Here is a 121,896-nt window from a genome sequence, read left to right as displayed (position 1 = left end):
TATTTATATTGCTTTAAGGACACATGGATTAAATGGAATCCATTAAATGGATTTTCAGGTTTAAATAACGTGCATTTACAGGCATATTTTACAGATGTTATTTAGGCATGTAAGTACAGTCATGCATATCTGCAAATCATTTTGTGCATAAACAGTTCCAGGTTGCAAATATTCCAGAAATCCTAGTGTTAGTAAAGCGTATCAGATCAAATTCATACATTTTTTACACGCGTTCTTCAGAAAACTTGTTGCAGTGTGTAAGACTCGTACTTTTCAGTTAAAAAAAGAATCTAAACTTGATAATCATACCTACAATATGTAGGAAGATGACACCTACTGGATATTTTTAATTTTGCAATTTGTACTGCATAGTTTCAAATGTGGAATAATAAACCAAATTCAACTTTGTTATGCAAGCATAACTACTGAATTCACTTCAGTTATATATACAAATTCAGGAAAATTTGTTGTATTATTTCTAGGGTTAAATGCAGTCTCCACTTCTTTGTAAATCTGGGGGTTAAATCCTATTCTAAGTAAATTCATATTAATACTTGTACAAAAAAAAGTTTTCTTAGTTGGGGACTTATGCAATTTTTTGTTCATAAACTAACATACAAATTAAGCCTTTATTATATTATTTATAGCCTTTATTTGTCTACATAGATTAACTGTTAAGGACAAATAGTCCTGAACTCCAAGGTGAAGGTTGTTCCATGTGTCATTGTGGCTGCGTGTACCTGACTTGGTAAACGTGTCGAGTGTCAAGCCTACACCCCATGACAAAGCGGCACAGAAGAACATGCCCTAGGGAGCTGTTTCGTAATAAATAAGAACTTAACACTCGAAAATGCTTTCCGAATAATTTCATACACCTCCTGTATCAGGCTATGAGTCAGAAAGTCGCAGATCAATTTATTTCAATAACAAATATAAGTCTCTTGAATTCTTTGGCGTTCTGTACAGCATGTGGCAGAAGGTTGGGGGTTTGCTGTCAGTCATGTAAAAATGATTTTGGGGATTTTTTTTGACAGCTCAGAGTGGTCAAAATTCATACAATTTTTTCAAAAGCTGTTAACATTTTTCAATTTTGAGATTTTTTAGAACCACAGGAACTGCATAAATACAAATTATCAAGTGCAGCATCTGATGGTTTCATTGAACTACAGCTGTGTAACTAGCATGCACTGAAATAACTGGACATAAAGCAATCTTTATTATCTTACAGAATGGTAGAGCTGCATATTTTCTATACCAGTCTGCTGAGGCCATGTTTAGGGTCTGTGCCCATATAGGATGGTCACATCTAAACTCACTTTTTTGGCAAAACAACTTTTGAGTTTTTAAAACTCCTCCTTTTCCTTAATTGCTCTCATGAGCCCTTCAACCCAAAGGCTTGACTGGATTAGCACCAATGCTTACATCAGATACTACCAAATCACATGGTCTTGCAAAAATCCCATTTGTATAAGTGAAAAGAATAAAAATGCAGGGAAGGTTTTAGAGTACTGGGTTTTTTTCTAACTACAAGATCCTGAAAAGCTTTAAATACACACGATATCTTTGCCTTGGAATACCACATGTAGATTTAGCCTGATACAATAACAATAAATTTTGTAAGAATGAAAACAGTTGGCTGCCAAGAAAAACAGTGCAAAATGTGCATTTCAAAAATTGGTTTTAGGTTGCAATGAACGTAGCAATCCATTAACTATTTCCAAATTTCATTTCTCCTTCCTAGATACCTTTTGCAGTGAATTACCCAGTATCATTTTGCATTCTTCATAGAAGAATAAAGCTCTGTACAGGCTATCTTCCATTTTGCCATAGCAGCTTTTTCATTACAACCAGTAAGGATGTCTATATTTTGGACTGAAACAAAACCCAAGAGTCATGAAATGAACCTAAAGTGGATTTTCTTCTCCTAGGACGATATTCTGGCATAAAAGAGACCAATCAGCATTTTTTTAAAACCCAAATATCAGTGTTTTTATTAACGTAGGCTTTGGTGGATTCAGCATGTGGGTGACCCCCAGCTGTGCCTTGGTGAAGCTGCTCATTTACCTCCTGCGGAGGACAGCTTGTGTCATCAGTTCTGCCTGCCTGAACGCAGTGTTCGCGGCTTTGTCAGTGTGTGTGCTACTAACGAGAATGAATTGCCAGCTAATGCAGATAGATGTGTTGACTTTCCTACGTATAACTTGTTGTTCTGCAGTTCGGTATAGATAGACTTTCGTATGTGATACTTCCAATGTGGTACTTGCAAAATATATAAAGACTAACGTATTACTACTTAAGGTTCAATGGAAACGATTTACACTCACATGACTGGTTTTAATACTACAATTAAAGACATCGGTAGCCTTTACCCAAGAATAGTTTGCATCTGTGTCTTCTTCTGAAGAGAAAAAGAGCAAATCAAGATAACATTTGAAAAGCTAAGGTAAAACCTGTAAATGTTGTTATTGACACAGGGACCTTTTCAATATATTAAGAATTTCCTTGTAAGAGTTAATGTGTTTAAGATTAGTTATTGTATTAAGTTTGGGTTTTATTCCTTCCCTACAGCTAAATACCATGAGCTTAGATAGCGTTTCTTAAAAGAAGCTAAGAAGGCAGAAAGCAATTTACTCACAGTAAATATTTGATAAAATAAATTGTAATAACTTGTTTGTGTGAAAGATCAATTTTGATTTCAGATCTGCATGAAGTGACAATGTCTCTAACACATGAGCACTCATTCTCTTTCCCTTTCCCTCAATGGAGGATGGTGGTTTTATGCTTGTTACTTGAAGAGAACGCTCACTTGGAAAGTTCCAAATGCCCGGAAGAGTTTTCTGTCTTGACAAAGCAAGGCATGCGCTGTGATGAGTCTTGGGTCATCTCTGACAGGAGACAAGACTTACTTACAAGTGCATCATCTGCATGAGGAAAATCTCTTAGTTCTGTAATTTTCCCCGTATTCTTTTAATGACAAACTTTCTCATTCTCTTTAAATAGATGATTGTGAAGAAATGCATTAGGCCTTGCTGTTCATGCCTTTACAGTTTTCTGTAAAACTGTCCAGAGAAAGAGCCTTTGGGTTTTTTCTCGTGTGGAAAAAAGGCTGGTAAGAGAACAAATTGTATTAACAGTTGCTCACTGGCATATTTATCTCATTTCCTAACTATGACCAGCATACTTAGCAGGGAGACAAGAAAAGAAAGAGATGCAGATTATGTCTGAGGACTGCACCCCCCTTCCTGGTGTCTCTCTGGCTACAGGAGAGATGTACCGCCCGCCACGGACCTCTTCTCTCTGAGAGGACGGCAGAGGTGGACAACGCCGGCCGGTTGCCAGCCAGTGCTCTGCTGCCCAGCTCCTGCCCGAGGTGCCGTGCCGAGGGCAGCTCTCACTTCTGGCTTTCTTGGCTCCAGTTCTCCTCTGTGCTGGGGCCTCTGGGAAATGCACCACTGAAGATCGCTCCTCCCTGATCCTTCGCCTACACTGGTTTTGTTGTTGTTGTTTTGTTTTCCAAGGAGACATGGAGAAATGTCTGTCTTTCACAACTCGCCACACACACACACATTGTGGCTTCTGCTGCAGAGGTTTGCCTTCTTTTCCAGAGCTGCTAACTATGTATTTCAGACCTGATTTAAAGACTTAACTAAGCAAGCAAAAAGAAAAAATTAATAAAGATCCTTTCTTTTTCTCCTGCCATGATTTTTGATTGTCTGAGTGCATCTTGCTTGAGACAGGCAATATAATGTGCTTGCCTGTTGCGTATCATACCCTTTCCTAACAGTTTTCCCAGCGCCACCCCCCAATCCTGTTACTAATCCATAGTAGAAAAGGCAGCGTGCTTTACTACAAATTACATACTCAGTAAAAATAACTCTGGAATGTTAAAAGTAGTGAAATATATTTACAGTATCTTTTATTTACAGAGCAGATGCTAGAAATTTGTCCTAGGAATTGATATTCAGTATTTTTGTGGATTTTAATATTGGTTTTTGTTCTGTAGCTGTTCTTGGCTATTACTTCTTGTGAGCTCAATATCTATTTGTTCAAAGAAAAATGTGTCTTTGCTAAAACAGGTGGGAAGTTGGAAAAGCCTGACAGCCGGTGCAGCGCATTTTTTCAAATGCCAGACAACAGTTCAGAAATGGTGTGCCTGATTGAGAGGGAGAAATAGAAATAATTGTGATATTTTATGTGAGGCACATGGAAGAACAAATGCTGCCGTTGTAGCACATTCTCTGTCCTCAGCCATGCTTTGTGTTATACAGCTGTAAATGTCATAAATAAAATGCAGATCCAGTGTTAATTTTTAACCTAATTAATGAAAATTTTCCCTTTGAAACCACAAATTAAATAGCAGCTGTACATATAGTTGGTTTTTATAGCTAGCGAAAATAATTATACATTACACTCAACTTTTTTTCCCCTTATGAGGTGATGCTTGGCTGCACGCAGTGAGCTGTACAGCTGAAGGGCAAGATCTGGCTATTCTAATTCAATATACAGAAAACAAAGGCTTTGTAGAACTGTTTCTTTCAGATATTTAGCAACATCTGGAATACAGTTGTAGAACCCCCAAGTTACAAAGTGAAATAACAAAGAGCAAGGCAGGTTCCTTCAGCCTGGGGCTCAACATTCATTTTACCATTTATACTACTTGTGTGAAAGACAAAAGTGGAGAGAATCAGAATTATACTGGAAGCTAGCCATATGACAGCAGAAAATGTGGTCTTCCTGAAAAATCCTGCCTTGTAGAGGAAATCCCAGCTGTGGAAACATTAATCTCCCTGTCACTACTGGGCTGAGCCTTGTCTACCAGAGTGTTCCTCTGCTTCTCAGTAGGACCATGTTCAATGTTACCAAGCCATCTTGAGGTTCACACTGTAATTGCTGGTCTTGCTGAACTCCACTACCAGTACAAAGCCTTAGCAGAAAAAATCGTAGTGGAAAAGCTCAGTTTTCTGAAGTCACGTGCAGAACAACCCTGCCCCCCCTGCCCTTTGCATACGCAGTCCCAAACAGGAGCTATTTGCTAATCTGTGGGCTACTAAATTTAGCTAGTTCCTGATAACTGAAATGGCTCACAGGCCTGATTTGTACTGCTGGTCACCAGTGAGACCACTTCTAGCTAGTTAACACCAGTTAGCTAATATAAAACTAGTTAAAACCAATTGAAAGTGTCAGCTGCTCTGTATTGTAGCTTTTTTATTATTATTATTAATTAAGCATACTGGAAAGAATTTTCTGGTTTTAGCTAAAATGACACATCTCTCAGGATGATTTCAGTCTTCAGAAGAGCTGATCTGGGAGATATTTGTTCACAGACAACATGTGAGAGACAAAAGTAGAGAGAACGTGAACTTATACTGGAAACTAGACCTGCCACAGCAGAAAATGTGGTCTTGGAAGATCGTCCCTGGTAGAGGAGGATCCTAACAGTGCTCCCCTGAAAAGCCTTCAGCAACGTGTTTGTAAATCATTGAATCTGGTTGGCAAAAAGACAGGTCTGAGTATTAACCATGCACAAGGCTAGGTTAGAGGGATTAGTGTAATTCGGACTGCGTATAGCTACCGTCTTGATGAGGGGGTGGGAAGAAGAGGGTAGCAGTTTTGTCTCACATGAAGTAGAGCGTAAGTGATTTGTAATACAGAGCGATGACCAGTCTAGCCTTTCTTCTCCCAGGGAAATCCAGACTTTAGTAGAAACGGTGATAAATTTCATGGGGTTGATGCTGAAATCTGGACTAATGTCCAGCAGATTTTGCCAGATGTTGAAGAGTTGAAGCTGGACATCCAGTCAGCCTCACTTCCTCTGTTAATGGAGAGAAAAAAGCTCATTCAAAGGCATTTCAGCTCTTTGGTTTTGTCACCATCTCGAGATGCCTGGGGTAGGGTTCCTCTTGGCTGACGGCTCTCTAAAAGCCTACTGTATGTTAACTATCCAGGCTTCCTGAGAAATCAGTGAAGACAGACAGACACCCATTGTCTCAGACACTTGTCTTTGAGGATCTGGAATCCTCCAGAGATGTCGGAGAAGACATCTCCTGATGGCCTATCCAGGAAGGCTGGATGGTTCCCAACCCTTCATTTGACTTAAGCTGGGTGAGAGGAAGTTTACCACTAAGGGCTGGATAGCACATCAGTGATGTAAGAAGTGGCCTTCTAAATTTTGGGAGGGTGCTGAAACTAAACGGACTGATTTTTTCACGTGCTTGTATAGGTGGTTCCAGTTCCCACCCTATCCCTCTTAACTGCAAGTGATGTGGAGCACAGAATTTCTGTTTTATGAACCAGTTTTATATTTTAATACCGAAGCACTGAAAATAGTAAAATTCTGAGCAATTCAAGTATTTCTTTTTAAGATGCAATGTTATTTGCATTGATATGTATAATGTGCATGTAAGAGGTAGATTATGTGCATATATTATCAAGATATACTGTGTAGTACATCTGATATTGAAAAAAAAAATGCAGATCAGTGTCCTGTTTTGCAAACAACATCACAGCCTTTTCCCACTTTTCTCTTAGTTTCATTAATGCAATGCAGTTTGTGAAGTGTTTTGATTTTTATATGCCATTTTCCTATAGGATGGCTTTAACCTGGAAAAAAAAATCTCATAATTCTGCTCTTGTGTATTAGTCATAGACTTTAAAGGGAGTATTTATGATCATGCAATCTAAAGTTCTGCATAACAGGCTGTGAAGTAGCAAACAGTAGTTCTTATACCTAAAATAACTCATGTTCTTCAGAAAGAGATTCAGCTTTGTTTTGAAGATCGCGAGGAGCAAAGAATTGTGTTCAGAATTTAATGCTTCACTTCTGAACAAGGTTTTACTCTCAGTTAGCAAATTCCGTGAAGCTTCCTAAGGTGATAGCAAACTGTAGCATTGGCTTTGATTAGAGCCACATCAAATATTTGCGTTGGAACCTGACACCACATGAACTTTGCTCAGCCTCACGTTTCACTGCAATGTTGGTGTTTAATAAATATTCATGAAAACCACAATTCCAGTCTGGAACCAACATTGGTTTCCTATAAAAGCCACTGAAACTTGTGATTTAAATGTAAAAGCAGCATAATAATGGCTCTTTTGGCTGAATGTCTCCTTTAGACTTGGAGTAAATGAAACTCTCAGGGTATTTGCAGGTATGAAGGTAAAAGGAAAAACTCACGCAAATCCTTACGAACTAAGACAGAGGAGTTTTGCACAGCTTGAAAGCTCAATTCTTCTGTGACAGGGGAACTTCACATCCCAGAGCAAAATGTAATTTCAACCTGCTTGCTTGGCTGGTTGCGTTAACAGCTGGAAAAACCCATTCAGTACAGACACTTCAAAGTGCGTTTCCAGCCAGCCCCTAGACGCTTGGTGGCCTGGCCAGGAGATGGCAGGCGTGTTTTGTGGGAGGAAGGAAAGTGTGCCAAACAGGCAGGTGTTCTGCTTGCGAGAATTAAGTAATTCACAGTCAAGACTAGAAATGTTAACATTATTTTCATTATCCTTGTCATGATTAAACTGTAAGATAAGAAAACCTGCAATAATTGACAGCTGCCTGTGTACGGGGGGGGGGAAGAACTCTGACCCCACCGGCATCGCTGATGTGGGACGTGCTCCCGAGTGACGCAGCATGGTGCCAGTCTTGCACCTGTGCTGCCCCGCTTTTAGTGTCTGGCTCTGTAATAGCACAGGTCTGAAAAAGCCACGGAAGAATCCCACACAATTAGGTTACAAGTATTAACCCAACACCTCCTCCCAGTCCTGGGCGTTCTGATCCAGCATCCACTCTCACAACTGGCAGGAGAGGTCTTTTCTTGCCTTATGAAATGACAGTGAATTATAATCCACTGTTAATTCTTTGCTTTGCTCTGTTACTATGTCCTTCTTTCCTTCCATAACTTTGGCATGGGGAGGGGCAAGGATTAGCATACAATGAATATAGATGCTGCTTTACAGTTTGACACTTTCCCTTCTCATTTATCAAAGACTCACAATTTCTGCATCTTTCCAGAACTGCAAGTAGCCCTTTTACTTTCTTAGAAGTATAATAATTCTGCCTAGTGTTTCAGCCATTGGTAACTGGATAAAGCTCTTAGTTTATCAACTCATTTTTGAGTTGGTTAGAAGTGCAAATTTAGGAGAGCAAAGTACTTGCTTCCCAGTAGGGGCTGAACATTCAGTTTCCACAAAGTTCCCATTCACTGACCTAGCATTCCTCAGTGTGGAAATACTCTGCGTTCATAGAGAAGACTAAGTTGAAGAAATACACATGCCACTTAGAGCAAAATGTCATGATGCTCATAATGTCTCTGAACTTATGGGAGATCATTTCATGGTTTTGGGCCAGGACTGCAAAGAAATGTGACTTTCTAGACCAAGGAGCTTTACTGTAATTGTTAGATACTCCACTCTAGTAGAGAGGTGAACTGCTAACAGTGATTTTAATTTGTAGGCTTCAGCTGATCTTTCAGATATCCTGGGCACAGGTCACTGGTTCCCCCAAAGGTGAGGACAGAGGTCCTGAACGTAATTACATTTTGTAAGGGAAACTGGCATAGGGAGCAAAGGACAGGGTTGGGACAAGATGGGGTAATATTACATAGACATTTGTCAAAGGTTTTAGGGCCAAACATGTTATATCACTGTAATCCAGCTAAGATGTCACAGGTGTGTGACTAACTGAAGCCAAGTCATTGTTCTCCAGGACAGAATGAGCCTCCTGTATCAATGGAGGTGGTAACAGGAATTCTGAGGAAGCTATGTGAGAAGTTGCTACTAGTGAGGAATCCAAGAGTCTTAAATTAAGAATTTGATTAATTGTGGATGTGCAGTTTCAACAGGAGATTAAAAGGCTCAAAATACTTCCCATTGCCGCGGACTTTTTTTGGTGGGGTGGTACTGTGGGCTTCAATATACGTTTCAGTTGTGACCTGCGCACACGGTAGTGACTGTACACAATGGCGCAGAAGCGTGCTGTTTGAGTACTGCTAACGCGTGCATTGGAATCTTCAGACCAGGTCACCCAGGAGCTACATTCACTTACGGACCAGACAGAGAACGGATCTGAATTGAAGTTCGGTCTTCCGTCATTGCTCAGGGTGGGCTGAAACACTAAGGCTGTGCCAAAACTCCGGTCTATACAATCACTTTGTTTGCCGTGGAGCTAAAGAGCGGGGAAGCATTTTTGGGAAAGGCAGCTGATACAAACAGAATAGAACATATCACAAAGAGGGGAAAGGGTTTTTTTCCATGCATTTTCATTATGGCTAAGACTTTTGTTAACTTGATTTCCATACCCATATTCTGAGCAGCTAGGATTGTCATGAACAAGGAATGAAATGGAAGCTTTAGATGTTTCAATACTCAAAAGTATATGTGGAAAGGGTACAGGAATAATAGATTTTTTTTCTGCTTATTTGAAAATACTGCAGCCTTACAAGAAGTTTCAAATATTCCTGCAAAGGATGGTGTTATACATGAGATTGAAGAAGAAGGCATAGCCCCCTCAGCCTCATTACTTCATGTAATATAAGATATATTTCTTTTAGTTAAAAGCACTGCAGCCTTCAAACCAAAACGTATCCATATACCAGTTGATTTTTTGAGGAAAAGGTGTCCAGTGGTGATCACATTTTCTGCGTTACCTTTGAGGGCAGGAAAAAAAGAGGATGACATAATATGCAGTAAAGGATTATTCAATTAGGCATTACAGAAAGCTTTCCATCTACAAAGGCAGCTCAGCACAGAGATGAGCTTTCTAGTGAGTTGTGGAAATTCTGCCTCTGATGTTTTTTACAACAGCAGGGTAGAAAAATAGCTAAAAGGAATATTCTTGATGCTTTTACCCTAGTATAGCAAGAGTATGGATAGTCGTTATTCATTTCAAATAACTTAGCATATTGATATTTCTGGTAATAGCAGATGGTGATGAATTGAATCAAAATTACTATGAATACCTATTTAATAACTTGCATCAGTGTACTGACTGAATATTCATAATTAATATCTACACAGAAAATGATGGAGTGTTTCTAACATTTGTATTATGCCACTATGATGTGTTCTGTTCTGTCCTATTCTATTCAGCAACACAGCATCATTTCATGGTGCATTGAACTGGAAAAGGTATCCTGGAAAAAAATCTGGAAGGAAAAAATGTTTCCCTTCTACTGGCTGGGCAGTTCCTCAGTCCAGCACAGTGTTTCCACACAAGCCATGTGCTGGTACTGCTTTTGAAGAAACATTTCTGGAATTGCACCCTCAGTTTTCCCCAGATAAAGAAAGTCTTCACATACATACCAACTATGGAAAATATATTTGTCTGGCATGACAGTTCTTACAAAAGGATCTTTGTTTGCACTGTCAGCAAAAAATATGCTGTATTCTCCTTTCTGAGAGCCAAATTCTTGGTCCCTACCCAGAGTCTAATTAAACAGGATTCACTCCCTACTGCTCAGTGCTGTGAGAAACCTTTTCAAGGAGCAGCTCTATCTCCTGAATGCCCCCTCCTAATATTCCCAGGTGTTTTGGCCAGGGTGTCTGTAGGGCTGCTGTATGTGTCATGCTCTCTCCTGTCAACCATCTCTGAAATCCTTTCAAACAGGAGATGATGTGTAGTGCTCGCACTGGCTTTAGCAGGATTTGGATCAGGCCATCTGGGTAAACTTTCTTGATCTGTTTGAACTGATGGACTCCTGTGCTGCTGGTGAAATGGGTGGTCCCATGTTTTATCTCCTGGCAACACAGTTCAGTGGTCTCCCTTTATCCCAGCATCGAGCTCATGTGGCTATAAAATGAACCAGACTATGGACTGAGCATCCTTTTTTTCCCCCCCTAGATTAGTTCCCTAATTTGGATTATCACTTGAACACACGATTGCAACTGCTTGCCTGAGGAAGAGGATGGGGTAGTGCACAAGAAGCAGGGGTAAGGACAGATCCACCTCATTGAGCAGTGGTGGGCATCCTTTGATAACTTGATTATGCTGCTTTTCATCACCTGTGTCCAAAAAACTTGCAGTTCACATATGTAAAGATTGTAACTATAGAAGCTAACAGCTTCAGTAACTTTTCCATTATCTTTTTTTAACTGGAAGGAATATTTCTTGGGAGTCAGAATTGGACTTTTTAACAAAAGCAAAATACTGAAATGAAAAAAAAAGCAATCCTGAAAAACCCTTGTAATCCCTTTCAGTGAGGCAATTCACAGGAAAAAACAAGTGTCATAAGGTCTGACTGGCTCATACTCTTAACCATGCGTGCTGTTCGTGATAGTGGGAGGAAGGGAACAAAGCCATGGAAAGAGCTTGGATACATTAGACCTCAGAGTAATGTATCTGACTATCAAGGACTGAGTGGCCCATTCCATTATTATTGTCTCTCTTTGCCTCAGATTTTTGTAGCACTTTGTTTGTTTGCTTGCTTTTTTTTCAGAAGCCAGTTTAAAAATAGAAACTGTCACGACTGGAATGTTTTTCTTCTTGTCTTGGAAGACAACATCTGTAAGAATTATAAATGTGCCACTGAAAAATGATTCATAGGTATGTGTGTGAACTTTGCATATTCCAAAGTCAAAGTAAGCTCTAGAAAATACAAAGTAATTGTAGCTATTGCCCAAAGTCTGTTATACAGGGATCACCTATAGCTTTGGCATTGTTTCATATTTGTTCAGCGTTCTTAGAGCCATTTTGAACCACCCATTCCTGTTCCCACCCAAGTTATGTTGCCAAATTTAATCAATATTCCATTTCTGTAAAGATTTTTGTCTCAGCAACTGGCATAATACACTGTTTTTACATTTTCCTCTTTCAGATTTTGTGTATTGGAATAACATCCAGATTTTATATAATGGAATAACATTTGGCCATAAGGCCAAATTATCAGCTGTTGTCATATTGTTGAGCTCAGCGGAATTAAGAAAACCAGCTGAGTCCATGACAAATGGGGAAAGTTTCTACAGAATTTACATTATTTGTGTTTAATGACACAAAATCAAGGAGAGGTATCTAGTTCTAAATGTTTTTCTTCAGCTTTCAAGAGAAAATTACAAGAACAACTGCCATTTAACTTGCTTTCTTGTACTGTAACAGCAAGCATTTCATTAACAAAAGTAATTTGTATCAAATTTCTGTTCTAGTAATACTGTGGCATGCACTGCATGGTCTGCAAACAGTGCATATTCGGTTCATTTCAGATGGAAGCTACCTGTCAGTGATTTCACCTTAGTCAGTGGAAATTGAATGAACTGAGGGATAGGATTTGCAGGTCTTTTATTTGAAATTAAGTCCAATAGGACTTTATGTCTCTGACATAAACATTATAGTGATAGGTACCAAGAATTACTTAAGTGAGACATAAATACTTAAGAGAACCTGATTTTCTTACCTGTGGTAGTTCTGAGCCTTCAGTACTCATGCTGTCTTTTGGAAACATCACCGTTTTCAACAGATTCCTTAGTTTTCTGATATATCTCCTATACAAGCCCTTCTTCTCCAGTTGTGTTCTTCAGTCTGTCATCCATCCACTGATCTCCATCCTGGTCATTGCTCCAGTCACTATCAAATCTTAGCAGCTTTTTTAAAGGAAGTAATAAAAAATATATGTGTATTATACCTGTATACACATACCTGTATAAAATAATCAGATTTGAAAGCATTTTCTTTTGTAGCTCCTATATTTCTCTGCACTCTCGTTTCTCCATTATACTTAATGTAACTATACTTATAAAATATATTGTGCGCAGTGCATCTTTCTATAAAATCCAAGATGCACACTGTGAGCTATCTGACAGTTAACAACAGGGAGATTACAGGTCATATAAACCTGGCCAGGATAAAAGTGTTAACCAATAACACACAGAGAATGTTCCTGGGTTGGACTAGGGGGATTAAACAACATGAGCTGATTATGCTAATTTTCTTCATCTCTTAATGTCTTTGGATTGCTTCATTGAAGTTGACAGAAGAATTCCCAGTGATTTATGTGGAGAGGTATTTCACCCTTCATTTCCCAGAAAGATGTCTGCTTCCTATGATAAGTACAGTAAGTATCTGCACATAATAAGTATGAATTTCTTCTCTTTTCAGTCAAACACTTTGTGTCTAAGAATTCAGAATACAACAGTAAATGTTGTGTTACACAGAGTTGGTTTTGCCTCTAACCAACCACTACTACAAAGTTTAATACACTGTTACTTTCTAGCACCAAATACCTGGCAGCTTTTTACTATTATGTTAGACAAGGAAAGTGAGTCATATACTCTCCTTGCCTCTGCACAATTTCTCATTCAGGCCATTTTCAAACTCATCTAGTTTTCACATTATTTAAGCAATTAGCCATATGAAACCTCTTGTTCTCACTTCTTCATCCCTGAAAAGTAATATTCCACCAGATAAGTCCATTAAGTTCCCATTCTGGGACACACTATCACCTCTGCTGCCATGTACACAGAGAGGTGGTTGGAGTAAGGATCAATTTGCTGTTTCCTAAATGCCCCCCACTTCCATGTGTGCTTAAACATCATTAGAGATGATAAATAAGGTAATAAAATAAGCTGAACTGTAACCAGGAAGAGAAAGAAAACCTCCTTCCTTAGCTATTAGCTGCTTTTTACCATCCTTTTTAATCATCACTTACGTGAAGCAGGAAGATTAGCTTAAGCAAGCAGTTACAGCAAGAGGTGGGAGCCAGCAGGTTTTTAGGATTCATTTCATAATGGGCTATTGAAAGCGATTGCTGAGCCTCTCCTAATCATTTTAAGAAGACACAGTCCCACAGCTGAGTGCAAGGTATAACATCCTGGTCCCTTGAAGTAACGAGAATTTTGCAACTTAATTCACTGGGGCAGGTTTTTGTGTTAATGTCTCCTTCCATTCCTACCACTTGTTTTGTCTGCTGGAGTCAGTTCCAGGCTGGCACGGATTTCCTGGCAAGGTGGTTCTCCTGGGGGAGGATGAGAGGGTTGCAGCTGCAGTTTTGATACTGCCTGGTGTGGTGTGGTTCCATGTCACTTGATGGGTGTGAGCCTTCAGAGCCCTCCTCCCCTTCTCCAGGCCAGCATAATGGCTGGACGCAGATCTGAGGAATGCCCCTCGCCCACCGTCTTTGTTAACTCATCAGGTGTTGCAAAAACTGTGATGGCTGTCGGTTGTTGACATGAGAGAAAACCAAACTCCTACTGAGGCTTTACTTGCTTTTAAAATAAAACGAAGGCAGAGGAACATGCACAGTGGCTCCCAAGCGGCTGGTCTCTGAGGCTGCAAGCTGACGTCTCCAGCTGCTAATGGATGCGGGTATAGGCACCGTGCTCTGCAGCTGCACGGACTGTTTGGGCTTTGCAGGCTGGGGATAGAAACGCATCTGAAAGGTGCGTCATTAGCCATGTCAACACTGGCCTCTTAGATGGCTTCTGGAGAGGGGAGCGACCTGTCTGCACTGGTCACCTTTGGGTGTACCCCACAAAAACTTCTGCATCTTTTTAGCCCTTGCCCAGCCTCTTCTTTGTCTCAGCTGCTGCAGGCTTGGACTGGGGTCTGAAAGACCTCAGGCTGTAATCCTCCTTGCTCCTCTTTCTCTGCTGCCCACCCAGGATCAGACCAGAAGTAATTGTATGCAACAGCCTCAGCCTCCTGAGATGACTGAATGGAGTAGGTTGGTCTTTCTCCACTGTAACATGTGGCTAACCTTAACGTATTGTGGATAAAGTTATTGCAGAGTATCACCTGGGAGCATCACCTGTGCCACAGATATCATCCTCTCTAATGTAACACATTCAAGTTCCTCTGTTGCTTTCCCAGAAGTAATTAGAAAACCACTTTAAGTAGAAAGAATAAATTCATATAAAATCCCACATTTTCAGATTGCTTTTAAACCATTTCAGCTGCTAATATGGTATCATTGACTTGGACACTGGAGCTTCATGGCAGATAATAGAAGAAGAGATTTGGAATGAGCTAATTTAGTATGGGATATTTCTGTCAGTAAACAAGCAGGAACACATTCCATCAATTTAGAATCTGTAAAACTGAATGTCCACAGCAAAAGCTGAGGAAACTGCTTTCTTCTTTCCCCACAGGGGTGTCTTAAAAACAAATAGGAACTAAGGTAAAACTTCAGAGTCTCATTTTCACACATAACCAAAATTCCTCTTCTGGGCTGGAATTCAGCTGAGGTGCTAATGAATCCTTCCATAGCATCAGAAACTAAGTCTCAACAACTGCATTTTAACGGGATCTTTCTGATTCTGATAAGAGTCCACAAAAAAATTTGGCAGTGACATTCCAACATTAGAATATATTCCAGGGCAAGGAAATTTAGAGAACAGCAAGTTTGAAACCACCACACAGTACAAAAAATAAGCTTCTAAGTTTCATAATAATTAATGAAATCTGCATAAAGATACACTATTCCTTTCAGCCCACTATGCACAGTAAAGTGATTATCTCAAAATTAGGAGTGTTTGAAGACAGTTAATGGTAAAGATGCCACGAACCTTCACAGGAAAAATATTGACAGTAGGTTTCACTCCCCCTCACCATCTTCCCTCCTCCACAACTAGCAAAAATAACATGAAATGTCAAGCACAACATCAAAATAATTGAAGGGTGATTTGCTGTTCCTAAAATATTTGTAGCCACATAAACCATCAATTTATATATTATTGCCCACACATGTGTCTGGCTGATGATGCATGCAAGCCAAAAGATATTTCTAAATCCAGCTGTTTCTCTTGATACTGCAGACCAGAAGTGTGAGTGGAGTGGGTCATCAGAGAAAGGCCCTGGTGTGCTGGTGGAGTTCCCTCTGAGACTTGAATTATGAGAATGAAAAGACAAAAGAATTGGGACAATTAGTGAATGTAGGAAGAAGGGGAAAAGGAAGCTAATGGGGCATCCTGCAGGGCTGTGAAGCTGAGAATGAGAAATTTTATATTAATGAAGGTGGTGAAAAGGAAGTGCTCCAAAAAAGGAATAAACAAATGACACCCAGTTTAGAAAGTGTGGGTGGCAGGAAGAACAGTGACACCGTTAGTCACAGATAAAAGAAGTGAGGGGACAGGTATGTTAAGAAAGATGTTGAGTTCAGCCACTACTGCACTGCGTCTATGCAGTTGCATAAAGCCAGTCAGTGAAAGAATCTTATTATATGTCAAGGAGAGAAAATTGTCTTCATTCATGGACTTCAGAGGCTTCAAAAAAAAGAGTTTCCCTATCATTCACACATAGAGTTTATAGCAGGAACAGATGAAATTGGGATAAGGTCAAAGAAAAGCAAGTATCAGTAAATATTACATTATATTATATGATATGATAGACTATTTCAGTTCAAATGTACCTACAAAGATCATCTAGTCCAACTACCTGACCAATTCAGGGCTGACCAAGTTAAAGCATGTTATTAAGGGCATTGTCCAAATGCCTCTTAAACACTGACAGGCTTGGGGCATCGACCACCTCCCCAGGAAGCCTGTTCCAGTGTTTGACCACCCTCTCAGTAAAGAAATGCTTCCTGATATCCAGTCTAAACCTCCCCTGGTGCAGCTTTGACCCATTCCCATGCATCCTATCACTGGATCCCAGGGAGAAGAGGTCAGCACCTCCAGCTCCACGTCCCCTCCTCAGGAAGCTGTAGAGAGCAATGAGGTCATCCCTCAGCCTCCTTTTCTCCAAACCCAGGGTCCTTAGCTGCTCCTCACAGGACATGCCTTCCAGCCCTACCACCAGCTTTGTTGCCCTCCTCTGGATGCATTCAAGGCCTTTAACATCCTTCTTAAATTGTGGGGCCAGAACTGCACACAGTATTCAAGGTGAAGCCACACCAACACTGAATACAGCCAGAGTCTGGCATTTGGACTTGCTAAATTTCAACCAATTACATTACATTCTATTCTATTCTATTACACTGCATTATTATTATATTAATTTAGTTTTTGCTGCTGGATGACACTGAATGAAACAGCTCAGCTGAAAAGAGCTAAATATTTATGTGGATGAGGATTTGGACATGGATATGAATATGGAAAATGGATATGAACTTTTATGTTTCAGGAGATGAGGAAACCATTAATGGTACATGGTTAAGATGACATTTATGTTTTTCACATTGTTGCCTAATATCTTTCTCACTGATGACAATCAGACACTGGATAAGATAATCAAGGATCTAACTGGTATAGCCTAATTTGATATGATAATTCTCTTGGGATCTAGAAACAAGTTTTTAAATTCATGTAACTGACTTTTCGTTTAAATTACTTTTATTTTTGCAAGTTTATCAAGTAATGCAAACTTTCAAGTTTGTTACTTTGAATGATTGCCTGAAGAGCTAGGAGTTTTAGTGGTCAAATGTAGCTTTAATTTTAAATTAAAGAGGAACACAGAGACCAGCCAGTTTGGAAATGAAATTTTACAGTTCATTGTATCTGAGCTTGTGATTCTTTAGCTGTAATGAAATGCCAATATCAGTATGCAGAAGCATTTGCTCCCTGTAAAATAATGTAGATTTCTCCAACATCTGTGGAGGAAATGATCTGCAGAGCTTTGTGGTCTACAAATCACCATCACATGACTATACAAAAATAACCCAGTGGAAATTCTCTATTAAGAGTGAACAGCACATATTCTTTCTCTCAAAAATCTCCCTCATTTTTATCATAGGCGTAACAAATGTCAGATGAAGAACAGCTTTTTAAAGCAAATGGGGAAAAGAAGAAGAGGGGAGTTTCCAAACTTTCAGCAAAAGGCCCGGCTGTGTGTGTTACTGTATGGCATGCTGTACGCTTTTTATTTGTGTTTGTAAATAAATATTTTCTATGGAGAGGGCTGACAATTTTTAAAATCATGATCTTCCCGTATTGAAGAACACTTACAGAAGCTGCTCCTCTTTTGCCTGTATCTGTCCCAAGCTCGTCTGGGATTGATTTTGTATATTCCACAATGGAAACCATAACAAGCCTAAAAATGAATGAAATTATTAAAATGCATTCCCCTCTGTCACCCTTTCTTCCAAAGCTCTGCTTTTTCTTGCTAGGCTCTGCTTGTGAGAGCTACCCTTAATCGCCTCCGGAAGGAGCTGTGCTTTAACCTTGCCACTGTTTTGAGGAAAGCCCTACTGAGTTTAGTTGGATAGCTGCCTGGAGATGGGCTTTAGATCTAAATTTGCTACAGAATTCTGAGTAACCAGCTGAGAGGGGCTATTTCAGCAAAGAGGTAGAGTTCACATTGCTCATGAGACCATATTTAGCGTGCATAGAGAACTTCTGCATGGCTGGAACAAATCTGGCCCTCTCTAAGGATGGTAGAAAAGACTTCATGTTATTTGATCATTGTCTTAGGAAATATTGTAATTGGTAAATATATACATAGATAAAAGGAGATATGCATAGTGTATCAATATTCATTACTAACCTAAATAGTTTATATTGATACATAGTTACAAGCACACTTAAATAAATGGGAATATTTTGAAATCTACCCAAAACATGATACAGTACATTTGTTCTTAACATCTCTATTTGTTACTACGGAGAGGTGGTGGCCTCTAGCGGACTCTGTATAGGACTAAGGCAAAGCTGAGGCTTCAGGGCAGATGTAATTGCTACTATCAGTTTTCAAAAACCTATGGCACACTGCAGATATGCTTTCTCAATTTTAAACTTGGTTGGAGCTATTGTGTAGACAAAGCTTTAGGTGCCTTGGACTTTTTCTACCGAATTTTTTAAAAGCCATTTTTAGAAGGCTTTAAAGCCAATTCAGGCTGCTTGGAACATGACCTAACGTGGGACTTCAATGGCTTTAAAAGCAGAATTAGCTGAAATACTTTCAAACCTGGCTTGAATTTTTCATATTATGGTAGATTTTCCAAGTAAGGTCTAACATTTCTTCCGATCCTGTATGGGAGTCCCCTATGTTTGATCACGTAATGGGACATGTGACTTTGCACGCCCATGGCAGGGCTGTCCATCTGTCCAGTGGGTCCCAGTTTGGGCTGTGGGCCCATATGTCAGATCACACAACAAGGTAAGCCTGCATCATTAATCATGGTGAAAATCTACAGCCAAGGGCTTTGGCTTCTGGAAGGGCTCCACGGCATCGGGCACTGCTGTGTAATGATCCACAGCTGCAGAGCAGGGCAGCTTACCTGTCCCTACACAGAAGCTGCAGCTGGTAAAGAGATCTAAGATGCAGCTGGCAAACAGATCCCAGCACCTAGCCTGTGGGATCAAAAAGCAGGAGAGAGTCTATGTGGCTGTATAGCAACCACCTGACCTAGAAGTGCCACAGCAGAGGATGATGAAAAGGGTATCAAATGAGTAAATCTCACATGCAGTGCATGAGGCTGGGCAGGTCTTAAATCGGTGATTCACTATTAAGTGTTTTCACTGCTTGTAAAATAAAGTGGAAGCACCTCCTTCTAGTGAGAATTAATTCACTGATGTTTGTCTACCTCTTTAGACGTATAAAGCGCTGTATCAATGTGTTATCAGAATGGCAAGAGGAAAATTTACCTGTAAGTCCTTGGTTGCTGTGTATTCTTATCACTGGCATTTCATAATGGTTTCAGTATCAAGGCTATTGACAGGATAGTCAATACCAGACTTCTCTGGCACAAAGCTCTCCAAGTCGGGGCCTTACTCCCTCACAACATTTGCAGTGCTGCAGCAGTCATACTTCTGTGGATATTTTGAACCAGTAAGACAAATAAAAAAAAATTAGTGCTTATAATTTAATCCTTACAGATGATTATATATTACATTCTCATGAATATGTATGTTCTCCCATATGCCTACCCACAGAATTTTACCTATTTGGTATTAATTCTATACTTCTGTGTAATTGGATCCTTATAGAAGATCTTTATACATACTGAGCCAAGCTTTTTTCTTTCATTTTATGATATAAAGTAATCCCACACAGGCTGTATTTTTTCCTTGACTGTTAAATCTGCTATTGAGCAATTCCCTTCCTGATGATTTGCCGAGAATGCGATGGAAAAAAGAGAAGTTTCAGTCAGATCTTCCAAAACAAGAGAGAACACACCCAGAGGTAAAGTGTATACACAAGTAGAATTCAAAACAAGTTCTGTAACATATTTTATACATAATTTCATATTCTATACAAGAAATGCAAATTTCGAGATGATCCTGGCTGATTGTGTTACAATTGTATAGAGCTCTCTGAAGAACTCATGAAGATTTGTTTTTTTCTTAATTAGATTCTTGGCCCTTATATTTTCTTTTACAATAAGATGCTTTTATTGCACAATAGCAGAGTAATAGGGCTTTTAAAGGGTGTAGACTTTGTTGCCCTGAATTGTACAGGGTGGTTTAAAGGGGCCTTATCATAATAAAAAAATTAAGCCTTTGATGTTGTTTTTTACCAAACACTAGCAGTATGTGTGGTAAAAGGTTAATTTCAGTCTTTAAGTCTTAGATCTGTATTTAGGATCAAATGCACTCAGAAATCCATTAAGATGGAAAGTTTAATTATTAAGACAGTTTGGAAATTTGGTATAGTTTGTTCAAAACACTTCTAGAAACCTTAATTTACTCATTTGATTATAAACAATGTTTACAAATAGAGTTTTAAAGTCAAAATTGACACGTGCTACCAGGTTACTCTGTAAGTACCTCTGAGCTTCAAACTGGCGTACACGTGCACCTAAATTTCTGGTGTCTCGGTTGCCATCTGATCTTCAGATGTGCAGAGGATCACCCTAATGTCATTTGAAGTTGATGAGGATCGTAACACTAAGCAAACCTAAAAGTTGTATGCAAGCAGTTGCAAGGTGTCTCCACCATATAGTAATACTCCAGCCTGGGCAATCACTAATAGTTTTAATGACTCTTATGATACAAGAGTGGGGGTTTTGAGAGCTCAAGTCTAAAGTTTACATGACAGTCTCTTTTTTTTTGTCTTTTTATGTAAGTTTCTAGTCATTGTGATTATGATAAAAACCTTGAAAACATTAACAGAATGTACTTCACAAGCCCCAAACTCCCAAAGAATAATTAAAAAAAAGAACATAACCTAAAAAGTGTTTTATAAAGAGGAAGCAGTACAACTTTTAAGTAAACCTCTGATCTAGGTGCAGGCTGTAGGCTCATTTTAAAATGTCCAGTATCTTCCATATTCGGAATCTAAGCAAGAGCTGTAGGTAAGTGGGAAATGGCTGACAAGAGGCTGTATCAGTATAAAAAACTATAGAATTATTTTGATATTAATTCTCTGAAGCTATTACCAGTTTATAGATGTGTTAACAAACTGCTCTTCTTGTATTCTACCCCCAAAATCCTGTATATGTGTTTAAAGATCTCTTTGGCCAGCCACACTTTGGGAATGAAATTACCCAGCCATGGAAGAAACAACTGTACCTTTCTGTGCTGTGGAAAACCAAAGGCAATACTGAAGAGTTGGTTCTTTCTCCTTACATAATCACATAATTAGCTTGCATATGGGAGAGACGGAAATCTGGAAAAATTGTGTTGCGATGACTGGTATTATCACTGCTATGTTACTGATCATTTACTTTGCTTGTAGCCACACCAAGAGCAAAACTTCTGCTCATGATTCCACTTGTATTTCTAAGTGGCATTGCAATCTCCAGTTTGGAAGCTGCTTCTCTGGAGAACGCCATATCCCTAATATGTCTACAGATGAACATTTGCCTTGGGTCCTTAACATCGTGTCTGCATTACCACCTATTTTTGTCAAGCACAATGTGCTTTCAAACCCCCCACAGGCATAATTTTGTAAACCACTTAAAAATCACATTTGCTAGTGGCAATACAGCAGAAAACAACAATGCTTGGTATCAACAAATAGTTCCAATGGTGCATCATGACTAGCAACTTCTAGAAAAGTAGTTGTTTCTCCCTCAGTTGTAGTTCATGCACAAAGGCCTATTAATACTTTTTTTCTGGCCAAGATACATAGTTTTGAGAAAAATATCAGTTATTCTTCAGATAATAATTTGTACTGACAATACAAGTTTATATTCTGGATTAATTCAAGAGTGAAGAGTGTAAAAGAATGGGATAAATATGGATGAAGTTAGTCTGGATTGTGGGATTTACCTTCTGCCACGTGCCCAGTACAAGATGCAGGATCCCTTGTTCTGCACAGATTGGTAGACCAGCTGAAATCCCATGCACTAAGCCTGTGTCCTGTGGGTTTATTTCCTGCTGGAGAGCAAGCACTCTGCTGACCAGGTTTAAAATACTACCCAGGGATTGCAGTAGAAAAAGCAGAGTAAGTAAAAGTAAAGTAGCATCTGAGGACAAGGTAGTGTATCCATGCTTTAAACATGGTTTTGAGTGAAACTCATCTGCTGAAGCTTATGTATCTGGAAGTTAAGCATTTAAAGTCATAGTCACTCCCAGTTCCCTTTACAGTCTATGCTGATAACCAGGCAGGAGTAGACGGTGGTTAAGCTCATCATCAGACAGGCCTCTAAGGTAAGTCAAGTGAATTGCCCTCTGGAGGTGTCTGCATCCCTTCCTGTCTATACTGGGAGCCCAGACACCTACACACAGACACCTACACTGTAGATGCCACCATAGATATCTAAAAAGTTAGATGTCTAAATCTGAACTGGTTGCTCTAGTCTCTCTTTATAGTCCATGGAAATCTGAAGTTCAGGCAGTAAAGCCCAGGAGGGAAACTACCTATCAGCCAGACTAAGGAGACTGATAGAAAATATACAAGGGTAACACAGAGTCAAAACCGTACAAGTTTATGTTGCTGATCCAGATCATGTAGGCTTCAGGGAGTAAGAGGTGAACTTCCAAGAGGCAGCACAAAGCTGAAATGCAAGAAACAGATGACTTAGCATGCCTGGCAGAGATCATTGAGGTCTGGGCAATACTGAAGCGCAGTAATAAAACAAAATTGATAGCTTCTTGGATTACATAGTTGTAAAGAAATCAGGCAGGACAGACTCTGGCTGTCCTTGCTACGGGCAAGCAGTCTTAAATGCTGAGGAGCATTGTTTGTTGGGGGCAAAGTTTTTGTAACATAAAATCTTTCTCTTGTAGTTGTGCAAGCATATTAAAAGACAGTGGAATAAAAAAAACAAACAAATATAAACTTGCAGTTCATTTTCCTGTTAAAGCAACACTATAAACTGAATGGTTATGGAGTATTACATTGGGTGATACAAGTGTCACAGCTCCACTGAGCCTATTTACTTTCAGGCACCCAAAAGTTTGGCTCAAACCCTCTGTTTGTTTACCAAATACAAATATCTATGTTACACATAAATCTCCATAAAGGCAATTTATTCCCTCCCCATCTGTTACTTCCTTTAACAGAAAAATCTTGAAAAGAATTCCTGTGTGGTATTAAAGTACCTGAGGAAAACAGGTCAATAAATCAATAAACATGTTTTCAGATGTTGTAGCACCTTTTATGCCCACATGCATATTCTATACATTTATTCAACCCATGTTTGAAAAGAAATTAATTCAAAGCATCTTTGCTGTAGACTGAGAGCAAAAGAGAAAGAAGAGTACAATAATGGCCTACTGCATGGTAATAAATAGACTCAAGGCTGATCTTTTTTCTTTTTTCTTTAAAAAAATTCAAAGCAATGAACAATTCAGCCATCCTCAACACTGGCAATTCTCTTGTCTAAGAGAACATGAGTCACTTTATTCAGCCCTACATTCTTCCACAGGTTATCAAGGTACTGAAAAATTCAAAAGAAATATAAGCAGTTTAAAAACAAGGTAAACCCTTGGATTTCACAAGTGGGATACAGACAACTGGCAGCAAGCATTCTCCTTTATTACACAGGACTATTTGCTTATGTATCCACTCTAACATCTTCCAAACAAATACCTTAGGATGCAAGAGAGACCAGCAGCATTGGTTTTGACACTGTTCATGCAGCCTGTTGTCCCTCTAGTTCACAAATCTCATCTTTGACAGTGACTGGTATCTGACCTTTGCATGAATATGAGAAACCCCACAACAGGTAGGTATGCAATAACCGGCTCTCTGTATAAAATGGCTTGTGGCTAACGTTTGGCTTCAGTCCTGACTCATAATGTTCACTCTCCTTTTTCACATTTAATTTTGATAACCATTCTGCTGTCTTGCCTTGTTCTGACTCTTCTTTAGCTCAGAGCATTTTCTTAAAGAGCTTGCAGAGGACAGATTTCATACCCTGCATCTTGTTTTATAGCAGCGCTCTCAGCAATAGCACAAGGAAAAAAAGGACGAGGGTGGACCTTGAGAGAACACAGGGAATCGAGCCAAGATATACTGCCCAAAACCTCATACCTTGCTACAATGAATATTGCCAGTTTTCTGCCCCTGCCTGTGAGATTAGAAGGAGAATTCCATCTATCGGCTGCTTGTCCAGGTCTCCTGGATATGGCTGGTGTATCCAAATTTGGGGAAGGAAACCAGATTCTTTCACTTATTTAGAAAATGTATTTATAATTATTACAAGTATCACCTAAAATACTAAAACATAACAGATACTAACTTTTGCAGAATACATGCTAGTATTATAAAATAAGCACAATAGTCATACCTCTCCTGTAACAGCTGGATATCAGCTTCATTGGGCCATTTTGAATTTAGTGCCAAGGCAAGTGCCTTGCTCCTGGTAATACTGCTTCATTTACACAACTGGTACAGCAAGCACACTTTGAGGGATTGCCAACAGTGAACCCTAAGGAACAGCGAAATAGTGCATCAGTCTCTGCCTCTATATCCATACAGCTACTTCTGACAATTAAGATTGTTTCCATTTCAATACAAAATGATGTTGCTCAGGAATAAGCTCAGGCTGTGATACTGGTCCAGCCATTGCAAAGCAGTGACTTTTGGTCGTTACTGATTTATTTTGCATTTGCATCTCGTTTTCTGGAGGTGAAGGAGTTTCTCTTTACAAACAATCTCTAGTTGCCTCCTCTCGTAGTCCAACTTGATAGTTGGTTGAATACAATACTAAAAACAGTCAGCTGGAGTAACTCATCATTATTTTATCTGCACAGGAGACACTCATGCAAGCATAACATGCATATTCAAATTATTTTCTGTGAGCGGCCAGTTTACTGTAAAAGCTCTCCACCTTGTAACTCATTCTTAGGAAGCTAATTTATGTTCTTACTGGTAAGGGAAAGAGGAATCAAGACTTTACATTTAAATTTAAATTTAATTAAAAACAAAACTACCATTATATAAAAATAGGTTAAAAACACTACTTGGTATGATGGTGGATTTAGCATTTGACAGTCACCTGCACACTTGGGAGATGACTATATCTCTGTAGCTATTATGAATTGCCTGTAGCCTTTTCTTTCCATTGATGAATATTACTGTAAACTATCATCAGGATCTTACACACCACCTTTTTCTGCTCCCTTTCCCTTTTACCTGTTATCATACATCTCTTTATTTTAAATAGATTTATATATCCTCTATAAACAATTAAATAAATGGACCATCTTGTATGCACTAGAACTTTTGAAGATCTCACTGGAACAGTGCAAGTATTCCGAAATTTAAATAGATAGTAATTAAAAATTCATTGCCACTCTCCTAATGAAATAATCCAGCAGTTAAATCTGCACAACAACTATTTATAAGAAAGTTCTAAATGTGGATTCTAATCTATTCTGATTATTGATTTGTTTCTTTAATTTGAGGGGACATACGCACATGACCCTGCTGAGAAAAGAGTTCATTTGCTGGTTTAGAAGACTGTCAAGCTTCCAGAAAATGAGGATAGCCATAACATATGGGAGCTTGTGGCATGGCTTAAAGGAACCTGTCTGTCTTCATTCCTGTCAAGAAAAAGAGTTAGTACTATTATCCTGAAAGTAAGTGTTACCTAAAGAGGGACTGAGCACCACTGATATCCTGGGGAAGGCATTTGGATACTGCATGGTTGTGGACTTGTGTATAAGGTACGAACTTCAGACCTACATGTAGACTCTCCACAGGCTTAGATCTAAAACATACATAAGTTCAAGAGAAGGAGGGTAGGACTGAGCATACAATTTGCATGTTAGAGTGGAAGACAGGTTGCTTAAGGATGAGCTTATTTCTTGTTGGGAGAGAGGAGAAAGGGTTGAATTTTGGAGCTGGAGGACTTCAGCAGGGCTGGGAAGAATGACTTTTAAACTGGAAAAAGAGGGGACCAGCAAGGAGCAACAGTGGACTGGTGAAAGCCTCCAAAAAGCAGCTGTAGGCCCTTTTAAAGTAATAGATTGGGAACAGTCAGGCTGAGTATGTTAACAGGATAATGTGGGTGGAAGACTCATACAGTCGAAAGTGAGAAAGTAAGAGAAAGAAAGCAACCAATGAAGAGGAAAAACAAGGAACACAGAGAAATCTGTGATGTAAAACTGCCTGAACACCTCTGGTGAGAAGCAACAAAGCTCTTGTTCATCACGTCTTTCACTGAGTGTGTAAATAGGCTGAACAACTGCTTAGGCTGCCCTTTCAGTGGTATTTAAGTCTTATCTTCTGTCACTAATTGGCTTTGTTCAATAGAGGTAAACAGGATCAAGGGGCAACACAGTTAATGCTGACAGAAATGTTTTGTATAGCATAAAGGAACAGCTGCTTCAGTCACAGAAAAAAATTATCAAGATGGGGTCACTATAGGTCATTTAATCCATTTTACACCACAAAGTGGTGAATGTCTGCAAGGTCCTCATCCAGCTGCTTTGTAATGCTTCGAGAACTTTATCTTTTTTCCATGCTTCAAAGGAAAGGTAATAGTACAATATCCTTTGCATGATACACAACGTCAGCACTTAGGGGCCACATGAAGGTGTGGGCAAAGGTGCTTTACAGCATCTGTATGTTCACCTGACTTCAGAGCTGGAGCTGCTCAGCCCTCACAGCAGGTCTGCCACTCTAGTTCATGCTCGGCATTTTTATATACCCCAAAATGAATGTTACAAATGTGAAAGTAAATTCAGGTGCCCCTGATGATAGTCTCAGCTTTACACTGATGCGGGAGAACCTCTGTACAGTGGAAATTCCCAAAGACAATTTTAGACCACCTAGTCCTTTTCCTGAGAAACATGTAATAGAAAACAGCTAAGTGGGCTCAATAAATGTAAGCGCTATATACTGCTTTCCTCTGGTATTCCCTACGCTCTTTTGGAATATTTCTCTTCTTTCATACCTTTTCCCTGATACATTTTAATGCAGTTCATTAACTGGAACAATTCAGCCCTCTCACCTTACCCAATTTATTAACAATTTTTTTTTTTTTAACTCAAAGGATGTGCTGATCTTTTATCTTCTTCAAGTGGAACACAGATATTGGAAGACAAAGGGCAAAGTTTTCCATTGTATTTAGTGTGAAAAACTCCAGGACTCATTTGAAGAAACGCTGTGCATCCATATATTAGAAATGTGAGAGGAATTATAGTAAACACCTGCTTTTGGCTCTTCCCAGTTAAAACAGCTAAGAGCTTGTCTAAGATAAGGCTTCACTTAATTATTATACAAAGCGGATGCCATGTTTTAGAAAATTAACCTTTATAAAGTTGTTCCAGTTGTTCATTATTTTCACTGCTAAAATTTTGTGCAGTAGTCTGACTCTGCCTAGTTTCAGCTTCAAACGTGCCATACATCAATAAACATTGATGGGTGGCACTGTTATGTATAATTTTATTGTGTGCTGAAAATGTTGTTTTATAAAGCAAGTTACTTAGAGATTATGTTTATGTCAAACAGACAAAATTCTAGTCAATAAAGTGAAGAAATTGATCTCTGGAGGCTCGTACTAAGAAGTATTTTTCCAAACCTTTAATAATTCTCCCAACAGTGTTTTGAGGTATGTGCAACTTATCTTAGACTGAGGACACTGTAGCTGAATACAATATTCTAAAAGTATTTACCCTGAAAGACAGAAAAAGTGTAACTTCTCATCTTGTACTTGATAACCCCATGTTTATATGTCCAAAGTCCATACTATCGCTTTGAGGCATAGTGTTCCAGAGGGAGCTTATTCAGTGATTGTCTGCCAAGATCCTCAGCTTTGTTTAAACCACACAATGTGCCTGTCTGCTTCCTGAATGTAAAAAAACATGGAATAATTTACATGAACAAGATGAGGACCAGAAAAGGCCTTGACACTGTGTAAGCACTGCTCAGCAATAACTAAAACATCAGTATGTTACCAACACAGTTTTCAGCACAAATTCAACATAGCCCCATACAAGCTACTATGAAGAACTTGTAACTCTATCCCAGCCGAAGCCAGAACAGAGTCCTGACCCCCAAATTGTCTTGAAATAATTTATAAGTGTTTATCAATATAATAATGCATATGATTGTACAAAGCTGTACAAGGGGGGAAACAGTAATGGTCAGAGAGATCCTCTGTTTGCACTTGATTTCCTACAACTTCTCAAGATTATTGTAACTTCTCCTTTTATTGCTAAATGACAAGATCTTATTAATTTTTGCACTATTTCAGTAAGTAATGATATTTTAAGCTCCCAATCTTGTCTTGTATTCATATTTTAGACTGTAGATAGGATTTCAAATTTTAGCAAGTGCTCGATATATTTCAGGGCTCCTTTTCTGAGCATTGTGTTGCATTATCTGCGGATTCCTTCATCTGCCAGCACACAAATAACTGTAGGATCAGACCCTAGCTAGCCTAGCAGGACCAGAAGAGCCACATCTTACTCAGAAAAGTGAGGCAGAAGAAAAGTAGCTTGTCCATGCCTCTCTGGAGCTATCTATCTGCAAGTTTCCTAGAAATCTTGACCTGCCTAAATATAGTACTTAACTAGTAAAACACAAACCGTGCATAGTTGCAATTTATGGTATCAAATATTTACCAACCTTTAAATCTTGGTCTTGCCTTAGCTAACAATACTTACCTTTACACTGGCCAGAGAAATCATGTTACTCCCTTAATAGAAAGTTCCTTCATGAATAATATTCTCTTACTTCACCACATAAAAACGTAATTATTAAATGTGCAGCCAATATTTATATAGGATGAGGCCTTCCTAAAATTTCCTGCCAATCTCCACAAAAAGACTTGTCCTTAGAAGGCCTCGCAGAAATTCTGTTAAAGATGGGTGGCATTTTTCTGCTGATTTCTCAATAAGCACTTTTCTAGCTTTTAGGGCTGAACATCATCAAATTTTCCATGTAGTATTTTAAACAATTTCCTCCTACTTCTGTCAGTTAGTGTATAAACCACCTTTATTAGTTTGGTCACTCGTAAAATAAATCATGTTAGGAGAAAATTAACCTATCAGCAAGAAAACAAGAAAATAAAAGGAAACTTCTGCATTTTCCAGAACATTGTGAGAAATATGCTTTTCAGCAGGCTCACAAGCTCTGCTGGAGTGGCAAGGACTGATGAAAGTTACTCTACACCACCTGCTGAATCGAGTTAAATAGATTGTCTGATTAAAGTGTCAGTTTAGCCAATGGCTTCAATTTTGCTTTTTCACAAAATAAAAGTTCCAACAAAGAATTATGGAAAAAACCTATTAGGTTATCTAGTTTATTTCCTGTCATTGCAGAATAGTCCCTCTGAAGACATTTTTATTCAATTTGTTCAATGCAGTTTTAAAGGCTTAGAAAGGCATAAGCCACAGCTGCTGCCCACAGAAGAATTTAGTCTGCTAAACCCTGATCTCTATCTTGACACACAAGCACCTCTCCATACAACTGATATTCCTATACAGCAAATACCTGAAGGCTATATTAGAAATCCCCCATTCATTGTCATTGACTTCATATTCATTTCATCAGAGATCCACACTGGCACGTGGTCCTGCCTGTAAGGAAATCCTTGAGAGACTGGCACGATAGACTGCCAGCCCCTCTGGACAAAGAAACTCTCTCCTTCAGTGTCTGAAAACACCTGCAATGTTTCAAGTACTGCCAAAACACTCCAAGAGTAATCCAAATGCAGTCACCTTTTGCAACAGATGTACAGCACGGCTGGCACGGGCTGCATTGGTGGGAAAGATAGGAAGTCTCCTTTCTTGCCAGGTACCAGTGTTCCTTCTTTGCTCTGTCTTTGTAGTCTGGTGTAATCAAGCTGTGTGAATATAACATCTAATATATAACATAAACAATCAGAAATGTGTCAAATTGAAGTATTAAAGGTTTGAAATCTGGAAAGCTTGTTTTTTCCTTATTTTTCTGATGGCATTTCTTCAGGTGTTTGGCAATCCCATTGCACATCCTGCATTTCTGTGTGGAAGCACCCATTTTTATTGAAAAAGCTATTTGATTAAGAAAATTTTAACAGCATCTTTGAACACTTTTATGAACTCTCCTGTTGTTACAGTTTTCTGGAAGTGAAAACTATTACTGACTGCCACATTGCCCCAAAGAGTAGCAGAAGATACTGGGAGGGTAAGTACAGTTGCAAGCATCATCAAAGGCTTAGTGGCTCTGGATCAGGAGTAAGCACTGGAAGAAAGACTTACAGAACTGTAAAAAATCGCTCGTCTCAGAGGCAGGATATATGGGCTGCATGGCAAAACACATTTAACTGGAAATAGTAGCCAGCACACATCTACCTCCACTACTTCTCTAACATGGTGAAAATTATCATATATCCAGGCCTTTATGACTTATTTTCTGTATTTCTGCACTCATTTTCTCCACCCTCCCTACACCACACGTACTTATGTAAATATCTGTAATATTGAATGCATACTGTAGGTAACACACTTCTGTTTATCATGAGATCTTTGTCTTTATACCATGCGTTAACTCTGCAGCAGTGGGACTGGAGAGAAAACGCTTCTTTTTTATGTAAAGTTTTAACTTCTCCCTGGAGAGAAGGACGCAGGGCCAAATTAAAACTTTCTGCTTGCCTCCCTCCAAGAAGGCAGCAGACCCACCCTGCCAAAGAAACCAACTGGATGGACATCCCCACTCCACAAGTCTGCCACCTTTGGTGTTAAAAGATCTAGACATATAGCAATAAACGTTGAGGGCCTCCAGAAGTCGCTTACCTTAGTATTAAATGAGCTAGGCATATATTGAGTGAGTCCCTTGTGGTTTTGGTTATTTAGGATCTTTGCGGGCAAATTACAAAATCTAATACTTTCTGAATACAGTGTTTTGAAAAAACAGAACCTGGATTAACCCCTAGGATGGCATATATACCTGGGAAGCGTTCAGACCGTGCAGCAGAAGACTTAAAATCTGGTTTTAAAACACCTTCTGTTCCTTCAAGATGTAGGCTGCCTCCTAAAAGCGTATTTTTTAAAAAAATAACCATAGCGAGTGGCTCAAAACACAATGCCTGCCAATTAATTAAAAAGAACAGAAACGCTAAAACGTACTAACCCAAAACCTGCATGTTGCAACGCCGCCACACTCCAAGGCAAAGGCCTGAAAAACGGCAAAGACAAGCAAAACCTTGTCTCTGTTATTCCGGTACCATACCGGAGGCCGGCGAGGGCCGGAGACACCTCTTGTTACTGAGAAGACGCCCTGTGGGCTTACAGGTTACCTCAAAACCGGATAAAATACCAAGAGGTTGGGAGGGAGGTTCTCCGAGGGCCGGGGGTGAGGAGGAGAGCCGCTGCTAAGCCCCCACTGCCGCCCTCATCTACGCCCCTCAGACCGGCCGCGTCCCGGCCCTTCCCTCCCCCGCTGCCAGGCGAGTTCCCCCTCAGGGCCGTCGGCCCCGGCCCTGAGGCGGTGGCGGGCGGCGGCGCGGCCTCCCTCGCCCCGTCAGGGCGCCCGGGCGGGCGCCCTGACGGGGCGAGGGAGGCCGCGCCGCCGCCCGCCACCGCCCTAGCGCCGCGCCTGCGCGGAGCCGCCTCTGCCGGCCGCCCTCCGCTCCGCTCCGCTCCGCTCCGCCCCGGCGCGGGGCCACCATGGGCGGCAGCGGCTGAGGCGGCCGGAGCGGCGGGGCGCGGAGCGGAGTTGCGGGGCGGGGCGCCGCCGCCGCCGCTGCTGGCGGGAGCGGACCGCGGGGCGGTGACTGGGTGCGGTGTTCCCCGGCCCGGTGAAAGAGCCGCGGGGAGCGCGGCCCGGGGGACTTCGGCGGCGGGCGTTTCTGGCGGCCCGAGCGCCGCGCCCTTGCCCTGCCCCATGTCGGCGTGGCTCGGCCGGGCGGCGCTGCTGCTGGGGCGGCCGGGGGGCCCCGCCGCCGCCGCCGCCGCCCCCTCCTCCTGCCTGGGCTCGCTGCGTGGCCCCCCGCGCTGCTGCTGCCGTCGCCGCCTGGGCAGCCTGCGAGGCGGCGCCGAGGGGCTGCTCCTCCCGCTGGGGTCGCCGCCGCCCGGGCGGGCGCTGGGCACCCACCCCAAGAAGGAGCCGATGGAGGCGTTGAACACGGCGCAGGGGGCCCGCGACTTCATCTACAGCCTGCACTCCACCGAGCGGAGCTGCCTGCTGCGGGAGCTGCACCGCTTCGAGTCCATCGCCATCGCCCAAGGTGAGCGGCGGCTCCCTCAGGACCCGGCCTGAGGGGCCGGCACCGGCCGCCTCCCTCCGGGCTGAGGCGGGCGGGCGGGGATCGGCCCGGCGGCGGTGGGGAGGGCCGGGCCGGGCCGGTGCGGGGAGCGAGCCCTCGAAGTTCGGCGTTGGCCGCGGCGGGTTCCTCCCGCCTTCGCCCACGCGTCTCCTTCGGGCGGCCGAGCGAGTGGGAAACTTCGGCAGGACAAGGCGTGGGGAGGCATACGCCGGTGTGTTTTAGCGTGATGGGCTGTGAGGCGCACAACCCGAAATTTACTTTCCAGAAGCGTCCGCAGCACCTTCAGAACTTAAAACAGGCCACCGTGCCAGATCCTCGGTGTGTTCGTCACCTCACGAGGAGTTTCGGAGAGGCGTGGGTGGTCGTTTTTCGGAATGGGAGTAGAAGAGCGTGTCTCGTAAAATCCTCTTGACGCTAGTGCAGCAGCAAATTGATTTCAGACCTCTTAAGAGATGCTGGCTGCTGCTACTCTGGGGGCTCATTCACGAATTACACTTCCCTGCACAGAGAGCAGCTGTCTGCTTACCGGCACTGCTTCTTGGAAGTGTTGGTTCTGATGCGGGAAGGTGTGTGTGTGCTGCGGAGGCTTATAGATGTATTTCTGAATATAGTGCTATGCAACACCAATTAAAATAATCCACCGTGATTTTTTTCGACTGATCCAGCTGTTCTTGCCAACTTGACACTTTTCCTTAAACAAATCAAACCCTGACAAAACCGAATCCTTTTAATTACAACCTCCGTACTTCTGGTTCTGATGCTTTGCTATAATTTACAGTCCCTGTTGCAGCGTAGGTTGATAGCGGGTACTTAAGAGATCAGTGTGCATTTGATCTAGGCCTCTTTGTGACTTTGATAGTAGCGTGCCCTTGGAAAGGGCATTTCCGTCCCTTGTGGCTCTTCTGTACTTGTCTGGAATAAATCTTGTGGTGGGCAGAGAACAGGTCCAGGGGTCAGCTGTGGGAATGCTGCTTTCATGAAGAGACAGAACCCTTTCAGGTACCTCTTTGGTTTTGTTTATAGCACACTTGCATATAAACAGTAGTGTGTCTAATCAGAGCGAGAGTAGTTCACTTAAATGGTTCATTTTAGAAGCAGTGCTGCTGTTTAGCAGAGCATGAATCAGTTGTGTTTGTTTTCCAACACAGAAGTATGCTTTGGGCTCTTAAGTTGACACTAACTTTTGAATACTAACAGCTAATACTCTTCCTAAATAAATACTTCTCAGCTTCTGAGGGGTGCTTGCCATGAGGTTTTTGTGCGAGTTTCTAACTCAGCAGTTACTGCTCAGCTGAAACTGGGCTGCTCGCAGTGCTGCTGTGTACCTGGAGGATCATGCGGTCGATATCAAAATGAGGCTTTAAAATGCATTTCTGTATAATGTCTCAAGGTTTATACAGAGATAATTCAACAGATGGTCCTATTTAATATCTTGTTGCTCAATTGCTGTTAGCTATAATATGAAAGTCTGTTTCTATAAAATGCTGTGACTTTCTGATGATTCAGGATTTAGAAGACAGAGTAACAAAAGCATTAGTTTGAGTTTAGAGACTTTACTGCATGGGACCTTATTAGTAAACTGCAAATTTATTCCACTAGTGGAAACTGCAATTTGCTTGTGCCTGAAACTGTGAGCATTAATCTCACTGGAGGGATCATTTCAACAAAACCTCAGTTATGGCCTTTGTGTTCTCACAGATAAGGGCTGCATAAAGTGTTGTAATGCCATCAGACCGTGGCCCTTGGAGTCAGATTCTTGATCAGCCCAATTAGTAGCTTGATAAGACTTTTTAAAAAATAACCTTTCCCTTTAGCCAGCTCTTTTTTTTTATTTTTACCAGCCTGCAGCATGATAACAGCTGTCAGCTTTTAACTCTAAGAAATTGTATTTCTTCATGTGTTGTGGAAAGGGAAAAATCATAACCAAGAAGGGCTTCTAATTGTTATTCAACAGACTTACTAGAGGAAAAAAAAAATAATCTTAAAACTATAGGGCATACCTTGTGTACATTCCCTGATATTCTAGAGAAGTAAAATCACTTGAGCAAGAGAGGAAACATGGCACAGAATTCATTCAGTGCTGGTAAAATAGGTGCTCTGCTTTCTTTAGATGCACCACCATAGCACTGGATCCTCTTTGGTGTGCATTTGTGCGAGCGGCTGTGGGCTCAGAAAGTGAATGGTAATGCCAGAAGTCCCTGGGTGGGATGGATTGCCCATAGCTGTTTGCTGTAGAGGATTGATATTGGCAGAATTCAGATTTTACACGAAGAAAGGCAGTGAGTGTAGAGCCAGGCTCTTGAGGAGTATCAGATGTGTATCGTCACTCAGCACCAAGGAGTGCCAGAAGAAGACAAAGTGAATAAAAGGGCTGCACTGGAAAGAAAATGATATGATTTCTGGGCTAGATGTTGATATTCTCTACTTAACGTGCTTTATTGTGGTTAGGTGATAATTTGTATGTTTGTTCTTTCCTGCTGTTGAAGTGGTGGCTGCGTAGGAATGATTTAACTAGGTACACAGGTTGTGATTGTGAGTAGCAGATGGGGGGTGAGAGGTATTTGTACCCTGCTTTCCAAGTACTTTCTCCGCTCTACTACTGTCATTTTTGATTTTTACAACTGATGAGTTCAATCAAGATAAAATGGTTTTAGAGATCTTGGGTTTCTTCTTGATCTTCTCCTTTGGTAGCAGCATGCTGTAGCTCCCAGTAGCTGATTCTTTAGATGAGGTTGCTTGTTTTACTTTTGCGTTGATTTCCAATGAAAGCGATCCAAATGCAGCCTTCAAATTCATTCGTCTACCTACGGAGTAAATTCCAGTGTCCTGTTTGAGTCTGGAAAATCAGTCTCTCCTCAATCATGAAATGCCTATGCGGTTTTGCCACTGTGCTTAAGCTTGTTTTGTGCCTGTGATATTTTCATAATTCTATACGGAAAGGGAGGTCTTAGTCCGTACCCTTCTTAACGCAGTCCTTATTGGGTTAAGTTTTGACCTTCTTCCTTCACTGCCTCTTCTGTGCCCTAACAGACCCCATATCAGCTAGGGGAAGCTGTCAGCAATATGGGGAGACCTGGGCACATCAAGAACCAAATGGGGCCTGTTCCTCAGCCCATTCCCAGGCCTACCACCAGAAGGATGCAGTTCCATCAACTAATTGCCCTAGCGCGAAATATGACAGGACACACTATCGGTGGCCTCCGCTAATGGCAGAGGCTGCAGGGAAACCCATCCTTTGCTGCGGCTGCTACGCTGAAGGACGGTCCTCAGGTAGGTGAGTCGTAGCTGTTGACCTGTAAGTTAGGTGAGTCTCTGAAGCGTTTTTGAAACTTAACACGTCTGTTTGCGCTGTAGTCAGAAAAGTTGTAGGTGGGGAGAGGTTTGTGAATGTGTTCCTGCCATCACCTTGTCACCTGTCTTACCTGGATGTTTGTCTGGACTCTTAGAGCTTCCAGATGCCGAGCACTAGCAGTCAGTTTAAACAGTTTAGCTTTATTAATAAACACTGAGATTCTTCTGTTTGTTTTAGTGCATCAGTCAGAAGACAGAGCTTTATCTGTGAGCTTGTGATAAAGGATGGCTGTGAAGCTGGGAGCCTGAGTTGAAATTAATAGATAGCTTTTGCCTAGGGGAAGCTGGGGGGAAGGCTGTGAAACTGAATCTGGATGGAATTGTTCTCAGAAGATATTTTGAGAACTGTCCTGATTTAGACTATAATCTGTATCTTACTATCTTAAAAGTTAGTCAGAACATTACTAAGTTGCTCTTTTTCAAGACAGCTGCAAGACTGTCTCACCTGGATTTAGTTTTCCTTCTTCATTAAAGGCTTTTTAAAGTCTTTTTCTTCCCCTCTCCCTGCCCCCCCCCCCCCCCCCCCCCCTTTCCAATCTTGGAAAGGTGAATAAGGTCTCACATTTTCCTAGGAAGAGGCTTGAAACAAAGTTTTTAAATTACAGCTTCTGTTTCTTGTGAGCATGTCAGCCACACCATATGGAGATGATGCATGTGGACTTGAATACAAATATCTTGTATTTTTCTTTCTCATAGTTACAGGAACACTGAAGTAGCAGGTAGGCTAGTTCATTTTAAATGCAATAGTTCTGCTTTCCTGTTTGTGGAAGTGGTGCCCCATAATCAAGTTTTGTTGGCAACAGTCAAATCCTCCTCCCAGTTGCTCCTTTCTTGTATGGGGGACATGAAAGTGTAAAAATCTTACTGGCAATGTGGAGAATGATTTAATACTTCTGACCTTCTACAGCAATTTTCTGTTGTAGAAGAGTGATATTGGAAAGAAGATGTAACTTCTTTCTTAAGGGGCTTATATTCAGGTTTTCTACCTTTAGTTTTCAACGCATGATATGAAATGATTCATGAAAGCACTTCTAAGCAGTGCAGCCAGCCTGGTAACAAGGAGGAAAAATACTAAAGGGTTTGACTTGCTTAGGTAAGAAATACTGAACTTAGCATGTCTGCTGCCTCTTTATTGCTTCTAAGGGTACTGTTGTTCTTATCTGTGCTGGGTTAAAATATTCTTGAGCCCATATGTAACCATTTTCCATTAATAATACTAACATGATGGCTATCTAGGGTGTCTAAGAAATCTCAGGTCTTGATAGTGAAAGAAGCCATTACTTTCCCATCTTTTGTTGCAAAGATGGGAAAACAATTCCTTTTTTCCTATCTTTGTGTACATATACATAAAATATATATACACAATATATCTTTGTGTATATATAAATTATATATTTTTAAATATATAATGCATGTACATTGAACACAATTTCTTGAAAGCACCAAGTTGCATTTTATGTTTTAAATGGAAGGGTTTTCTGTGATGTGATCACTAAATAAAAGGCCTTCTGGAGTGTAATTGCTTGTTTCTCTGCCTGTTGAGGTTGTGTATTAACTGGAAAACATGTAAAAATGCCGTAGCAATGCAGTCTTGACAGCTAGTTTTGTTGGTTTAATTTGCAGGTCTTAAGGAATGCAGTCTCTAGCTAGATTCTCTTTGAAGGCATTGGTATGTTATATCATACATGGTTTAATAAATAATCTGACCAAACTGGTGCATTCTGATAGAAAAATGTTCATAATTTCAAGTTACTGCATCTTGTGTTTGTTTAAAAAAAAAAAAAAGTTAGTGTGCAGGTAAAGGGCACCACCTCCATGTGTTCAATAGGGCTGACAGCAGGGGCAAGATCTCTTTGTGGGAATTTGCGAGCTTTTACCCATTCTTGTCTTTGGTGCCAGAAGAAACATCTCTGGTTTCTGATCTGGTGTTAAATTTATGAACTCTCCAGTTTACTGGAATAGTTTAGGGAGTGTTCGAGCCTAGGTGCCTCTACTTCCACAACTTTAAAAAGAAGAGTTAATTCAGGAGACTGCAAATGTCATCAAAGACAAACGGATTTCACTGAGGTTTTTAGACACTCCAAACATGATGTCCTATGAAAAAGATTGCCTTGTTGGATGAGTCAGATGCTTCTTGCCAAGAGGAAGAAACCGGTTCGTCTGCCATGGTGGTTTAGAACCACTCAGGCTTTAGTACCTCTTCTTGTTAGAACTTAAATCTCTGTTAACATAACAAAGCATAATTTGATCCTTCTGGAAGTACTTGTCTTGTTTGAGGAGTGATTTCTAAGTGTGAGTTTTCTTGCAAGGACTGCCTAGCCTACTGAGCTGGGAGAAGAGGGAAGAGTCTTGCTGGTGGGCTTTGGCAGGTACAATGGCACCTGGGGGGGACGGTTCTCTCTCCCTCTCTCTTCTACAGGCCCAATGTACGGAGGTGAGCTCTGAGCTGTGTGTGGAGAAAGATCATCTACCTTTCCATTGCTGTGACCTAGGTCAAGAAATTTTTTTTTAACTCTAGTGTTTGATTGCTATTCTAGGAGAAGGTCTTCTGACAGACTGCTGGCAAGCATCTAATTCAGAAGCTTGAAGTGCCCTGTCAAGCTGGTAAAGTGACAAACTCTTACCAGCCTGCCTGCGTGCAGCCCCTTTGTGTTCTTAGACCATCACAGCATACACCAGGACTATGGCTAATCTCACTGCTGAGTCAAAAACACTCAGTGATGAAAGGAATATTACTTTTCAGATGGAAACATGTACTACTTCTTTCTTTGCTTCTGAAACTTTTTTTTCTTTCCGAAATCATCGAGCCCTCTTGTGAAGGCAGAGTGCAGGAGGAAGAGTGCTACACAGACTCTGCTGATCATTTTCTTTAAAATCTATCGATTGAACTGTTCTATTTTCAAATGGTGGCCATCTATGTAATGCCAAGTATTTTATTACCTGTGATAAAGTAAGCTATTACAAAAGACTTTGAACCCTAGGTGTTAGTTAACACCAATATTAAATCCTGGCCATTTACTTGAAATTGATACCATTTTGCCAGTTGGTGGGTGGGAAAGGAGCAAGGAATAGGAGCTGTGTATCTTTCTAGTTATTCTGACACTATTTTTCTTAAAGGCTTGGTGAAGAGAGGGAGAAGGGCTTGGTGAAGAGAGAGAGAAATCATAAGCTGCATTCATCCCCTTAGCTGTCATGTACTTCTATATCTGGAATACTCAATGCATAAATCTGCTGTGGCTTTCCCAGGCCTTGCTGTTGAAGAGCAGGGCTCTGCCTTCTGCCCTCTTCAGGGAGCTGGGACAAAGCCTGGCCGGCAGAAGCTGCGTTCTCGCTCTGCTGGCAGCTCACAGTGGTTACGTACCTGTTGTGACTGGGGACAAGGCTGGTTGATCAAGTGAACCCTGCAGCTACTCTGTTGAGTAACAGGTAGAGGTGGGAGTTCCATCTCCTTGTCTTTAGATTGGATTCTCACTTATGAAATTGAGTTAGATTTTATTTAGATTCTCTTTTCTTACATTAAGAATATGGATGCCCATTATCAGAAAAGACAAAGTACGTAGGAAGGTCTGGACACTGCATGGGGGTGCCTTAGTTAAGAGATTTAATACTTCTGAAGTCCTGTTGAGAGGTATGCCCCATTCCCCAAGAAACCTTTCAAAAGTGAAAGTGGAGTTAAAAAATACCAGCACCCCCCCCTCCCCCACCAAACCCAAACCACCAACGAAATCCCAAAACTCCAAAGCGAAAAATGCATGAACAAAACCTCACCTCCAAAATGTATTCTTGGGCAGCAGAAAATCTCTGTTTCTATTGTTCATTCTACCACTTACTGTGTTTCATTAGTCAGACGTTGCATGTCTTTATTGCAATGCTCCTTCATGTTTAAGCTTTATTTCAACTGGATGTGTATGATTTATTTGGACTTCCTTTTTAAGTAACAATAAAACTGCAAATTTAGGTAGCTTGGGGAAGTTGAATTTTTCATCCTCTTGTCATCTCAATACACATATAGTGTCTTATGGAAATGTTAACTATATTGAAAAATTTTCATAAAATTTTGACTTTGAATAAATTTGGTAATTCTCTTTTTCTGCTTTAAACTCTCTTTGTGAGGCTTATTCTGTTCGTGCCAATATAGATAGTACTTTGAGACAGGGCCATGTGTATATTACTTAAGTATTAGAAGAGGCTGAGGTTTAATGTCATAAACAAGAAAAATGGTGCTTGGTCACTTGTGGTAAAACTATCCTGAAACTGTTCTCTGAAAGTGTCAGATGTCACTGTTACTGTCTACCTTTGAACGATATTCAGTGAGGTACTGTTTTCTGAAATTCATGTTGGTTTTGCTGTAGTGGTTTGGTTTTCTTCCATATTCTGAAATTCTACTTGCTCGCGTAACTTAAAGCAGGTTCTAGTCTGAGTTCTCTGCTTAAACACAGAAATCTTGCTGTATGTTTTTGGCAGAGGAGAGTCTGCACGTGGAATCGGTGTAAGACCTAGAAAATCTATTTGTCTTAGTGTTTATAAAGATTCTTTCCTTGCTGGTGGATACTCCAGTATCGATTGGAAGATTTTAAATAATGACTTATTACTGTCTTGCTTTTGAAAACTCATTGTAGCATCCAGATATCCTAAACCACTGGTACCACTTGAGAAGCCAGCGAAGGAGGTAGTATCACCAGAGACGAGCAGTACTTTTGGTACAGTAAAAAAAAAAAGTGTTTGCTAAGATGTGGCATTGCATAAGGCCAGCAGGCTGCTGGTTTGACAGACTTTCTGCTTGCTTGTTTTGATGCAGTTGGCATGTATTGCTGCAAGAAATAAAAGTGCACAGTTTTTTTAAATTTATATTAATATAAAGCCTTCAGTCTCAGGAATTTCAGTGATCCCCATAGTACTTCGGAGACTTACTCTTAAATGTGACCAAAGAAGTGTTTTGAGTCTGGGTCTTGTGGAAACTCCTGAGCTATACCATAGTTTCTACATAATACTTGACCAGATATTTCAGACTGTGAAACAGCTTCATTTACTTGAAGAAGCTCAGTGTTATCTACTTTATACTTTTCCTAGGAAAGTGCCGTGCATTAAATTACATGGTCCAAACATAATGCAGAAATAATATTACTGTTAAAAAAATCATTATTTAGTTAGCTGCCTTTGCCCTTCCTTGCAATTAATGTTTTAGAAAAGATAAAATAGAAGATTGCTCCAATTAAAATTTATTTTCCATCTTTTGCATGTGTTTAAGCATGTGATGTGTACAAAATTGTTCTCATGCACTAACATAATTTAAATCACAAATTAAAAAAATATCTAAACCTTGAGCCATTGTTCTTTAACTGCATGTGTCTTGTGTAAAATCATACATTTTAACTTATCAGGAGGCAGATTTTCCTTTTAGCTATCTTGTCTGGTATGAGAAGTGCTTTTGACTTAGGTCTTTTTAGGAAAGATCACTTGAAATGCAACTTTTACTTACAGTGCAACTTAAACCTTTCAGAGTGATAGATTAGAAACACTTACATCTCCCTGTAATAGGCATGAATGAAATGGATCATGTTTATTCTGTGAACACAGAGCTGCTGTTCCAGTATGTAATTTAAATCGAAACTGAAGTCTACCAGTTTATCTAAGAAAGAAATTATTTAAAGCTAACTCATTCGACTGAAAACTCTTAGCTTTAGTTAGCCTTATTTATTATTTAATCAATCCAAATACAGAAATACAGAGGCAGCTGGTGTCTCTGGGAGAAAGTCTTTTCCAAAAAGCAAAAGTAAATGGAAAAATGAGATAAGTATATAATGCAAAAAAAGTACTTAAGGAAGCTGTCTTCGATCTCTCTGGTGGTCTTTTTTTTGTTTTGTTTTGGTTTTTTTACAAGTGGCTGATTTTGGGGAAAGCTAGACTTGTGCGTATGATCTGTCTAGTGTCCCCCTCCTTCTTTCTTTCTCCTTAAATTAGCATGGTGTTATTTCAAAAACCTGAAGGCACGTGCTCTTGTTTCTGTTTTGTCGCTGTGTATGAGACCCTTCTTTAACATCAAACAAGCCCCTTGGAATTTTTGGGATGTGACTCACCCATGCCTGAAACAAAACCCTTGCTTCCTCTGAAACGGGGAGCATTTGAAGGCAAAGCCGACAAAATACTGTTTTTAACCCAGCAGAGTGCATATTTTATTCAAAACTAAGGGATATAGAATCATAGCTGGTTTTTCCAGTGTTCATTTACTTTGGATTCTTAGATATTTGTATGTTAATTATTAATAAAATATCTGCCTTAGCAGCCATAATACATACTGATACTTGCTACTTGCTATGCTTTTTTTGCTGCATCATTTGCCAGTTTCCGTTTGTATGTGATGGGCTCACCATGCTCATTGCTTTTTTGGGTATTCTTTGAGGTTTTTTTGTCAAAATTAAACTGAGATGCTTCAGCTTTTCGCAAATTTCAACAGGTCATTCTTTTAACTTACATGTTTCTCTCTAGATAATAAAAAGAGCAAATAGGAGTATATTTAAGACTGCAATATTACAGAATATGCACCATCTCCAAACTTGTATCAACTCTCCTATTGCCTTAAAGCAGACATAAAGAGCAGGTGGCTTGTGTTATTCTCTCCTACTGTTTGTACTCAGGGATAAAACCTTTCCTCAACATGCTTGCTAAATACTTTGTAGCTTTTAGGATGTCAGATAGGAGCATAGCATTTCCAGAATGAAAACTTGCCTTACTGTTTGGCAGTGATTTTGGTGAAAGGCTTCAGCATGACCTGGGGGAAGGACAAAGCCTTGAAAACTCTTTTTCATTTCAAAAAGAATAGGAAAGTTTGAGAGAAAAAGGCTTCTACAGTGAGGCCAACTTGAACTAGAAGAGCCAGAGACATGGGTCTCAGTTGTGGCCCAGGCACTGGTTCCCAAAGCTGACTTCTTGGACATAGTCTGGGACCTCTTGGCTGGACACCAGATGTTCTCTCAAAACTTTCTGGAAAGCCTTCAGTCAGGGTTAGAAGGAGACACGGGACATGGTATGTGATTCTTGTCCACGCCACAGAAGTCTGTCTGCTTCAGGGTGTGGTGTTGTATATAAAGTTATATTGCCACACTTTCTTTACTGTGAACCAACAGGTAATTGTTGCATTTTGACCTGCTGCATTTTTCTTTTAGATGTCATCAGTTTCTGGTTATTGTACTGTTAAAATAACTTTTTTTCTTCATGCCTTTCCATTATTTGCTCTTGATAGCTTTTGACTCTGTGCAGTGATCTGTCCCTCAGTGCTGGCCGGTTCACTGTAACTCATCTTACGCTAAGAATGTGAATCATCAGTCTCCATTAGGATATTATCCCACCTCTCATAGCAAGCCGAATAGGTAGAAACTGTGTTTTATTTGCTTTATTGGGTTTCATGAAAGACTGGAGAGAAACGTGCATGGAACAAACCGATTTCTTTAGCCAGCTGCTCTTTTCAATACCGTCAGCTTGTATTTTCAGATTGCAAATAGCCTTTCAATCCAGCTGTTTGTTTGCTTCATTATGTCGTGGCAACAGGCTGATTTTTACAAACCACAAGTAAAGATGTGATGTTACAAATATAAAACTGTTTTGTCCAAGATGAAGAGATGTAAGAATTTAAGAACTATCAGCTGGATCCACAGCCATCTTGCCTAATAAAGATTTTTTGCCAGAGAGGAGATGGGAGAGCAGCTTGAAATCCACTCCTCCCCCCCAGTTTTCCTATTACCTGTTTATATTATTCATGGAGTAAAGTAAATAGGTAGCTGCAAAAGTGGCAGTGCTGTTTTAAGTAATCAGCCCGGTGACCTTTTCCTCTTGAAAATGTCGGACAGACTTCTTGTGATTCTGTCTCCCTGTCCCTGAACAGAAGGAACATAACAAAGGTGCATTTGTGGTTCTGATACAGCACCAGTGGCTCGTTCCAGTGGGAAATATATGTGACTTGTTATTTACTTGTTTATTGGATCTGGTTTATCAGAAAGAAAAAAGTCTTTGGACTCATAATGTTTTTACTGTTGGTTTACTTCTCTGGGTTGGATGCTAGGAACCTATCGTATCAGCCTTGTTTCCATGCTTATATAGGTTTTTGCAGTTGGACACTAACATGGCTGAGTGTTACTGTGATTTATGTCTGACCTTTTGTGTTAAAACCTCAGTTAAAAAAAAAGAGTTCACTTTAATTATTCTTTCCCAGCCATGGAGGAAAAACATTTAGATGGCTTCCCCGTGGTGGGGTAAGAGCATGCACAGATGAGCTGTGGACAATCCGATGTGTAGAAGAAGCAACTTGTCTGTATGGGTGTGGATTTACTGTTGGCTTCACCCGCGTTGTTGTAAAGGGAGTGTCCTGTTCTTCCCCCCTGCCCCAAAAACCTCTGGGTGTGAAAGTCCCCTTTCTGCTTTCCATGTTAGCACTGCAGTTCTTCTCTGGGCCTGGCTGTACACCTGGCTGAGCACAAGTGCTAGAATAAAGGAAAAGTCCCAAATACATGATCAGGAGGGAATTTAGGAACAGGAGGAAAAGTATCAAATCACCCCTTGCAGCAGCACCATGAGTTTAGGTCACTTCAAGGCACAGTTTTGTATTTGACTTAAGGTTCTGTCTTTCCTGTTTTCTTATGGGAAGTGCCATGAGGGTTTTTGTGTCTCTGTTCTGGGATCCCTCTGTGTCACTAACAGCACATATAGTGACTTGTGATAGTGAGCAATACTGTTTTGATTACACTTTTAATATTGCCAAGTACTTGCAATTATATGCGGGAGCATTTTTTGACCTCAAAATTCATCTTGTGACAAGGCAGGGAGCTGTCCCTCTTCCCCCTTCCTCTAACTCTCTATCCAGGATTATTCCTACTGGAATCAGTGGCTGCCCCCTGTATCCCACAGCACTTTGCTTCAGCACTGGAAGAGGCATCCTCAGCCTGAATCCATCCCCTCCCCCCCTGCTGGGTAAGAGGCTGTGTAAACATTGCCCAGATTTTGGAGGAGCAGATGAGAATGTGGGAGGGAAGGATGCTGGAGGCACACTGAGATCAGCCCCCGTTGTAAGGCATCAAAATGTGCAAATTTCATTAAGGTCTCCAGTAAATACAGGCATTACAGGTATGTCACGGATGCAGGCAGTACACTAGTGCCACAGCATGCTTTCCACTGCCAAAAGGAAAAGTGTTAAATAGATTAGCTTCATATTTCCTGCCATGTAGAAAACAAAACAGGTTTATGTGTGCAGAAAACCTTGGATTCAGCTGTGGTTTGTGTTCACGATTTACTAATTCTCACGCTGATTAGCAGAACTGGAGGTGAAGGGTGTAATTTCAGCACTCATGGGAGTCTGCTGCACGCTCACAGTGAAATTGTGACAAAAGAACAGGTAAAAAAATAATAAAGTGGAACAGGGAAAACGTGCAAAGTTGAAAAACAAAGACTGTGCTAAGTAGCAAAATCTTGTCTTTCATAAACTGGGGTTGGGTAGTTTCCTGGGAAGATTAAGCAACATTGGGATTAAATAAACAGACCAGATGTGTAGTACTTCATAGAGCAGAGGTCCCGAAGTGGCTTTAGAGGGAGCGTGTGTGCGGCTGTGACTTGCAGGGGTGTGACATGGGCTGAAGCGTGTGTTAGCTGTGCAGTTGGAAGCTGCAGAGATGCACTTGCAGCCGCGTTAGTTAATCCTCCTGAGAGAGGGCTCGTGCTTACCAAAGGCTGAGGAAACACTGACCGGGAGAAGAGTTTTCCTTTTTTTTGTTTTGTGGAATAAAAGCAATTGGTTGAAAGAGTTAAAAGTGAATTTAGAACTGTTCACTTATAGGAAGAGTAGAGCACAGTAGTTGTTGTTGTCCTCTGCTTCTCCTTATTTACATGACATTATTTACAGAATCAACAACCTTAGTAGTTTCAGATAATTTTCATGAACAGAGTGATTTTTTTTTTAGTAGAACTTAAAATTCACATGCAGAATAAATTAATAAATAATGCAGCTGCAAAACAACCCAGCAGATATTCCATGTTCTTATAACATAAAAGCCAAAAGAAAATATTTTGAGGTAAAGTTCCATGTAAAGTGTATTTTATTTGTTTTTACATTATATCATATAACTAATTTCTTTAGCAAACAGCTGAAGATAGCTGACATTGCAGCTTAGCTTTGACTATGCAGAGAGTCTGTTGAAGTCTGACTAGTTTCACAAATGCAGCCAGAGGCTTTGCTAAGTTACATGGGGAAGGGAAGAAGAAAGGTACCCAGGTGATGAATCCACTGCGCTACATCTAGCAGTAGATTAAGTGTTAAGAATAGCTTAATTGCTACTGCGTTCTGTATTCATTAGACATTTATATAGAGAGGTATGAATTATCTGAGTATAATTTATGGCTGGAACTTAAATTGTCAGTGGTTTCTTATGGCAGTCCTTTTGCTGACAGGTATGAATAGTTTCTTAAGGACTTCGGGGGAGCTCATACTTTTGTCTTTATTGCCTCAATGCATTGAAAAATTAGGAGTGTAATTACACCAAATACAAGTCTGTAACAAAATGTTTGAACATCATTCAGTTTATCTGTCCCTTCTTACTTTCTCATTCTGGGTAGCTGTCTTAATTCTGAAACAGATGGCAAGGAATAAACTCTACATGCATTTAAAATTATTTCAGAGAAGCTTATTTCTGCGGTCTTACTTGCTTCCAAGGTCATCCTCAGGCAGGGAATGAAACTTTCTGCTAAAGAAAAGGCTGGTCCTTAGTGGTATGTGATTTAATAGCAGTTTGTCTTCAGCTTTCTGTAAAGATCATACTAGAGTTCTCTTAAAGGGGGGGGGGGGGGGGGGGGGGGGAGGAAATCCTACCAAACACATCAAACTTGCCGCTTGCCCTCCTGATGCTACTGCACTGCTGTAACTGCCTGCACGTCGCGTTGGCTGTTGGAAGGGTTATTGCTGTCTGACTGAGTACAGGCGCTGGTGCTGCTGGTACCAGCGACTGTGGGAAGCACTCCTGTTGCCAGCCTCAGATTTGCTCTTACAGTAAGCATCTCTCTTGATAACAACCAAGTAAGTCACTTTTTCTCATTTCAAGACCCTTGGGTACTGCAAAAGGCAAAATCTCGCATTCTGTGCCTGGGAATGACAGTGTAAACAACAAGCATGTTGAAAAAAGCCAGTGAATATAGCATGGACCTGGTCCGCTACCTCTGCGATGAGGCATAAGCCCCCCATGTTATCAGTACGCTCAGTTTTGTGCTAGAGCAGCGGAGGAGGGAGTGTCCTGGTTCCCCTGGTGCTGCACAGGCTGTCCTTTGTCAGCTTCGTCCTCCAAGGGGATGTGCTGCTGGCTGCAAGCACAGCATCATGTGCCTGGGCTTGAAAGCCAATGCTGTGCCCTGTTATTCATAAATTACCTCTCCTCTCATCCTTTCTTGGGAAACAAGTGTGGTTTTGGGCAGGTGGGGGAAGGGCATAAGGGAGATGAGGGTGGGAATAAGCAGACAAACCCATCTCTTGCCACCTTCTCAGATTTCTCTTTAAAAACAGGGCCTGGGGGGGAACATTGTTAAATAAAGGATATTATAATTGTATATATAACTCCCTAGATATTTCATGAGCACTCATATATAGACATCACTGATGCCTAACGCTGCTCTATTTCAAGGCGATGAAAGCCCTCTACTAGATCAGATCTCTGGTTGTGTGCAGACCTCTGATAATTCTTGTTAACAGATCTTCTGTGGTGTCCCACAGAATTGCTTTGCTTATCCTCTTACGTGATCCTGCTTTGGAGGACAGCTGAAAACCTAATCTCACACCCTGATAATTCATAGATTCTGTGGTCTTACTTGTTTCGAGTTCAACACTGTTGCTGAGCTGCTGCTCTGCTCAACTGCAAACGGGTGAAGTGATTGATAGATACCTACCTAGAACCAGAGAGGCTTAGGAAAAATCAGTGCTGATAGAGAAGTGCCAACACCTCATCTTACTGAAACACAGTTGGATGAATATATTTGGATGAGATGAATTCCACTGTTAGTCTGAAGTACTTATCCAGTCTTTTTCCATAGCTAGTGGAGACGGTGTTAATAATCCCCGGGGAAGATTTGTTCATCTGAAGATAGAGTTTGCTATGCCACTGGGAGGTGTCCCTCCTCTAGCTCTTGGGAACTCATTGCAGTCCCTGAGCGCTGAAATGGAGAGGGTGAGGAGGGAAAGAAGAACCAACCTCCATTTGGGACGATGAATATTACTTTGATTTTTTTGAGGCAGAGAATTTTGACTCTGTGGATGGCTCACTCCAGTCGGGGAATTGCAACAGCCAGTTTATTTCTTGGCAGCCCTTAAGTACCTTCTTATTTTTTATCTTTTTGTTAAATAATATATAACCATTCACTTCTGGCATGCACAGATCAGAATACCACATTATTGTTCCTGTTCACTCTCCTATCAATGTTATCATGTTTCTGGCACTTTTATAAAACACTTCAGCTGTTTTTCTGACATTTTCCATTTCTCTCTGAAGGAGACAGCTCAAACTCTGTATTTCTGTCCTTACCCTGCATCTCTGTTACAACCTGCAAGTCCTTTCTGAATTGTCATCATTTTAGCTCATTAACCCCCTTGAATCTTGAGGCAAGTGTCTTATTTCTAATTTTTTTCAGCTGTGGTTGGAGACCTCGTTAAGCAAACCACTGCAAATCCTATTTTGGCTTGGTGCCAAAACCTGCTGGAGTGGAAATGAAAGGCTGACCTTTAAGTTTATAAGGCACTGATAGAGAATTAGATTAGATTGGGAAAAAACCTCTCTTAATGAAGACGACAGTGATTCAGGTCTCTGGATACCTGTTTGCATTTTATGCCTTCTCCTAGATTTCTGGTCAGGGTTTCCACCTTAGGTCTCTGTTTTGTTAAACATCTTTAAAAGGATGTGAATGGTGTATCGCGTTTTCAGAAGGGATACTAGGATAAGTGTATTGTGTACTCACAATATTTGATGATGAATATCCAGTAAGCACTGCAGATAAGGTTGAAATTAAGTTCTGTGATATTTAAGCCTAGGCTGTCCTGCATCTGGTGAGAAATAATGTACATTTCTGTTGATAAATGCATCCGTTCTAGGGAGTAACTACCGGCCACTAGATGAGGTGGTGCAGAGTAGTTATATTCCCAATCATGGGGGCGTGTGTGTGTTTTGTTTGTGGTGTGGGGTTTTTTTTTGGTTTGTTTTTTTTTTCCCCTTTGGAGCAGTTTGGCTGCATCTATTGTACATGACACTTAGCTCTGGATTTGTCCTGGGGCCCATATGTCTGGGCTGCTCACCTGCTCAGAGGGGATCCCAGGAATGAAGTATGCCTGAAACCACTCCTGGGTTTTGTTCTGAAGGGAAGTGGTTGGCTGGCGCCAGGGAGCAAACAGCAGTCCTGCCAAGCTTGTCAAATGTTTTGTCCAGTAGATATAACAGTAGTTTCAAATAAAGATGATAATCTCTTCTGCTACTTAAAGGTTTTTCAGGGAGGGAGATGGAATGTGATCACTGTGTCATTTTCTACAGTGTTACAGAGAGTATATAAAAAAAATCTTTAATGTTCTATTTGTATTTACACAGAATATTTGTTTGGACATAGTTATTTTTTAGGGGTAGTTGAGAAATTATTCTATCATGTCCTCTGTCTATTCTTCTCTTACTATTGCCTCACTTAGCTTTCTCTTCTTGTGTGCATGTGACTGAGCGGGCTAACAGCCAAGTTTATATTTAGCACTGCACGAGTCAGCATCCTTTCATGCCTTAATTGCTGTAGTAACAGGAAACCATTTGTGAGTTATAACAAATGATGCAGAATTTTTTCTTTGCTGTCAACCCATGGATTGTTTTTTCCCATCTGAAATATTAAGGGAACCCAGTTGAAGATCAATGGACATGGTTTTTCAACTTTGTGTTTTGCTGTATGTAATGAGATTTTTGCAGTTTTTGTTAAAATGTCAAGGAAAAACAGAGGAGGAACAAAGGGAGAAGGGGATGTGCTTTATGAGCTTATTCCATGAATGAACTCATACATCATAGTGAGAATTTACTCTTAAGGATCCACCTGTAGATAGTGAACAAAGCAATAACACACATCTCAGTTCCAGGCTCCAATCCAGAATTTTGGGGATAAAGATCCTCTTATGAACTCATGTGTAAAGGAGTACCTCTTTTTAATAGACACAACAATTGCTTTGATTTCTTGTTCTGTGCAAGTGAAGCCCTTGCTGTCTCCACGATGCATATCTGAATGATTTGCTGAAATAACCTGGAAAGGCTTTTTGGAGGAAACCAATTGATGAATTTGAGACAAAACCTTCCCTAACTTCCAGATGAGACACTACCTTCAGAGCCTACAATGAGGTCATAATGGATCGAGATTATTAATATTTTTCATATTCCTCTTCCTTACCTTCTTGATATTAATTGTTAAATTATTAATCTTAACAATTTGGTCACTATTTCAAAATCTGTAAAACACTGGTCATATTTTTGTCTTGGATTTACCAATACTCAGCTGTAGGATGTATCTTCCTAGGGTAGCCCTGGCCATAGTACCTGTTACCACTGTTACGTGTTTCCTGCCCCTGGGTGACAGTAACAGATTTAGCTATAAAATTTTATGGCAGCGTTAGCTGCAATTTGAATAAAACATAATAATACATGCTTTTAGGCTTGCAAGTTCTCTTGTATGCCAGCTCTTAAAAAATTGATAATTCAGAAACTGGTGATGATGACTCTTTGGGTTTTGGTTGAATTTTTTTACCAACTGTCTAAATAAATGCACCCGCATTAGTTGGGGGCTTTTGTCAGCTAAGAATAATAATCTTAAAACTAAACTGCAAGTACTATCTTGGTTAAAATCAGGTAGAATTGGCAGAGTTAATTTAACCTGCTGGATTTGGGCCAAGTTGTGGATGATAGTATCGAATTATATTGACAGTTTTATATTCCCCCCTGGGTTCTATCTATTAAAAAAAAAAAGGTAAATATTTAGTTAGCAAAAAAGTGATACTGTAAATTCAAAGAAGATCAAGAACAGATTTAAGGCAGTTAATTTTTTTCTGCTCCCCAGATTTTGCTAATTCAGGGCTCATGACCTGTATTGCACTTGAACCTTGGTTTATAACTTCATTTATGCTAATGAATGTCAGTTAGAAAACAGCAGTATTCCTTACTCTGCCATTTCATTTTATTCCTTCTGCCATAAGATGAATTATGGTGTCTTATTCAGCACTATGGCATAGGACGAGCTGGCGAATGGCTGTCGTGAAATGCAATACTGGGGCACTTTAGGTTTTTTCCCCAGACATTTAAACTCTGAACTGTTGGATTCTGACTGAATTCAGTTCTTGAAAGGGGGTTTTGCAATTTGGATTTTTGTTTTCCCTCCAGTAAAACTAGAAAAGGACATATTTCCTTTGCTGTACTCTCTGAAGATTTTTTTCTTGGGTTTTTTTGCTGAGCCTTGAAAATTCAAATAGTCAGAACAGCTTCCTATGAATAAATACCCTATTCTGAAATACGTTTCGCTATCTAGAGTTTTAAAAAATTGATTTTAAAGGAGTCTTTTTGGCTTTGTGAGATGTATTCCTTAGGTGCCTTCATATCTTGCAGAATTTTAAGGTATGTTATGCTTTAAAGAGGTGGTGTTAGAAGTGATTCTTTAAAAAGGCTATTGGCTTTCTGTGCCACAGTGGTTATTTAATTCTTTCTGCCTTAATTCTTTTTTTTTTTTCCTCCCAGCGTCTCAGCTTAAACTAAGCCTTGGCCTCTGCAAGTAGAGTTGAGCTGATTCAGCCCCCTTCCCTGTAGCAGGCAGTGCTCTGTACCTCGCAGTGGCAGAGCATACTTCAGCTATCAGTGGAGTCGTCTTTGTGCTTAAAGGCTTGCTTTGGTGCTCCACAGGGGACAGCTTTTTCCTTGAGCCTGGTCCTGCAGGTACTGTGTGACAAGGTCCTGAGCAACCTGGTCTGATTTGGCCCTCCTTTGAGCAGGGATGGGACTAGATGCCCTCATTAGGCTAAAGATGTGTGTCTTGGCTCGGGCAGAGAGGGTGTCAGGATTGGAGCTTCCCTCTCTGGAGTGTGAGCAGGGTTGACCTGCACTAGTTATCTGAACTTCTTCTGTCAGACTTCTATCCCTGTCTCATTAATACATGTGATCCCAGATTTTTTTTTTCCCAGATTTATTTTCATCTCAATGAGGAGGGAAGCTGTATGTCAGGCACGCTTCCAGATGAGTATAGCAAGACTGTCATCTTTTATAAAACAGTTCTTACGCGGCAGGAAGACGCTGTAACCTACACAGGAGTTCCCTATGGCCAGACAAGAGCGGTCTGGTCTCCAGAGCATGGTGCCACCGTGCTGTCCTTAGTGACCTCTCATTTCACATTTGACTGCCCTAGTGGTGTTGAAGCACCTTAGGTGCCCTACTTCATAAAATGGCTATTTAGCAGGAATCCCATGCTGCTGAAACAGGTTTTGTCAATGATGAAGTAATCTTTGCTTATATTTGATCCCTTCCTGAGGAAAGATAAGTTAGTGCAAGGTGGAGACCTCTACCTTGCACTAACTCATCTTTCCTCTAACCCAAAGTAGTGTCCCCCAGCCTCCCTCCTTTTAAAAGCAGCCCAAGATGTCCTTGACTTATGTTCTAAAGGAGGTTTATGTACTTTTTAGTTAATGTGACTTGAAACTCCCATTACTCATAGATGCAAAAGATTTTTCTTTTTCCCCTCCTACCAAATGCTTGCCCTCAATTCCTCCTTTTGGTAATAAGTTTCTAAAATCAATTATACACTGGTTTTTAGCTTTTTTTAATAGCTTTCTAGCTACACTGAATAGAGTGTAATTATGTAGACTGCCGTGTGCTATCAAACTCAAAAATAGGTTGTAGTTAAATCCACAAGACTACTGTTCTAGAGCTTTGTAGTATTTTGTGACAAACCGAATAGTCTTCTGTCTTGGTACCCAAAATACGTCACTTGGGAATTATCTAAACTAACTGGTTGTCATTATCGGGGCAAACTATGAAAAGATGTCTTCCTCAGAGGTAAACAGAGTGTTTCCTGGAAGTTTGTTTATGCTATTATGCTTTTTATCATGAAATCCTGGTATGTGGAGAACTAGATTTGAAGAATAGATGGTACTTCAGCAGGGATGGTTTCAGTGACAGTGTCACATGAAGCTAAGGAACTACGCTGGTCGGTGTGATGGCTTCCCATCAGAGCAGAAAGCCGTGGAGGGCAGCACTTTCTCAGTGACCTCCTGTGCTTGAGTTTGTGATTTTGGGTTTTCATTCTCTCCCGGCATCCAGCAGGATGGAGCAGAGGAGGTTAGGAAGGCTTCATCAGGAATGTGGCAGTGCTAGCTTAGGGTGCCTTGCCACCCCCAGGGCATCTAGAGCTTTTGGAAACAGTGGCCTCGGTTAATCTCTTCGGTTCAAAGTGGCTCTGATTTTCCCCAGTGTTGTATGCATTTGCTGTCTCACAGAAAAGCTGCTGAAAGGGCAGTACTGGTGTATATAGACAGCTCTCGCTTTCCATGCTTCTGTAAAAGCTTTGCTTAATCGGCGAGGATGGAGGGAGATCATATGCAAACAAGTGCAGAAGTTGTTTGTGTTGGGGAAAATAGGTCCCATCCCTGGTCCCATCTTTCCTGAACACAAGCTGAAAATTTTGGTCTGGTATTTTCTGGCTGTCAGGCATTAGTGGTGCCTGTGACGTTGGAAGACTGGCTGTTGCTGGGCTCCCCTCTGTTTACCATGGGATGTTATTTTGTTCTTCCTCCAGCCTGAGGTTTGAATCTGTGAATTCCTTGGCATTTTCTAGGGGGGAGAAAGAAGAAAAAAAAAAAACAACAAAAAAGAGATCTTTATTTCTGTAGTATTTGGGCTGTAGTTCTCCCACTTGCATGATAAGTACAACTGGTGTTTGTAGAGCTTAGGTAGTTTATCTATTGGGCAGAGGGAAGAAGCACCTCTCCAATAACTGCTAAAGCTCAGAAGTTGTCACAGTTTAAGACCTTAAGTGAAGTTGTCACAGTTTAAGACCTTAAGTTAATGAAATTATTTTGGAAGTCGGTGTCCTGGTTGGCTGAATACTGGTGTTATGGTCTCACCATTTATTTTTTTTTCCCCCCAAAGTTAATTTAAGTGAATATTTTAGTTTCTCCTTTACAATAGTTTTGAATATAGAAGTGACACGGATGGAGGGATATTCGCTCTAGTCTGCACTATTCAAACATATGCTCAAATGATTCACAGCCTGTGTTTACAGCGTTGTGTTTTCATGTACTTGTCTGCCCCAAGTAGAATTTGAATACTTGAGGTAGTATTGTAGGCTTCTCTCATGTTTTACCATTTTTTACTTTTGCCTATAGAAGCTACCCAATCAAAAGTATGGAAGCAACTTATCAAAAGCTCAGGGTTCATCATACTGGAAGATATTGGGGCAACTTTTTTTTTCTGCTTTAAAAAGGGGTCTTATGCTCAATATCCACATTTAAAAAAATAAACAAAACCCCCTACCCCCTCACCTCCTCCTCCCCCTCCCCCCCGAAAAACAACAAAAGCAAAAGCCTAAAAAAGTAGCTTGTTTTCTTTCCCTTGCCCCTGTGAAATGGGTAGCTGTTGGTGCTGCATTTTGTGCATCACCTCTAATAGAGTGTGTTAACTTCCTATAGAGAGTACTGTCAGGTTCAGAAGTGACATCCTGATCCTTCCAATCTCTTAATGGTTTGAGGCCAGCATACCTGAAATATGCACCAAATGACCAAACTTGATTTGCTGTTACTGAAATCAGTGGTCTCTAATGTTGTCATAGTATTTTTCTTTTATTCTCACACTAGTTATTAAAAGATGCCCTCTGTCAGAACAGAAATGGTAGGGGTTTTTTTGCAGACTGTCTCTGGAGGAAAGAAAGATGTCTGATGCATGCTTAGAGGACCTCTGAAAACAAATAATAAAATACAGTTCTCTTTAGATGTCCTGTTTTTTCTAATTTTAGTGTGTTTTTCTAATTTTCAGTAATAAAGATGGCTATTGGGCTGCTTCTAATGTATGCTGTTACTTTGCATAATTACTATACTAGTTTAATCTTGTCATACCGTTCTAAGATTTTGTGGTTTTAATATCGTGTTATCTTTTGTAAAAATGATAAAAATATAGATGTGAAGCATTTTTTCTTCAAATTTTAAAGCTGTTAAATAACATAACTGCCTTTTTGCCTGCTAGTAATTTGGTAAACACTTTATTGTACTATACACTGAATTTGTGATGAACTAGCTAACTTTCTCATTTCATTTTGACTTCTCTAGAGAAGTTGGAGGTTGCGCCACCATCTCCAGGACAACTGAAACATGGTAAAAGAAGAATGTTTGTTGAATGTGGTTCAGTACTTGTGCAGTCTGTCTTTCAAGTGCTTCATCTTTCTCCTACAAATGCTGATCTGTCCTCATCCCCGTTGTATGGAGTAACAGAAAACCAAAGCAAGCACCAACAGTCACCCAGCCTTCTTTATTTCATAACACCTCAGCTGGAGAATGTGCACCATTTAGTGAAAGTAGGACAGAAAGCCCAAACGAGACCACGCTGTTCAAAGGCAGCAGCAGACAGTTTTTGTAAACCGAGCGGTGTTGATGCTGCAATACCTTGTGGGGGTTTTTGTATTTCACTTTAAAACTGTTGACTTGCTTCTTGTCACATATATTTTAAATGGACTGAGAAGCGGGATAAAATTGCAGAGAAATTGGAAATAGATTTGGTATTCTTTATAACACCATAGTCATTCAGATTCTGATTTAGTTCCCAAATCAGTGTATATCTGTGTTTTTAAACTGTCAGTGAGCAATGTATTTAGTTGAACATTTTCCTATTCTAGGTATCTACACTTAATTTTTCTTTGTTTTTTTTGCTTGGTCCCTGGGGTTCTGTTTACTCCATGGATTCCAAAATTCTGTCAACTTTGGTAAGAATTTGAGTTCCATTTGTAGCCCCGGAGTTTGTGCACACATTTTGAAAATGCTATGCATCGCTGTGTGCTTTTTTTGTTATTTATGTTTTTGAGTTTTTTTGTCCTGCAGTGGTTTAAAAAAAAAAATTGGAAAATTTCCTGCATTCGGTGCTTTAGTCTTTTACCTTTGTATTTAAGAAGGTATGTGTGTTCTTACAAAGTAGTTACAGAAGTCCAAGCATATTCTATTACCTGAGCATGAAAGATCTCGAGTGTGGCTTTGTTTTTAATATGATCATGGATTCATGCTGCCTGAAAGAGGTAAACCCAAAAGGGACTCATACCAGCTTCTTTCCACATGACTGTAAGGTTCATGCACTCAGCTTTCTTCCCTCTTCACATGTTTACATCTCTACGTTTATAAAATATAGGAATTATTGGTCCCATCTGAAGTGGGGAAAAAACCCTAAATAGCTGATGTGTTTTAAATGTTAAAAAAAAAAAGAAAAAAAGGAAAAGTTATAACATTCTAAGATGTAGTTTTTAGTTATGTAGTTTGTCCTTGGTGCTGCATTTAGTCTTATAATGTTAGCACCTTGAAACTCAGCTGGAGGCAATGTTTTTCAAATTGAATCCCATCTCCATCAGAAGCTTACAAGCTAAAATTTGAGAGAGAAAATGGAGCATGACAAAAAGGCTTGTTGTTAGAAATTTTTCAGACCAGCATGTTCCAAGTTCCTGCAATAGAAAACATTTTCAATAGGGTTTACTTGGAGTTTCAGGAGCAAAAAGAAAAAAATGTATGAAACAAAAGGTGGAACTTGTTTTCTTAAACAAGGTACTGAGGAGCAGCTTCAAGTCTAAATTGCTCTCAGTGTGGTGCCCAAACAAAATCAAGATATAGAAGTTTGGGTTGAACAGTGAGATAATTAACGCTGTATGACACACTAATGAAAAGCACCTTAGCGTTTGCAGATTTAGCTGGAGGAGTTTTGATGAGAATTGCCTAGCTCCAGGCAATTGTCTTCAAATATTTTTAGGAGTGCGTGAAGAAGATGGAGCTCTTGCACAGGAAGAGAGGGGGACTTGCAGAGGAAGGGGCTTTATTTCAAGCAAGAGAAGAGTGCAGGGAGTCGGTGAGACAGTTTGGCAGTCTTCAGTGATATTGCAACATCAGTTGAAAGACTGTAAAATAGTATCAAAGTTTGTGTAGTTCTAGATATTTCTCTCTCAGTAGAGGCATAATTGGCTTCCATCCAAAATTGTACAGGTATTTGCAAAGAGTAAGTTGGTTTAACTGGTTCTTCGCAGGCCATTAGTAACACTTATGTGTAGCAAAGGGTTTTACCAAAATTGCCAGAAATAAAAAGGTCACTAACAGAAGTAGTAGGAAAGGGATTTTGTGTATGTTGTCTTTGTTTCTCTTAAAGGCAGTATTAGACTGACATTTCAGTAGTTTGTGTGAAATAGTGAACTCTTACAAATATTTCTTTTCTGTTTGTTACTTATTTCTTTTAGTGTTCTTCCACAATGCATTACCTTTTGTAGGGTTTGGATTTTTGGATAACGCAATTATGATTGCTGCGGTAAGTTTGTTATTTAATTCCTTGATCAAGTCAGTAAGGTTCATATTGTTCAATTACTAAATGAGTAAATGAAAGCTTCAGGAAGACTGTTCCCTCTGTATCGACTCCTTAATGTCTCTTTTAATTTTTCTTTTTTAAAGAAAATATCCATGGTCTATTCGGCCTTTGCAGAATGGAAAGGAGTGTTGTGCCTTCTGAAGGACAGTACTGTAACTAATTTTACTGAATTGAGAAGAGGCTTTTTTCTTTCCTCTCCTAATTTGTGCTGCAAGACACATTTATGATCATGTAGTCAATACTTTTTTTTTTTTTGTACCAACTGACGATAATGTGATTATGTGTTGATGAATAAGTCTTTAGGGTTTTTACTGATGAGTTCCTTTGTTCTGAGTGATGCAGGCAATGTTAGTGCTGATGCTGATTTGTACTGATGTAGCCTGGCATTCCTGAGTAACACTGTTGAGATATTTTCCTGTTCATTTAGAAGATGAAATGGGCCAGCGGAACAGGAAGATGGATAAAGGCCAAAGATACTGTTCCTTGTGTAGAATTATCATTGACAGTGTGATCTTAATCGTGGGATAATGCAGGTGGGAAGGGACTGGAGGACCCACTAGGCCTCTAGTCTTGCTCCTGCTTGGGACCTTCTCAGGGTCTCTAGTCTAACTTCTGCTCACTGCAGCGTCAGCTGTAAGGTCGGATGAAGTTGTTCATGGTTTTATCCGGTGGGTCTTGAGAAGATCCAAGGGCAGAGACTGCACAGGCTGTCTGGGCAACCTGTTCCAAAGGTCAGCTGTCCTCACAGTGGAAAACATTTTCCTATATCCAACTGGAGCAGGTCTTGTTTTAATTCATGCACATCATCTCTCATCTTTGGACTGTGTACTGCTGTTTCATCGTGCAGTTCACTGTGATTTTGTTCAACTGAAAAAGTAAGGAGCTACAATACTGTGTTTTATTTGTTTGCTCAGTGTTTGTAGAAGTTTGAATATTCAGAGCTGTGCATTCAGCTAAGAATTACAGTGGGGGAAATAGTATGCACAGATAAGGATTATGGTTTGTCCATCAGGTGGCCACTATGAAACAATATAAAATATTAAAAGAATATCAGAAGTAGGCTCTTGTCCTGGGGGAAATACTTATGCTCTGAGGGTAGGAGCTGTGCAAACCTAGTAGAAGTAGTGCTCATTTATCCTTTCAATCTTGACATAAACCAGCAGTAAGCAATATTTTTGTCAGTTGAAGCAATATCATCTATTTTAACTCCAAATCCCTCAAATAATGAGAAAACTCTTATTTTTCAGGGAACCCAAATAGAGTTGTCAATTGGAGTTATCCTAGGAATTTCAACTATGGCAGGCAAGTAATAAAAATGCAGCAGTAGACTAATATGGCACATTCCTATATTTTAGGCTGAAAGTGGGCCACGGAGCTGGAAATGGCTCTTCCTTGCTCTTGCAGCTGCCTTTCCTAATAAAGAAACAACCTATGGTTGAAGCAAGGACATATTCCATTTGGAGAAATGGAATTTCAGTTCGGATAGCTTTTGAAATGCTTGTTGTCGGTTTTAATCTATAAGTTCAAATCCTTGGTCGCTTAGGAAAGTGTATGTGCATTTCTGTAATGGAACTGCTCTAAATTCCCTAGGGTCTGATATTTATTTATGTGTATATATGTATTTTTAAGTTGCTGTTTGCTCGCAGTGTTAAGCGAAGATCAATGTTGGTGTCCTTTTACTGTGTTGGCTGGTGCTCTTGGTGGCTTCTCTGCCTCTGTGCGATAGCATGGAAGGCCAGGCACCCACCCTGCTCCTGCTCCGGGCCAAAACTGATAAGGTCTGCTTGCCAGCTTTGGTGCCTCTGCAGTGTCAGAGGGGAAAAAAAATGCTTATGGATCCACCAACTGCAGGTGCGGCATTGCTCAAAAGCATGCAGATTTCTTAAATGAAAATGTATATAGCAGAACAAGTTAATCATTTGGAAATTTGAGGCCCTCTGTTGCAATGCAAGACAGTCACAAGCAAGCTTATCTCGATAAGATCTGCTGTGAAATCATGTATTTTAAGTGTGTAGCTTTATTCAATCATACGTACACTATTCATTCCTAAACTGACACAGTTCATGGATATGTTGAAATTTTTATAAAAGCTACATAGGTGAGAAACAGCTCCTTCTACTTCCAGTGGTCCTGTGCCTCTTCAGGTACTGGAAGGCCTTGCTGGGTGTCTGGTGTTAGCTGTATGAAACTGGCAACCCCACATGGCTGTTTTTAACTCTGATCTGAAAAGTTGTTACGTTGATTTCCAGGTGTCAGTGTTGTCTTTTTGTATTTGTCAAGTTTTCTTCATACAAGTTGAGAAAATACAGTTGCACTTCCTATAATTGTTAGTCCACTGCTGTTATTACAAACTGTAATAAGGTCAGAAGAAAAACTCTAAAATAAAAGAAACTTAGTTCTACCCTTGTATGGTATATATACTGAGAAGAGATGGTCACTGGGGGCGGAGACGGGAGCTGGTTGGTTTTGTTTGTAATTAAAATAATACTTTGCCTTCTCCCCTTCTCTTCCCTACTCCTCCCTACAGCTGCTGCTTTGGGAAACCTTGTTTCAGATTTAGCTGGACTGGGGTATGTCTGAACTTGTATTAAGAATATGTTTTGGTTTTTTTCCTCTCTTGCAAACACTGTTGGTGCTACTGAACTAAAACATGTAAACTGCTGAAGTTGCTTTATTTTTTTTCCTAGCTCTTGAATTTTGCTTCAGTAAACTACATGACTGTAGAAATGTCTTCTGTCCTTGCTAAGAAAAAGTTGAAATACTAGGTGGTTCCTGTTGAGGTTAAAACTGCCATGCCATAGCTCTGAAATAGAGTAATTCTCCTGCTATTACAGTATCATGTATTTTAAGCGATAAAATCAGGATTGGCATTTAACCTGATTCAGTGTAGTCTGTAGGTAATGCTTGCTTTTAAGGAAGTACTAGAACTTTTTCTACAAAAACGTGCGTTCATTAAAATACAAAATGGAAAAATACATTTTTTTGTGATATAATATATTGCTGTGATAGAATATACCTAATATACCTCCTCAGATTGTTATGTCTAGATCTGAAGATATTTCCTTCTCCTCAGATAAAACAATTTTGTATCTGAAATATCTTCAGATCTAGGCATACCTATTTCTGATATAAACAGAAGCAGCTGACCTTTTTTAGAGGAAATTTCTAAGTAATTGCTGAAAGTAAAGCTATCTGTTATGCGTCTTTTTCCCACTTTCCCTCTAATTTTTCTTGTGCAAATAACAAGGCTTATTACTAACTAGTGTGTGTGTGTGTGTGTGTGTGTAACCTTTCCTCCAGTAAAGGTTACTTACAAGCTCTGCAAAAATACAGTAACATTCACACCAGTTGTGTCTTACTGCATAAGGTTTTTCTGGAAATATTGCATATTAAATCAGTGAGAAAACTAGTTAACTTACATTGCAAAATGTGACCATCAGAAGTCTGAACACTTTCCCATATTTACCTCTTGATGATTTTATCCGTATGCCGAAGGAAAAGCTATTACTTTTAAGTTCAGTGCTTCAGATATTTCAAAATCCTCACTAGATGATAGTGTCAGATCCAAAATCATTTGATCTTGTTTTCTTGTTCTTCCAGTCTTGCAGGTTATGTAGAAGCTTTAGCTTCACGACTGGGTCTGTCAATCCCTGATCTGACACCCAAACAAGCTGATATGTGGCAAACGCGTCTCAGTGCACACTTGGTGAGTATCCTGTAGGTAGGCACTGTTTGCGTGGAGATTTTTTTTTGTTTAAACTAATATGTGGTAAATCCTTTTTGTCACTTTTGCTGTTAAATACGTAATGACCACCAACATTTTGCACATTTCTTGGAAGGTTTAGTTGTGAGCCTATGTCAGGGAGCATCATGAGACTGGATAGTTTTGGGCTTGGGTGGTTTTTTTGTATGCAACAAGCCACGAGTGAATAGTAACATGGATAGTCTCTGCAATGACTTCATGTATGCTATGCAGGTACCTGGGCTGAGCCCTGGCTACTGTGGTAAGATAGCTTATTTGAAAGTTATCACCCCTTAGTAGTTTACTCCTATACATTCTTTGTCAAGTGCTTGCTATTCATATACCTGTGCTAGTATGCATTAATTTCTAATAGTTTATAATTAGCTCGGATATAAAATTAGCTTTCCCCTGGGTAAACTTCTAGCATTTGAGTAATATTCACTGCCTGGGTTTACAGTTACGGAACACTCATCTGGCAGATTCATTTTCAGGATGATTACTTAATTAACATTTAAACATTTGAAGCAGTCCCACTTCAGCAATGAGAGAATTAGTTTATTTTGATTAAAGAAACAGATTATAAGAAACTGAGTAAAGAAACGGATATTTCTTTCACTTTGCCAGAATGAACCTTCCTGGGGAAAAATATCTTTGCAGGTTTAAGGGAAGAGAATAACACTTGCTGAGGAAAAGTTAGGTGGGGGAAAAGGTCTGCTTTTAGCAGTGATAGATCAAAGCATTGAGCAGGGAAGAATTGGCCTGTTGTCAGTGGGCTGCCCTCTAGTCTGTCCAACTAAGAGTCTTCTCCGTGGAAGCTGAGTCTGTGGCAAAAGCCTGTCATTGCACTGCAGTTCATTCACAGCACTTTTCTGTGAAAAGACTTCTGAGCATTTTTGCCTGTATGCTAGCATTTTTTCTTTTTACCCATTGTCTCAAGTTTCTCAACACTATCCACCTGCTGCTGGTGATGTGGTTTGGATGTTGCCTGTCTTCTTTCCTCTCCTATTGACTTTTACATCTAGATGAATTGTGAAATGTTTTCCAATTTTTTTTTTGTTTGTTTTTTGTCTTTGCCTTGTGCCTTTGCAAGCCATCATGTTTGCAAGGAATTCCTTGTTCCTGACTTTGATAATTTGCATTACCAGATACAAGCTGATACATTTATAATTGCACCTAAAATGTGTGTGTGGGTTTTTTTTTTTTGGTTTCTTTTTGTTGTTTCCCTCCCTCCCCCGTCTTCCTGGTCATCTCACTAATCCTTTGAATGTCTGTGTCCTCCCTTACCACCTGTGCAGCTCTTCATGGGTCATTCCCCTCCTCTTTGTTCAGAATTGTCTTTTGTCACAGCACATGCTGTTTCTAACCTTGTCATATCTGTCTCTCTCTCATAGATTGTGTTTCTAGTCTGCATGCTAAGAAAAATGTGGCTCCCAACCGAAAACTAGAACAAAGGGTCTGTTTTCCTGGTTGTGTTGGTACTACACAGCAAATCAGTAACAACTGATCAGTGAGAAACTTAATTTTTCCCCCCTTTCTCTAGGGTAAAGCTATTGGAGTGACCATTGGCTGCATTTTAGGAATGTTTCCTTTGTTGTTCTTTGGCGATGAGGAAGAAAAACTGGAAGAAAAAAATTAACCTTTTTACAAGAAATATACAAATGTAAACTACTGTACCTCAATTATTCAATTATGCTGTCAATATTTAGGAATTAACAGACAGTAAAAAATGTATAGACTTGGGAACAAAACCTTCAGCATGTCGTTTTATGGAAACACTAATTTATTGTGGCTTTGTTGTGTTCAGTACTTCTTTTATAAGGTACCATCTAACTTTTTATTTAAATGTAAATTTTTGAAGTGTTTTCACTTATGGCAACTGATGTTTACCACTTTCCCTTTTGACCTTATTCTTTAATGGATTATTACTTTAATAATCCATCATGGATGACAGTATCACTCTTGAGTTGCATATTGGTTGCTTAACAGTTGTAATTGCATGACAAATTTCACTGCTGTTCATCAGGTCCTTCAATGCAGATTATTAAGGAGGTCAGTGATGAGTAATTTGAAGTCCCTCACTTTGCGAGATGGCTGGTTGCCCCCTCACCAGCCATCGTTTTGCACTGCCTTTAGATTAGATATTTCAGTGATCTACGACAGTCTAGCTTGCATTTTTTCACAATTCTAAGTGTCTCTGAATAGTCTTCTGAGATGATCATTTTAATGCTTTGACAAGGTAAGTGTTCTAGTATAGGCTCTTTACCAAGTCCATTTTTAAGTGGTGTTTTAACACCTTCTGTACTTCTATATTCACTCCTCTTTTTTTCCTTTGTAAACAGTATTTTGAGAATGGAGACATCCTTAAATTTGTCTTCCTGAGTTTTGGGTGTGGTATTAAGGAATTCAGACCAACTGTTTCAAAACCACAAACAACTTTTTTTATTGTTCTGCTTAAAATAAGGTGTGAATAGTTGGTTGGGTGGATGAGGCCGGGCAACACTTCAGGGTATGAGTGCTGGCATTGCAAGTTTGTAATGGGTGGTTCAGTTGAAATAAAGTGTACCATCAGTCTGGATTAGAGGACCTGATTTGCAGATTATAACTTTGTATTTAAGATTAAGCATTTGCTACTTTTTTTTTCTGCTGTGAGACAATTAGTAAAAAAACCCAAACAACAAAAAAAGGAGACTTGAGGCCTTTTTCCTTTTTTGCCTTTTATTTTTGCTGTCTTACTTGGTGTTTTATAGATCTGACAGTGCAGTCACATGTAGCTGTACTTTTTTTATATGGTCATGAATAAATTGATTACAACTATCAAATATTCATAATATTTCAGGATCTGACTTGCCAATAGCATAATGCTAAACTGATAACTGTTGATTAGAGGAGAGGTTTCTTACCTGTTTCAATACTATTTGTAAAGGACACTAAAAAGAGAGGCACAGCCAGGGCACTTTGAAAGTCTTATTGCTGGAATTGTTAGCACTTCTGACACCTAGAAAGAAATGTTTTTAAAAAAAAAAAAGTCCCCTGATGACTTATTTGCCATAGGAAAAGTCTTACTGTAATGTGTACGTTTTACAGAGCTCATTGCTTATCTCTTGGTCATAAATCTGACTTCTCTGTTCTTATTTCTAGAAGCCCTTTAACAGCAGTATTGACACTTTGACATCAACCTTTAATGAAGATGACAGTGTTGTATCTGTTTTCTGAAAAGCAGTCTTTGAAAACTTGCAGTGAGTAGTCCTAGTAGCTTGTACTGTACTTTGTACATTAAACCATGAGAATCTGGACCAAACTGTAAAACTGAAAGAAATCTCAGCCAGTCATAGAACACAAATGCAGAGGAGTTTTGGCTTGCATTTTCAAATTTGGAAGCTTTATTTAAAAAAAAAAAACAAACAAAACCCCAAAAACCAAAACCATAACAAAAAACCACCACAACAAAAAAAAACCCACAAAACCCCCCCTCCAACCACAAAACAGAAAATAGAAAAAAAACCAATCCTGCTAGAAGATTATGCACTCTTTCCCCAACAGATTGCTGCTGGTTTACAGTACTTCAGTGGTCAGGGTTTTTTTTTTTAGTCATCCACTCATTTGTCTTGCCTTAAACTAAATTTTCTTTCTCTGCATGTACTTTTGTTTCTGGTATCTTTCTATATAAAGCTGTAAGTATTTCCCACATGTTCTTTATTTAAACTGAAGTACACATCAAAACAACTTTGCATTGCTTTTTTTGTAGCTGTTTTTACAGTAATTCCAACACTGTTAACTATTATGATACTGGCATCTTCATTGGAATCTTCCAGCAGTGGCCAAACCTCTGTTCTTTGCTGTTGTACCAACTGGAACGCTGTTTTCACCACTTTTTTTTTTTTTTTTGTTAGAGCTCATGAGAAAAATTGGAAGGCTGTGTCAGCTGTCATAGTAGTGTTGATTTTATAATGGCAATAGGAAAGACCGTGTACTATTGTTAAATAGCTTGTGCATGTAAATTGAGTATGTTTTGTTGCTGTATGTTGAACTATTGTACTGCAACCAATGCTTTTATCGAGAATTAATGAACTAAAATATCTTCAAAGAAAGTCATCATGTGTCGTCTTGTTAAACTATTTAGCTGACCACAAAAATGTGGAGGGTGAGTGACACATGGTAAGAAATCTTGGGTGTTTCAGGCTGTTGTCTGATGCTGTAATCAAGAAGATGACTTCTGGGGTTTCAATATTTGACAAATGTGAAGAAATAACTCAGGATTTGAGAGGAATAGTGGCTCTGCTGGAGGCTGAGAGAAAGTGCTCGTTGGGGCCAAGCTGCCACCCTGAGTACAGCAGGGGTAGCTTGCTTCGCCTGCATGATCCACTCTTGTGTGGATGTGGTACTGCTTTGTGTGGAAGGGAAGATCTGTGCCTGATCTGTACCCTGTCTCCTCACAAGGAGGGTGGGTTTTTCTGGGGTATCCCTGATGCTCTGATCACACTTCTTAAAACACTTAACTGAGAAGACAGAGCACTACCAAAACACTTCTCTTTGGTTTTGTTGTCTTCTCCCTCCTCGATAAAAGGAAAAGCAAACACTACAGGCTTATTCAGAGACTTCAGTATTGCTCCATTTTTTTATTCTATCAGTTTGTGCTGTGTTAACAGGAATTTTTCACGTTAAAGGGCTGGTAGACCTGAAATTGTGTTTATTTTAAAATGCTGTCTTTTATAGTAACTTAAAATTTAAATGTATTTTTGACTGTATGTTATCTCTAGGGACAAAGAACATGCATCAGATAATGTGGTTACCCAAATCTTCTCGCCAATATTTTCTCATTCATGTACTTTTACATAAATTATTTGAATTCAGACAACATATTTTGTATTGTCTTTAATTAAATTGCCGTACTTTCTGTAAACTTTTGTACTACAGCAAAGCTGTTCTGTGTTTCTTTATTAGACCAGATGCTGGAGGGGAAATGTTAATAATATCCTGTGGGTATTCAGCCTCAGTTATACAAACCAGGAATTTATTATTTAAGTTGTAAGCAGGTGGTCCTTTGTCACTGTCATAGGAGATACCACTGTGGAGTGGTACTTCTGTCTCTTCAAGCTTGGAAGAGAGCAATTCAAACAGTTAAAATGTTTGCATGGTAAATTGGTGGTGTTTGTGATTAATACTAGTCAGAAGTCCACTTGCGCTTGAGCTTCTGGAATTAACTGAATTTTTGTATGCAAACTAAGCCTTTCTGAACTTTTCTGGATGGACTTTGGAGCTCTTCACTTTTTTTTTTCTTTTTTTCCACTCCTTGGTCAGTCCCTTTTGTGGATGTCTGTACATAAAGAAGTGCTGCGAGTAAGACATCTGTACTGGAAGGATGATCTCATCTCTTTTTGACAACCTGTATAGGTTGGCTGTTTTACTCTATTCTGATTGCATTGTGTAGTAGAACTCTTCATTAATGTTGTTAAGAGAGTATCGCACTTCTAGCCAACATGTTTCCCTCTTCTCTGATGTTTTACATGGTCTAATGACAAGCTGACAGAGCGGCGGTATATAAACTAAAGACCTTAATAAAGTATTGAGGAATTGTCATCCAGTCTTACGCCTCTGGAATTTTTTAACCTAAAATATTAAGAAAATAGCGAGAGCTACTCCTGGTTGTGGTTAATGCTTTCATAACACAAATTCAAGCTGCTGTTTAAAAGTATTTAACATTTGTTAGAGCTTTTACCCTTGCCTCAGTGTTCGGGACCCTTGACATCCAGAGTGTTGCTTCAAAAAAGTATTGGGGCAGGGGGGATGGAGGGCTTTGGGCAAACTTGGAATTGAAAAGCCAGCCAAGATAAATGCAGAAGGATTTTTTTGTTTTGTTTGGGAAGACTACCTCCCCCAATCAGAAGAAGCCCCACTTTATAGAGAGACCTGTGAGCTTCCCCCCTGCTTCCCCCAAAGATTATGGTCACTAGGATTTGAGCAGGGCAGTCTTTGAGTCTCAGGTATGTAATTCAGAATAGTGACCTTGGGTAGCAACAGGGAGTGTGGAGTGCTGATGATGCCAAGGTAAGGCCTCTTGCAGCAGCATGAAGAGAACTAGCAGGAAACAGTTTTGGCTTAACAGTCTTCACCTTAGTAGCCCATAGGTATCTAAGCAACTGGCTTAAATAATGATGCAGCTCTGAATGATACTCCACAGTCTCATGAGTTGCTCCTTCTGTGTATGTGTGCAAAGACTAAGTTGCTGTGAAATACCAAAATTATTTGACACTTTAAACCTAATGCATTTTGTATCCATTTTGTGTCCCGTTGTTGATACTGTGCTTATCAGTGTCTTATTTATCCTTGATTATGAAAAGGGCCTTATGCTTTTGCCTAGAGTGTTTGAGCCCTTCCAAACCTCTTAAGTATTGGTATTGTCTATCACAAAATAGATTATTTTGCAATGGATTATGAAGCGTGCTGAATGGAACCGTTTACTGTTTAGAGGATGTGTATCCAAAGAGTAAGATTTGCCGCATTGGACCTACAGCTGCCATTCCTGTTGGGAAGAGGTTGCCACTGAGCAGGATGGTAGTGCAATTACACAGAGTGCTGCCTTGTCTTTGTGCAGCACTGCAGCTTGAATTTGGCAAGGTCATCTGTTTGCACCATGGTGATGATATATATTTTTGCTGAAAATGGCTTATCTGTTACTTCCAGGCAGGAATGAGGAGGAAAGGGAAGAGAATGGGATTTTGCCGGGTCATCTTCCCTACATGAGGATGCATAGAGGGTCTATTAAAAGAGAAAAAACTATGATTTGCATTCATGCTACTTCCCTGCTGCTCTCTGTGCCTCAGAGTGCTTTTAACATGCTGGGAGATTGGAAGAAATAGCTGATGAGGCTTCCCTCCCCCAGTGTGGCTTTTCTGCACATCTCAGCTATTGAGCTGCCAATAATTCCTGCATAGAAGTAACCGTCAAAGGAAAAATGATAGTAAAATATCCCCTTTTGAACATGGGAGTCCTTGAGTAGGAAAAGGAGAATGATTACAGGTGATCTACCTTTGCAATACAACTGCCTGGTTACCAAAAGACTACATCAAAAGCCAGTTAGATCTTAAAAGGAAAACAGCCCCTTTTGGTCAAGTTTCAGATAAGCTTTGATGCAGCTCTGCTAGTGACTTTTCCTCTGCATGGTTTCCCCTGATTAGTTACTTGCCCCATTTTGTGTAGGAGCACTGAAGGTGGTTGTTTTCTTTCTACCCACTTTCTTCTGTGAGAGCACCAAAGCCTCTAAGGGATGGCAGGACTGGGAGAGAGACGGCAACCGGAGCCATTGCATGTGGGAAAACATCCCACAAAGAGGTCATGCTGTGAGAGGCAGTCTTGTCTGTTTATAGTCCTCCTCAGTTGCCTTGTAAAGGCAGGCAGACAGTGGGATTGTTCCTCTTGGAAAATAAATTATTTTGTTGGATTGTGTTAGTTTATGCCAAGGGTTATTATACCGGCAAGCTGAGGAACAGGGCAGCTGTTCATCCAGATGTTAAAAAAAAGAGGAGGCTACCTACATTGGAAACCTTAACATCTCTTAGGATAACCATCTCCTTATCTCTACGTAGATTGATGGCTTGTCTGCATGTTTTAGCAGATTACAAAGTTCTAGGAAAGCCAAAACGCAGCTGCATGTGGTGTTTCTATGGGTCACCGAGATGACAGGTGAATAGTTTGGGTACATGTCAACTCAATCACTTGCAGATATTCTGCAGGCTTCAAGGCTCAGTTTTCATATATGTATTAGGGGGATTCCTGAAATGGGATTTCTCTGCTTAAATGTAGCCTTTCCATGTCGCAGCTGGGCAACTTCATCTGGGTTACTAACATAGCCCGCGACCCCTTTGCACATGGTAGAAACCAGCATTGGAGAATGTGTTTTGTCTGATGTATTGTAGGTGTCCAGTTCAGCATGGGACTGGTCATGCTCTGCAGGCAGGAGGTTACTGCCATACAGCCTCTGCACCGAAAATACAATGTTTATGTTAATCTTTATTGTCTTCTATTATTCTCCAAGCCATGGTGAGTATTTGGACCCTATTGGAGTTTCAGCCCTTATCCTTTGCCCAGAGTTTGCACAGGTTTTGATCCACCTGGCCTGCACCATGTTGTTTTTGATCAGTGAAACTACTAATTGTGCAAAGTAGCTTGTACATGAAATGGAAGAGTTTATTTCAATGTGAAGTAACTAGTTCATTGGATGGAAACTGTTTACTGTTGTAAAGCAAACCTACTTTAACTGCAAATGGAGAAGCTTGGTAGGGAAGAGGGGTGACAGGGAAACAAATCACTTCTTTTGAAACTTTCCAGCAGGGAAGAGCTCTTCCTTTCTGGATGGCTGTTGTCTCTGACACTCCGTGTGGGTAGCAAATTACAACTTTTTTGTTTTCCTTTCAGCTGCTGTGACAAATGATGCAAATGTCACGTGTTGCACAGCAGCGGGGCTCTCCGTTGTAAATTACTTTGCTTGAAAAATGCAATTTGTTAAACAAATCGGCCGACAAAAAGGAACTTAATAGCATAATTATAACTAATGTGCTGCTAAATGCTGTCAGTTTGATGTTGCTGAAAGTTGGTATAACACAAGGTAGGCCAATGGTATGATGCAGCAAAAAGTGTTACTGACGAATCATTATGAAAATTGTGGCCTACAAAAAAATGATGATTTTTGTGAATACTCTGCAGCTGCTCCCTCTCAGTGCTGGATTTGCTTGTGTCTCCTTCAGTCACTTGTGGTTCTGATGCCAGTGTGTGGGGCACATAATGAAACATTGAAGAATATAATTGCAAAAGAAGAGAACAGAGAAAGGAAATAAACCATCCTTTCAAAGAAATACAATTATTAATTTCATTAACATATCTGAAAAAACAACAGCAGCAGTGTTTCAGTCTAAACCAGTATCTTTCATTCTGGCAGTCCTATTGAGGGTTACAAAGCTAGAAGGTTTCCAAGTTCCGTCTGATGAAAACCACTTTGGTGCAGGTCCTGTATTGTCTTGGTGTATTGCCCTTGGTGAAGCCATGCTGGCTGTCTCAAATCACCTCCCTGTCCTCCATGTGCCTTAGCATAGCTTCTAGGAGGATCTGTTCCATGATCTTCCCAGGCACAGAGGTGAGGCTGACAGGTCGGTAGTTCCCAGGGCCCTCCTTTCTACCCTTTTTAGAAATGGGTGCAATGTTTCCCTTTTTCCAGTCACCAAGGACTTCGTCTGGATGCCACGACTGTTCAAATATCATGGAGAGTGGCTTGGCAACTACATCAGCCAATTCCCTCAGGATTCTGGGATGCATCTCGTCAAGTCCCATAGACTTATGCAGGTTCCTCAGGTGGTCACAAACCTGATCTTGTCTTACAGTGGGAGGGACTTTGCTCCCCCAGTCCCTGTCTTGCGGTCCATCTACTCGAGAGGCATGGGAAGAAGAGGTTACCAGTGAAGAGTGAGGCAAAAAAGTTGTTGAGTACCTCAGCCTTCTCCTTGTCCGTTGTTACCAGTTTGCCAGTCTTGTTCATCAGTGGGGTACCCTTTCTTTGACCTTCCTTTTCTGGCTGACATACCTGTAGAAGCCCTTCTTATTATTCTTTGCATCCCTTGCCAAGTTCAGCTCCATCCATGCCTTGGCCTTCCTGACCCTATCTCCGCACAATGAGGCGGCATCCCTATACTTTTCCCAGGACAGCTGTCCGTGCTTCCACTGCCTGTGCATTTCCTTCTTGCCCTTTAGTTTGACCAGCGGGTCTCGATTCATCCATGCTCATCTCTTGCCTACCGTTCCTGATGTCTTACACCTGGGGATTGAGAACTCTTGCACTCTGTAGAAAGCGTCCTTAAAGATCTGCCAGCTCTGTTCTGCTCCCTTGTCCCTGAGGGCAGTTTCCCAGGGGGTCCTCTTGACTAACTCCTTGAACAGCTGGAAGTTTGCTTTCCTAAAATTCAGGGTCCTGACTTTACTCTTCGCCTGACCCATATCCCTCAGGACTGTGAACTCTTACCGGTGTGTGATCACTGCAGCCCAGGCTGTCTCCAATCTTGATATCATCGATTAGCTCACTTGCATTGGTGACCATCAGGTCCAGTATTGCGTCCTGTCTGGTAGGGCTGTCTATTACCTGGCTCAAGTTACCCTTAATGCACTCCAGGAGCCTCCTGGATTGTCTACAGCTAGCTGTGCTACTTTTCCAGCAGATGTCGGGGCGGTTGAAGTCCCCCAGCAGGATGAGAGCCAGCGAGCGTGATGCCTCCTGTAGCTGGAGTAACAAGGCTTTGTCAATAGGCTCCTCTTGACCGGGCAGCCTGTAGTAGACACCAACCACAAGGTTCCCTTTGTTGCCGTGGTCTCTAATTCTTACCCATAAGCTTTCAACCTGCTCATGGCTATTCTTCACAGACAGTGCTTCACAATCTATCCATTTTTTGATGTAGAGGAAACCGCTCTGTCCCTCCTTCCTCACCCGTCCTTTCTAAACAGCCTGTAGCCATTGACAGCCACACTCCAGTCATGAGATTTGTCCTACGAAGTTTCAGTAACAGCAACTAGGTCATAGCTTTCTAGCAGCACAGTGGCTTCCAGCTGCTTTTTGTTGCCTATGCTGCGTGCATCGGTGTAGAGGCACTTCAGGTGGGCTGTCAGCTGTGTCACCTTAGAGGAACACACCTTAAATCCTTTGAGGTATTTCACTGGTGTTCCCCTGTTGGCTCCTGTTACCTCAGGAGCCCCTGGCTTATCTTCATAGGACTTCAGGTGTGCTCCAGTGTGGCCAGCAAGTCTCGGAGCAACAGGCTGAGGGCCCTTGCTAGCACCCTGTCCCTCCAACCTTGGTGTGTCATCCCACAGCTTGTCATGGGCAAGCCTGATATTATCCCCTTCCCCCTTCAAGTCTAGTTGAAAGCTCTGTCAATGAGCCTGCTAACTTGTGAGCAAATCCCATCCAACACCAGCAGGTCTGATGCCACATAGACCATCCCATTATCAAAAAAACCAAAACTGTGGCAGTGACACCAGTCACGGAGCCATGTATTAATAGACTGGGTCCATCTGTTTCTTCTGATATCACTACCTGCAACTGGAAGGATAGAGGAAAAATTTACCTGTGCTCTGGATTCCCTTATCAACCATCCCATGGCCTTGAAGTCTCTTTTGACTGCCTTTGGGCTACATGTTGCAGCTTCATCACCACCTACAAGGAAGAGCAGTTATGGGTAGTTATCAGTAGACTGTGTTTCACTTCCATTAGGTGATGGCAATTATTAGTGCACTTTATTTATTTATGATTTGGCTATTTCCTTTAAAAGACCTTTCCAGTCACAATGGAAGATACAATGGTGGCTACTTGTTTGCTGTGTGGTTACCACACTGGTTTCATAGGTTTTGTTCTCTTCTTGCTCTTTGAACTAAGTGTGCAGCCTTCTGCTCCTTTGTTATGGCATTGATCTTGTATATGTCATCGTGAGGTGGCCCTGAATGTCGTGGAAGAGAGTTTTTCTTATAATCCACCACCAAAATAATCTGGCTTTTGTCATCAATTCATGCAAATCAGGTTCAAAATGTTCTGATGAAAGCCCTTTAAATGTATGTCTCCAAGATATGCTATGACTCACACACACTTGTGATCTGGTCTAGTCGAGTCATGAATCTGTTTTGGTTCCTGTAGTTTTTTTAGGAAGAATTTCGGAAATAATCTGATCCAGGTCTGTGAGTGGAGTGATTGGGACTCCGATGCCCGCGTGCAGTCCGTAAGCCTGGGCATGGCTCTGCAGGAGACGTGGTGTTCACGCTGCACCAGTGCCACCACGTGCCCTCAGTTTGGCCACATTGACGGCTTCAGTGAGCTCAGGTGAAGCTGACAGTAATTCCCGTGGCGAGCAGAGTCCCTCATGGGGCAGTGCCCGTGCTTTGCGCCTGTGAAAGCGGAGACCAGAGGGCAAGTGGAGAGACTGGGAGCCTGGAAGGCTTCTGCTGCCAGGAAGCACCTGTTTAAGAAAGAAAGGGTCTGCTGCAGGACAAGTGGCATGGCAGTGTCTTCTGACTTACCAGGGTTTGTGTCCTCTGATCTTGCCTACATCTGGAACTGTCTTTGACTCAGTATGCGCTGTGGGTTTTGCATATTTTATCTCACATCCTCATCTGATCTTATTCTGGGTAAAGTTTGCTGGTAACTTCCTTTTGATATGTTGGCGATGGGGTGATTGCTCTTATTTCCTCTGGGTTGTAAGAAAGTGCAGAGGGAACAGGGGTGGCACAGAGGGTTAGAACAAAATGTGGGAGAGTTTCTGCATTTTCTCAACATGCTTTTTTCTTTGCATGGATGCTGTGGAATTGTATAAATGTTAGAAAAAATTAAAAAACACCCTTGGCTGTTGATGCTGCTGTCCATGAATGACTGTTCTGGCTACACTTCGCAGTATCGTGTCTGGACGTTGCAGGCATGGTGATGCCATAGTTCTTTTGCAAACTGTGGTCTACAGCTTTGATATATTTTGCTTTCAATAGTGTTTCGGGTTTTTTTCCTGACATTTGTTTTTAACCGTTCTCCAGTTTGCTGCTTTGAATTAGTATTCCATAGCGTGTCATACTAAGTAATTTCTCCCTAGGGGTGTATATGCACACTGAAAAATACTCATATACTGAAAAGATATCCCTTCTTATAACCACTTTCAGTTACTGTTGAAACATACTGCTCTTTTCTGTATATCCCATTAATCCCATGTAGTGCTATCCTCTCTGCAAGTAAATAAGCTCCATTTTCCTGTGCTTACAGACACAGCATGGAGTTTTTCAGGGTTTGCCAGAAGATAGCTATAACAAATAGAAATTTTACTGCCATTGCTTTTCCTTCCTCCTGATATTACTGTCGGTGCAGTCAAAACTGTCTCAGCCTTCATTACTGCAGAAAGCAAACGTTCTTCACATTCTCTCACCTCCAAATTTCCAGCCCCACTGAGTCCTAACACTAAATGGTTGTTCCCAATTTTTTTCTACGTGTGCAGTTAGATTTCATTTTGTATTAAAAATGTTTGAATTTCCTCCTAACCTCTTTGAATCCTTCTTACAGTATCCTGTCACTACCAGAAGTGTGAGCAGTAATTGAGGGAAAAGTGTATTTTTTTTATTTATTTATTTTTTAACATTAACACTTGCCTTCTGTCTTCTAAATGCCAGTTATGTCAAACTGTCCTTATTCTTGACATTACTGACCACCCATGCAAAGAACAGGATTAATATTTTCCGCTGTTTTTCTCCACAATCTTTGTGTGTCTTTTTTCTAGCCCCCCCCCCCCCCCCATCATTTTCAAGAACTATTAAATGTTCAGCCCACTAGAGGAAACTCCGTTTCTGCTGATCTTAGAAACAGTGAATCAATTTATAGAAACTGGCAGTTTTGTCACTTAATAACGTTGCTGGAGGAACCTATGGCACATCAGCTTGTCATTCTGTTTGGAGGGTAGGATTTGTCTCACTCAGCTGTGGCTGTCTAGATGTTATACATCCCTCTGAGCCAGTCAGAGAGTCAGACATCTCCAGGGGTTGCTTGTGTCTCTCTGCTTCCAAAGAGGAAGCTTAGCTGACTAACTGTAAGTTATGCCCCAAACTTTAGACTTGTGGATGGAGATGAGGTAAACCCAATGTTGGCACCTTATGGTTTTTGGACTGCATGCAGCTTTCTGGCTCCTCAGGGCTGGAGCCCGTGCTGGTGGTACATTACGGGGTGGGCTGTGGGGGTGGGTTTGAAGGTTTGCTACCCAGTCATCTGAATTCGTGGGAGAAGATAAGCCAGCAAAGACCGTTGTACATCGGAATCACTGCGGTGACCCAGCCCAGTGAAATGGGCATTTGCAGATCTGTTGAATAACTCCTAGGGCTGTCCCACATTCGTTTCCCTGACTCCTGTGACTCTTGGCTATATGATGGGTTTGATACATGGCTTGTAGGGTCTGGAAGATGAGTGACTTTTTGCAATCGGTATAAGCGAAGAGAATAATAATAGCAGTGGATGCGATGATTTATTTTAACACGACCATTCTCCAAACTTGGAGCAAACTCAAAGCTATAAAAAAGTCTTTCGCCTTCAGGACTAGACGCTACTAAATTGAAAATAAAGGCATTATTTCTGGCTGTGGTGCGGGATTGGCAGACTGACATTTCTGTTGGCAAGCGACAAAAAAGCTGCTGTCCTTCACTGGAAAAAGAGGGAGGCTGTTATATTCTTTGCCTGAAAGAGGTATAGTGCCTCATCTGTATTGGAGACTTGCCTCAATGTCTTAAATCAAGTGACTTTTGGAAAAGCAGCTCAGATTCTCTGCTAAGCTGCTTTTACAGTCTCTAATTCTCTGTACAGCTTGGGAAACTGGGCCAGAACAGATACTGGTAATGGTGTATCAGGTCTTCTAGGCAGTTTGAAGCAGATTTGGCAGAACACACAAGTAAATGGAAAATGTGCTAAGACCTGTGAAATTCATTGAACAGATGACAGGGCCTTAGTCCAGTGGTTGCTGGTCTGGTTCTCCACCATATGAGATGCATAGGTTGTATTAGCAATGGGCAGTATTCATATAGGGTCCATGATGGGTGTCTGGGAAGTGGGGAGGCCCCTTTTCCTGCAGCATAAGCCCCAGTTAAACTTGAGACTAAGATGCAGCAGCCACAGGATGAGCACCCATTTTGTGCACAGGATATGTCTACCTGGGGCAAGCTTGTGCTGAGGCCACACCAATTTATTTCTTGAGACTAGCCCTTTAGCTAAAGGTTGATAGGGCCTATGAGATCTGTACATAGATAAAGAGCATCTAACCAGAGATACGATGCATTCCTGCTCTCCGCAATGGTGTAGGCTTATCATTTGTCAGTTCACTTGGTCTTTTAACATCAAAGTACGTATGTAAGTACTAAGGGTCCAGTCCGTTGAAGCTGGAATCAGTCAGCTGTGGGAAGGTACTGTTCAATGTCTCCTTGCAGAAATGTTCTAGATAGAGGGTTCACGGTATGTGAGATATAGCACCAATGGCGAGTGAGGTGTGAATGTTCCTTTAACCTAGAAGATGAGAACTCTTTGTGGGCACAGGATCATTTTGACCAAATTATAATAAAGGTTTCTCCTTACGATGTGGAAAAGCTGGCTTTTTCTGTCAGAAACATGACAGATTCTGGCATGACACTGAGACCATGGAAAGTTTCCATCCCTGTTGTCTCAGTGTGTCCTCTGGCTGTCTGATACACTCACTCATCCTCTTATGGCTGCAGACCCCCTTGCTGACCTGATGTTTAGCCCCTAGTCATGTGGATGAAGAAGTCTGCTGGAGAAACTCATTCATTGAGGCTGGCAGACAGCAGCAGTGACAGCAAAGGGTTGATACCAGCCAAGTCTGGCACCAGGAGAGATTTGGGTTCACACCAGCAACAGGGAGCTGTGGTGCTTTTAAAAATCAGTTTGGCACTGGACACAAAAATAACTGTCATAGCAGCACAGTGCTAAGTCCAGCTGCTCATACTGAACACTCAGTGCTGTGGAAGGGAGGCCTAAAAAATTGTCAGAAGCCTACATCTGGCAAAAAGAGAAAGGGAAGGGGAGGCAGGATGAAAAGCAGCGCTGAAAGTCATGGTGGCTGAAATGGCATGTAAGCTTTTTTCAACAGGGATGTTACGTATATGTTGAGGGATGCCTGCTGCTGTGGAGCTTTACTTAGAGTGCAAAGGATGAATGGGTTAAACAGGGAAGTGTGAGAGAAAACAGTATTTGGGTGTTAAAAACTGTGCTGATGGGGGGGGAAGTGATGAGTTAGCGGGATAAAGGGTAGGGAAATGGAGGACTGAGAATTAACTTCTAAGAAATTGAAAGAAATAAAGAAGAAAAGATGCTTTAAAATCTTATCAAATGAACCAACTATATTAAAACCTTGTGGGGGCGTGTGGTCCTTTATGGATATTAAGGCAAGCAGCAGGAGTGCAGAGATGCACCTTGCCAGTACTCTTTGAGCTCTGATGGTGGGTGTTGCTGTGAAAATCAGAGACACTTTTGTTGACTAGCTTGAGAGACTGTGTTTTGTTGCTTTGACTAACCTACCTGAAAGGTTTGGATTCTGCGTGGTTTTCCTTATGATCTTGTGGGGGGGGTTGCAAATGTTGTATGACTTATTTGGCAGAGGTGCAGTTTTTTGCATTTCAAAATGGAAGTTGAATAAACTGGGGGAAAAAAAAAATCTGTATAGATCAATAGCTGATAGAAGTCAAGAAATTTCCCTTTCAAATGGCTTCAAACAAAGCCATCTTCGTTAACATGCATATTTCAGAATACATACTTAATCTTCATCATTAATCTTAATACAGATGATGGGTTTAAGTCAAGAGGCAACAAGGTTAATTCAGCATATGAATGGATGTGGTATATTCTTTCACTGAAGAGCACATTTATCTTGATGACATCTCTGCTGGAGCTCCAGCAAATGTACTTTTCCAGGGGAAATAGGGGGGGAGGAATAGCTGGACTAGGCCATCTCTAGAGGTCCCTTCCCACCTCAGCTACGAAGCAGTTCTGTGGGTAGGATGTATTTTCGTTATCCTGTGAAAAGAAATTCTTCACTGAAATGAAACTGCAGTTGTTCAGAGGGTTTCAGTGAAAAAGAGGAGGAAACAAGCACTATGTAGCTAAAAGTTCATTGGCAGTTGGAAACATTGCTATGGTCAAGTCCATATTTTACCTCTTACAGGATTCTCATTTCTTGTCAGAGAAGGAAGGATACATGTTTTGAATTATGCTGGGAGGGTTTTGGTGGTTGAAGCCTGGTTTGGAAAAAGTGCCTTTGAATTTCCTAGTGGGAAAGAAGCTCCTGCAAATAGCATACCACGTACATGGTGTTACCTTTTTATGTGACGTACCACAGCTGGGGGGAGTTCCTAGAAGAGCTTGTCCGCTTCTGTGCCTCCCTGCCAGCAGTAAGCAGGACCCGGATCTCTATTGCTTTGTAAATGCATCTCTGACTTGTTGTTATTTCTGTCTCTCTTCCCTTTTTGTGTGTGTAACCCCAAAGTTGTTGGCTTTCCAGGTCGGCTGGCTCTGAGCAGGCTGGGGGTACAACAGCTGCAGGGTCTGATCTCTCTGGAATGAGCTACTTGGAACGCACGTGAGAAATGCAGCCTAATCCTTCTGTAGCTTGCAGGGCTTGGCATGAAATAACTCTTTTCCTACAGGCCAAGTTTATCTCATTGCAACCACTTAACATTATCCCTACCCTTTGGGCTGTTCTCCTGAAAGCCGTTATTTTCTAATCAACACTGCAGAATACTGATAACTGGAAGAGAATAACTTGGCAGATTTTGAGGGCTTTGTCTGAACTGGAGGTGTCAGCAGTGGGAGCGGGCATTTCTTTTTGTTTGGAGGGGAGAGAAGAAAACTGAAGAATTTTATTCTAAACCATCTTCAGTATTAATTTATAGTTTAAAGAGTGGCTGGGGAAGGGATATAATCTGCAGTTGACTGTTGGTGGGCAGAAGGAAAAGACTGGTTGTAATGTAGGTGAAAAAGGTGTTAGCAACAGGAGCTTCTGAAATACTATCTGCTAAATAGTAATACTGGGTTCCAGGCACTCCCAGTGTAATTAATGTGCAAGTGGGCTGTGGGACTGCAGTTGGAGAAGAGAATTTTCTTCTAAATATATTTGTCATTGTAAATCAAAAAATTGGAGAGAAGGGTTTGTTTTTTTTAATAAAAACTGTTGCATATCACCAGCTTTATGCAAATATTAGATAAGAGACCCGTCTTGCACACAATAAGCTTTTAAAGCTGCTGGAATAAAACTATTGGAAAATATAAAGGCTGTTATTTAATTGCAAATCAACCTTGATTTTCCTGAATAATTCTGCTTTTCATTCCTTTGCTGCTTTACGATGTCTGCGCAATGTGCGGGAGGCCATCAGACAGCTGCACTGACAAGTTCTGGTTAAACTGTCATACTCGGAACTGCAGAGTGACCTTGGGCAACGGACCAGCCTGACACGGTGAAAACATGTTTTTTTTTTCAGCTGTCTGCGTTAGGCTCCTGGATTTCAGGTTTCTTTTACAGTGAAGACTTTTGGGCCCCACTGGAAGTAGTGTGAATTCTCTATACCAGAGCTGGAGTCTGAGCAGAGACCCTGCAGTAAAACTGTACCTTGGGAGTGTTTAAAATGATACTTCTTCTGCAGGATTTTCCAGGTGAGTGGTGGAAACTTTATACTGATCCCTACCCACGGGGATGCAGGGTTGGATTACTCCATCAAGAAAGAAATCCTGCTGCCTCATGCATAGACAAGAAGGAGGTAGACCCTTTTTTCTTTACCCTTTCCTCCCTGACTTTCACAGCACTCATGGCAAAGGCAGGCCATGGGCATTTCCCTGCCAGCAGCTGCAGGGATGGGTGATGAAGAGTCATTTCCAATGGGGCAGAAAACAGTTCAGGATGGGTTCATTTCCGTGTATTCCCTCAGACGGCGCTGATGCTCAACCCTATGGCACCATCTCAGTACTCGGATAACATCCAGGCTGACACAGAGCTGGTGAAAGTCCTTCAGCAGCTGTGGCAAGAGCTGAGATTTGCTCTTTGCAAGTTCAGTGCTCTCTTATGGGAGCTAACTGCTGGAGAGGGCTCCTTCCCATTAGTGTCTGAGGACACCTTGGACTCTGAACACTTAAAATCGAGCATGAAATGAGGCTGGTCTTGTTAAACACTGGAAAATGGTTGCTGACAAGTGTTTGTGACAATTTGTAAACAAGAGTTCATAGGGAGTAAGGTACATATCTGTGTTTTTAAAAGTAAATGTAACTGTTAGGCTTAGAGAGAATCAAAATTGTGTTTCAATCTGTTCTTCAGGCTGTTGGTGCCTACCATTTCATGAAAGCTTTCCCATTTGGGGTAGTCATCTGCTGGGCCTTTGTACAGAGGCTTTTCAGGTTGTCATTGAACCTGTCCCCAGCTCTGGTCATGACTGAGAAAACACAAAGACCAGAGATGAGCAGAGGTTGGCGACCAATATAGAAGGAAATCATGGTGAGGATGAGGGTGCTTAAACCCAACACCAGAAGTGAAAGCCCACGAGACCAGGAGCGTTAAGTACAGAGAAACCATGGGCAGGAGTCACCCATTCAGACCCTCTCACTCTAATGAGGATGCTGACAGAAAGAAAAAGTATTTAGATGTCTGCGATAATTAGAAAAGAGAATGGACAGACTTAGTTGCCATTTGAGAGAGAAGACGAGTGTCCAGCGAGCCATGCAGCCATAGCAGAGAAGCATTCTGTTGCCCGTCTGCTGATGGCTTGGTTACAGCCTGGTCTTGAAGGCCAGGAGAAGGAAAAGGAGCCAGGTGAAGGGAGACTTTCAGAGATTGTTTCAGAGCATCAGGTCTTGGGCAGAGAGAATGTCTTTGGTGCACTGTAAGACCAAACACAGACATGTTGCTGAGTTGAACCTGGCAGAGATGCCCGTGATGTTTGTTGCCTTTTAGATAAGGTGGATTTGAGAACAAATATGATTTGGAGGCAGAATGAGGAATTTGCAGCTTGGTGAGCAATTAAATTTTATTCGTATTTTTTGTAACCTCTGGAAGGGCTGCTGTAAAATCTTGGGGATCGCTTTTGAGGTTTTGGTGTGAACCTGAATAAATTAGTAGCAAACAGGAGGCCAAAATGAAAATACATGAACCATTAGTTACACCTTTGGAAGAGAGAGCAGTCTCCTGGGTCTCGCTAGCAGGTTCTCCTGGAGTACAACGCCATTTGCACCAGGGCTGCTTAGCAGCCGAGCCCTCGGGACAGACCCAGCAGATGCTGCGGCACTCCTGCAAATCAGATGGGGACAGTCTCTTCCATGTTTTTGAGAATGATGGCCTGGTTTCATTGGTATGGTCCAGGTGTTTCCTACATTTGTGCTGCAAGCCAGCCATCCCACACAGGTGAATGACCAGAACCAAATGGTAGTCATCACTCACATGTGGACATTTTTAATGGTTTTGTATTTTGCAGCAATTCACAGATAACTATTAACTAGAATAAATCCACTCTGCAGGTGGAATAGTTTCCCAGTGAAGAGTGTAGTTTCATCAAAATGGAAATGTTTACCTGATACCTGCTGATTTTTATGCAGGTCTCAACTGGAAGACCTCTTTTCTTCCATTTAAGTGCCAAAGTGTTTCATTTAGATATAGGTCTGCAGAGAGATTATTGTAGTCCCTTCAGTGTAATACAATAGTCTAACTTGAGTGAGTGGAAAAGATGCAAATGAAAAGTGCCAGAAGGAGCAGAGACAGAGTTTGTTCCGTAAGAAATGCACATTTAAAAGGAAAGATGAAATGTTGAAGTTTCCTGTCAGATGCACTACTGGCAATATTTGTGTTAATTAATAATACATTTTTTAGGAGAATTTATTATAAATACAGTGTACCTTGGCTGTGATGATGTTTGATCTTAAGATGTGGTGTGTTTAGGGGCTTTATTATCAAGGATTTGGAGCAGCTGTGAGATTACGTAGTCTGATCTCATGGACTCCTGGAATTTCATTTTATTATTCTAAATCCTATATCTTATTCCCTTAAACTGACATTTGATGCATTGCTTGGGAGTTGGAGCTTGAATGTATTGAGGTGGACTATAATGGAGAAGGAGATGTACGAATGATTGCAAGAGGTGGCAAAGGTGATGCGTTTGGAGGCTGGTGCTTTTCTAAGGCACGGAGGAGGAATCTGGCACATATTGCAGAGCTTCATCTACCTCTGTCTTCCTTTCCATCGCGTGGAGGGGATGACTAGATGGCCCCAGGCCTCCTGCCGTGAAGCCGTGATGCAGAAGTGCCATTGCTGATGGGTGCCCTCCCGCAGGCAGCTGCTCTCAGAGCCCAGGCAGGGCTTCTCTGGTGCGCCTGGGACCCGACGTGCCAAAGGGGCAATGATCCGCAATCAGCCTCAAGCAATTAGTTTTGAAGAGATGCTGTGGTTTTGTAAAGACACGAAGCTCTGGGTGGGTTTAGGATGTGGATTTATTTATTCAAAATAATTCACTTGCTGGCAAGCAAGATAGTCCCCTTTCTGGGTGCTGCCGCAGGCACCGACCGTGGTGCCAGTGCTCAGCATTAAGGCAAACTGAGCCCCTTCTTCAGGGGGGCACTGAAATGCTGCCGTCCCCTTTGCAGACACCCGTGAACATGTGCATAGAGCCGGGTCGCAGAGAGGTGGCCCTGTGCTGTCCCACCACGGTGCGGGAAGGGGTGCGAGTGGGACGGATCCAGCCCCATCTGCGTCCCAGGTAGACAGTGTAAGGCTGGGAGGAAAGCTGTCTCCTTTGCCTGCTGTATGCGTTTTCATGTAATCTTCTTTCTGCTCATATTTTTTCTACACCTTGACTTGACAATTTCTGTCTTTCATCCTTCTCCAAAATTCAGTTCTTTTAACTTGCATGGAGGGGAGGAATGAATAACCTGTGGAAGGAGGGAATGATTACATGGCTAAGGCAGCTGGATGCTTTGTTCAATATATTCATGACAGACTGAAACGGGGAATGTATAATAATGGCACTAAACTTTTGCTGGCAGTAAAAAAATCGGACCAAATGTGAAGAATTCCAGAAGGATCTTTCGAGGCAGAGTGACTGGGCAGAAAAACATGAGATTTACTACGTGTGAATGTATAGGGATATACGTGGTGAAAACCAATCCTAACTTCATGTGCAAAGTGTTTGGCTCTGAGCTGACCATTACCATGTAGGAGTAATGTACCTGGGCTATGATAGCTTGTGTTTTGAAGACAATGGTTCGGTTGCTCAACAGTGGTCAAAATACCAAATGGGGTGCCCATCTAGTAGGAAGAAGATGGAGTAGCAAATTCTGGGACTTCTGAGCCATCTCAGGCAATCAAGCTAACAACCAACTCGGGGTATGGAAAACTGTAGTCAAATGTGTCATGTAAGTATTTAAGTAATGGTAAGCAGGTGTTATTCATAAGGGTATGTCTATACTGGAGCACAGGCAGAGCAAATTCATACCCAAACCCCACTAGATGTTTATCTGTAAGCATCACTGCTAGTGTTGTGTACAGCAGAAAATTCACAATGATGAAATGTAAGTTTTTACTGGCACGAGTTCAAGACTGAGTACATTATTCACAGGAAGCAAAGCTACCACTGAATTATTCAGGGCTTGCTGAACAAGTGTTGAAAACCCAGTTCCACCTAATCACCACACTGACTTAATTTTTTACTTTTTCATTGTACCACAGCCTGCAAAGCCAGGGCCTTCTAGCTGTTGCAGCTCTTTCTCTACAGGCTTGGTACGGGAAAACAAATATTTGATGCACAAAAATAAGTATATAATGAGACATCAGTGGCTTTTCTTGATAAATGACTGCATGACAGTGTATTGCAGCTTGTTTCCCCATTCCCAGCAGCTCAGGGGAGGGTGCCTGGAAGTTGTGTCACAGGTGCTGGCAGCTGAGATGGCAGCGGGACCACCTTGCTCTGACTGTTCTGTGTGTTTATGGAGGGGAAAATGTCTCGATCCTCTCCTCCTGAGAAGACCAGGACACCAAGACCGTCTCGCTGCTCGCACACTCGGTGCTCCTTCGTCGTTCTTTGCATCCTGGGCAAAGAGTGAGCCTGGTGGGTGCTGCAGGCAGACGCGGGCATTGCTGCAGAGCATCGCCAGCAGCCAGTGACTTGAAAAGCAGTGACTGCTTGCAGGGACTGGGGTTCAGGTCTGCGTGAACAGATGGGCAGTGAGGAGGGGACAGTGCGTGTGGCTTGTGCATCACCACTAACTATCCTCAGGAAACTGGGAATTCCTGATAGTGGCACAAGTTGTGCTGGAGGTTTAATTTATGTAGCAGTAAGAAGCTGTCATTTCCAGAGATTGTAAGATACATCTGGTGTTTGTTAAAGACTGAAAATTACTTACCTTGCAAATAAGATTTATGGAATTTTAAAGAGAAGCTTTATGCTTTGGCAAAAAAAAGAACGATTTTACATATTATTTTCAGGGTTACTGAATTTTTGAAGCTTTCCTTAGTGAGTGGGCCACATCTTCATTTGGCATAAATATTGTGCAATTAATGTGAAGCATATACTGGCTTTTTGTCAGGTGAACATCTGACTTCATATGTAATTTCCTAAAATCCATTGTGAAAGGGTTTTCTTGTTTCTCCCTGGGTATCTGTAAGGATTTTCTGGTAAAAGGAGAAGATAATTGGCCAATTATGCACACAGCATTGACTAAAAGACAACATAAACAATGAAACCAGGTTAAAATGTCTATTTGCTTTCTCAGAAGCCTTGCCATGTTCTCTAACTGCATAAATATGCAGCTGTGGGTCAGGCTTGTGGCTATTTGAACTGGTGGTTGATGTAAAAGGTAACCCCTTCCCCAATATTTAGTGGCATTAGTGTGCAAGCTGTCAAACTTGGAAATGGAGCTAGTGGGAAGAGTGCTGGTGAGGTGGTCAGAGATAAATGGTATCTTTAGGAAAATCACTGCTGGGTGGGAAAATGTAATTTGTAGAACAAGACAAAACATTGCATGTTAATAATTCATTTGAACAGAAAAAAAAAAATGCCCTGTTGTTGCTTATCTGTTTTTCCTTTCCTTGTAGATACAGTGATACCACTACAGACCTCCACCTCTACTAGTTGTGTTCCCCAGGGTGAAGCCCTCCCTGATGTTAGTGGGTGCCATTCGGGGCTCACTGAAAAAAGCCACAGCAAAAATCTGATTAAATTCAGTTGATTGGGGTTTTCATTCAAGACCTTTCCAGACCTGCACTGTCATATTCTTAATTGGTGATGGGCATCACACAGGAAAACTCCTGTGCTTGCAGAAGCCCCCGGCAATTTCTGTAGCCTGTGCAGTGCGGCTGAGGCCAGCACTGGTAATTGGCTTCTCTCACATTGATAAGGTGCTGCAGTTATCTCTGATATGGTCTAAATAAATGATGCTAAATCCATACTTTTTAACTGATTTTCAAATGACTCTGCCAACAGCCGTCACTCAAGCCATCCTCAACATATTGTTCAGGTCCACTTGACAGCTCTTAGACATCCACCTGAAGCAAAAATCTCATTACTCAGCTTTTCAATAGCCTCTTGCCCATCAAGACCTTGGCCATTTTGGGAAGACCTTTTCAAAAAGATCAGTTATTTTATTTTCTCCCTGATGAGGGTGACCTTAAATGCCCTCATACGCAGTGATTCAAATCTTCTACTCTGAGCCTAGGTAAGTGCATTACTCCCTAAACCCATTCCAAAAAGCCAAAATCCTTTTCTGTGTTTCATTTTAAGTTTCCCTGGCTAGCTCTATCACATGGGCCCTAAACTGGTTGTTAAATAATAAAGCAAAAAAATGTTTTTATGCCTGTAGGTTAAACACTGGTTAAACACATCTCACAGACAACATTTTCAAGTTAAACATGCATATAGCTAATCCATTCTGATCTGGCTTTCCTGTGGTTACCATACAGATAAGAATTCTTATTAGTCTGATTATCTCTCTTTCCAACCCCTTTCAGATTAAATAATAATTTTTTTTTCTATTATGGCTTATTATTATGCTATTAAAAATTATGAGCGAACATTAGATTTAATCACTTCAGTGCTTCAAAGGCAAAGTTTGATTGATGGATTCCTGGGACAGCTTCTCAAAATACTAAGTTCTTCATCTATCTTAACGTATTTGTCATGACACATTTTTATTAGGCAGGAAGCAGTGATTTGGAGGAAAAAAACAAACCTTCTTTAACTTCTTAGCTTCAGCTTGAATATGTACGTCTGAGTCTGGTTCTCCAGCATTTTACTTGTCAGTGTTATTAAGTCTATTTTTTTTTTTTTTGTCTGGATAAACAGTTTCAACATATGAGGTGTTTATTTATGCAGTTCATTTTCATGTGCTGAAACCTCCCCAGTGCACATGCTTTTCTATTTGGCTTTCTTTTATGGGACAATCCCCACAGGCTAATCCTAACTCACCTCCCAGCCCCACTGCAGTGCTCTCCTCCATGAACCCTGCAAGGGGTACAGGACCCTCTGGCTGCTCTCATAAACAGCAGCGGGCTGAAGGGAGAGAGACTGTGAAATAAAGTGACAGTGGGAGCATTCCTTGCCATTTAAAGGCAGTTATGGGGTTAACATCCTTTGAGGAATTTGTTATTCTTTTCTTCTGTCTTTCAGAGTTTGCCTGGTCTGGCCTTTTGCACCTGGGTTTTGAAGTAGGATGTCATGTGTAGAAACTCAGTGGACTTTGGTGTCATCTTATGGAAATGAAGCTCTTGACATAATGTGCATGAAAATCTGTAGCATTGGCTTTTAGTATCTGAAATGGTTTCTTCTGCTGCTGACAGCTTCTGAACTGACCCGGTGACAGTGTCATGAAGAGTCTCCTTTGCTATTAACTCCACAAGAGTAGCAGGTATTTTTATGGGAAGGGTCATCCCGAAAGGTGACATTTGGTTTGGTTTAGCCTTGTGCTTTTGGTAGTTCAGTCTGTATAACTTCTGTAAGTAGAAATCATCCTTCTTGTGGGTGATCTAATCAACTGATTTTATGCTTGATCTACGTCTGTTATAAATGATTTCCTTAAAACTCACTTTTTAATTCTGTAGACTGTTAAATAAAAGTAATCTGGTTGGTTGAGGCTAACTATAGTGAGTCAGAATCTCTTTTGGGTATGAATCATCATTAAATCAGTAGTAATGACAGCAAAGTAATACTCCCTATAATTTAAAACCTGAGAACACCCTTCAATTACAATTTCCACTGTTTTACACTGGAAACCACAATGACTTTTTAAATTTGTCAAACAGAAAGCTACAGGACAGACAGAGGCAGATAAAGCAATAAAAGTCTGAGCCAATACACCTTTGATCAATGGTTTGTTTTTAAGGAAGATGCTCTGTTAAGCTTTATCAAGCTCATTTTGTTGTTACTAAAAAATGTTTGCTTTTTTTTCCCCTAGCTTTCTGTCATTACTTTTTTTTAAATGAAGAGTAGAATTAGACTCGTGGTGTATAGCCACATCAGTCCCACCCTTATTTAGTGGAGGAAGGTAGACCTCTCCGGGGGTGAGCTATTGCACCCACCCGAGTCCCTGTGTTAGGATGGGCAGTGTCTGCTTTTGGAGGAGCCCATTTTCCTCTTCTGAGGAGAGGAGCCCAGGCAACTGCTGGACTTGTGCTTGTCTTTTGGAACAGCCAAAGTTCAGTGAGATAAATCTGCCTGTAGGCAAATCTAGCTATCAAAGCAAAACAAAATTTCATTTAGGATCACATATAAAAGCATGTTACTGATATCCACTTCAAATGAATTCAGTTATTGTTTGAATTCTATTAAATTTAAGAAAACTACAGAAGTTTAGTTTCTCTTTCAAACATGTAGCTGGTATAAATGTTTTATTGACATGCATTATATGGGTCCTCCTAAAGGAACGTCTCCATTTTATTTCTGTCAAACTTTCACAGGAAACTGATCGATTTTGAAACTCCTTACCAGTAATTTCTCTTGTATCTTTTTGCTGTGAAGTTAGTTTGCTTAGTAACATAAGTCCAGCTGCTCAGATTGGGAAATATATAGAAGTGAATCCCTCTAGGTTCTCTAAAAATATTAAAACTAATACTTAACTTTCTACCGATGGGCTTTAGGATCTGGTGTCTTGTGATTTACTAGGCGTGGATGTAAAATCTGTATCCCTCTGCATAAATCAGAAACTCTTACCTGGGCAGAGGATACAGCCTTCGCCTTTCAGTGAACATGGGCTGCCAGAGCACAGTGAGTTACTTGTCAGTTCAGCGTCAGGAACCAACCATGAGCACAACTGGGACAGATGGAGGAGAATAATTAATGTATGGCTCACTTGATGAAAAATCATCATTTAGCTATATTAACTTGATGGCTACAACTGACTCCTGTAACCTAAATGTGTCTGCGTGTTCCTTGTCAGCCTCTAGTCAGTGCTAAGGCAGTGGAGGGATGCCAGAAGAGCCATAGCTGCCCCGTTTGAAATAGGAGTAGCAGAAGGCAGGAGTCATCACCTGTACGGAGGGGACATGACACAATGAGGTGGCCCAAGGCACAAGACAGATATGAATGAGCACCTGGTGCCTCTGCTGTTGCCCTTGCCAGAAGAGCCCTTCCCCTCTCTCCTTGTGCAGAGCATTAACACTGTACTGCAGGCGGTGACGCATCACAGCAGGAAGAGGTTTCGGAAGCAGCTGAGGTGAGATGTGTATAAGTACAAGTGAGTTTTTGTCCCTGGGCAGATGGACTGTAGTTAGTGATGGTCCAGGTCCTTCCATAAACAAAAGCATTTATATCTGAAAATGAAATGACAAGAACCTAAAGTGACTGTAGAAATCTCACGCTGATGTGTAGCTCTGCAAAGTTATTTTCAGCACGCAGCCTGGAAACAGCTGCTGTAGGAGCAGTGGGAGAGGGAAGCCAGTGGCTTGCTGCAGGGGTAGCAGGGACCAGCATCTTTCAACACCCCAAATGCCTGTTGAGTACCCTGACATGCTGGGGTGGAAGTCAGTCAGAGGGAACAGCACCCTGGAAAAATGAGTAGCGCAATGGGATTCTGATGGGGCAGTCAACAAGTGTCATGGGGCAAATTTTCATCTTGATATAAGAAAGAAATTTTTTACAGTGAGAACAATCAATCAGTGAAACAGCCTCCTCAGGGATGTGGCAAAGTGCCCACCACTGGAGATTTTCAAGATGTGGTTAGACAGGGTGCTGTATAATCTCATCTAGGCTCCCCTTTCCACAAAAGGTTGCACCAGATGACATTTCGAGGTCCCTTCCAGCCTGAGCTGGTCTATGATTCTATAAGTAATAGCCTTAGGTGACATGGGCCTGGATGTGGGTATGTGAGAGCCCTGAATTTGTTCTTCGGATCCATCTACGTATTAAGCTGATAAATCATTTCTGCAGAATTGACACTACACTTTCTTAGGGCACAGTTGCTGCTGAAAGACACCAGCAAGAGAAATTCTGCATGCAACCTTCAATTGCCCATACCAGGATGTGCCAGAGTAACTCCACTTGGGCAGTGTAAGGGGAGTCAAGGACTAAATACATTGCTGTCGCTCCTGTGCAGAAGTAATTTCAGTATTGTTTGATAGAAGGCCAAGCAGCACAAATCTTATCTGCTTCCATCATTTTGCACACAAAGGGCCAGACAATTCAATTTTCTTTTGGTTGCTTCACAACTCCAGGTTAACACATAATTAATGAAATCAGAAGCATTTTTTCCCTCTGAAGCCTCATACATCGGTTAGTTGGGAGGCGGCAGGAGAAGAAACAAATGTTCTAAAGCACAGCTAAAGCACTGTGCGGGTTTCTGATTCTCATTCCGAACACATCCTAGTGATGCATCCCACACGGGGGATAGCACAGCATGAAGGAGAGGTGTGCAGGATAAAGATCATCTCAGTGCTATTCATCAGTCTTGTATTTGCGAGCTAGAGAGACTATAGAGTCATCGCCACAAAACTCCAGTCCCACTTGGTGCACCAGTGTCCTTGAACATGTGTCACTTCAGTCTAGATAGGAAACTGGAAGATATCAGGGAAGGCTTTAATCAGTCCCAGGGAGTTGTGATCAGTGGGCGCTTCTCATTGCTGAGCTTGCCCATGCCAGGGTTCACAGCAGCCACTGTAAGCATGGATTGCCTGCAGCACCAAGGCACTGCAAGGAAAGGGGCAGGAGAAGTCCTGGAGATCACTCTGGAGACCCAAAGAGTAGAGTGACTTCCTGAGGTCAACCAGACCAAGAGATGTTTCTGAGCATACCCAGACCCAGGATTATCCTCTGTCCTATAAACACTAATACAGGATTTAACTAATGCTTCACCTGATGTCAGAGTTGCACTCTACAAGAGTCTCATGATTTTCCACCATTATGGCTCCTTGCTAACCTTGCTCTATATTTTCTATTCCTTGTAATGCATTCAGCTTCTCTTGGTAGCCCAGTATCTTTCTTCTACTTTATTAATATTTTGGTAAAACATGCATGCCATATGGACCTGGAACACAAGCTAGGATGCGGATATTTTTCCTGTTAGTGATAAGGATGCAGACAATCCCAAATCACTTTGGAGATGACCCATTTGTTAACCTTGCAGCATTTGGTGGACTGCCAGGTGTCCATAGCATTCAACTTCTAATTGATGAGTTTGTAAGTGTGAGTGTTTAATACTGCCAGCTACAAACTGCTAATCAGACCTCAAGGGTACATGGGCCATAGTTTGAAAATACTGCCATGCAAAATAAGACCAGTAACTGTGTGACACTGGCAGATGGTGACAATGTTGTTCAGTGGTGGCAGAAATGGAGCCTACCATGTTCATCAATACTGTCCTGTTGCAGGTTGGCTGTGAGAGGACCTACCTATACAATAGGGAAAGAAGAGGACTTGCCTACGCAACTGATGTAGAAGTGCTTCTTCTCTGTGTGTACTGGGGCTGTGTGGTTACCTCCTTTGAACTCAAAATATTATGTCCTAATGACCCCAGCACTGTACTCCACCAAGAAAACTGGAGATACCTGCTTTAGAAGCAGGGGAGGTTTTCCCAAGACAGACCCATCTCTATTTATCCTGCTGAAACCTCCTGCAACTCCAGAAGCAGGCTGGGCCAGGATGCTCACTTTCCCCCCAAATAGAACGTCTTGATCTAATCTAGAGGAGGGGAAAATTCATGCTCTATTTCTTGATCAGGCTTCATACGTGACCTTGAACAGTTATTTCAGCTCTGTGCCTCAAGAGCCCACTTACAAAATGAGATAATGGCACCGACTCACTTGTCTCACGTGGATGCTCAGAAATATCCGGAGAGTCTGGATAAGCACCGACAGTACTTGCAGATGGGAAAGTTGCCAGCCACTTATTTCTGGTGGTCTCCCTGCCAAATTCAGGAGCAGGGGGACAGCACTTGTGTGCGCCTTGTGCATAGTGAAGAATAATGGCAACTTTTAACATCTTTGTTCAAAATCACGCTGAGAGCAAATGATCTGGTTTATGACTAATCTTAGCTGCTTGGTTAAGAGGGGAGGAGAGCTATGGCTTCCTATCCTCTTATAGAGAGCAATAGCAAAGCACCAGATGATGATGAGAAATGACTGTGCAGGCTAGAAGTAATGAGCTGCATCAGCAGGACACAACGGGCAGGGGAAGGGGCAGGGGCCAAAAAACCTTTGCAAGGAGAGCAGATGAGCAGCAGCTGTCTCCAAACAGATGCTGCTGTTTTCCTCACAAAAATGCCTAAGATGCTTGAGACGTTAATCAGAGATTTATGAAGGCAGGAGGGAAGGGTGAAGGGATGCATGGCAGCTGGCCACTGCTTTATGAATGACAGTAGCTTCCTTAAAATAAAGGAGGTTCTTAACGAATCATTGCGTTCTTGGCATATAGTTATTGACATGTATAGGCAAATGAACAAATGAATCATTTCATTAGCTTAGTCACAGTGTTTTATGCCCAATGAATAGTAATTTAAGGAGTGGCAGGAAAAAGGTGGAGTTATTTCTGGCATATCTAATTATAACATAAGTAGTTTTTCCTTCTCGCTTTTATTTTGAGATGCTCAGGTAAAATCTGAAGTGAATTAAATGCCTGTGAAATCCTCCAGTCCCCTACAGAGTCTTTGCAGGAGGAGAAACCTCACACTTGCTCAGGGATGAGTACTCGAGATCGAGAGCGTTTTATGATGTGCTACCTGCGTTGCAGAGGCAGGGAGACGCAGGCGCGGGGCGGGAAGTTGAGCTGGCAGCTCTCGGGAATGACGCGTCCTCCCTAGTTTGCATCAGGGATTTGGTACTGATGCAGCTCTGTGTGTGTGGCCGAGCTGGTGTCGGCACTGTATAAATACATACCAAAATAGACGTGCGGCTCCAAAGAGTTCCTCACGTGCATAAGTGGGATAGGAGGAGGAGGAGGAGGGATGGGAAGCTGCTGCTATCACCAGGCTACAGAAGAGAGGTGAAGAGGGATAAAATTGTTTCGCTTAAAGTCACACAAGAAGGCAGCGCCACTGAAGCACTCAGCTTCTGCCTCTCTGCACTCCAGGCCAGCGTCTCACGTGGGTCCTGCCTCTCGACTTACTGCCTCTGGCTCACTCTGATGGCAGGGGAAGTCTTCTTTTTATCCTTTTTTAATATGAGCATTTCCCCACATTATCGCATCCAAAAGTAGTGATAGGGTTTTGGGCTGGTTTTCTTTTTCTGTGGTTACTCATGAATAAAGAACTGCAGAAAACTAATTACAGTAAACAAACCTTGATTACAGTAGCAGAGTGAAGTGGTGAATTATGAGTATAGAAGCTGACAACCCTGATTCACCTTCTTTATTTTTGCTTTGTGAATTTTTTATTTAGAAAAATCCACTCCCCGTCACTAGAAATCTGCCAGTCTGGACTGAAAGTTTTTCCACAGGATGTGTGGCAGCCAAGAAGTTACAGGCAGAGATTAATGGTTTGTGTAGTCCAGTAGGAGGCTGTTGCTGGATGGGGGTCTGTGCAACACATGCAGTGTTGGGAAACCTAAAACCTGTTATTAGAAATAAACCTGCAGTTGCAATGTCAGGGCTTTTTAACAATTTGCAGCTTCTCCTTTGGGTTCATGTAGGAGACATCATACACTTAGGCTCATAGGTGCTGTCCTTAAGGAACAGCCTGCCTGAGAAACTTAGTTTGTAGGTGCTTTCACTGAAATCCCTCTCTGCCTTCCCCATACAAATCAGGATTTCGGCCTTCCTGTATTGACTTCAGCAACATGTGTTAGTATTGCAATAGCACCATGAAGAGTTCAGACCTAAACAGCAAATTCCACAAATTAAATGCTCAGTTCTATGCCAAAAATCGTTACCTCTGTAAATGGAGCAATGTTCCAGGATTGACTGGAAATGTGAATAAAAGTGAAGCCTTTGCAGCAAATAGTAGGACAGAAAAATTCTCTTATCAGCTTACCTAGAAGTAATAAAACTGGTTCTTGTTTGTGCAGCAGCCAGGATATCGCTGAAAAAAAAAAAGGAGTAGAAAATAATAGATTATTATACTGTGTAATCTTTTACTGTAGCAGGCTGGTGCACGTGAGAAAGGGGTACAAAAGGAAAGAAAATGCTCTTTACAAACCCACTATCTCCAGCAATCAACACACTATTAAAGAGAACAAATGGACTTGAATGTTTGAAAAGCAGCAAATGTCTAAGTCCGAGAACAACAGAGACAGTTCTCCTTTAATAGCTGGCCTGTTTATCACAATCTCTGAGGTAACAGTAATTTTATGATTGGTTATTTATTTTGATTTGCACTGATTCTGTCCCCGATGAGTCATGAAATGGTTACCCATCCTCCTTTCTGTGTTTTATGGTGGTAGCACGTGCCCTGACTCCAGGGCTCTGATTTACTGAATGCTGTACAAATACCAGTTCCTAAATCTGGAAAAGGATGAACAAAATTTGTCAGGTAGTGACTGGAAAAGTAATTGAATTTTACCAAGTTGAAATGAGCCTCTCGGAAGCAGAACTTCAGCCTGTATTGAGCTACCTCTGATTTGTTTGAACTCAACGGGAGTAAAAAAACCCGTGCTGGGCACTTTTGAGAGTCCTGCTGACTTTATTTTCATAATTATCCTAAGAATATTGCTGTAGTCAGACACCTCTGGCCTGAATTCATGTTTTCTCTATACATTTATGTGGATCCAGGCAATGTGTCTCGCATTGCCTTTTGGGAGGTGAGGCGTGAGTTGGCCATTTCTTTGCAGACTGTTGTGCCAGAGGCATTGGGGTGGGGAACGGCTTGCTAATAACATAGAAGGCAAAGGAAAAGTTGCCATCAGCCGAAAACATGAAGCGAACAAAAGTATTTCAGAGCTCTTAGATGTCCTATGGCATTCACCTAGCCATTAACTGGCACCGCAGAAATGCACATGCCTGTTCACATGCTTGCTGGCAAAGCTGATTTTGCTTAATATGGCTCAGTCTCTTCTTATGGCATAGAAACCACTTGCAAGCTAAATGAAAAGATCTTGTTTGTGCCTTGGTTCTATAAATGTTACACTCTTATAAAAACCATCCCTATGTTTTGCTGCCTACACTTCACTCACAGGTATAGCTCCATCCTCTATTTTCTCCTCCCTAAAAACAGCTCCATATGATCCCAAAAGGTATAATTTTTTTCTATATGTTTGCTCAACACGTCACTGGAAACACTCTTACTGACTGCAGTGTGTTTTGATTTGGGTTGTAGGCAAGTGATAGAGAAGATACAAAGTCAGGTTGTTAGAAAAAAACAGAATTTCTTGTTGTGTCTTTGCTGCTGCACGGTTGTATGGGATTTGCTTCAAGTCAGCGATGAATGTCACTGGTGTTCAGAACAGTTTCAGGGAAGAGTGATCTTTCATATCTGACCTATTGCTTCTTGTCTCTGAACAGTAAAGTAGCCAAGTTCATCAAAGGACACTTGCATGTAAATGCTAATTTACAACAGGTCTGCTAGGGATCTCTTAAATATGAAATACATACATTGTCTGCTTCTACTGAGAGGAGAAAAATTTGTCCAATATTTACAGTAAACCAGCAATCTTCTTTCTCTCTGTCTGTACTTCTGTTTATTCAAATGTAAAACAGAATTTAAAGATTCTTGCCTAGCAGGTCTACTTTAAACATTAATATCTGCAGAAATATATTCTGAACTCTGAACAGAAAGTGTTTCGTATGCTAATGAAGATGAACCGTAAATTTCAACTTCAGGTTTCATTTTTTCAGCAATTCACCACAGTAGCAAAATTTGTATGCATTTCCACTTGGTTCATTTTCTTGAACTAAGACATTTAAACCGAGCTATTCTTTTTTTATTCCCCCAGCGCAGGGGGAGAAAAAGGAAGTACAGGCTTCCTGCCAGTTTGTAAGTTGGGAATGGCATGCAGCCAAAAAGATTTGGATTGAAAAATACAGGTAAGGACGATGTTTTTAGAAGGTAAGAGATTTCAGCAAACTTATTGAGGGGACAGTATTACATAAACAAATTTTCTTCCCGGATATAGATAATTCCGATTACTCCATGAAAATAAGTACTAAATAAGACATAAGAAATTACTACACCATTTCCTTGCACTGTATAGAAAATTTTTAGTAAAACCAATTATGATGACAGAAATTACTTTGCTAATGGCAAGGTATTAATAAGCAATACAGATTCTTAAAGGGGAACTTCGTTCTGTGTTTTGGGAATGTCTCTGGTAAGCGGAGATTGAGACTTTCTTGTTCAGATCGTGCTTCATTCAAATGCTGAGTAATAGAAGTCAAAAGCCTGTGTTCTTTGTCAAAAAAATAATAGGTGAGATGGACTGTGGGTTTTATTTTAGGGGGCATTCCCTATTGAGAGGACAAATGTCTCTTCTGTCCCAAGTTTGTACAGCCCCCAGCACGAGGGACACTCAGTAGCTTTTGCGTTTCTGAGTGCCAATGATAGATAAACCTTTATAACTAACAGTGACACCATGGTGAGAGTGGTTTGTTGTCTCTGGGATCAGTCAGAGTAGTGATGGTCATGGCATGGGTAGGACGTAGGTGGTCCGTTTTGGTGCTGCTGTTCAGGCATGGGGCTGGAGCCAGGCTGAAACCAAAATTCATTAGCTGTCCACAGGTTTACCCGGTAGGGAGTTTGCAGGGCCACCACTAGGTTCCAGGGGAAACGGTGTCAGAATGCAAGGGTAAGAAGGACCACAAGGTTACCCCAAAGGACAGGCTCAGCTCAGCCTGGGCTGTCCTCACCTTACTGCATTTCACCCAGGGTGGACAATGTGGCCCCGAAGAGCTTGGGTGTCCCAGCCGGATCAGGGCCACCAACTCACTGTGGATGCAGCCAGGAGTCTGGCATGCAAAAAGCAATGCCTGTCTGCAGAATGACACAAAAACCTGTCAAGATAAACAATTTCTGAGTCCCAGGCTGACATAGGTATCAGAGTGACTTTCCTCTCAGTATTGGATGGGGAAATAAGCTGCCTGGGGCTCACCAGGGAGAGCGAGTGAAAGCCAAAACTGCCAAATGCTCAACCTTGCCATATGGGTATGCAATGGAGTGTGGTGTTTGCAAAATAACGAAGTGTTACCTCTCAAGAGCAGGTTTCTCCACACGTTGAGCTGGGCTCAGTGTTTGTTAAGCTGATGTCTGCTTGTGGCTCATGGGGTTTGGGTTCAGCCGTGACCCTCACTCTGGATTGCTAATGGGGAGAAGGTGCAGCAGACACCGGGCTGGGCAGAATGCCAGAAGCAATGGCACAAGTGTTTTCCAAAACCCAAAGTGGACCCCATCTCATCTGTCTACAGACAGCTGCACGTGAGACGGTGGCTCCCGGCTCCTCCGTAGGCTGTGGAGAAGCTCAGGCAGTTCCTACACTGCGATCGGCTGCCCTCTGATCCGTTAGCATCATCTGAAGTGCCCATTTCTCTCCATGGACTATAAAGAAAGCCTGAGGAAACTAACTGGTATGTATACTGTAGTTAAAAGAATCTCATCCCCAGGGACTGTGCAAGAAAATCCGTTCAACTAAAAAAAACCACAAGGAAGAGCACCAAGGCTTACAAGTTGCTTTTATCACTTTCTTTATGGGGAAATTGTCCTGAGTCTTAAAGAGCTAGGAGGAGATGTTCCATGCCTATGAACGTCTCAGGAACACGTTAAAAAAGAGGCAGTGTAAAAGTCGCCTTTTAGTGTGTACAATGTTGGAAGAGGATATGGTTATTTATAATGTATTGTCACAGAAACCATTTTATTATCCCTTTGGATGCATCATTGAAAATGTTTAGGAAGTTCTGCTGTCCCCAAATAGCCTGGCATCGATTCTGGTCTCCACACTGTGTAGGAGGCTGAGCATAACACCAAACTGAAGCAAAAAAGCATGAAACTGGGAAGAAAGAAACATTGAGGGTGATTTGCTTAGGGATAACATCACGTTCGATGTCATTGAGAAAGTGTTAAAGGAAGGTTTGCCGAGGGACCCTGATTTGGGAGCTCAGATAGCAGTAGGTGTTTGCAGGCCCTTAGAAAAATGCATGGTGTGAAGACTGTCCAGGTTGTGTCCCCTCTTGCGAGTACACCCTGTGATGGTGCACAGGAACATTAGCCACTTGCCGAAGTGGACGCACCACGCAGTCCTGCCAAAGGACTGCCCAGGCTGCGGTGGGACCCTCCTGCACCCTCTTCCCAACCTCTGGAGGTGATGGGCGATGGTGTTTCTCTGTGCAGAGCAGCACGGCTGCTGTGGCTGATGTTGGTTTGCTGCAGAGCTGGCTGGTGCGTGTCGTGCTGACGTGCTGCCTGTAATTTCGTGTGCGTTGCGATTAGACCCTGTTGCTGGGATTCATCTCACCAATGTCTGTATCTGAGCAAGTTGTCTAGACCCCCTTTACGGTCCATGGAGGAAAACTGGCACCTTCAGAATTTCATTCATGTCATTCTGTAGTTTTAGAATGAAACTACATTTAGAATGAAATGTATTTAGATAAATTGTTGGGATAAAAGTGCCTGTTTCCCTCCATTGACCATAAAGACAGCCTATGCTAACCAGCTAGAATGAGAGATATAAAGCTACGTGAAATGAGTCTCATGTTGTGCTGGTTTTGGCTGGGATAGAGTTATTTTTCTCCATAGTAGCTGGTATGGGGCCATGTTTTGGATTTGGGCTGGAAACAGTGTTGATAACACAGGGATGTTCTAGTTATTGCTGAGTAGTGCTCACACCAAGCCAAGGTCTTTTCTGCTCCTCACCCCACCCCACCAGCGAGCAGGCTGGGGGGGCACAAGAAGTTGGGAGGGGACACAGCTGGGACAGCTGACCCCAACTGACCGAAGGGATATTCCAGACCATAGGATGTCTTGCTCAATGTATGGAAGAAGAAGGAAGAGGGGATGTTCGGAGTGATGGTGTTTGTCTTCCCAAGTCACCGTTACACATGATGGAGCCCTGCTTTCCTGGAGATGGCTGAACACCTGCCTGCCCATGGGAAGTGGTGAATGAATTCCTTGGTTTGCTTTGCTTGCATGTGTGGCTTTTGCTTTACCTATTAAACCGTCTTTATCTCAGCCAATGAGTTTTCTCACTTTTACCCTTCTGATTCTTTCCCCCATCCCACCACGAGGGGAGTGAGCGATCGGCTGTGTGGGGCTTAGTTGCTGGCCAGGGTCAAACCGCAACACATGTGGTGGGTGCATGAAGCTTGATGAAGTGAGTCTGAAGTGGTTCTCTAGGGTATGCTGTCACTTAGGTGGGTTTGATTTTTGTGGAGTCTGTGTTGTGGGATGAGTAAGATCTTGTAAAAGAAAAGTGTGCAAAATAAACCACCACAAAGGGTCGTGGTTCAGTGGCTAGCTGGAAGAGCAGAGTTGGGGGAAGAACTCTGCATTTCTGTGACATTTCTGTGCTGGCTGACACCCTCTGAGCACAGCACATCCCTGTGTGTGTGGACGTGAAGGACCTATCTTCCATTACTGATAACCAGCAGACACAGAGACACCAGCAGGCTGGCAGCGAGCCGGAGCCATAACTGCGGGTCCAAAGCCATCTCCATATCTCACCAAGACATCCACAGGCATCAAGTACCAGGGGTACCTAAGACCTGGCTCTGAGGGGACGGGTGCGGGTACAAAGCTCTGCTGGAAGACCTGCAGGAACAGGAAGAAACCTCCTCAGCAATCAGCACAGGCATCAGCGTTTCCTGGTACGTGGGGACATCAGACAATAAACACTCGAGAAACGCATTGGTGTGGATGCTGACAAGTGAGTGAGGCAGCCCCGGCTCTCCAGCCAGCCCAGCTGGTGGCCTGGGTGCTGCGGGGGGAGCTGGAGCCCTGTGGTGGCCCCTTTCTGCCACGTGGCCCCAGGCAGGACATGGGCCCCTGGGATTGATGCCGCGGGGAGACCAATATGTATTTGATAAACTGAGATGAAAGAAAGTTGTAGCTTAAAGGCTTGCCCTCTGGTCTCACCCTGGATTCCTGGATGGGGGATATAGTAGTTAGCAAAGGTAGAAAGTTGCAAAGTCCACTGCCAATAACTTATTCAGAAAGGGCATTGGATTCCTTGAAACATATATTTTAAAATACTGCCTGGAATAGTTTGGGTTTTTTCCCAAATATTTACCTACAAGATAAATATGCATGATGATTTCATTGAGTAATAGATCATTTGCTGATGCAGGCTATGTTATTGATCTGGGGAAGCTTCTTACTTTCCATTAGGAAAAGACAGAGTAAACAGATCAAATCACTGTTCAGTTAAAAATGTTCCTGTTTTAAGACCTTTCCTGTCGGTTTAATGTCATTCCTTTGGGACTTTTGCAAATTGAAATATTGATATCATGCTCTGAACTGCTTTTTCTTATTAATCAGAATATATTGTCTGACTGGCATGAACATTTTTGCTCTTCTGACATCTCTCATTCTCTTAGTTACCTACATTAATAATTGTGTCAGTCAAAACCTCATCACAAATCTTTTGGTGTGGTGTATGTCCAAAGCCGTGTATTTCTTCAGTAGTGTTGGGTCAATTACAATGATGAGAATTAAGACCAGTGGCTGTGCTCTGCTCTTTCCTGCTGTTTCTGAAATGTCAAGGAGCACTATCTGACGGAGCATGTCACCTCTGCAAATCTCACCCTTCTGACTGAAGTTTACAACATGCTGAGGAATATTTCTAATAGCCATAACTTTTGTTCTCCGACACCCAACAGATGTCAGCCCGTTTTAATATTTTGCTATCAAAGAACCATTGATCTCATCATGCCATGCTTAGAAATATGCTTGCTTTATCCAGTGTAAAGAAACTGGTCCTTTATTACAATTTCCCATGTTCAAACATTTCCTTTTGGATTGTGGCCATTTTACCAAGTAGTCCAGATCACTTTGCAAGGGTAAGCTGTTTTCCTGCTTGCTTGCTACTTTCCTGATCTTGTTATCTTCTGCATATTTTACCAGCAAAAAGCCTGTGTCAGAGTCAAAGCATTTATTTAATGCTGGCTCAAAGCCTGATCTCTGCAGCAGCCTGCACCAAACAGGTCCCCTCTGGTGCTGTCTGCACCCAGGCGCACTCGGAGACCCGTCCGTGAGCCAGCCTTTAATGCGTCTAATGATTCTTCTGATGTCTACAGCTCTCTCATGTGTGTCGATTGATCAACATACCGCATAACAGTCAAGTGTCTCAGGAGGGTCCAAGAATATATATAGTGTGTAGATCTGTAATCTTGGGAAAATGCCCAAACCTTACTTTCACAAGCCTATGCTGCATTAGTGCATGGCCCCTCAGATTTGCTGATCTAGACCCTAAGTTAAATGGTTGTTTTAGTGGTCCGGGGTAGTCTTCCCACAATGTACAATGCCTGGGATCACCATGTTCTTCTTTGGGAACTTCGGCAGCTTTTCAGCCCCATGGTGATTTCCCTAGTTTCCCCAGAGACATTGAAACATCTCTGGTTCTTCCCTCTAAGGCTCTTGGCTGCAAATTTTAGCAGATGGCACCTCACCTCCTCCTCTGTTCCTTCTGTGGGTTGAACACCACATTCACCGACATCATATGGGTTAAATATAACCCTTTGCTGCCGTCCCGGTTTGGCACGGGCAAGACGAAGCCTGGAGTGGTCTCCACACCCCTCTGGGCACGGGGGACTTGCTCAAGCATTGACAGTGCCCAGCCCATAGCTGCCATCCCAAACACGCAGGCAGCCTTCCTCTGCCCTGGCCTCCAGTGGGACGGTGTGCAGGACCGCTACGGCACAGTCTGTACCCACGAGGTATAAAATAGTACTAACACATACTATAGATTTCACAGTCATCTGGGAACGGAAAAGCTAAAAATTACACAACAAGCTTGGCAACTGTCTGTCTAAACCTACACATCTAAACCTGGTGAGAGCTGATCTGAAGATTTTAATGTCAAAATGTCACCAAAATCAACATGGTTTAGTGTGAAACGCTGCAGTTCTGTTGTACCTAGGGTTTCTTTGACTACGCGTCTCCTGAGTGGTCCGCTCTGACCATAGGCACAGCCCAGAGCAGCTTGTGGTGAGGTGAAGCAGCCATAAAATTACTTTGGCTTTCCAGATAGTCACTGTGCTTCCCCGAGTGTGTGCTCTGTGAAGACCTGTAATTGAAATAGCTCAGCATTTCTCCAATAAAAGCAGTGATCTATCTGCACCACAGCTGAACCATATTAAAATACCACCAGAATGATGTTCCGGGCAGGCAGTGGTATTCCTATGCAGCCCCCAGTGCTTTCTTCAGGGCTCCTAAACTGCTGTTGAGGGGGAAGTTTCAGTAAGCAGGAAACATTAAACGTATAAAGGTATTAAACAGTCTTTGTGTCTTATTACCAGTGAACAGCCGGTCAAAAATAAACGCATTTATTATGGACTTGTTTGCAAAACTGATTTTGCTTAATATAGCTCAGTATGGCTTACGGCACCACTGAAACTACTTGTAAATTAATTTTTTTTTTTTCTTGGCTTAGTAAATAATATCTTTGCCTGTAAGTTCCTATGTCTTTCTTACTGTTTTCCTCCTGCAATTCTCTTCCATCTGTAGTTATATCATCCATTTCCCTCTCTCTGTGGAGAGGAAAACATCACCATCTTCTAGGTCAAGCTTACTAAAGGTGTTGCTTCCCTGTGATCCAGCACTGCAGCAGGATAATTTCAGACTTTTGGTGGGAGATGAGTCAGTCTCAGTATTATATATAATAGGGACTTGCTGCTTACAGGCAAATGAAACAACCCCAGCCCGCAGACCGTGATGCCGGAGGTGGACCCCATGTCAGGGGAAGCTGTGCAAGTGGTGGGACCTTCTTGTAGGCATAAAGCTGGAGAGGGCATGGGGCAAATCATGCACAGGGCCCCTGCCGCCTCCTCTCAGGCACCGTGTAGATACTTGCTGGTATTAGTCACCAGTATCTGACAGTTCAGGCTTTCATCTAGCACCAGCTGATCACCAGTGCGGGTAATCTTTTTTTTAATATATTTCCTAAAGGTACTTTTGTATGTGCTTGTAAACCTAAATGTACTGGGCAGTGTCTGCCTGGTGTGTGGCTCACGGATGTTGATGGTAGTTAGGGGGTGGCAGAAGGTGGAACATTTTGGATCTCTTGGATGTCTAAGTGGGCCCTTCAGTGAGAAAAACTCTCTGTGATTTGGCTGGTGTTTCTAGGCTCAGTCCCGGTGTCAATATCGGATGAGCACAAGGAAAGTGGTGGCTCCTCTGCAGCACGGTGCCATGTGTTAGCAACCAGCAGAGCAATCTCAGCGTCCCTGGCAGTGACCGAAGCGGGTGCCAGGCAGGCAGGGCAGCAGATGCTGCCTGATGCAGGCTCGTGGTTAGGCTGGCCCTGACATTTGTTCAGCACATGGACTAAGAACCGGAACCTTCACAGTTCAAGGCTTTTTCATCCAGATTTCCCTGAAAAGACGCTGTATGAAGAGCTCAGTCAGCTGGACTGCTAAGGACTGGACTTCTGTTATGCTCAGCAATCAAAGACAACAATATGACAGAGGATGGCATTCAAGATTTTCCTTTAATGCTCTATCTCTTGCCTCTATCAGGGAAACACATGGGAAAAGGCAGTAAGAAAGCATGAATTTTGCAAGATGCCTGTTTGGAAATGTGTTGTGAAGATTTTGATACGCTTGCAAAAAAAAGTTACAGTGAGTTTTTGTCCATTCGTTTCTGTGATAGCAGGCAGGTATCTCAGAAAACTCAGGCACCTTGCAGATTCAGCAGAACCAAGGGAGTCAGTGAGGATGGTGGGTCAGATTTGGGTCTGCTTAGCAGTACAGCAAGCTCTTTAGTGCAGATCTACTTGTTTGCTTTATATAGAAGATGAACTTCAGGCAACAGCCATGACTTTGGAGAAATTAAGGCAAATATTTCAGGGAAGTTTGTCCCCAGAAAAGGAGCCAATGGGTGTCCTGTGCTGCCGTAAAGTCCCTGTATACTGGAATGAGTTTCCTTTAATGAGCTGCCTTATTTCAGGTGTGAAGGACACCAATAACTCTCACTAATTTGATGGGAGCTGTAAGTGCTTGGCCCATAAATATGGAAAATGGTGTGTAGAGGTGGGTAAACACCCATTTGTCTCAGACAAATGATAGAAAGCTGCAGTGCACTTTCCCCCTAATCTGACACACTCATCAAATCCTATGCACATATTTTTCAGCATAATTTCCCTTTTTATAATGCAATCACATTACCAGGAAATTAAAATTAGCCATAGAGAGACGGATCCTGCAAGTTCTTTGCAGTGGAGGGAGAGAAAATGGGCAGAGCTTTACCAGGAAATGAAAATCAGGCTGGCTTTATTGTCACACCAGGTGCTGTTTATTGCAAAGGACTTGTTTTTACTCCATTGCTCAGTTAAAGAAAAGCCCCAAACCAGCCATCTGCCCCAAACTCAGTTTCCAACACAAAGTCATTCACAGAGAGAGATTTGCAGCAAAGCTGGCTTGGTATCTCAGTTTGTGCTGCAGAATGAATGGGAAGATTTTGCAAAGCACCTTGCCAGTCTTCTGTCATTATTACAAGCAGAGGTACTGATGGGAATGCAGCTGCATCCATGAATCTCCATCTTGTCTTCTTTTCTGAGGTGGCTCTGGAGACTGTGTCCCCAGGATGTTGCTCCGTGTGTGTGTGTGTACCTGCAAGATAACCAAGACCTCAGCAGCTTGTGCCTGTTTACTGTTCTTATGGCCCTGGTTTCTTCACTTTTCAGCTGAACACTGAGCCTTGTTGATTGTCCCCACTTTTCCTTTGCAAAAACACATGGGATTGCCTTGAATACAGAACCTGAACAGATTTTTTTACCAAGCTTGAAAGCTAGTCCACCTTTAAAATGATTGCTTCTACAGTCAGCTTTGATTATTATTAATCATCCGCTAATCCAAAAATAACATGTTATATAAACAAATTGCTCTCCCGCAAGCCTCAAAAATTATTTTTTGAAAGGTATTTTTACATTCAGCTAAAATACTCCTGTTGATTGATTTTCACTCTGCCTGCTCTAGACTTCACAGATAACAGTGGAGTTATACATAGTGACGGAGTCTGGTGGCAGGAAGGAAGTATTTCCCAGGGAGGCTATTACTGGTGTGTCTTAGGTAGGAGCTGCAGACACAATCCTATCCCACCAGCATGGGTGGGAGACTCAATGGCCTGAGAATATTGTGTCAGTGTGCACCTTTATTCTGCCTGCACCACTGAAGTCAAAGGGTGCCTGGGCATCATTTGAATGGGAGAGGAGTCATCATTTTCCATGCCGTGTGGCAGCACTGTTCTCTAGGTGGGAGCACTGCAGTCAAGAGACCCAAATTGTTGCTAATTCTGCCATTTTCTATAGGATTGTGGTATATAAATACTGAGCAGCCAGTTAATTTCTATGAGCTTTTGGGAGCAGGGAAGCTCTTAAATGGATTTACAAAATATCTGGCATAGTGGAAATGTCAACTTGGCAGGGAGCTATATTAGATGAGGTCTTTATATTATAACACCTCTACAATGGACTAGGGAGAAAAGATGGGCAGGAGCAGGGGCTCAGGGTGATGTTCCTCTGGCTTCAGTGATGCTGGTCTGCTTGGTCCACATGTTTAAGTCTTGAGTACTGAGTGACACAAGGAGGAAAAGAAATAGATTAAGATTTCAAAATCACTTGCTCACTTATCTGAGCTCTGGCTTAGAGCAGTTCTTGCAGTAATAGCTGTGATTTGGACCTACTTCACCTTCTCAGTGTTAATTCAGGGCTTGTTCCTCCAGGTCAGCACGTGGTGGCAGGAGAATGGGGGAGTGAAATCTCACTAAGGGCAATAGGAAAACAGAAGATGAAAGTTAGAGAGGAGTGGTGATACAAAGGTCAGACAGGTCATTTACATGGGAGCCATACAGGGTTGTGAAGAGACCGCTAAGCTCATCAAACTAATACAGTTGATTCTAGCAGTACATTGTATTTCAGCTGCCCAAAGACATCCTGAATCCAATCTGCGTGAACAGAACAACTCAGCCTGGTTTCTCTAGGTCAGCCACGAGCAGAAACACTACTCAGTGGCTCAAGCATCAGATCTGGAGTTGGGACCTGAGCCCTTCACCTCTCCTTGCAACACCCCAGCCTCCCCTGCCTGTGCCCGTGCCGTGCTCCGAGGCAGCCATCCCCAGCACCAGCGTGGTTGGCCTGGCATCAAAGACAAGCCGAAAAACCCCGTACACCTGGGGCACCTCAGCAAGGCAGCGCGTGGTCAGCAACCTCTGCAGCCTCCCAGAGAGGTTCCCCGCGTTGCTGCCCCTCGCTCCGGGCACTGGGGTGCCCGTGTGTGCCTTCTACTGTTGTCTGGAGGCGATAGGGTGCATTTACAAGGCATTTTGACTCCTCCTATTAAAGGGGTTATAAATAAGGCAGAAGGGTATCAGCCTTTTATTTGTGCTTGATTTAGGGCTGCTTCAGCTTCTTATGTATTTTGGAACAGCAACAAAGCTTTACGATAGAGTAAAGAAAGATGTTTGGCCTTGAAAATGAAGCAGCCCAAGTTTCTCACCGAAGCTCCAGGCGAACTGAGGACTGGAGATGCTGGGCCAGCCCACAGGTCGCTCTGGCTCCCTGATGGGACAGAGGGCCCATAGCAAGGGTCCTGGACACCACCACTGACTCTCCTGCCACAGATTTTTGCTGTGACCCTGGCCAGTTTGCTTAATGACTGTGTCTGGATGAGGCTAAAGGCACGTGTCTGTACCCGTTCCCTGCCACCGAGCCCAGCTGGCTTGGGGTGGTCCAGGCAAATTTTCAGATCACATAGCGTGGCCACATCCAGACTGCCCATTGGCAATGGTGTCTGCTCCATGCAGATCCCGAGCCATGCCTGGGATTTATCTGGGATAGTGCTTGCTGACCGGGGAGCCAAAAATGTGCCAGGACTATGGTAACAATTTGACAGTATGGAAAATTGAGTTCCACTGCCAGGGAACATCTCCAGACAGAGGCACGTCTTTATGTCTCCAGAGGTAAAATTGCAGACATGCACACACATGTATATGCATAAATTATATACAAAAACATACTTATGAGATTAAATATAGGAAACTTTTTTAGGTGCTTGGATTTATAGCAAAGGTGTTTAGGCCCCTAACGCTCAAAGAAATGCCAGTGGGAATTTGGTATCTCTGTGTATTTGCAGATCTAGGCCACAGTCCCTGTCCCAGAGGGTTTGTGGTCCCACTAGATACCACTCTGCTAGCAGGATGAAGGACCAGCATAAATGATGTTATGCATTTTCCTTTGATCTTTCCCCTGGTTGGCATTATCATCACTTGATAAACTAGCTCCCTGCTGCCAATCACCCCCACCCATGCTCTTTTATGCCAGACCACACAGAGGAAGCTCAGAGGTACTTACAATGATTTTGAGCATGCTGACTAGCCTTCACAACCCTTGGTGCCTCAGGAACAGAGCAGAAGGCCATAAATCTTATTTAAATTGCCATCTTAATGTGATCTCTTGACACCCTTTAGGCTGGGGTTTGGGTAGAGCTGCACATAGAGTTCATTCATTTTCTTTACCCTGTTGCAGTTTTCACCAGCTTGCTGATCTGTAACTAGGTCAGCTTCATAAAGCATCATTTCTGTTCTAGGGCTTTGTCTTCGGTGGGGAAGACGTAATTGGGAAGGCTGGATAACAAACGAGTGAGACTGCACAGGTCTGTAAGTGAGTGTTAGTTTGTTGCTCTTACCTATTGGCTTATAACTGTTTGCAGACTTGTGAATTGAAGTAAGCCACATGAGACCAATCCATTGGCACTTGTTATTCCACACTGGAATTAAGATGTCCTATACTGGGACGTATCCCCATTACCCAAGTGTCCCTAGTGTAAATGGCAGGTACCCAGAGAAACCTTCACATTGAAGGTCTCATTATTTGAGAGTTGAACATCACGATGGACTGACAGGATGGGCTAAAAGAGCAAAGTGTTTAAAATGGGGCGAGCAGTCCAAGACTGGCTATAAAGGATGAAATCTCCATTAAAGGTGGCACAGTGGCCTCGGTGCAGCAGGCAGCCACTGTGGGGCATGGTTGCCGGTGGGGAAGAGCAGAAAGGGAAGAAAAGCAGTGAGAGCCTAATGGCAAATGCACTGTGTGAGCAAATCTCCATTACTCATGAAACATGGAGTTAAAATGGAAGTCTTGATAGCTGAGAGGCCAGATGGGGCTGCAATACGGACAACGTCTGCTGTAAAGGAGGCAGGGAGGGAGGTGGAGTTGGGTGAAGAAGGACTAGGAGAAGAGGAAGGCAAAGCAGGCAAAGAAGAGAGGAGTAAAGGCTGAGTAGGAGTGGGAGAAAGGGAGAACAATTAAATGATCATCAATCCTGATTCACACTTGTACAAGCTGTATGTTTTTTACAGACTCTCAGGAGAGAGGAAGGGCTGCTCAGAAACAGCTTTCTCTGTCACTTTGAAAAGCAGCAAAGTCCTTTCTTACACTAGAATGAAAAAGCCATGAAACAGTGCTTTGCAGGAGTGAACTGAGTTCCCACGTACAGGTAGACTCTTAATCCTGTACTTACCTGGTTCTTGTTCTGTGCCAGAGACCCCAGTTTTTGAATCAAGCAGTCAAAGTGTCGCCCTCTGGTAGATCAGAAAGGATGAAAAATCAGAGCTGAGAACAATCTTATACATGAGGAAAGGTGACTTACCTTTTCTCTGGACCCATAATCTGATTTTTCTGTTGTAGCTTTTCTCCTTACATGAAATGTCCTAGCACAAGAATTTACGTTAGCAATCATGTAATCATTTTCTAGATGTCTATTAAATTTGGAAGTGATAAACTGTCTTATTATCTCAGTTAAATTTTTTAAAATGCTGTTCCTAATAAATTTCAGCAGACATCTGCAAATGAGGCAAGCCTTATATAAGGCAAGCATCTGAGTTGCAGGAATATTGAAAAATACAGGCAAAGTCTACATATGCACCCTGGTGCATGCACACAAATAGAAACAGATGTGAACATATAAGCAACCATCTATTTGGGACGCTTACCAATTAAACCAGCTCTTTGTTAAATAAGGCTTAGAATGTGATAAATTACTGTAAATTTACTGGAAGGTTCTGAGGCCAGATGGAAACAGTTCTCTGCCAATAACAATCATCTTGAGACCTTAGCCTTATGTCTTGGCCATTGGTACCGTCAGTCAGGTCCCCTGGTCTTGGTGCAATTGAGCCTGTGGAGATCAGTTCTTCAATGATATAGTATGTGGGAGCAATGTACTATTATTTTAAAGTAAATTGAGCAGGAGCAAGGTGATCTAAGCTTCAATTCATCAGATGGGTTGTTTACCAGGAAAAAAGATATTCTGACTTGCTCAGGACATAATTCTGGCAGTATTAACACTGCTTTCAGACAGAAGTGTCTCCAGTGACGTCCCAGAGATCGTGTCATATCCAAGGAGCTTCTGCAAAGCAACGCTCTAGTGTGTCACTTATGCTTCGGCAAAAAGACCTCGAGTTCATGTATGCTGCCTCTGTTCATGACCTCCACATCATGACCAGATTAAGGACAGTCACAGATTGTCCTTTTTGCCACATAGGGGTCTTCTGCTCTTCTTGGCCCTCATGTATCCTGAACCTGTAGTACAAAGGCTGGTTCCTTCCACCAGCACAGTAGCATGTGCAATGCTGCAATCACCTCACATGCCTGTAAGTTGTTTTCATGTCCTAGTGGGATGTTTACCATTTTCCCAGCTCAAGGCATTGCTGAGCTATCTTCACCAGCTGTTCTCTAATGAGGATCTGTGCAGTCAGTTGTTCCTGCCTGTGTGTAGGACCAGGAACCTCCAGGCCCACCAGAAGCTGTTAACTCCAACCAGGCAGGTTTCACACCACAGCACTGCACCTGTGACAACTTTAACGTTAGTGGTGAGGTCTCTCAGCTTAAGACCAGAAAAGCATTTGCAAGGTGTCTTCTGCCATACCTACCTGTGTTTGGGATTTCCGTGAACTTTTGCCCTTGGAGAAGAGGTCATTCTTGTTCTCCCTCTTTTGGCTTTAGTGACAGATGTCTGCAGAGCAAACCCCCATGGGAGAGGTGTGGTGTTTAGGCTACATCTATACTGCATTCAGTTTGGGGACCCCCAGTACAGAAAGATGTTGAAAAACTTAAGTGAGCTTAGCAGAGGTCACTAAGATGGTTGGGGCTGGAGCACAGGACATATGGGGAGAGGCTGAGGGAGTTGGGCTTGTTCAGCCTGAAGAAGACGCCACTTTGGTGGGACCTAGCAGAACTTGCCAATACCTGTGAGGGGGTTATCAAGGAGATGGAGCCAGGCTTGTTGATGTGGTGCATGGCAGGTGATCAAGAGACAATGGTTAGAAATGGAAATGGGGAAGGTTCTAATTAGATGTAAGGAAAAAAATATTCATGATGAAAATAACTAAGCTTGCAGCAGGTTGCCCAGAGAGGCTGTGCAGTCTCTGTCCTCTTTCCAAGAGGCTGGAGACCTTCTCAGGTTCCTCCAGTCTGAACAGTTTGGTGCTGCTGTGACTCCTGCTTTAGGTTATGTTTCGAACACCACCTCTTCCCTTCCTTTCTGAAAAGGATAGTTTGTCTGTGGTGGCAACAACAGAACAAATCTGTTTATACTCCCAGCATGCTGAGAAGGGATTCAGTTTGCAGCAAAGATTTCAAAGGGTCGCTTAGTCCTGCCATCCTATCCCGTAGTTGGGGCCAGTCAGTCTTTACAAAGCCCCACAATATGGGAAAGGTAAGTCATAAACCAGAACGGGTGAGGAGGAGACATGGGCTTTTCCCCCCATACAACAAATCGTGGTGTGTGTGCTGCAGTTGTGTATTTGGAAGGAAGCCTCATTTTTATAATCATTCACAAATCCTAGTACAAACCCCAAGTAAGGATTACATTTCCTTTCAACAGCACTGATTTACCATTCAATGAGTCCCAGCAACCGTTTTGCCATTGCATTTTTTGTGTGTTTTGAAGTTTGTCTTTTTCTTACTCCTATTTCAGTCTTTTTTTCTAGAGCTCCCCCTCTGCAAGGCCATTTTCTTGTATTTGGCTGTGCTGGGATGAGAAATGGGTCAGGTGCAGGGGCCAGCCTTCCCATGCTGCGTCTGATTCTTCCATCTGCAGCAGCCCCATTGCAGAGGGACCAACCCCTGCCAGCAGCCCAGAGCTTGTGCGGGATCCCCAGGGAGAGCCTCTGCTTTCTTCCGCACATTGCTACCTGCTTGTTCAATTCCCTGAGCTGTAACACTAGTCAGGAAAACAAGCACAGTATTTGGAGCTAGAGCCCTGCTCTGTCTTTAGGAGCTGCTGAAATATTTTAGGAACTGAAGTTGTCTGACATGGTTTACCCCTCTGAAATGTGAATGTCCAGGGCCTTGTTGCCTCATTAAAAAATAAAGTTACTGGCTGTGATGTGCATTGGAGACCTGGGAAGAAAACTGTCTCTTTTTAAGCATCCTCTGAATTTAGTGTGATGATGGTAGACTACCTGCTAGTTACATGGCTGTCTTGAAACTAGTCACCCAGCTCCCTGCAGGGGTACTGCTGTGACTCGAGATGCATGGCCTCTTAGTTTTCTGAGAGCAGCAAGCAGATCAGTCAACAGCTTGTAGATCAGAGGATAATGCTGCAGCAAGAGGGAACTGGGACTTCAGGATGTTGTTCAATTCAAAGCATCCTTTTAAAAAGTACCAAAGAAACCCAGCTAACTTGTTTTCTGTACAGAATACAGCCTGGCTCTTAATGCTTTACTTATTCTGCAGGGATGTAGCAGTGTGGGGTTTGGGTTTGCATCTGAAGAAGAACTGAATGCTATGAGCTCAGTTCATGGGGCACAGAAGCACCTGCTGTGCCAGGGAAAGGCTACAGGGATATAAAAGCATTTGGGTGAAAGACAGAGGCTTTTGGTAGAATCTGATTTCCTTTCAGGGACTGACCAAATCTATTTCCAGAAAGCTTATTAATATTGCCATAGTGAGAGGAGAGCCTGCCAGCAATGGAAAGCTGTAGGTCACTGCCCCAAAAGCTTCCTGCAGGAGGAGGGAGTCATCTGCATAAACAAGATCATCAAAGAGAACTGGGAGAATTAAAATGGGATACTGGTTTCTTTGAGCTCACACAGCAAAGCTGAAAAATCCCATCTTCTGACTGCAGTCTGTGCCCTTCCCCAGGTTCCCCCTCCCTCAGGTGTCTGCACGCTCCTGCTTCATCTCTCACCCCTGGGCAGATGAAAGAAAAAAGTTGCCAGTAAGATTTTTCTCTCCACTATTGCTGACAAGCAATCCCTCTGTTGCTTATCTTTAACAAACACTGCTCTAGAGAGTGCCCTGCTAGTGCGTATTTCTAAAAGTCTTGCAGATGATATGTAAATGTCTGACGTGTCTGCATTCGCTGGACCTCGTGTTACAGTGAATTGTGTGTGTGGATTGACATTTCCTTTAGACTTCGAGGTCAAAAGCCATATCAAAATAAAAACCCTTCATAAAATGTTATAAAATAACTTCTCTGGTAGCTGGTCCATAACAGTGTTCCAGAACAAAACTCCTCTGAGCTTGAAGGGCACCTCTGTTCCCAGAGCACTATTGGAAAATAAAAGCATCCCTTTGATCCAGTGCTTTGTTCCTGCCCTGTGAGCAGTACTAGCGTCTTCCCTGCAGCTCTGTCCAGCTTTGAGATCCTGATGGCTTTTATACCACAGATTTGTTGGCAGTAAGCATCGTTGGTGTTCCAGGCTTATTTATATGGTTTGGGTAGCAAAAAAATGATGCTTTTGAGCACATGTGTAGAAACTCAGGATAAAAGCTACACAGACACAGCCTTGTCCCAGCAGTAGCCCACCTTCCAAGAACTCTTCTCCCAGAGTTTCCTCAGTGTATTGTGTTATCTATTATTATTATTTTTATTATTAATAGCTAGTAGTAGTATCATCATCATTATTAATCATTTGAACCACTGTACTGCTTTGAGGTCTGTACTAGGAAGGGGATGTCTCTGCAGCAGACAGAGTGCAGAGTGTATCGCAAGAGACGGTCCATGCTATGGAGAGTTCGCAGCATAAACAGGTGAGATCAGAGGGCTGGGAGAAAGCAGGTGGCAGATCCTTCACTTGAGGCTCGCCTGCCTCGTCACCTCTCCTGACGGCAAGGGAAAGGCTTCCTTTCCCACACTGACTCGAAGCAGTGGGCAGTCTCTCCCTATATTAAGCTCTACCCTACTTAGGAAACCCAGAAGGGTCCTTGACAACCATATGCTTGTTACTAGGAAAATGCAATTGTTCTTAAATCTTTACAGGATGCTATCTGCCCCTGTTGCTTAGCTGGTGGGAGTGCAACCATCCATCTCCGGCTATTTAAGAGTTTGCCATCTCCTCTAAGCTAAGTTTTCCATGGTGCCGGTCTAATCTTGAAAAAGAGATAAGAACACATTTACCCAACTTGTCTTGGCTACTCTCTTCAAAGTGTAATGAGCACTTCCTTTGGGAGTACCCACCAGCTCATGGAAAGTGCTTAGATAGGTCTCTCAGACTAGAGCTTGATTTTCATGTGATCAGATTAACTGAGATGATTAAAACCAAGCTCCTAGACTAAGTAACGGAGGCTTCCACAGTAAGCAAAATAACTGCTGAGGAGTTTCATGACCTCTGGCTGCATCATTTTAGGTTGATATTAGATGAGTTAATTTGCACCTCAACTAAATGCTATGGGAAAGGGGATGTTCCTGGGGAGTCCTGGTGGCAACAGAAAGACCATTAAAAGCCTCAAAAGTCCTTATAAGAAAAAATATGAGAACATCTGCAGAAAGGGGCAGGAGCATATAACAATATACAAGCACCACAAACACTAAAATAGCCTCAACATTTTAATCACCATCCTTTTACATCTACAACTGCAGTCTGTTAACATAGAAATACCAATTACATTTATTTTGTTAAGGCTTTGCTGAGTGGACCCATAGTCTAATGCAGTTATCTAGTATCTTTTTTGGTTCTGCACAGAGGTGAACAGATGGCTTTTTTGTGTGTGTAAGAAAATCCCTTTCTGCAAACAGGGGATGTCAGGCGAGTTACTCAGAGCACTAATTAAATGCAACAAATTCACACTTGTTAATTGTGCAGCAAAACAGAGCTTATTGTCAGGTTAGTTTCGACTCAGTGCAGGTAAATTAATTAACTTTCCGGTGTGTTAACAAAGGAAAACTGGGATTGTTATGCACTTTTTCAAGCTAGGTAAGGCATCAGAGCACACATTGCAAGTGGGACCAGGAGTCTTTTCCTCCTTGCTGATATCAACACGAGTTGGTTTGATCCAGCCCCTGGTAAGCACTGTGGTAGCTCAGTCTGGCTTGGACAGGGCAATGAATCAGTGATGAATACATCAAAGAGGAAGCTACAAAATCCCATCGAAGAGTAAGAGATTTTGAGGCTAGGAAAAGCCATTAACGACCATTCCAACCTCCTGTAGGACAGAGGGAAAGATTTTCAAGTGGTTAGGTCAGATGTATTGCATTGTATCTGATAGTATTAGCAAAACAACCAAATGCTATTTTATTAATGCTTGCTAATAAAATTAAATATGTACAAATGTATTAAATCTCATTAACTGAATTAGAAATACATTTAGCTATGTGTTTATAAAATGGATATGTGCTGCTGAATATGAGCAAAGATTTTGTGATAACTTCCATTTGGCTGTAAACATCTTTGATGAAGGGTCCCTCTAAGCTTTGGGGGGAAACAGGGACTTTAAGGGCTCATCTGACTCTTTTTAGGCATTTGCAATATGACAAGATGACCAGAATCCTGAAAGACTCTATTGCTTTGCGCCGACTGAAATGAGGAAGTAATGGTTAGCAGAGAGGTAAATGTCTGCATTTCAGGCATCCATATTTCCTAAATAAGTCTGACTGTATTTTAACTGGAAAGCTTTTAGGATTAAAAAAAAAAAAAAAAAAGTGTTTTTTTAGATGAACCAACCGATGGCAAAATAGAAGAGCAACAACCCAGTTGATAAAAGCTGTCCTGGAAGAGTTTGTAAATCAGCCAGATCATTAAGGTGAAAGTCCCAAGCTCATTTGTCATGCGGTAGAATAACAATGGGAAAAAACTCAGCCTTGAGTGCAGTGTGCTCCTGGGATTTTACTAAACAAGGGCATATGACTGCTCAGTGAAGACTGACTTACAAGCTGCATTTGAACTACACTTCCTAGGGATTAACTTTTTATTAGAGTTAATCAGAATCAATATCAATTTAGGTTACTTTCTTTCAGATGCGGGAGGGATGGTGAGCAGAGTGAAGTCAGTAGAGGTTGTGAATAATGATAAATACACGTGGCATGTCTTTGTTGTTGTAAATACGAGTACTTCTGCCAAAAGCAGTGCTCTGATTTAACATGAAGATTCAGTCTGGCCTATTATTATACTGCACAGATTACATGGTTTAAAACTCTTCATCTGTTTGATACCTCTCTTAATGGGCAGGAAAATTCAGTGAGAGATATGTGTAAACCACAAGCAGAACTGGTTTACATCTGACTAAAGATAGCCATGTATTATCAGCATTCCCAAATCAGCTTATTCATCTTCAGTGTTCAAAGATCTTTTAAAAAAGAGGTTGAAGAGAAAAAAAAAAGAAACAAAAATTGAATTGTTGGTGAGATGTTGAAATGCAAAATTTGCAAGACACTGCTCAGAATATTTCCCATGCAGAAGGAATGGTGAGACGAGAGAGGTTTTTCCAGTCCTACAAACTGGGACAAAGCAGAATTACTGCTTTGCTTAGCAGAGGTTTCAGTCTTATCTGCAGTGCTGCGGTTTTGTTCTCCCCTCCATGGGAGCTCCAGGAGTTCATGGGGCTCATTACATAGCTGGAAGTCAGTGATTATCTTCTGTCCTGCTAAAACTCAAGTGGGCAAACCACAGGGGAGCTAACATGGTGGCACCAGGAAAATGATACTCAAACTTGTCATTGCTATCTACTGTAGGGCATCAACTTACACAAGTCTTCCCACCAGTGAGAACCTCAAGAGATGTCCCATGGACCTCAGAGCTGGGGAAGGAAACCTGGGCAGGACTTGCAGTGCCTCCCCGCAGGGACGTCTAGCAGATCCCACCCAGCTGGAGTCAAGTCCCTGCTCTGCAGGTCAAGGATGCTTTTCCTCATCTACTCCTGCTGTAGAGGAAGGGTAATGATGCCAGGGAACTAATAATATTTCACATCCAACATGTTTTGGCTTCTTTCTGTTTTCATAAAAAGCGGAGTACATCTCACAATTTTCTCTGTTTATAGAGCAGGGCACGGAAACAAAATCAGGGACATATGTTGTGTTTGTTCCAGCAACTGTGTAGCTCACATTGCAGTATAAACCAGCAAGCACTGGCACACAGAGCTACATATGGCAAAGGTATGTAGCCCCACACAGCAAAGATGGTACAATATAACAGTGCCAAGTCCTATAGTTCCCACTGGAAGCTTTGGGGTTTGTCTCTTTGGGCACCCGTGAGTGGTTGACCTGGTACAATTCTCTGTGCCTTTTTCTTATACTTACTGCTACCAAAAAATTGCCATCTGACATAGAGAAATAACTGGGCCAAAGTACACTCAGGCAGGAAGGAGCAAAGGAAAATATGTGTTATATTTATGTACATTTTATAGCTGCTACAAAAGCACAAGCTTTGCTGTGCAGTATTTTCAGGAGTTCAAATCCTAGTAATAGTAAGGATGTGAGTGGTATTTCCCATGTGTATGTGTTCTTTCAAGAGGATGATGTGAAGTCATCACTGCCATCCAGATTGGCATTTTTGGAAAAGGACACTCTCTGTCATGCAAAATCCCTTGTGCCTTATGTACCCCCTCCCTTCTGCTGATGGCAACAGCTCGGCTATGTACCAAAGGTTAACTACTGACTCACTGGAACCAAAGCATCCACAGTGACTTACTGGAAAGCTACTTGCCAGGAATGGTGATTCAGCAACTCGAATTTGAGGTCTTTTTCATATGAATTTCAGAATAATTTGATTACCCTTCTATTTTTCCAGAAAGACTTTGTCATTTCACACTCCCTTATTTTCCAGGAACAGGAGCAGCAGGGCAGCCATGCAAGGCTGGATGCTCATCTTGGTGATTGCCAAAGTGCTGTGAGCATTGTATGCCAGGAATCTTGTTTCTAAACATCCATTCAAAGTCCTCTGCCTCTGTAAAAGTCGCTAGGCCCCTTATCCTGAAAGCTAGAAAACATTTTTATGCATAAATATATAAAACCTCCCCTTGTACAAACTCAGGCCTTTTGGCTTATCTGAGGAAGCTGCCCAGACACCTCCTTGGAGTGAATCTCCTTTTCCCTGCCCTTGCTCCACAGACCTTCAGTCACCAAGCCAGTTGTCCTATCTGCTGTCAAAGGTTGAAACTCCATCCCCTACTTGTTATTTTGGCAGCAGTCTCGTTACGCCGAGTCCTTCTTGGCATGGCTTTCAGCTAGGAGGGATTCAACCTTTTCTGAGGTGAGAGCTGCCTGGAGGAACTCAAGACAGAAAGCAATGTGCAGAGCTGGATCCCCTCCGCTGCTACACGTTGGACTTAAAAAGCTGTCTTTGATATTGCCATTGGTCTTGCTCAAATCCTGTGCTCTTTTCATATTTTCTGAAGTCTTGCATTGAATTAATACCTACCTACCTTTAAAATGGCTTCCAGCGTGAGATCTCAGAGTATGTACACAAGGTGGATAAGCACAGGTTGGTAACTAGCAGATGACTTGGTCATTTAGTAGAAGAAGCAGAAACAGAACTGGGGCTCCCTAACTAGCACAACTTGACACAGCTTACCAGAGGGCAAAATCCTGCCTTTCGGTTTGCCTAGGCCCATATGTGCCATGTAGTGTAAGGTAATTAGTGGGGGGTGATCATTTACAGGGTGTGACAACTATTTCTCTAAGGTCTTGGGGTTCAGACCTATTTTTTCATTTCATATATGTCCGGTACCCAGCACACTGTGTTGTTTTCTGTTACCAAAGAGCTGCTAGTGATAACAGCATCATCATAATTCAGAACAGCCTCTGCATTTTCTCATGTGGTTATTTCTTCTGCAGATTAAATATGTAACCAAACTAAAAATGAATAAAGATGTAGTCTGCATGGAGCAAAGGTACAATCTGGGCTATCAGTCTGGGATGGAAGAACAGAATTATGATCTACTCTTTTGGTTGTCTGAATTGCAATCCCACTGAGCACAGCTGGGAACTGCACTAAATTCAAACATTCAGAGTAGAGCTGTAGCCTTTTGTGTGTATATTGTCAACCACAGCCTGACAGGAGGGAATGTTTTCCTGCCTTGATTGGGAGAAATAGTAGCCTCACTGCCTCTTTCCTTTTTTAACTCAGACATGGAAATGTAAATAGCCCAGAGCATGCATGCCCTGTGTCTGGGAGCTACAGAGCAAATGGATGAGCTGTAACAAAGGGGGAGAAAGAGGCAATTTATTGCAGCAGTAGAGTGCAAGATGTAGGCTATACGTTTTGTGTCCAACAGAGTTGGGGAGTGCCTGCAGACTTGTTGAGCAGGATTCATCTGACCGACGTCTCTGGTATGGGCACCAGGAGCTAGCTACCTTACAGTCAGCCAAGACAAACAGTGATTCCTACACAGGCACCCTAAAATAGACACCCGCATTGACTAGAAAGGGGGTTATGGATGACTAGCTACCTCTACAGTTAGATAAAATATTTCATTTGTGAGTTTATGGCTGCTCATACTCCAGTGTCCAAAAACCCCCAACTTTGCACCCCGGTGGTCACTCACTATTGCATGTCTAATAGACTAGAAACTGAGAGGGAAGGAAAGCTGAGCTGATGGTCAGAGGTAGATTAATTTACAGTGAAGAGATGGAAGTGCATAAAGAGGATTAAGCATGAAAGGTAACAGAAAAGCTTGAATGAAAATACGAGGGCAGCTGTACATGCATCACACATAAAATGGGACGTGGTCACTGGGGCAAGTAGAAACATATAAAATAAAGCCCTGAAGAAATATGAAGCTGAACAGAACTTGATACAAATCAAAAGAATGACTGTACCAACTTCCTTCTTTTAAACCCTGTACAGAGTCTGCTGAAATCCCTTCAAGGAGAAGGGCTGATGGGGCCTAGTAGGACTTGCTGGCTCTTGAAGGTCAGAGCAGGCAAGCTCAGAAGTGGAGACTGATGTCTGGAAAACCCCAGATTTCTGTGCTTTATGTGAGGCTGCAGTGAAAGGTGGGGTGGGCAGAGCTCCCTCCTCTCTGACACCATCACTCATCAGGAGAAGGTAGCGTAAAACCTGCCTCTTCTTCTTCTGTGCTACAGGAATATTTCAGAATGAGGGGAGTGACACTGAGTTGTCTTGACTTACACTGGTTTTCCCAGTGTTCCTGCAGTGGTTAGGGAAGGGCTTCCTTGCTCCTCACCGTTTCATTTCAGATGGTGTTTGAGAACTTTGCTGACGGTCTGGGCAAAGCTGAAGGCAGGTAGTGATGTGGGCTGTCTGGGAGAAGCAGATTTGAGTGGCAGCCTGTGGTAGTGTCCTTGCAGGAAGGGGTGAGCTGGTTTCCCTGTCCATACTGAAAGATTGGCACAGTTTTCCCTGAGGAAAGAGATGGGCTACTCTGACCAGAAAACCTTCCAAGCTGTGAAAGACAGAAGAAACTGTACAGGAGAAGGTATCTAACTTGAGGAAGTCCTCAAAACATTTCTGACTTGTGAAGAGCGTCTTGGTTCACATGACCATCCAAACTGCTTAAATGTTAGTTCACTCTTCAGTCTGAATTTGGAGAGAACTGACCAGTTCACAGGGTCACACGTTCAAAATGCGGGTTGGGAGGGACCTCCAAAGGTCATCGGTTGGCTCTGCAATGCCCCTCATGTTACAGTGGACACTCTGAACTGATAGGGTGCATAACTGTATCTATAATGGGAACTGAAGCCCAGTAATGACCCCAAATTATTTTGATGTTTCTCTGTTGTTGATATAAATGGAATTTTGGTGCCTAAACATCTTTCAAATGGATTTGTTAAGGATCAGATGTGAAGTCTATGGAAGAGCAGGGAATTGAACAAAGTATCCTGAGTCTCAGGCTGCGTGGAACCAAAGAGCTTTGCAATGTGGGAACATTAACAGTACTAGAGCGTGGAGGAGTATAGAGCAAGGGTTTTCTTTTTTTCTCGTGGGTTAAACGCTTAGTTTCCCTGCCTTCTCAGTTGGCCCAAAAGTAAGTTCACACTAGAAGGAAGGCAGTGGGATCCGCTACAGCTGGGCATTGTATTAGTTTGGCTTAAAGACACAAGGCATGTAGTCTGACAGCAGAGGAGATCAGCTCATGGGGCGAAGTCAGGGTGGCTTTCCAAGGACAGTGCTGGCCAGCTGGTTTGTCAATGTGGATCATGCTTCATGCTACCTTGCGGCCCAAGAAGTGATGTCTTGATGTGGAAAGGTTGTCTGTACTCTTGTTACTGTTTTGATTGTATTCTTTGAGTTTTCCACATGCATTGAATTAGATTGAATGTGTCTGTTCAGGCTAACAACAGAGATTACTTAGAGTATATGAAGTCTGGGACACTGACCAAACTACCTTTGTAAATAGAGTAAGTATGTGCTTCCCATTTTTGCCCTTAGGGAAAAAAAAAGAAAAAATGGCAGTTTTGCCTCTATCTTTCTCCTCCATCCTCTTCAAAGTAGCTAGGAACACTTGTTACCACTTATTTATGAACTGCACTTGTAAAAAATGACTTAGCAACCAATTAGCTCCACATTCTTGGAATGAATATGGTTAAAAATTAATCCAGGTAGTTTACACTTAGGGAACTGGCAGTTCATCTTAAACAAGCTTTAGAACACGGGAATCTTCTAGTGTTATTTACCACTCAGAAACCACAAGATTATTCTGGAAATGATCACTTAAACCAGAATTGATTGTTCTGCATGAACATTTGCTCAACTGTTGAGGTCCTTATCAGCCAAGTGGCAGCTTGAGTCAAATATAATTTACAGCAGATTGAAACTTCAGAGCATCCGGCATTTATGTACCTGACGGGAGGGATTTTGGAGCTGTGAATCGATGTGCATTTGGAATCCTTGAACTCAGTGAACTGACACTGAGTAAAAGAGAGTGTGGTGGTAACAGATGCCAACACCATCGCTTCCCAGAGGCCAGAGCAGCAACCAGGAGGATGTGCAGGAAGGGCTTTCTGATGCTTTTAGGAGTGACTGAGGAGCGATTTTCCTAATACGAAACTTAAATCTGTGCAGTGATCAGCCAGACTGGCTACCACTGTTTTTACTCTCTTTGCAGCTGCTGCCACGATGGCACAACCCCCACTGCAGCACTAGAGTGATTCCTGCCTCTGTCTTACAGGAGAGAAGACCTGAACTCTCTTCTCTTCATCAGTCAAATAAACTTGCTGGCTTTTTGTGAAGGAATGCATTATTTTAAACAACAGTAGGGAAACCATAGTAGACCTTACTTCTCTCAGTGAGACACCAGCTGTAATATTTAACACTTTAAATGTACAACTATTTTTGTGTTGTACAGCTTAGTAATGAGAACCTTTCTGGTCAAAATCCCTGCAAAACCACTCTCTTTCTGCTAGCCTGCCCTGACTTTCCTCTTCCTCTTCTCTGAATGTCATGCTTAGAAGCTGGGAGAGCTCTTGGGGGAGGGGAGAAAGCAGTGCTTTCCTAGTGTTTGGACTGCTATGGTGATTTATGCATAGGGTTATCTACTGAAGCTTCAGGGACCAGCAATTACAGATCTCAGGTCATCAGGTTAGTTCTCAAGGGGCCAAAAGCTCCCTTTAGAAGTGGTGACAGATTCAGCTACCAAGCGCTGTCTTTCATGGAGCATCTGCAGTCGCTTCAGAAGGCCAAAGGCTTTACTGCAAATGGGATCTTTTTTTATTTTTTTTTATTTTTTTTTTCAGTCTGCTGCAGAGCAAAGGGGCAGAAAGCAGCAGGACTTGCCCCAGGGAGTGCCCATTGCTGGGAGGGGAAGCAGGAACTGCACTGCTGCAGAGCCAGTGGGGCTGGCCCCAGCACGCCGCTCGCCCTTACCGCTCAAACACCAGTGTCCGCACTAGCAGAGGGGCTGGTTGCACGAGTGCAGCACGCTCCAGTCTCTCACCTGCATGCTTTGCGCTGGGCCGCTTCCAGCTGGCAAATCTTCAAGGAGCTCGAAGGGATGCGCTGCATCCCACAGGGGATAATGCAGTGCATTATAACCAAGCGTGCTCAGGGCTCGTGGGCTTCTGCAGCATTGCTGCAGTGAGGATGGATCCCATGTCCTGCCCACAGGGAGGACAAGACCTGTCTGCTGTGCCTTTTGCTATTTGAGAAGTAAGATAATGCAGATATATATATATATATGTATATGTGGCCATATGTGTAACTGATGTAAAGGGCGGCACGAAGATGATAGATGTTATTATTTATACTTGTGAAATGAACTGAGTTAAACTGGACAGGAATGATGCTGTGAGCAATCACAGGTAGTATTTTCCCTGAAATTACATTGAAGTTTTATAGCAACTGCTGTTGAGTTTTGTACTCTTACGAGACCTGTTCAAACAGTGGGCTGGATGGTAAACATGGGCCACCACGGCCCAAAGCTGGTTCCATCGCTGATGATGCAGACATCAATGCAAAACAGCACCATGTTTTTAAAGCAAGGAAATGGAGTGTTTCATTTGAAATAACCAGCTA

At 41.9% G+C, this 121,896-nt stretch overlaps 1 protein-coding gene and 1 long non-coding RNA gene across 11 annotated transcripts; one reads left to right on the top strand and one right to left on the bottom strand.

Annotated features, from left to right (window-relative positions):
* Positions 1–5,457: 5,457 nt before the first annotated feature.
* Positions 5,458–31,654, bottom strand: LOC142029295 (uncharacterized). Of its 7 annotated transcripts, XR_012649890.1 has the most exons (11): positions 31,473–31,654; positions 31,307–31,351; positions 31,124–31,207; positions 29,917–30,041; positions 24,534–24,674; positions 22,724–22,796; positions 22,069–22,176; positions 19,501–19,665; positions 17,863–17,947; positions 12,381–12,567; positions 7,481–9,641 (listed from the first exon to the last, which is right to left on the bottom strand). It is a non-coding gene; the product is annotated as an uncharacterized LOC142029295 (long non-coding RNA). The 7 variants fall into 7 exon arrangements; XR_012649891.1 differs by lacking the exon at positions 7,481–9,641 and adding an exon at positions 5,458–5,812 and having other exon boundaries at positions 31,307–31,654; XR_012649887.1 differs by having other exon boundaries at positions 31,307–31,654.
* A 161-nt stretch (positions 31,655–31,815) lies between these two features.
* Positions 31,816–86,783, top strand: TMEM65 (transmembrane protein 65). Of its 4 annotated transcripts, none has more exons than XM_075023928.1 (8): positions 31,816–32,402; positions 40,412–40,492; positions 55,123–55,167; positions 57,276–57,343; positions 58,648–58,702; positions 59,928–59,970; positions 61,001–61,106; positions 86,325–86,783. In XM_075023928.1, the coding sequence occupies exons 1-8, from the start codon at positions 32,060–32,062 to the stop codon at positions 86,364–86,366; spliced, it is 783 nt and encodes a 260-aa protein (XP_074880029.1). In that variant the 5' UTR covers positions 31,816–32,059; the 3' UTR covers positions 86,367–86,783. The 4 variants fall into 4 exon arrangements, with proteins under 4 accessions (XP_074880029.1, XP_074880028.1, XP_074880027.1 ...); XM_075023927.1 differs by lacking the exon at positions 86,325–86,783 and adding an exon at positions 64,281–66,719; XM_075023926.1 differs by lacking the exon at positions 86,325–86,783 and adding an exon at positions 62,683–66,719.
* The last annotated feature ends 35,113 nt before the right edge of the window (positions 86,784–121,896 follow it).

This window comes from Buteo buteo, chromosome 3 (genome assembly GCF_964188355.1).
Source record: "Buteo buteo chromosome 3, bButBut1.hap1.1, whole genome shotgun sequence".
NCBI classification, from domain to species: Eukaryota; Metazoa; Chordata; class Aves; order Accipitriformes; family Accipitridae; genus Buteo; species Buteo buteo.
The sequence above is the reverse complement of the archived record's forward strand: the minus strand, read 5'-3'. Positions and strand labels throughout refer to the sequence as shown.

Coding starts and splice junctions, on each gene's coding strand:
- TMEM65 (XM_075023926.1), top strand. CDS start 32,060: ATGTCGGCGTGGCTCGGCCGGGCGGCGCTGCTGCTGGGGCGGCCGGGG. Junction 57,344..58,647: donor ACGCAATTATGATTGCTGCG/GTAAGTTTGTTA, acceptor CTTATTTTTCAG/GGAACCCAAATAGAGTTGTC. Junction 61,107..62,682: donor CGCGTCTCAGTGCACACTTG/GTGAGTATCCTG, acceptor CCCTTTCTCTAG/GGTAAAGCTATTGGAGTGAC.